At 38.3% G+C, this 121,896-nt stretch overlaps 2 protein-coding genes across 5 annotated transcripts in view; one reads left to right on the top strand and one right to left on the bottom strand.

The window, feature by feature from the left end:
• The first annotated feature begins 4,202 nt into the window (after nucleotides 1–4,202).
• On the top strand, nucleotides 4,203–87,339 carry LOC104593371 (MLO-like protein 1). Of its 3 annotated transcripts, XM_088892431.1 has the most exons (15): nucleotides 4,223–4,874; nucleotides 4,988–5,176; nucleotides 5,277–5,334; nucleotides 5,481–5,701; nucleotides 7,156–7,272; nucleotides 7,375–7,435; nucleotides 7,637–7,731; nucleotides 38,304–38,378; nucleotides 38,484–38,572; nucleotides 38,730–38,779; nucleotides 39,268–39,308; nucleotides 86,190–86,399; nucleotides 86,490–86,557; nucleotides 86,676–86,736; nucleotides 86,855–87,339. In XM_088892431.1, the coding sequence occupies exons 2-15, from the start codon at nucleotides 5,054–5,056 to the stop codon at nucleotides 87,038–87,040; spliced, it is 1,455 nt and encodes a 484-aa protein (XP_088748557.1). In that variant the 5' UTR covers nucleotides 4,223–4,874; nucleotides 4,988–5,053; the 3' UTR covers nucleotides 87,041–87,339. The 3 variants fall into 3 exon arrangements, with proteins under 3 accessions (XP_088748558.1, XP_010251441.1, XP_088748557.1); XM_010253139.3 differs by lacking the exon at nucleotides 86,490–86,557 and having other exon boundaries at nucleotides 4,216–5,176; nucleotides 86,855–87,027; XM_088892432.1 differs by lacking the exons at nucleotides 86,190–86,399; nucleotides 86,490–86,557; nucleotides 86,676–86,736; nucleotides 86,855–87,339 and adding an exon at nucleotides 42,578–42,886 and having other exon boundaries at nucleotides 4,203–5,176.
• Nucleotides 87,340–109,219: 21,880 nt separating this feature from the next.
• The window catches only part of LOC104593372 (guanosine nucleotide diphosphate dissociation inhibitor 2), a 13,270-nt gene continuing 593 nt past the window's right edge, over nucleotides 109,220–121,896 (bottom strand). For both annotated transcript variants that reach the window (XM_088891539.1, XM_010253140.3), the window contains 12 exons: nucleotides 120,630–120,692; nucleotides 120,444–120,527; nucleotides 120,220–120,327; nucleotides 119,381–119,553; nucleotides 118,685–118,796; nucleotides 118,491–118,571; nucleotides 118,317–118,379; nucleotides 118,079–118,180; nucleotides 114,732–114,856; nucleotides 110,342–110,552; nucleotides 110,172–110,246; nucleotides 109,220–109,413 (listed from right to left, as the gene is read on the bottom strand). In XM_088891539.1, the coding sequence (XP_088747665.1) occupies nucleotides 109,363–109,413; nucleotides 110,172–110,246; nucleotides 110,342–110,552; nucleotides 114,732–114,856; nucleotides 118,079–118,180; nucleotides 118,317–118,379; nucleotides 118,491–118,571; nucleotides 118,685–118,796; nucleotides 119,381–119,553; nucleotides 120,220–120,327; nucleotides 120,444–120,527; nucleotides 120,630–120,692 (1,248 nt within the window). In that variant the 3' untranslated portion in view covers nucleotides 109,220–109,362. The remainder of the gene's footprint in view (nucleotides 109,414–110,171; nucleotides 110,247–110,341; nucleotides 110,553–114,731; nucleotides 114,857–118,078; nucleotides 118,181–118,316; nucleotides 118,380–118,490; nucleotides 118,572–118,684; nucleotides 118,797–119,380; nucleotides 119,554–120,219; nucleotides 120,328–120,443; nucleotides 120,528–120,629; nucleotides 120,693–121,896) is intronic.

Raw genomic sequence — 121,896 nt, 5'->3', positions numbered from 1 at the left:
AATATGTATCATTAAAATACATACAAAATAATACAAAATACAAGATTTTGCATCTTATATATTTGCATTTGTATTCCTTTCACAGAATACAAATATAAATATGTACAATGCAAAACCTTATATTTTGTATTTCTAAACCATATATTTTCATTGTACATATTTTATACTTTCCAAATTGAGCCAAATAAAAGAATGAAATAGAGGTAGGAATTTTGATTCTCAATGAATTTGGTGCTTAATCGTTTTCACATTCCTATCTTAATCAGTTACTTAACTTGATTAAAACTAATTGTAAGGTTAATTAAAAGATTTTTAAAATTATCTATTTTGAACTAAAATTGTTTATTTCAAAATTATTTTCCTTATTTTCCCAATTTTTTCTAATTTTTGTGTAAAAATTAGGTGGCAACTCCCACAACCCCAATTGAAAACACTCCCACCATAAATAAATTAATAACTTTCCATTTCCTTTTTCTTTCTTTTTAATTTAAGAGTATAAAAGTAGGGCTGTCAATTGGTCAGGCAAACCCAACAGAAGATTACCACATTGATCTAATTACATAAGATTAAGGGTCTAGATTATAATTGGTTTGGGATTAGTTTTGTTAATATATATATATATATATATATATATATATATATATAGATAGATAGATAGATAGATAGATAGATAGATAGATGTACATAGATATTAACATATTACAAAGATGCCCCCAACCTAAGGCCTATGTTTCTCATGATAATGTCCAAACGTGTCAATTTAACTACAGGCTAAAAGTATAGTATAGCTATCAATGATAGCCGCTTTATACCGACTTAGGTTGTGTTTGATATCATTGCCATTTCAGGTTGAAACGTTTCGAGTAGTATGAATGGTGCAAGTTTCAATGGTTAGAGAGGAGAAATCTATTTGGTTAACACTTAACGTTTATAGTCTCAATAACAATGCTGATTAGGCGTTTATAGTAGATATGTGTTTGGTATGTCCTATTTCACGTTGAAGTGTTTAAAATAAATTTTTTAATTCTATTAACAAACACCAATCACATTTCCAATTACTGCTATGCCAATCTAATGGACAAGAATGTTCCAAATCCAGGAATTCATCAGGTTTTATTTTTCTCCAATGTACAGGGGTGTTATGTCTATAAAAGTGTTATCAAGAGCTTCAAGTAGTTTTGAGGAGACGATGGAGCTTGTATAGTGAAGAACATAGAGGTTATATAGCTTTGCTCAAAGTGTTGTATGATACGTGATGCACCGTATCAATTCATCACCATTGATGACAGGTAGACCGTAGACATGTTCATGGGCCAGGCCAGGCTATGTGTGAATATAGTTAGGCTTGAGCCCGAGCTCGGCCCAATCATTGGGCCTAGGTCTTGAGCACGAGCTTGACCCTTATATAAAACCTGAAGCTCGGGCTCGGGCCCGAGCCCAGCTAGAAAATTGAAAAAATATATTTTTTGTCTTTTTAAATTTAATAAATAACTATTTTATTTATATTAAAAGACTTCAAAACCTAAATAATAATGAAAGATCTTACTATTACTTGAAAAAAAAGAAGAACAATAAAGAAAATACATTATCAAGTCGGGCACAGGCTCGAGATGAACTTCTATGAGAAAGCCCTAGTCCGGCTTGAAAAAAGGTCGGATCTGGTGTTTTAGGCCCATGCTCGAGCCCACACGCCTGAAATCCTATCCAAACCCAACATAGATTGGGATGGACCGGGTCGGTCCGTTAGGCTACCCGACCCATTAATAGGTCTAATGACAGGTAAGTGTGGCATCAGCTAAAACATTCATAGACATAATGGCTGTTGGGGGAAAACCTCAATTTGACGTTTCCTCCAACACCCCCTCGTTGCTATTTTCAAATAAAACGTTTTTTTTACTGTTTTGAGTTAAAATAGTCTCAATCAAATAAAAAATTCTCATTGCAATTCAAAATGCCTTGGTGGCGCTGATGTGGTAGGGTTTCAATAGGAAATGGCAATGGTTGTAAATAGGGTGGCAACGAACCGAGCTTTTCACAAGCTGCTCGAGCTTGACTCGACTCGATTTTAGCCGAGCTCGAGCCCAATTCAGTGGCTCGATTATTCAACAAGTCAAGCTCGAGCCTACTAGAACTCGACTCGTAAGGCTCGCGAGCTGGCTTGAATATATATATATATATATATATATATATATATATATATATATATATATATATATATATATATATTAAAATTATAGAAAATAATATATATAATAAAAATATTATAATTATTAATTATTATAATTCTTGATTTTTTAATTATAAAATAAAAAAATTATATATGATTTTTATTTTTATAAAATATTTTTAAAATATATAATAAAATATTTTTAAAAAATATAAAACGAGCCGAGCTCGAACTTATAAACTTTTGACTTGAACTGAACTCAAGCTCAAGGTTTTGGCTCGAACTGAACTCGAGCTTTATAGAATAGTCTCGAGCCGAGCTTGAGCCTAGTACTATTCGGCTCGGCTTAAATCCACCCCTAGTGGTAAACGTACCCTTAGTAATTAGGTTGATATGGTCTAGTTTGAAACCGGTTCTGCATATTTATATTAGCTCGGGACTAGGTCTATGTCTACCCTGATTGACCAGTCCCGACCCATTAATAGTTTTCACTCAAAGTATCATTTCATGGCTTAATACTTGGCCAATTACCTAGCCACCAAGCTCCAAGGTCTTGATGTAGACAGTAAAAACTCCACAAAGGCAAATTGAAGCTTTTTTTTTTTTCTCATTTCTGTTGGGCCTTGGTCGAATTTTGGGGTCTGTCGTGGAACTCCATTTGTTTTTCCTTTGGACATTCAAAACGTCAGATTGGGAATAGCCTAGATACGTTTTTCTATTGATTTTTCCACAAAGGGGTTTCTGTAAGATTCTTGTTGTCGATCGTGGTGCCACTTCCAACTTGCTTTTGGGCTCATTGGGTGCTTCTTCACGTTCTAGAGATAGTGATTTTGCTCCGGTGCCTGGCTTTCTATGTATCCGACTTAGGAATTTTGGGTATTTCATTTGCAATGATGCTACCGTTCCTGGCAATCCTTTTTCCGGCGATCTTCGGATTCTCTCCGACGACATTTATGCTCCAATCATTTTGGTTTCTACAACAACTTGGATGGGTGGGTCTCATTACGCATTTTATGCCCCTAAAGTTGCAAAGTGTTTTGTGAATTTTTTGGCTGGTTCCCATTCCTGGAATATTTAGAGGGTTAGGGAGTATTTTGTGGATTTTGGGCAGGTTGGGCATACAACCGTGTTCGCAGGAGGCAATCTTAGGCCTCTCCCACACTCGTGTTTACTCTGTTTTATCTCACTTTTGCTATGGTATTAGTTTTGGTCATGCACAGTTGATCCAGATTCCAGACCCAAATGGTAGGGAGACGCATTTTCCGACTTCATCTCTATTGGAGGTATCTAGCCGACCTTTTCGGCATTTTTGTTTTGAATTTGCACAATTCGCAGATGTTTCTTGAGTCGTTTTGAATTTGCACAATTCCTAGTGGAATGTTATTCATGAGAATCCATTCCAGCCAATTTTGATTTCAATTCTAATTGTAGACTAGACCAAGTAGGTAAAGGAAATAGATCATTCCGATTCTAATTCCAAAAATTTGATTCCAACTATGAGCCAAATAGACCCTAAGTTTGTTTAAATACTCAATGGACATGGACATCCATCAACAATTGTATATCTATATTATGCAGGCACAACGTTTATGATTCCTCTTGATTGGTGAAAAATCATTTAGATATCATATCTTTTCGATATCATAGTCGAACCTACATCGAGTGTAAAAGCATGATATCAAGAATTTTAGCTAGGTTCTTAAATTTTGAACGCAAATCAATGAAAGGGGTCTACTTGTATAATTTACGTAAAATATCAAACGAGGAATTTGGAGATGTCAAAGTGGTTAAATCATTTGTGAAAAAACATTCCCACTTGATGTATCATTCATGATGGTCTATAAAAGTTTTTCTTTTTTTATTTGTGTTTTCGTTTTGCTTTTTTGCTTTCTTAAATCTCGTGCCAAAAAGCAGATCCTTAATAAGAGTCTAGATCACCTGTCAACAAAATACATTCCAACCCTCTATCAACATGACTTCAGACCACACATCTCATACATAGTGGGTCCCACTTTTATGATGGATCTCAGTCTCATGGAGAGATGTAGGATGTTAGATAAGTTGATAGAGGGTTGGAATGTATTTTGTTGGTAGAAGATCCTAATTCCTATAAGATTATGTTTGGTTTAAAGGAAAATGTAACGAAATGAAGGAAAAAATAGAGAAACCCATACAAAGTTTATAAAAGTTTTCCTATCTTTCTTTTCCTTTCCCTACATTTTCCTTCAAACCAAACACAACTTTAGTGAGCTATGAATCCAGTTCATGGGTTATTCAATGACAGAGACTATTCTAATTGGATCACTGCTTGACCCGAATAGAAAACCCGGTCCCATATGTTAACGTCGTTTTTAAACGTTGGAGCCTGTCAAACTACACGTCTCCCTCTCTCCCCATCTCTCTCGTTCGTCCCATTAGAATTTAGAGGATGCCCCAGAGAACACTCTCGTTCGACCCATCAGAACGCAGAAGAGTAGCGCTCTGTGAGGAAACAATCCGGATTCCACTGCGAAACCACGCAAAAGTATTCAACCTCTCCTCAGAACAAATCACACTACATACATGGTGGGACCCATTCCTCCAATTATGTCCGTCTTCTCTCTCTCCTTAACAATTCGTATGGCAGTTGTTCGGTAATATTCCTCCTCCTTCCCCCACACTAGCCTTCATCTCTCTCTCTCTCTCAATCTGGAGTCTGGACTATGGAGTAAGGACTGGTTCTTTTGCTTCTTTTTTCTCCCTTCTCTTTGTTGTCTCTCTTTCACACAGAGACCCACCAATCTGCAACAGAAACAGCTGAGTATCTGTTTTAATGTTTAGATATAAAATTGATAGATAGATAGATAGATATAAGAAGAGGGAAAGAACGAGTGGGGTCGAGAGATCATGACAGAAGGAGAGTCAGATACAACGTTGGAGTATACACCAACGTGGGTGGTGGCGTCTGTTTGCATTGTTATTGTCGCAATTTCTCTTGCTGTTGAGCGGATCATTCACTTCATTGGAAAGGCAAATATCCTCATTTCTTTTCAATTGTATCATCAGCTTGATTTCAAGCTTGAAGCTCAATTACTCCGCTTTGGTTTCGTGTTTGATTGGTTGCTTGCAGTACTTGAAGAAGAAGAACCAGAAACCTCTCTTTGAAGCCTTGCTGAAAGTTAAAGAAGGTCTGCTCTTCAATGTTCATCCCCTTCCGCATCTCTGTGCAATTAGTACACGACTGAATTTTAAATCCAAAATGAATAAAAAGAAGACCTACAAAAGAAAAACCTCAAAGTTTTGCTCATAACTCCGTGTTTTGCTTGGTTTGCAGAGTTGATGCTTTTGGGGTTCATATCCCTTCTCCTGACTGTGCTTCAAGAGAGGATTGGTAAAATTTGTATCTCCAAAGATTTAGCCCGTCATATGCTTCCTTGTAAGCTTCATGAAATGTCATCCACGGAACATTATCAAAGTATCTCAACTCCTTTCATATCTGGGATTGGAAGGCGCCTGCTTACCTCAGGAGCCGGTTCTGGTTACTGTTTGAAGAAGGTAAATTGAATGACAAATTCTAAGTGGCATTCAAGCTCCTAAGATCATCCAACAAAGTTAATAAATTTATGAAAAAATGAAGTCTAAAAATTTGTCTAAAGTTAAAGCAGAGGGGGGAAATGGAAAGGAAAAGGATATATTAGTTTTTTGTGTTCTTCCTGGTCTTTTGGAAATTGGCTGAAAAGCACTAATTTTCTTGTTGTGAGTTCTAAACACAAATCAGAACCATCTGGTTAGAAAACAAATTGGTTCTTAAAACAAAAACACAGAAAACATGTTCTTGGTTGTGTTATGTGCTTTTTTTTTTTTTTAATACCAAAACTGGAACAAAAAACATATTCCTGAATTTCTGGTTTAAAGTATATGTTTTCGTCTTGTTATCTAAGGTCATGTTTCATAAATCATATAATATCTGTACTTCATTTTCTTCTTCTTTTTTTTTTCTTTCAAAACCATGAACTGTTTTTTTAAATAAAACAGAAGCAAAAAACACTGTTTAAGAACATGTTTCATTTTTTTTTTTTGGTATGACAATTTTAAGGCAAATTAAAACAAAAAATTCATGTCGTAGAATACCCCCTTTAATTTCCCTACCATATGATTTCAGAAGCTTATAATTGAGCATTGTGATTAGTTATGGCATGCATTCTGGAACTAATACAATTCCTGAAAGTTCTTTTCCATTTCTTTTTTTTTTGTTATTCTGAATAGTCTAATTTAGGCAAATTGTCATGTCCTAAAAAATCCTTATGTTTGTCAGTATGTGCTTTCCTGTGATTGTTCATTCAGAGAACCACAGATTTATCTTGCATAAGCCAGCAACCCATGATAGTGATGTGAAACTATACCTGTTCATATTGATCAAAAAAAAAAAAAAACCTTGTTCATATTAGTGACCATCAAAGCATCTTTAGGAGTGTGAGAAAGATGAGACATTTTAATGCTTTGAATAAGCCAAGAAATACTAGGAACTTGTCTTAGAAAGTCCTAAAATTAATGTTCAAAGGGAAAGACCATTACCCAATGTTGGTCCCAGAAATCCTTTTGCCAAGGTGGCTCCTATGCAATTAAGCAAATGAGCCATGACTAAAAGGCCATTACCCAATGTTGGTCCCAGAAAATGGGTCATGACTAACAAAGAAAAACCCAAATGCAGGTAACACTGTTAAGAAAATGGCACCAAATAATCCTAGTTATGCATTATTTATTAAGATAATTTGTCAATTCTCATCTTTGATGGACGCTACAAATCTGACAGTAGGAGTGTTAAATTTTTCTTCACTTTTTACTACAAAATAAGCATTGGTGCTCTTAATGGCTATAATGTCATGGTCATGTCTTCTTGTGAAATGAGGTGTATAATTTAAATTTAAGTTTTTATCTGGAAGTGGTGTGCACATCAGAGATTCAGAATTGAGAGGTATGATTATTTTCTCCTCTTTCATTCTTTTCAGGAGAAGGTCCCATTGTTATCTATCACTGCATTGCATCATCTTCATATCTTTATCTTTGTCTTAGCAATTGTCCACGTGACTTTCTGTGTTCTCACCATTGTTTTTGGGGGAGCAAAGGTAAAGGGGTTTGTACTGCTTTAACTTCTGATTTATACTTGTTTATCCATTACTTTTTCATCTACAGCTTTATTGAATATTGATTTCTGTGTCATTATCTAGATCCGTAAATGGAAGCGTTGGGAGGAATCTATTGAAGAAGATACATATAATACAGAGGAAGGTAATGTATAATAGTTTTATTGCATCAAATCTTCTGTTTTTCCTGATTGTTTTTTTTTTTCATTTTTTTTGGTAAATAACAACATTTTTATTTTATAGCTGTGGTCATTTCTGATCAAATCTTCTTACTGCCAAGAATTGTAGGAAGACATCCACTAGTCCCTTTTGTTTTAGTTGTTCTAATCTGAAAGTGTTTGTACAGGTATGATGACAAAGTTCACTGTTGTCCATGAGCATTCATTTATCAAGAGTCGTTTTCAGGGTATTGGGAAAGACTCAACTATTCTAAGATGGTTGGTAAGTCAAAATTCCATTTCTTGGAAATTTGTGTCATTTTATCAAATATAAAGGCTCAAAATTCAAAGCTGGTGGGAAAACCTTTATTTTTCTCCAAGAAATTCATGTTACGCTCATCATTTCTGGATTTATTTTAAAAGGCATATTTCTGTCAACAGTGACTGTTTAATTATGATATGCATGATTTTCCAGTCAGTGTTGGGTAGTAATGACAGGTATCACCAGCCCAGCCCAGGGTCAGGTAGGTTCAATCCTAGTAGCCCCCCAAAACTAGGTTGGTCTGGGTTAGGCATATTTCATTCAGGATCTCACCCAACTGTATAGTATAAGAATATGCAGTATGCAACTATATATATATATCCATCTGTTTTTTTTTTTTTCTTTTTTTTTTTAATATTTGAGCCTGCCTCGTTTGCCTGACCTTGGCAGGCTATGCTAGTATTTTATGTAAGGTGGCTGGGCTGGATGCAAGGTCATCTATCCTTCACTTATCCCAGCCAATGGTCAGTCATCTTATATAACTGAACATATTGATTATATTTGAATTTATGATAGTATCGAATTATAAGAGCACCTGTATAGGGTTTATTTTGGTTATAGGTGAAGATGTTTCATCATAATCCATGCTATACACCTATGAGAATCCCTTTGTCACCAATCTTGCATTGTATCTTTCCATGGATCCATTTGCTTGATGCTTCTTGGAGAACATCCACTTACACCTTACTATGTTCTTTCCCTTTAGGAAGATGAAAAAGATCCTAAGTTTTGTTCTTGTGGACAGAACTAATCTTATCCATCATAGCATCTGCCCACGTAGGCAAAGATAAGGCCTTCGTAATACTTTTAGGAATAGACACATTAGAGATAGAAAAAAGTGCAATAGGGAGAAGCTCATGGCCCTAGATGAAACACCCGTGTCCCAACCATCTACCTCTTGCCCATGTAGACTTAAGATAATTTTAGCCCATAGGTTATCCCTTTCCTTTGTCAGTCTCCATAACCATTTCCCTAGCAGAGCTTCATTCTTCTTCTACAAGTGACAAGATCCCACCTAACTCTATGATCCCTTTTCTCCTCCCCAGGTTCCCATAAGAAATCTCTCATAAGTTTCTCCAGCACCCTACACACTCCCTCAGGAATTTTAAACACAAATAGAAAGTAGATAGGGAGGTTCTCCAAAGTAGCTTTAGTCAAGGTTATCCTACCACCCAAAGACAGGTAGTTTTTCTTCCAAGAAGCAAGCCTACTTGTGAACTTCTCAATCACCGGATTCCAAAAGCCGCTTTTGCAAGGATTATCCCCTAACGGAAGCCCCAAATACTTCATTGGCCATTGAGCAATCTCGCATCCCAATACTTGGGCCCTTTCTTCCACCTCTCCAACACTCATATTAATGCCAACCACACAACTCTTATCAAGCTTGACTTTAAGGTTGGTCACTTTTTCAAACACATTAATCACCTGTTTTAAGTTTCTAACCCACCTAATCTCATCCCCTCCACAAAACAGAGCAAACTGTAAATGAGTGACCGGAACCCCGTCCCTCCCGATTCTCCAGCTACTAACCAAACCTCTAGAATCTGCTCTCTCAATAATCCTCCCCAAAACTTCAGCAATCAGGGTAAAAAGAAAAGGGGAAGGGGGTCCCCTTGCCTAATACCCTTAGTAGCTGGAACATGGTTTACTACCCTACCATTCACCAGAATGGAATAGTGGCAAGTCCTAATACACCCTTTTATCCACTTACACCACCTCTGCCCAAATCCAAAAGACCCTAGGACTTCCAACAACACCGACCAATCAACCAAGTCATAAGCTTTTTCTAGATTCAATTTACACACCAGCCCCTTCTTCCCATTTCTTTTTAGATCTTCCACACTCTCATTTGCTATTAAGATTTGATCCACAATTTGTCTGTTCTTCACAAATGCGCCTTAGTTGGAGGAGATGATTGTGGGGAGAACCTCTCTAATTCTATGCGAGAGTACCTTAGCAATAATTTTGTTGAGGCTATTGACCAAACGGATGGGTCTGAACTCCTTAGGGTGACAAGCTCCCTCCTTTTTTGGAATTAATGCAATAAAAGTAGAGTTCAGACCTGGGTTAATCACCCCTCTCACAAATGTGCCTTAGTTGGAGGAGATGATTGTGGGGAGAACCTCTCTAATTCTATGCGAGAGAACCTTAGCAATAATTTTGTAGAGGCTATTGACCAAAATGATGGGTCTGAACTCCTTAGGGTGACAAGCTCCCTCCTTTTTTTGGAATTAATGCAATAAAAGTAGAGTTCAGACCTGGGTTAATCACCCCTCTCTGAAAGAATTTAGAGAACACAATCTGGATGTCATCCTTAATTATCTCCCAGCAGTCTTGGTAAAAAGCCATCATGAAACCATCAGGTTCTGGGGCTTTAGCTTTATCCATAGAGAAAATGGCATCCCTTATTTCTTCCATTTCAAACTCCCTTTCCACCCATTCCATAAGCTCTTCTGGGAGCCTGGGCTAGTCCAAACCTTCAATCCTTAATCTATCATTCAGAGGCCTCCTGAAAATAGATTTGAAATGATTCACAAAAGCCCCTGCGATCTCATTTTGTTGGGTTAAAGTTATACCATCAACCACCAACTTAGAAATGGAGTTCTTCTTCCTTCTACCATTTGCTATAACATGGAAAAATTTTGTGTTCTGGTCTCCTTCCTTCACCCATCTGTGTCTAGATTTTTGCTTCCAACTGATCTCTTCTTTGAACAGAAGAAATGGAGTTCTTCTTCCTAAACACCTCAAACAAATCTTCTTTAATAATGCCCCAACACTCTTGATAGAAAGCCATGGTAAAACCATCTGGTCCAGGAGCTTTTGACCTGTCCATAGAGAAGACAACTTGTCTTATCTCTTCCTCTTCAAAGTCTCTTTCCAACCAAGCTACCTCACCGACTGATAGACCTGGCCAATCTAGATCTTCCACTCTCACCCTTATCTCTAGCAGTCTACTCAAAATGGATTTGAAGTGAGTTACAAAGCAATTGGCTATCTCCTCTTGTAACTCAATTTCTACTCCTTCAACCTCAATCTTGGTCACAAAATTTTTTCTCCTTCTCCCATTGGCCATAGCATGAAAGAACTTGGTATTCCCATCCCCTTCTTTGATCCATTGATGCCTAGATTTTTGCCTCCAAGATATCTCTTCCCTCAATAGGACCTCTTCCAAATCCTTCTTCAACTTCCATCTTAGTTCTCTTTCTTGTGCACTCATGGTCCTTTAATGTTCCTTTAAATCTAAATCTTCGATTTGGGCTGTCAATCTGGCTTTTAACTCTTCCAATCTCCCAAATTCCTCTCTGTTCCAAGTTAGGCCGGTGGTGCCCAACTTCTCTTTTATAATAATATGATGTAACAAATAAAAAAAGGAAATTACAAGTAGGTCCCTGGCGGACCACCCTAAAAATAAAAACTTAAATTAAAGAAAAGAACATGCTGACAGCAATCTAACAACAGAAATAAAACACTTTAATCCAACAACACTCCCCCTCATGTTGGGCTAAATATATCTATCATGCCCAACTTGTCACATGGTTCATTGTGCCGCAAGTATGGAAGCCCTTTTGTGAGAACATCAGCAAGTTGCTCCTTGGATTTGACATAAGGAGTACAAATTTCTCCCTTTTCCAATTTTTCTCTTATGAAGTGCTTGTCCACTTTAATGTGCTTGGTCTTATCATGTAGGACAGGATTTCTAGCAATGTTTATAGCTGCCTTATTGTCACAGTACAAGGACATAGGATTGTGAATAGTAACCCCAAGTTCTCCTAAAAGGTTCTTCAACCAAAGAATTTCAGGCATCTCATGTGCCATAGCCCTATACTCCGCTTCAGCACTCGATCTTGCAACTACACTTTGTTTCTTACTTTTCCATGTCACTAGGTTTCCTCATACAAAAGTACAATATCTACTTGTGGACTTTCTATCATCCACAACACTTGCCCAGTCAGCATATGTATAGACTTCCACTCTCAGATGATTATGTTTTACTAAATAGCAACCTTGTTCCTGGATACTTATTCAAATACCTAAGAATCCTCTCTGCTGCCTCCATGTGTGGTCTCTTAGGGGAATGCATGAATTGGCTCAGGACCCCAACTGAATAAGTAATGTCTGGACGTGTCATGGACAAATAAAGCAACCTTCCCATTAACCTTTGAAACTGTTTCACATTTTCCAATGGTTCACCATCACAATCTCCCATTTTTTGATCAACATCCATAGGGGTATTTGCTGGTTTTACACCTAACTTGCCTGTGTCCTGTAACAAGTCTAGGATATACTTCCTCTAAGAAATGAAGATGCCCCTTTTTGAGTGGGCAACTTCAATTCCTAGAAAGTACTTTAGGGGACCCAGATCTTTCACTTCAAATTCAGAGACAAGGAATTCCTTCAACTTTTGTATTTCTATGCTCCAGTTCCCTGTAATGATGATATTATCCACGTACACTATTAACACAAGCACTTGCTCATGACATCTCTTCACAAAGACAGTGTGATCAGACTGACATTGTTTGAACCCTCCTTGCTGAACCGCCATATGAAATTTACTAAACCATGCTCTAGGAGATTGCTTGAAGCCATAGAGGGACTTTCTTAGCTTGCACACCTTATTTTCACTTTCTTTGGCACATAAACCTGGGGGTTAAACCATGTACACCTCTTCCTCCAGATCATCATTTGAAAAGGAATTCTTTATATCCAGTTGATGCAATTCCCAGTCAAGGTTTGCAACTAATGATAAGAACTCGAATTGAGTTCATCTTAGCTACTGGAGAAAACGTCTCATCATAGTCAACACCATAGACTTGAGTGTATCCTTTAGCTACCGGCATTGTTTTGTACCTTTCAACTGTCTTGTCTGCCTTGTGTTTCACTGTAAACACCCACTTACTCCCCACTGGGTTTTTCCCGTTTGGAAGATCCACAAACTCCCATGTTTGATTCTTATGGAGAGCATTAATCTCCTCCTTCATAGCAGCTGTCCATTTAGGATATTTTAAAGCCTCTTTCACATTTGTGGGTATGGGGATGCTATCAACTACAAACAGGAAGGCATGGTGAGAGGGGGAAATGTGGTCATAGGAAACATACTGACTAATAGGGTGTTTGGTAGTGCATGACCTGACTCCCTTTCTGTGAGCAGTAGGAATGTCAAGGTCATCCATAACCAAAATGGGAGCCCATGGTATCAACAAGTGAAATAAAAGGTATTGGACTTACCTCTTGGGAATTTGACAATGTTGGTTTCTCAGTGTTTGGTGGCTCAACATCTTTGTCACATTGCTGATCTCTACAGAATTTACGTTGGAAGACACGAAAAGGAGTAGGATCCTGAATAGAAGGAAGAGAGACTTGACGGACTTGGACATGGACCTGCTTCTCCTCTTCCACAGTACTCTCCCCCTGAGGAGAAGCAGGGAAGAACGGTTCAGACTCAAAGAACGAGACATCCATGGAGGCAAAGAACTTATGACCCACATGATCAAAGCACCGGTAACCCTTTTGTGAGGAGGGATACCCCAGAAAGATACAAGGAATAGATCAAGGATCCAACTTACCATGATACGGAGATAAATTATGGACAAAAGCACGACAACCAAACACCCTCATGGGAATGGAAAATAAAGGAGACTGAGGGAACAATAATTGATGAGGGGCCTTATAGTTTAATACTTTGGAGGGCATGTGGTTTATGACATAAGCAACAACAAGTACAACCTCAACCCCAAAACGTTTGGGAACATTCATATGTAGCACCATCCCTCAAGCTACCTCAAGGAGGTGTTTGTTCTTTCTTTCCCAACACTGTTTTGTTGCGGTGTTATGGCACATGAGCTCCTATGAATGGATCCATGAGAAGCAAAGAACTCATTGCGCTCCCCATGGAAATATTCCTTCGCATTGTCTGATTGAAAGATTTGAATTTCAACATGAAACTATGTAAACACCATCCTCTGGAAATCTCTCACGATCTTTGGGACTTCGTCTCTGCTACACATGGGAAATACCCATGTATAATGGGAGAAATCATCAATCAATGTGATAAAGTATTTATACCAGCCTTCTAAAGTTATTGTAGTAGACCCCCGCACACCAGAACACATTATGCCACAAAAAAATTTGACTCTTATTTGATTGACTATGCGACTCTAAGGATGACACTGATAAACCAGCCTTGTTGAGAGTGTAGAGACCATCCACTAAGCTTCCTCTACCAATCATCCTCCCAGAAGTTATATCCTGGAAAACATATGAATCAGGAAAAAAGGTTACACTACAGTTTATTGAGTTTGTGATGCTACTAACAAACAGAAGATTGATGGGAAGCTGAGGAACATGCAAAACATTATTTAGGTTAAGTCCATGAGGGAGGGATATTGATCCTTGGCCTGCAATGGAGGAGAATGATCCATCTGCAAGTCTCACCTTATCCCTTCTTGACAAAAGGTTATAAGACCGGAATAGGTTTGGTTTACTGGTCATGCGATTAGATGCCCCTGAGTCAATGATCTAGGGGGAATTGGTGGCAGTGGAAACATGAAAGGCAGAGGCTGCATTACCTGATGTAGATGCAAATGAAGTAGAAGGGTTACCAGTATGATTCTAAATGACTACGGAAGGAGTTCATGATATCTTCCTTGGGGTTAGCATCAGTGAAGTGCTCCCGAGTAGTATCTGTTGACACGCCAAAAGAATGAGTTTCTTGGGTTGCCACATTTGCTGTATTTTGTGCTATATTAGGCTTCTTCTGACCCTATGCCTTACCCTGTTCTTGGTTCTTTATAGTCCACTTTGGCCTCCCATGGATCTCCTAGCATGTGTCAGGTGTATGTCTTGAACGCCGGCAGTGAGTACAGAATAACTTGTCCTTATCATCAACTTTCCTGGAGTCATTTTTCTTTCCCATATTATTACCACCCATTGCAGCTAATGCTACCTGTTGCTCCCCCTCAATTGTAACCATCACACTCCGCCTACTTTCCTCAGATTGAACAAGGGCATACACCTCTTGGACTGAAGGCAACTTTTTACTTCCTAAGATCTGAACTCTAAGTAGTTCATATACGGGGTTTAGTCCCATCAAGAAGGCAAAAACCTGCTGCTAAGAAACCAACTTCTTATAGGCTCTAGCATTATCATCATGTTTCCATTTTATAGCCTGATAGTGGTCCAATTCCTTCCATACTAAGGTAAGGGTTGAATAATAGGCTGTCAAGCTACGGTTCCCTTGTCTACAGGTTGAGGATTCAGCTTGTAACTGGTAGATCTTGGCATAGTACCTTTGCTTAGAATAGGTGGTTTTGGCCTGTTTCATATATCACTCATAGTGTCTGCCCACATAAAGTTCTTCACATTAGATTCCATGGCTGCAAGAAGCCAGGACATCACCATACTGTTTTCTTGGTCCCACCGATTATGTTAAGCAGTCCCACTCTTGGGTTCTTTCACTCTTCCATTTATGTAACTAGCTTTTCCCCTTGCTGTTACATAATGGTCCATTTGGTTGCTGAGAAACGCATGGGAAGGGAATTTGGGGAATATTCCCTTTTGCATGCGTTTGTTTCAAAGAAAAACTTGGGAAAGGAAGAGAAACATATGGGACATGGGTTCCCAAAAATCAATATGTGGGGTTGCACCAAAATGGTGAGATCCCACTGAGAAAAGAAAAATTAAGCAAGTTGTGAGAAAATTTTGTCGAGAGCTACCTAACTAGACCTCGTCTCCTTCCTTCGAGCAGTCCAACGGTAACATCTCCGGCACCATCTCTAGTGTTTTCGTTGAATGGTAAGCTTCGATCTGGCATTCTCTCGTCATTTCAATTCATTTTTATACCATTTTTGTCTTGTTTCATTGGATGGTTCTTGATTTTGATTTTTATCCAAGGTACATGGCCCTTTCAAGACTGAGAGCAGGAAGAATCGAGAACCCTGAAACCCTAAGCCAGGATGGATAGGGTTCACGAGAGAGAGGCATCAAGTAGAAAGAGCAGAGAAGAAAGGGAGAGAGACATAGATAGGGATTCCACCAAAGATCATTACAAAGACGTCGGTCGTCTTCGAGATAAACACAGAGATGTTCGATCCAGGGAATCCAAAGAACGACACCATAGTGATAAACACAAAGATGTTCGATTGAGGGAGTCCGTAGAATGGCATCACAGTGATAAACATAGAGACGTTCGATCAAGAGAATCCGAAGAACAACTCCACAACGATAAATACAGAGTAGAGAAATGCTCCTCTAAGGATGATGAGAAGCATCGAGATGGAGATCGGGGCCAATCGAAGGACCGTTTGTAGGATTATGAGTCGAAGCGCGAGTGATCTCATGAGCCCAGAGAAGGTAAAGAAGGTAGCCGAGATAGGATTTTTCGGGAAGGATCGGTGGAAAAATGATCATCTTCATTGCACAAGAGAAAAGAGCGCGAAGAAAGTGAGGATCAAACGGATAAGAGTGACAAGAAAGTTAGAGTGATTGGGAGTGTTAGAACAGAGAGGAGAGAGAGAGAGAGAAGGTGATTTGGAGAGAATGTTGTCAACGATGTCAACACTCTTGGCCGAATAGAGAAAAGAACAAGAATAACCTTAGAGGTGTCAAGAATGAATGACCCCCACCTCAAAGAGTCTCTTATATATTTAAAGATATGTATAATTACAAGAATGCCCATACAAGGCTGAAAGAGAAAAGAAGAACATGATGTAAAAGTAATATACAACAGGACTATACTAATAAGGTACATCAAGTTAATAGAGTCTCCACACCCCCCTCAAACTGATGCCTCGACATAAGCATCAGTTTGTCTATAAGAAAGAGATGTCGAACTCTAGTCATAGCTTTGGTGAAGATATCAGCAATCTACATGTCCGAGGCTACATGAGAAAGCGATATAGACCCAGTAGTGAAGGGATCTCGGATAAAGTGGTAGTCCACCTCGATGTGCTTGGTCCTCTCATGGAAGACAGGGTTAGATGCAATCTTGATAGCACTCGTATTGTTTGTATAGAGAGGAATATGAGTAGGAACCTGAATGCCAAGATCCATAAAGAGAGACTGTAACCAAACAATCTCACTACAAACCGAAGACATGGCCCTATACTCTGCTTCAGTAGAAGACTTGGAGATTGTTTGTTGTTTCTTACACTTCTAAGAGATGAGTGAATCACCCATAAAAACACACCACCTAGATGTGGACCTACGAGTGTCTGGACAACCAGCCCAATCCGCATCAGCATATGCTCTCAACTGAATAGGAGAGGAGGAGAAGAATAGTCCCTGGGAAGTTGTGCTTCTAACATATTGAATGATGCAATGAACAATAGTCATATGAGGCTGACGAGGAGTAGAAACAAATTGACTAACAACCTGGACAGCATGAGAAATATCAGGCTGAGTCATATGAGATAAATGAGGGACCCACAAGCTGGCGATATAAGGAAACATCAGGAAGTAATGGACCTTCAGATTTAGATAGCTTAAGATTTAGCTCCATAGGTGTATCAACATGCTTTTCATCATTAAGACTAGTAAGTTTAACAAGGTCAGAGGCATACTTCTGCTTACAAACAAAATACCCTCGATCACTGCAATGTACTTCCAGTCTCAGGAAATATGTGAGAGGCCCCAAGTCCTTCATGTGAAAGGAATTATGAAGTAATAGTTTCAATTCACGAATGCCTTCAGCATCATTCCCAGTCAATAACATGTCATCAACATATAGTAGGAGAATAGTAATACCCTGAGGTCGTCGCCTAACAAATAAAGAGTGATCAGAAGAACTCTGGCTATATCCAACAACAATAACAACATCGCAAAAGCGTTCAAACCATGCCAGGGGAGCTTGTTTTAGACCATATAGAGATTTTTTGAGGCAACATACTAAAGAAGGATCACTACAGTATCTAGGAGGAGGCTTCATGTAGACTGTCTCCTTCAACTGACCATGAAGAAAGGCATTCTTCACATTAAGCTGGCATATGGTCCAAGACTGAGCAACAGACATTGCTAAAAGAACACAGACTATGGTGATCTTTGCAATAGGAGCAAAGGTTTCTTCATAGTCAATACCATACTCCTGACTATATCCTTGGGCAACTAAACATGCCTTGTATCGATCAAGAGATCCATCAGACTTCAGCTTAATGTTGTAAACCTAACGACTCCCAACAACGGATGCATCTGGAGGAGCAAGCACAATCTCCCAGGTGTCATTCTCTTGTAAAGCATGAATCTCTGCTTCCATGGCTTCCTTCCAATGAGGGCTACTATTAGCTTCCTGGTAGAAGCGAGGAACATCTGTGGAGGATAGGACAGCAGACAAAGAGCTATAGTTTGAAGGAAAACCATAGCAGCCAGGAGTTTTAGATATACGAGTAGAACGACGAAGAGGAACGGAAGTATGAAGAGTGTCTGAAGTAGTGGTATCACTTACAGGAGCAGTGGTAGGATGATGATCTGAACCAGGAAGGAGAGTTGCAGGTGCAGGGGCTGGAGCACGTAACCGCTTGCGAGAGAAGACGAGAAAGTCCTCCTCAGCAGAAGGAGGTGGAGTATCCTGTGAATCAAAGTTTGGCAAAATAGAAACAAACAGTGCAGACAGTCTAGCAATTCCAGCAAAAAATGAAATGTGCTCAAGGAAAATAACATTACGTGATATACGAATGCAGCGAATAGAGGGATCATAACAAAGAAATCCTTTGTGGTTAGGACTATAACCCATAAAGGCACACATGACAGACTGTGCAGACAATTTAGAACGTTCACGAGAGGGAAGATGAGCAAAGCACACACATTCAAAGACATGAAGCATAGATAAATCTGGAGAATGACCAAATAACTTCTGAAAGGGAGACATATTACCAAGAACTGAGGAAGGGATGCAGTTGATAAAAAACACAGCTGTATTGATTGCCTTTACCCAAAAGGAAGGTGGAGTATGGGACTCCTGCAATAATGTCCTCACAACACTAAGGATATGTCCATTCTTGCGCTCGACCACACCATTTTGCTGAGGAGTATCTGGACAACTTCGTTGCACTTGTATTCCATGATCCTTCAAATAGGATAACAAATCTCCATCAGTGTATTCTCCTCCTGAATCTGAACGGAGAATACACACTTGTGATTAAAACCGAACCTGCACCATAGCATGATACAACTTAAATGTTGGGATCACCTCAAACTTGTGGTGAAGAAAGTATATCCATGTGTACCTGGTACAATCATCAATGAACGACACAAAATATTTGTATCCAAACTGAGAAGAGACAGAAGCAGTCCAAACATCACTATGTATAAGCTTGAAGGGAGAGGTAGCATGCTCAGATGTGTGAGGAAAAGGTAAGGTACGACTCTTACTTAAGCAACAAGAAACACAATATGTATCAAAGGTGTACAAGGAAGGAGCTTTATTCTTGATAAGGCTAGAATCAAACAAAAATTTTAATTTTTCAAAATGTAAATGACCCAGACGTTTATGCCATAAGTCCCAAACATTATTTCTATGATTTAGAAAGGAACTAGAAGTGGAGGAACTGAAATAAATTGATGATGATGCTATTTGAGGCTTGTCGAACTCCAATGCAAATAGACGGCCCAACCTGCGCCCCTTCCTTTTCACCTTCCCAGTGTTCCGGTCCCGAATCAAGCATCCATCCTGAGAGAAAATGAGAATGTTACCTTCATCAATTAATTGGCAAACAAAAATCAAGTTTGTAGTGAGATTAGAAACAAGAAGGGTCTTGGTAAGAGGGAAATAAATGGGAGGCAAGAAGACCCTAGGACAACACCAGATCTAGGGTTATAAGTTGATCGAGTCAGCCGATTGAGAGAAATCTGTGATTTACGAACACATCAGACGTCTTCTTCACAAACAGGGAGGTATCTTATGCTGATTGAGGTAGTCCTTAAAAACTCCGAACCAGAAACTGAGTGTAGGGTTAAGGAGAGCTTGAGAGAACCCTTCGATCTGGAGAGAAAAACTTAAATTGCAGGCTGATGTTGAAGGCTTTCTTGACAGTGTGGCCGACCAAAAATAAGAGGAAGAGAAGAGAAGAGAAGAGGAGAAGAGAAGAGAAGAGAGGAGGGAAGAAAGAAGGGTTTTGCAATGTAACAGTACTCGTGGCGCCAACCTTTATTTTAATATATATAGAGCGGCAAAAATAACAAGGGAAAAGACCCTTGTGCCCCTGAGTACAATAACAGACATAACAGAAAGAAAAAACGAAAAAAAAAACACTTTAATTAGCCAAATAGGCTCTAACATCTGCAACTAAGTTATTTTAACATTATTCTAACACTCCCCCTCAAGTTGGAGCATAGATGTCAATCATGCCCAACTTGTCACACAAATCTTTGTGCCACACATGATGGAGACCTTTGGTGAAGATATCTGCAAGTTGTTCTTCTGAGCTGACATATGGTGTACACACTTCTCCACGTTCAAGTTTCTCTCTAATAAAATGCTTGTCCACTTCAATGTGTTTCGTCCTGTCATGTAGAACTGGATTAGCAGCAATATTGATGGCAGCTTTATTGTCACAGTAGAGTGACATAGGATTGCTTACTGCGAAACCCAATTCACCTAACAGATTTCTTATCCACATGATTTCCGCAACCCCATGAGCCATTGCTCTATACTCTGCTTCAGCACTGGATCTAGCCACCACACTTTGTTTTTTGCTTCTCCATGTGACAAGGTTTCCTCCTACAAAGGCACAATACCTACTGGTAGACTTTCGGTCATTGACTGCTCCTGCCCAATCTGCATCAGTATATACTTCCACTTTTAAGTGACTGTGTTTCTGGAACAACAAACCAGCTCCTGGGAACTTCTTGAGGTATCTAAGGATCCTCTCTACAGCTTCAAAGTGAGTTGTCCTAGGATCGTGCATGAACTGACTAAGGACACCCACTACATAAGCAATATCAGGCCTGGTCATAGACAAATACAAGAGTCTCCCTACGAGTCTCTGGAACTTCTTCACATCTTTCAAAAATTCTCCCTGACTGTCTCCCAGCTGATGATTAGATTCAGTTGGTGAGTCAATTGGTTTTACCCCCAACTTGCCTGTATCTTCTAGTAAATCTAGTACATACTTTCGTTGGGAAATAAAGATGCCCTTGTGAGAGCGGGCAACTTCAATTCCAAGGAAGTATCGTATGGGGCCTAGATCCTTCACCTCAAATTTAGTGGCTAAGAATTTTTTTAGTCTTTGGATTTCAGCCTCCCAATCTCCTGTGATCACTATGTCATCCACATACACAATAAGAGCTGCAATTTTACCTTCACCTCTTTTCACAAACAGAGTATGATCTGATTGGCATTGTTTGAATCCCATCTGTTGAACTGCTAAATGGAACTTACTAAACCAAGCCCGAGGTGATTGTTTCAGCCCATATAGGGATTTTTTTAAACTGCACACCTTTTGTTCACTACCTTTGGCACAAAACCCTGGGGGTTGGGTCATGTACACTTCCTCTTTCAAGTCACCATTCAAGAAGGCATTCTTGATGTCCAATTGGTGAAGACCCCAGTCAAGATTTGCTGCCAAGGAAAGGAGAATCCGGATAGAGTTCATCTTGGCTACTGGAGCAAAAGTCTCTGCATAGTCCACTCCATATACCTGTGTGAAGCCTCTTGCTACCAGTCTAGCCCTGTACCTTTCAACAGTTCTATCAGCCTTGTGTTTCACTGTGAACACCCACTTGCACCCCACTGGTTTCTTCCCTTTAGGAAGGTCTACCAACTCCCAAGTACCGTTTTTGTGTAAGGCATCAATTTCTTCCTGCATTGCATCTGTCCATTTAGGTTTTGACAAAGCTTCAGCCACAGTCTTAGGAACGGGGACACTATCCACAGAAGAGAGAAAGGCACGGTACGAAGGCGAAACATGCTCATAGGACACAAAATTAGAGATAGGATGATTAGTGGTACAAGATCTAACACCCTTTCTCTTAGCAATAGGAATATTAAGATCATTGGTGACAGGGGAATCAACATTTAAAGGAGCAGATATATCAATGAGAGCAAGTGTACCTGGCTGATGAGACGGATCTGCCTTTGGTGAATCCGATGATGTTGGTTGCATAGTGTCCGACTCCACGGCTCTTGAACTCTACTGGCTCTTATGGCGACGATGAAAAACCCGGAATGGAGGAGGATTGGGTAAAGGAGGTAGTTGAATTTGAGTCGTCGCCTATTTCTCCTCAACCCTACTCTCCCCCTGAGGAGAAACCGAGAAAAACGGTTGACTCTCAAAGAATGAGGCATCAATGGAAACATAGTGCTTGCGGGCAATGGGATCATAGCAACGATATCCCTTTTGAGATAAAGGGTAACCAAGAAAAACAGCCCGAGGATCAAGCTTACCACGAGTAGGGGACAGGTTATGGACAAAGCAACGACACCCAAAAACATGCATCGGAATGGTGGACAGCGGGGCTGTAGGGAACAAGAGCTGATGTGGGGCCTTATACTCTAGTAGCTGAGAGGGCATGCAATTGATGATATATGTCGCACACAAGACTGCATCCATCCAGAACTGTTTTGGCACATTCATATGAATCAGCAAGCCACGAGCAACTTCGAGAAGGTGACGGTTTTTCCGTTCAGCCACACAATTTTGTTGGGGTGTCCTGGCACAAGAGCTTCGCTGAAGTGACCCACTCGAAGCAAAGAACTTTGCGAGATCACTATGAAAATATTCCTTTGCATTGTCCTACTGGAAGATATGGATTTCCGTTTGGAACTAAGTGAACACCATGCGTTGAAAATCTTAAACAATTTGTGACTCTTCATCTCGAGATCGCATAGGGTAAACCCAAGTGTATCTAGAATAATCATCAATCAAAGTAACAAAATACTTATAGCCAGCCGCAGTAGGTAGAGTAACAGGGCCCCAAACATCAGAATAAACAATATGAAATGGAAATTCAGATCTTTTATTTCGTAAAGGTAAAGAACTTCTACAATGCTTACTCAACTGACAAGTTTGACACTATAACTGACTCACTGACAAGGACTCAAACAACTTGGGGAACATAACTTTTAACGACTCAAAAGAAAGGTGACCTAAATGACTATGATAAATAGGCCTGACTCTCACTTGATGAACTCGTGGAATCTGTCGCCACTAGACCAACATTATTCTCCAACATGTAGAGACCATCCACCATGCTTCCTCTACCAATCGTCTTCCCCGAGGTCAAATCCTGAAACACACATGAAGATGGAAAAAAAGTGACTGAGCAGTTCAAAGAGTAAGACTACTAATGGACAACAAATTAATAGGTAATTTCAGAACGTGCAGTAAATTAGGAAGAGTAAGGCCAAGTGGGAGAGGTATGGTGCCTCGGCTAGGTATGGTAGAAAAAGAACCATCAGCCAGTCTTACTTTATCTCTCCTAGAGAGAAGGTTATATGTCTGAAACAAATTTGACTTACTGGTCATATGATTTGAGGCTCCGGAGTCAATAATCCAAGGAGAATCAGTAGTATGAGATGACACATGGAAGGCTGTGGCATTACCTGATGTAGACACAAACGAGGTAGAAGGAGTAGGCCCAAAATCCATCTGGCGGAGAGTCCTACCATACAATTCCAAATGTTCACGGAAGGAGTTGATAATATCTTCCTTAGGGTCAGAACTGGGATGTCTCTCCTGAGTTACTGAAGAACTAGTCTCTGTCGATGCCATATTAGCTGAGTTATACCCTTTTTGATTCTGCTGGCTTGGTTTCTTGCCTTGATCAGGTGCTGACTTCTTACCCAAATCCTGTGCCCATTTAGGTTTTCCATGGAGATTCCAACATGTATCTTTCGTGTGTCGTGTCTTCTGGCAGTGAGTGCACCAAATCTTGCTCTTATCATCTGATTTTTTTTGAGTGTCACCCATTTTAAAGCCACCTCCGACATTTGTATCTGAATTTCCCCGGACAGCTAGGGCAACTGACTCCCCTTCTACACCATTCATCACACTTCTTCTGCTTTCTTCGGACTGCACCAAGGCATACACCTCCTGGACTGATGGCAAGTCTTTACTACCCAAGATCTGCACCCTGATGGACTCATATGACAGATTCAGCCCTAGGAGGAAGGCAAACACTTGTTGCTGTGATACAAGTGACTTATAGGCCTTTGCATCTTCATCACACTTCTAATTCACATTCTGATAGTGATCAAGTTCTTTCCATATTGATGTCAAATCAGAATAGTACGTCGAGAGACTCTTCTCTCCCTGCTTGCAAGTAGAGGATTCAACTTGTAGTTGATATATCTTGGCATAGTGTCTCTGCTCTGAATAGGTGGACTTCGCTTGTTCCCATATCTCACAAGCAGTTTCAGCCCACATAAAAGTCTTCCTTACTTGTGGCAGCATTGAAACCAAGAGCCAAGACATCACCATACTGTTCTCTTGGTTCCACCTATCATGCTCAGCACTTCCATACTTCGGTTCCTTCACTCTCCCATTGATGTATCCTATTTTCCCCCTAGCAGTGATGTAGAGTTTTATTCCCCTAGACCACTCAAGGTAATTCAGACCATCAAAGGGAATAACAGCCATGGGAAAGCTCATATCCATTCCCCCACTTACTCCATTGTGGCTCCCTGAAATCTCTGAAGTAGCAGAATTCTCAGTCGACATGTTCAAGCAGTTAATCAGTCCCAAACACCGGACTTAGGACCCCTCCTTACTCCACAAAACAATGCTCCACGCAGTTCACACCCACACACTTGGGTTTAACAACCAGGTTGAGCACAAACAGTACCAAATTCCAGACAAACAAAGGTAATATTCGGCAGATTTCAGACCTGTATAGTTTTAACAGTCCCAACCTACCAGAATTCCAGAATGTCTAGCAACCACTAATCAGCAGGAGAGATCCTTCTTACTTATAGTCAACTCAAACCATTGAGAAGACAGGTCATCCTTGACCTACAGTTGTCTTAACACATGAACAGGATCACACGATCCAAAAAACAGGGGTTATACAGGTTCGGCAGCATTCAGCCGCCCAGACTCATAGGGTTTTCACTCGGCACATGACCAAGGAGGGTAAAAAGAGAAAAACAGGGAGAACCGTACCAGTTGTAGCTATTTTTTAGTCCAGAATCAGATTTCTGTTCCGCCTACGTTCTGCTAGTCTGTTCGATCTGTTCTCTGGGTTGATCGATCTGCTCTCTTTAATCAGTATTCCCGCTCTGATACCATCTTGACAGTGTGGCCGGCCAGAAATAAGAGGAAGAGAAGAGGAGAAGAAGAGAAGAGAAGAGAGGAGGGAAGAAAGAAGGGTTTTGCAATGTAACAGTATTCGCGGTGCCAACCTTTATTTTAATATATATAGGGCGGCAGAAATAACAAGGGAAAAGACCCTTGTGCCCCTGAGTACAATAACAGACATAACAAAAAGAAAAAACCAAATAAAAAACACTTTAATTAGCCAAACAGGCCCTAACATCTGCAACTAAGTTATTTTAGCATTATTCTAACAGGCTTGAAGTCCAAAAATTGAAACTGTAAGTGCTGCTGCCCCAAGAAGAAGATCAGAACTTCAAAAACTTCACCAAATCAGATGCTGTTTGTAGGTGGAATAGATCAGGTCTAGGCGACACTAGATCTGAAGTCCAAAGCTGTTGCAGTCCAAAAAAGGAAACTGTACAGTGTTGCCGCTCCAAGAAGAAGATCAGAACTCCTTCAAAAACTTCACCAAACCAGATGTTGTTTGTAGGGAGAATAGATCAGGTTTAGGCAACACCAGATCTGAAGTTGGGCCTCAAACCAATGTCTCCCAAGAGAGATCTAAAGAAATCTCTCCTGCTGGTTGCGCAAAGAAGAAAGAGCAGAAAAGGGTTGATCAAGACAGCCCTAATACGACAGGTTTACTGCTTCTAGTAAGGTTCAAGAGAGCAAGAAAATAGATCAGAGAGCAACCCGCTCTGATACCATGTCAACACTCATGGCCAAATAGAGAAAAGAACAAGAATAATCTTAGAGGTGTCAAGAATGAATGATCCCCACCTCAAAGAGTCTCTTATATATTAAAAGATATGTACAATTACTAGAATGCCCATACAGGGCTGAAAGAGAAAAGAAGAATAAGATGTAAAAGTAATATACAACAAGGACTATACTAATAAGGTACATCAAGTTATAGGGTCTCCATAGATTCCAAGGGTATGAATGGATTTAGTAGAGAGGAGAGGGCAGAGGATCAAAAGTCCCATGATAGATTGGGAGTGTTAGGACAGAGAAAGATCAGAAGTCCCATGAATGGATTTAGCATGGATTTGTCAAACTGGGATGGATCCATCAATCCTGTAAAATTTTCTCATCAATCAAACACTGGGAAACAGATTTGGCAGGATAACTGTTCTCAACAACCAAACACAGGTGACAGGATTGAGAAAAAAATTTTCCCTTCTCATCACATCCTTTCTCATCCCATCCCATCCCATCCCATCCTTCCTCAGCAACCAAACAGATCATAAAGTTTTACACCTTTAGCCCACTCCAGGTAGTTCAGGCCATTCAAAGGAGTAATTGGCATAGGAAACATTATACTTTCAGCCCCCATACCAGCTGTACTACTGGTTGATGTAACCCAGATGAGGCAGAATCATCATTTGCCATTGGCAAAAGCAGGTCTACAAGTCAAAACCAAAGGCTGCAGATGTACAAGACCAGTCCTCACACAAGTACTACCTCTCACAGTCACACTTAGGGCACAAAACCCCACAAATTACTTCTAAAATAAAGTGCACATTGCTGAGGTCTACTGGCAGCAAGTAAACAGTCCAGAACCAGTTCATATATAAGGAGAACACTGCTGCAATCTACTACCAGTGTAGAAAAATTGAAAAATAGTCACCATTGGACTACACACTTCACACACCAATCAATCACAGCACATACCTGTGATAAAGGGGATCACACACCCCTGTACAACACTTGTACGGAGATGCAAAACCACGACTAAGCCTTTACAGCATCAGCCAAAAGGAGAAAAGAAGCTTCGCAGCATCAGTCTCCTCCTACTATGGTTACCTTGGTGCTACGACCAAGGAAGAACCTAGAATAAAACGACAAGAAGTAGTTCTGATCAGATGATTAGGGTCTCTTGTCCTTACTATTCAGGAAATCAGAAATCTGGGTTGAATGGATATGATTCAGAAGAAAGAAATGACTCTTATTGCCTAGATTTGCGCTCTGATACCATGTTTTCTCACAAGAATTGAGAGAGAAGAGAGAGGAGAGAGGAGAGAAGAGAGGAGAAGAGAAGGGGAAGAAAGATGTGTGAGAGTCAAAAAGTTAGGCTGGCGGCACCCAACTTCTCTTTTATAATAATATGATGTAACAAATAAAAAATGAAAAGTAGGTCCCTAGCAGCCCACCCTAAAAATAAAAACTTAAATAAAAGAAAAGAACATGCTGACAGCAATCTAACAACAAAAATAAAACACTTCAATCCAACAACAGTTGCAGATGTACCCATGTAGAGCACGATCTCATCATCACTCAGCCTTTTGCTTTCCTTGAACCCCTATAAAGTATTACATGCATGAGTAGAAGCCCCTGAGTCCATACTACAACATTTTGGTCTCTATGACCTGAGCTTCGAAAATATCTTCTTTCTTCTTCTTGAGGGATTCCAAATATTAAGGACAATTCCTCTTCCAGTGCCTAGTCTACTTGCAGAAATGACACTCGTTTGATGATTTGTCCTTCTACTTCTCCAGTTTGCCAACCTTCTTTTGAGGTTTCTTCTTGCCCTTAACTTTCTTCTTGCTAGATTTGCCTCTTTCAACAAGCATGGCTATTGGCTTGTCCTGTCTAATTAGTTTCTCGGCCCTTTGCAACATAATGCCGAACTCTTGCAAGATAGCTTTTAGTTTGTTCATGTTCTAGTTGAGGACAGATTGATTAAAAGACATGGGCAGGGAGTTCAAGATGGCATCAATTTTTGTATCATCATCTAATTTGGAGCCAAGAGCCTCTAGTTCATTTATGAATCCTATCATCTTCATGACATTGTCATGAACTGGCTGGTTCTCAGACATCCTAGTGGTCATTAATAGTTTAAGGACCTTTTGTCATGCAGAACGATTATAGTTCTCATACATGGCCTTCAAGCTATCCCGAATTTCTTTACAAGTTATTTTGTTAAATTCTCTGGATAGATGTCCAGTAAGGTGATGATGTAACAACGGGCAAGAGAATTCTTCTCTTTCTATTCCTAATATTCCATCTTTCTAGCCTGAGAAGCTCTTTCACTGGGACGTTCTAGTGCCTTCTCATTGGAAAATTTTCCAATTTCTCAGATGTGAGTGTGGAAATTTGAGAGAAAAAATGAATTGATTGTATTGTATTGGAAGGAGCATATACACAACTTTATATAGAATTACAGAGCTAATTTACAGGGTGATAAAATAGGAAACTAACTTTTCCTAAAAAACTAATTTCTATATTAGTGGGATTCTCCAATTAATATCCCATGATTCTAGGATATCCCATGATTCTAGGAAATTAAGTTTCCTAAACTGATGGACCTAAAATTACGGAGAATCAATCAGAGAGTCAATCTTCTACTTTCCAACACTCCCCCTCAAGCTGGTGAATGTGCATCTTTCATTCCCAGCTTGGAGATAAGTCCTTGTAATGCCACACTGCAAAGCCCTTTTGTCAGCACATCTGCCAGTTGACCATTCGTTGAGACGTATGGAGTGCAAATTAATCTGCTATCCAGCTTTTCCTTTATGAAATGCCTATCTATCTCAATGTGCTTTGTCCTGTCATGTTGGACGGGATTGTGAGCAATGTTAATAGCTGACTTGTTGTCACAGAATAATCTCATTGGACCTTCCCATCTGATCTTTAGGTCTTCCAAAATTATCTTGAGCCATAGTAATTCACATACTCCCTGAGCCATTGCCCTGAATTCTGCCTCCGCACTTAATCTAGCTACCACATTCTGCTTCTTACTCCTCCATGTCACAAGATTTCCTCCAAGGAACGTACAGTAACCTGTAGTGGACCGCCTGTCCATGGGAGAGCCTGCATAATCTGCATTGGTGTATGCCTCTAGGGTTAATCCAGTGTTTCTTTTAAACAAGATTCCTTTGCCAGGATTAGCCTTTAGGTAATGTAGTATCCTATAGACCGCCTGTAGGTGAACCTCTTTCGGGTTGTGCATAAACTGGCTAGCCACACTCACGGCATATGCTTTGTCTGGCCTTGTGTGGGAAAGATATATAAGTTTTTCTACTAATCTTTGGTACATTTCCCTATTCACGGCTGGATCTTCATTTGCTTCTCCCAATTTGTGATTTGGCTCAATCGGTGTGGAGGATGGTTTGCATGCTAACTTTCCTGTCTCTCTTAAAAGATCTGTTACATATTTCTGTTGTGAGATAAAGATGCCTTCTCTGGAATGAGCTACTTCAATCCCTAGAAAATACTTCAATCTCCCAAGTTCTTTTATTTCGAATTCTCTGACTAGACATCTTCTCAAGGCTTCCTTCTCCTTTTCATCATTTCCTGTCACAATTATGTCATTGACATATACCAGAAGAGCCGTGACTCCCCTTGCATCCGAATGCTTTATAAAGAGTGTATGATCTCCCTGACTTTGTTTGTATCCGATGGCAAGCATAACTTTAGTAAATCTTCCAAACCACGCCCTAGGTGATTGCTTGAGACCATATAGTGCTTTCTTCAACCTACAAACTTTATTTCCTTTTAGATTTCCTTTGAAGCCTGGAGGAATATCCATGTATATTCTTTACATCAAATTGCTCTAAGTACCAGTCGAAGTTAGCTGCTAGTGACAACAAAATTCTTACCGTATTCATCTTAGCCACTGGAGCGAATGTCTCCTGATAGTCAACACCATAGGTTTGTGTATATCCTTTTGCCACAAGTCTTGCCTTGTATCTTTCTAGAGAGCTGTCTGACTTGTACTTTACTGTGAAAACCCACTTGCAGCCCACGGGTTTCTTTCCTGGTGGTAGGTCAACAATTTCCCATGTTTGATTCTTATCTAGAGCCTGCATCCCTTCTCTCATAGCATCTTTCCATTTCTCATCAGATAATGCCTCAGATAAAGTATTAGGAATATGAATGGTGTTTAGACTAACTAGGAAACTCCTATGTGATGGTGAGAATTTTTTAAAGGACACAAAATTTGCTAAGGGATATAAGGGATGTTTAGTGCATTCTCTTGTGCCTTTCCTTAGGGCAATAGGAAGATCTTGGTCAAATGCTAATTCAGAAGAAATTTCTGGAACTGTATTTACCTCATTCTCAGGATTAGGAGTTGAATCTTGAACCTGCACAAGATTAGGATCCTGGTTTCTTCTTCTTGAATATACCTGCAATCTCATAGAGTCACAAAGTTCATCATTCTCTGTCATGGGTCTGGTATGAATGGGTGAAGAAGTTGGTTTGGTTTGAGGTGGTTCGATAGGTGCAGATACGGATTGAACTGGTATAGATGCTGAGTTTGGGTGTTGAGAAACTGTAGGTAGACCAAGCGGGAACAAATCTCTATCTTTATCTTCAATGAATGACAAGGACTCCCCCTGAAGATAAGGTTGAGTGAAATATGGTGTTTTTTCTTCAAAAGTGACATCAATAGAGACAAAGAATTTTTTAGTAGGTGGGTCGTAACACTTATAACCCTTTTGGGTGGACGAATAACCCACAAAAATACACTTGACGACTCTTGGATCTAACTTCCCTCTATTATGGGTATGAACATGGACAAAAGCAGTGCATCCAAAGATTCTTGGGGTGAGATTATTTGTGGTACGTAGATCGGGATAAGATTGAGAAAGTGTTTCCATTGGTGTTTTAAATCCCAACACCCTCGAAGGTAATCGATTTATAATGTATGTGGCTGTAAGCACAACTTCCCCCCAATAGGTTTTTGGAACATGCTGGTGGAAAAGTAAGGCTCGGGTTGCAGCTAGTAGATGACCATTCTTCCTTTCTGCTACTCCGTTTTGTTGTGGAGTATTAATGCAGGAGGATTCATGGATAATCCCTTCTTTTTGAAAATATGGGGATAAAGTTTTGTTGAAATAATCCCGTGCATTATCCGATCTAAATCTTTTGATTCTGACCCCAAACTAATTTTGGATCATATTATGGAAATTTGGGAGTACACTACTTACATCTGATTTAGATTTAAGAAGAAAGATCCAAGAGACCCTAGTGCAATCATCAATAAAAGAGACGAACCATCGTGAGCCAGACACATTTGGAACTGTGGAGGGTCCCCATATATCACTATGGATTAAAAAGAATGGGACTGAACTTCTCTTGTTACTAATTGGAAAGGGCACACGCTTGTGTTTTGCAAATTCACACACCTCACAATGGAAATATTCAACAGTCAATCCTTTAAACAGTGAGGGAAACATAGTTTTCAGAATTCCAAAAGATGGATGTCCTAGTTTAAAGTGATGAAGCCAAATGGTGTCTTTGTTGGATGATGAAAGGAATGATAGAGGTAACTTATCCTAGACAATATTTGATTTGCATGATTCTTCAAGATAGTAGAGTCCATTCTTCTCCTTAGCAAGTCCAATCCTCTTCCCCGAATCCTGGTCCTGAAATATACAGTAAGAAGGATAGAAAAGCACATTACAGTTCATGTCATGGGTGAGTTTTTGGATGGATATCAGGTTAGTGGACAATTTTGGAACATGAAGGACACTTTTTAGTGTAAGTGATGGATTAATATGGATATCCCCAAGGCCAGCTACAGTAGTAAGGGAACCGCCTGCAATGGCTATTTTTCGATTGCTTGGGCAGGGGGTATAAGTGCTAAAATGTAGTGAGGAGTGAGTCATGTGATCTGTGGCTCCTGAGTCAATAACCCATAAATCCCTAATAGGTTCATCTGAGACATTTAGTCCATGAGGAATAGAAAACTTACCTGAGATTGCAAGAGAGCCTGTACCACTAGGTTTCTCCAACGATCCCAGAAGCCCCCTTAACTTTTCGATCTCCTCCTTATTGAACTCGGTCTTGTCTGGAGGCTTTTCTTGGCTCGGCTGTTGTGGTGAAGTTAGCTTGACTTCTACTCTTCTGTTGTCCTCCTCGGTAGCCCCATTCCCTATTCGATGGTTTACCATTCAGCTTCCAACACTTCTCTTTGGTGTGCCTTGGTTTCTTGCAATAGGTACACCAAAGAGATTCCTTGTTGTCCCGTGTAGAGGACAAATCTGTCTTCATTCCTTCCAGTATTTCCGTTTGTTCCATCCTTGTAGTCATGGCTGAACCTTCTAGTACTTGGGGTTCAAGCATAACCCCCCTACGGCTTTCTTCAGCACGAATCAGAGAAATAGTCTCATTTAGAGATGTTACCTCTTCTTTGCCGAGAATCTGGACCCTAACTTGATCAAATTCTGCCTTGAGTCCTACAAGAAAGTCATAAACGCGATCTTTTTCGATAAAACTCTTTAGGATTGCTGCATCCGCTGCACATTTAGTCTCAATGCACCGATAATGATCGAGTTCTTGCCACAGGTTCTGCAGTAAATTTGCATACTTGGTAACTGTCTTGCTGCCTTGTTTAGTTGCTCCAGTCTTGACTTTGATTTCGTACACTTGTGCTGCATCACGTGCTTTTGAATATGTTTGTCGGACAGCATCCCAGATCTCTTTAGCTGTGGATAAAAACATACACGTGTCGCTGATTTCAGGGTTCATTGAATTCCATAACCATGACATGATCATGGAGTCAGCTTCGTCCCATGCATCAAATCTTGGATCTCCTTCCTTCGGTCCCGTCCCTAAGAGATGGCTAAGCTTTCCTTTTCCCTTTAAATATGTTCGAACAAACTGAGACCACTTCAAATAATTTTTCCCGTTCAACCTATATGTTGCCTGAATGTTTTGCAGGTCGCCAGATGTTTGATGTGAGGAAACTTCTTCCGATTGTGCAGTGGTATTTGATACAGTGGCTTCTGACATATTGGGCGGGCTTCAAGAAAGAGAGAAAAACAGACAATGAAGGTCTGAAAAACTTAGTAAGTGTTGGCAATCAAGGCCCAAAGAATCTTTCAGCCAATGTTAAAAAAAAGGTAACTGTAATGCTCCACCAAACTGAAGAGTGGATCGAAATCACTCAAAATCCAAACCAAACCAAAGGGATTCAGTAAATCTGCTATGGGCAACACCAGATCTAAGATTTCAGACTGATCTGATGTCTCTACAAATTGATCCAAGAAAAAAGGATGAATCCGATGGCGCAGCAGTCCAGAAGAAGCAAAAATGTAGAGTTCAGATTTGTAGCCAATCTTGAAGAAGAATCAAGGACATTCAAGAACCTCCCAAATACTGTTAGAGAGTTCTTGAACCAGCAACAGAGATGACCAAAGAGATACTATGTGTGGATTAAGTTGTGACCAGCTCTGATACCATGTGAAAATTTGAGAGAAAAAATGAATTGATTGTATTGTATTGGAAGGAGCATATACACAACTTTATATAGAATTACAGAGCTAATTTACAGGGTGATAAAATAGGAAACTAACTTTTCCTAAAAAACTAATTTCTATATCAGTGGGATTCTCCAATTAATATCCCATAATTCTAGGAAATTAAGTTTCCTAAACTGATGGACCTAAAATTATGGAGAATCAGTCAGAGAGTCAATCTTCTACTTTCCAACAGTGAGCACCAAGCTAAGGTTGCGAATCTAGTTCGCGTAGTTGGGTCCTCTGAATTTGTTATCATCTAACAACTTAGCAAATGCTCTGCGTGCTATTTCTGACAAATTGCACAACTAATTAGTCCACGACCTAATTATTATTTCATGTTATATATCGTACAATGGACTTTTAACTACGTTCTATTTCTATTTGTTCATCTTTGAAATTTCCCTCTATCTCAGGGATGGAGACATTATTCATGTCTCTAGAAATGTGGGAATCACATAGGTGCATGGGGCCAACTGTTTCAGTTTTATAACCCCATCACTTTTTGTAAAGGATCATGAATCCACCCATGTCTCATGAGCCTCCCCTTTGGCCTCCATTAGACAAGTGTCAGCCATTTTAGGTTAAACCTTTCTAATTGGTAAGTGTTGACCCATCATATTGGGAGCCCCAGGGTACCATGAAAGAATCTTCCATTTTTGGATAGACCCCTCGACTAGTCTATGACACACCTATTCTCCAATGAAGCAATTGAATTTGACTGTCTTAGTGAAATAGATAGCCCAATTTTATGGTTCATCTCTACTCCCCAATTCAGCCTGTTTTCATGCTAATGACAAAAGTTCTTTAGAGATGTCATCTTATGATATTCTCTATAATCTAACACTTATATCATTGATGAGGGAACAATTATTATCAGTCTCTAGGTTGATTTTAGGTCTTACCATAGTGGCTCCCACTAACTTTCATAAAGTTAGATTTAAGTGGGCCCTAAATGGGCTAAGGTTCTCACAGGGTTCCCTCCTTGGAGAGGAAACAAGAGAAGGGCCCATCAAGTGGGAAATCATTCAATGATCCATGAACATCATGACAATCATGTGCATTCAATCATGATGGGTGTAGAGAGCCACATAAAGTCTTTGCATTGGCCAAGCACTTATGGCCCATGTATGAATCACATTTACATAGCACATCACACATAATTATTGATTAAGAATCAGCTTAAATCTTGTAAAACCCAGATCCACTTGGATTAACACATTATCAACCCATTATTGGACCCATTTATCCAATAAAACTTGTCTTGGTATATGAGCCCAACTGCAAGAAGCAGTTCGACCCATATAGCCGTCCATGCTGAAATGGGTGTATCTTGCTTTAATCTAAACCTAACTAGGTTTCACAAGTGTGGGCCGAATTGGTCCATGCAATGGCCCATCAAATTCTTGGCCTAGGTCCAAAATTGATCACTTAGTCAATGATCTAAGGGGCTATTAACTGTCCCCAAAGAACCCTAGATTTGACCCATGCAAGGTGGACCAAAACTAGGTCAAATTGGCCTAGGGTTTGGTTCCCAAAACATTAATTTCAAAAGAACTATGATCTGAAAATTCTCAGGTATGATTCACAATCAAATCAACTAATTATCAACAATATAAAAGAATGAAATAACTAGGGTTGATAGTGTGGTGGTCTGAATCTAATCCAGACAAGCTGTAGGAATCCATTGGTCTTGTTCTCCATCATTCTCTATGATCTCCAACTTGTTCTCCAATGTAAACAAACTTAGAAAACTCTAATTTCTAATGCTTACATCAGAAAAAACCCCTAATACATATTGTCCAATAAAATTAAAAAAGTAATTAATTACAAACCATGAATATCAAAATTGCATGGTGTGCATTAAACATTTCATCAATCGAAAATTCGATCTCCATTACAATTTCATCCCAAGAATTCAAAAATTGACCATAGAATCATTCTAAATAATATCAGAAAATATAAAGATTAATTTTCAGATCATTGGCCCCAAATTGAGAACTAAATTCTTAGTTCCAATGTCAATTAGGTCAAATCAGCTAGACTAGTTCATGCCGATTTGATATTTCTTTCAAATCTGATTTGGTTCAGTTCAAGAATTGAACCTAGTGCTCTGATACCACTATTGGAAGGGTTAGAAATCAGGTTTCACTTGGCCAAACCAAGTTTGGTGTCTTGCTGAATTTTTAAATATTTTTCTAATCCACCTAGGAACTGATTTCCGGTGATTTTGAAATCTAAAATTTCAAGATCGATCTTGCACTGATCCGAACAAGATTTGAAACCAAAATTAAAACTGATCATACTTGATATGGAGACCACAATGTGCAGCTCCCAAAGTGGAAGTTCATGCCCAATATCAATTCCAAAATCAGCCTCCAAAACCGGTTCCCAAATTGCTTGGATCGATGTGGGTATGTGAACCTGATATCCTTTAATGTTTTTCTTGCAAAAACACAGTAGAGAATTGATGGAAACCAGTTCCTATCACAACTGGGTCGAATTAGGGTTTTTGGGAGGAAAGGGAGAAGAGAAGAGAGAGCAAGAGATTGGAGAGAACTAGTATATTTGCCCCTTTCCTCTTAATCCGTTACATAGAGCACTCTCCTAATCTAATTAGGAGCTGATCCAAATCAAATTTGGATAAAGACTTTATCTTTAATTGATAAGTATTATCTTCTTAAGAGAACGGGTACTCAAAACTTGGATCCATGCCCATTTTCAACCCAAATCACATGACGACTTAAGCTGTCTTGTGATATCTTAACTAATCATATTAATAATGGGCCTTAGGCCCATTTTCTTTAATGGTTCACGTCCCAAGGTGTTTTGCATGGCCACTTTGGGCCTGAATATTGTATGGTGTGGGAAGAAGAAGAAATAAAAGAGAAGAATGGAGGGAAAAGTATGGTTCGAATAGGAGAAAATGAATTGTCTCTCTCTAATCTGTCGACCCAAGATGTATTGTGATTTAGATCCATGTAAAATTACAAATATGCCCCTATACATAAAGGAAATATGAAGCTAGAATTAAGACCAAAGCACCCCTTACAAAATAGATTTTAACATTCCTCCTCAAGCTGGAACATATATATCATAAAGCTCTGGCTTGTTACAAATATAATTTATCCTAGTTCAACTCAAACTCTTGTTGAATAGATCAACTAGTTGGGCTTCAGACTTCACATATGGTTTAACAATATCACCACTTGTTACTTTCTCCCTCAAAAAGTGGCAATCAACCTCTATATGCTTGGTTCTCCCATGGAAGATTGGATTAGAATCAATGCTAGTGGCAGATTGATTATCACAAAACAACTTAATGGGCATGCTCACTGAAATGCCTATCTCCTGCAGGAGATGTTTCAACTAGATTAATTGACAAGTTGTATGTGCCATTGCTCTTTATTCTACTTTTTAGCACTACTTTTATCTACCACACTCTGTTTCTTACTTTTCCAAGTGATAAGGTTTCGGCATAGGAAGGTACAATAAACTATGGCAGAGCTCCTATCTATTGATGATCCTACCCAATCAGCATTTGTGTACCCTTCCAGGGTTAATTCTCCTCCTTTCTTATATAATAATCCACAACCTATAGCACCTTTTTGATACCTTAATACCCTCAAAACAACTTCCTTCAGTTGACTATTATGCTGATGCTGATTGGCTGGATGCCTTAACACCAGATGGTCCACCACTAGGTGCTGTGTTATCTTAGGTGACTCTCTCATTTCTTGGAAGTGCAAGAAGCAACAAATAGTCTCCAAGTCTCCAAGTCATCTACTAAAGCTGATATCCTGCCATGCCATTTTTTGAAGTGAGCTTGTTTGGCTAAGACTCATTTCCATGACCTAGCCACTGATCATCCAACCCCTATTCCTTTATTTTTTGACAACATGAGTGCAATCAAGATCACATTGAATCCAATCTTTTATGAACGAACTAAATACAGAAGTGAATTGCCACTTCATCAGGGATCTTCCAGCTGTGGGACACATCTCTCTTCCTCATGTATCATCCAATCTTCAGTTGGCCAATCTCTTCATGAAGTCTATGACACACTAGATATAAAAGATTGGATTACCACTTCATCAGGCATCAGTTTGAGGGGAAGTGTAGAGAAGATGGGGGGTTAATATTGTAATTTTACCTTTCTTTTATATCTCTTTTGTACACCACTTTTTTATTTCTCTTTTCTTCATTACTTTTGTACACTACTATATTTCTTGGTTCTTGTAAGGACAACATTGTCCATTTACACAATATACACATACACACACATATTTCTTTTTGGGCGTATCAGACAGATAACACACTCCACCAAATTGTTTTATTTTATGTTATTTCCATTTTAATATAACATAAAATGGAACATAAATATGACATAAAAAAGAAATTTCTCAACACAGAAATAAGTTTGTCAAATAGATTATATGATACTAGTTTAATGATCCTTAATCCTTCTAAGAATGTGCACTCATTATCATGGGAGAGAGAACCACCCAAGAACACAATGGAGGTATTACTCAATCAAATTAAAACTGGTATTTTAGAAACTTTTCTTGCATAATTATGGCTACTCGTTCCATCTAAAAGCAACATTGCCTTGGTCTGACTATTTGAACCTAGACCTATATTTGAACTGTTGAACTTGCAGAACCAAAATGGAATTCATGTTTTCATCAATGTTATTTAGATCATGATGGGAAGCTACCAGATATTAGTGCATCAGTAGCAGGAACATAACCATCCAATCTTTTTATCACATTTGAAATTCCAAAAATAATTTGGTTGTTTTATATTATATGCAATTTTTTGTCAATCCTATAATGGGGACTAATACCCTTACCCTTACATATGTGGGTTCTTCCTCTTCTACTCCACCTACTGGTGGTTCTTGTAGAAGAGTGGCTCAGCTGAACCTCTTTTAACCCTGCATCTGTCCTAGAAACTCATTATTATGGACCGTATGATGCTTACCATATCTGCTGCAGAAAATTTAAGCATTGTTATAATGTAATACCTTTTGTGCTTCATTCAGCATTCATTTTTCAAGCAATTTTATGGTTCTGTGAGCCAATCAGATTACATCACACTGCGACTGGGTTTCATTGATGTAAGCTATTCTCTGTGAAGCTTAAATATTATCAATTTATTTGTTTTAACATAAATAGTTACTGCCCTTATCTTCCACTATTATGTGAAATTGTTTCTGTTTTAGACTCATTGCAGGAAAAACCCAAAGTTTAATTTTCACAAATATTTGATACGCTGCCTTGAAGTAGATTTTAAGAAAGTTGTTGGTATAAGGTAACTGGTTTCTGAAGTGCATGTTAAAAGCTAAATTTCTGTCATTTTATATTTGCTAATTTGTATGTTGAATTTTAATAGTAAAGAATTTATTGTCAAACCCTTGAACCCATTTTCTATCTCTGGTTATAATCATTTCTCATTTATCTCACTGCAGATGGTATCTTTGGTTATTTGTCTTTATTTTCTTGTTGCTGAATGTACATGGTATGCTACTCTTCATGATAAATAGACCATAAAAGTGTTGATTTTTTTTTTTTTTTATTTCAGATGAAATATATTGCCAATTGTTTTTCCTCGTTAATTTGTTTCCTCTGCAGTTCCTCTGCATCTTCCATGAAGGTTAATAGTTTACTGAAATAATGTTTTTAAAAATGACTTCATTCAATTTTGTCTCACAACTCAAATAGGAAAAGAAGTTCTATAAATTTTACAATTTAATATGAAAACTAGGAAGAACATTCTTACTACCACTTTCTTTTTGTCATTGTATAAGTATGAAGTTTGTAAGAAGAGAATACAGGATCCACCATTTTTTTCCATTGATGTCTAATGTTATAATCAAGAAAGCATGATGTAATCTTGTTTGGTTCATTTTTCAAGATACATGGGTTTTATGCACTTTGAGTCTTATGTTTGGCAACCTAGATGAAATCATAGGTTCTAAGGTGTCATTTTCTTATTCATATGTGCAGGTTGGAATACATATTTTTGGTTAGCGTTCATTCCCTTTATTGTAAGTGACCATGACATAATCACCTCTTTCTAGTTTTACTATCCTATAGGATAACATGGATCTAAGCGTGTGATGCACATGCATGGTCATGAATTTTTTGCAATATACAAATATTGCACCTCATTGCAATAGTTAATTTTATATTTGCTTACATTGTTGCTGTTAAATTATGTTAGACTTTGATGTTTAAATTCTCATAGAGTCCTTGATATTGTGGCTAGAAAATTCATAGTTTGCCCTTTTTAACTAAGTAAGCCTATGTTGGAATAAGCTTCTTCTTTTGAGCTTTGTAATGGCTGTATAAAGCCATAATACTTTTAAACCCCAAAACACAAAGAACATAATTGGGGCTTTGTGCTTTAGGGATTTAAAAACACAAATTCTAAAGCTTGTGCAAATGCAAGCTAAATTTGAATGTGTGTGCGGACCCAAGTGGAGGCCTCTTTATTTGGCTTGATCATGTAGTCCACTTAAGCCTTGTAATGGCTGTCTAAGTTAGCATGTAAATCTGAACCCTGATCTTTGGAACATAAAAAGTTTACTAAGCATGGCTTAAGTGTAGTGAAATTGTTCAGTAATTTCAATGTTGTAACCTCTTGAAAATTGACTATTTTACAATTTTGACTCCATGGGTGAATCTATTTGATTATTCTACTTCTGTTAACATTGAATTTTATGTAATTTATTTTTCACATAATTGTTTATATATCAAATATTAATTAGTAAATAAATAAATTTATTAATAAATTAAGTAACAAAGTATTTAATAAATTAATTCTTCTAATTAAAAACATGGTTCAAAGTATCGATACACCTTTGTATATTGGCAGGGGTGTATCGGTGTTTTAAACCATGTGCTTTTAATTTTTTAGTTCTTTCTCAAAATTTCATTTTTATAAATATTTTATATTATTTAATAAATAAAACAAATGGGTTCTTGAAAACACCTTTAAACAGGTGGATTAGAAACCTACTGATATGGTACGAGGCATATCATATAACCTTGAATAAAAATGGAATACAAATAAATTAATTTATTAAAATATTTAATCAGATAGTTTTATTAATGTTAGTGTCGACTGTATAGGGGTAGTTTACTCCTATTTATGTTTAAGCTGATGTGTAATGTTTATGTTATGTGATGTGTCCCATACTTAAGTAGGGACAGAATATTCTTTTGTTTTATTTAGTAGAAACATATAAATATAACCTGGCCGACTAGAGAAAGTGACTTTTCTCTCTTGTTCGAACCAGTTTTCTCCTTCTCCTTTCTTTTCTTCTCTTCTTCTCTCTTCTATCTCCTCTAATCTTCCTCTAATTCTAACAAAATTCTAGTGCAGGTCTGAACTTTATCATGGTATCAGAGCCACTGTGACAAAATCAGGTCTGCCCAGAATTCTGTCATATTGCCATTCAGCCTAGGGTTTTACAATTTTCTTCATCATTCGTTGGAGATAGGGAAAAGGGCTGAAAAGGAGTGGTCGCCCTTTCCCTTTGGAGGTTTTCATGCCTCCTGTCAATGTGGTTTTTGGTGATCAAATAGGTGGGACCTATGTGTGTTTGTGGTGGTTTGTAGGAAGTCCTCTAATCGATGGTATGGAGGGGGCTGTTTCAGGTGGTGCAGTGGATAGTTGAGCGTTAGGTTGGTTTTTGGTGATCAAATAGGTGGGACATATGCGTGTTTTAGTGTGAATCGAGTGGTTGGTGAGTTGCTAGTGCTATGGTGTGTATTCAGGTAGTTGTGTGGTAGTATTGTGGTGCTGAAAGTGAAGAAATCAGCGATTGGTATTGCTGAAAATTGTGACTGTAGGTGGTTTCACTAGTGTGCAGTGTAGTGAAAAGTGATTTAGAAGTTTGATATATGAAAAAAAAGGAGAAATTTAGATATGGGAGATAGTAGTGAACACAAATCTAGTGTTATGGTTCCCATCGACTACTTAATGTTCAGATGATTTCTATCAAGTTGAATGGGGAGAATTATGTGCCTTGGGCGAAATCTGTAGAGGTCTTTCTTAGAGCTAAGAAGAACGTGAAGCATGTAAGAGAAGAAAAACTTCTTGCTGACTCTCTGGAGTATAATGACTGGGAACAAGAAGATGCACAGATTATGACCTAGTTACGGAATAGTATGGAACCCAAGATTAGAGTGAATTTTATGTTCCTAGATACAACCAAAGAGATTTGGGATCATGCCAAGAAATTCTACTCTGGACAAGACAATACTACTAGAATATATCAGCTTTATCAAGAGTACTTTAATTTACAATAGGGTAATCAAAATCTTGAGTACTATGCTTGCATGAGGAACCTTCGTAATGAGTTGAATGGTACTATCCCCTCACTTTTGATGTTTAGATTCAGCAACAATAGAGAGAACAACCAGATGTGACCAGATTTTTAGTAGGGTTGAAATCTGAATATGAACCAGTGAGAGCACAAATACTAGGAGGGTCAGCTCTTTCGTCTCTAGAAGAGGTATTTGCCCGTCTTCAAAGGATTTTTGTTGGGCCCACAGAGAATTCTAATATCTCTAATAGGTCTGCCTTTGTAGTGCCGAGAGGGGGAGGCCGTGGTGTTAGAGGTGGAGTTCGAGGAGTTCAGCCCGGTCGTAGTGGTAGTAGTGGATCCATGTATGGTCGTAGTGGTGGTGGTGGACGTGTTGGAGGTCGAGATTCAGGGGGAGCTCATGGTAGAGGATGTAGTAATGGTCTAAGGAGGTGTACACATTGTGGTATGGAAGGGCACACCATTAACTTTTGTTATGATTTGCATGGCCTACCTTCAACTTGGGAAAATCATGTAGTGGCCAGTGATGGTAGTTCAAGACAAGATATCCAACAAGATGATTAGATGCCCTCTACATCTACGGATGTCTCCGGGAAGGAGATGATGAATGTCCCACATGATGAGTATGAATGGTTTATCCAGGCCACCTCTCAATAGAATACAACTACTCTCGTACATTCAGGTATGGCTTGTCTGGCTTCCAAACCGACCTCTTGGATTATCGACTCTAGAGCTTCCGATCAATGATTGAGACTCCAACTGTGTTTTCCTCCCTTTCACAGTGCTCCACACCACATTCTGTTACCCTTGCTAAAGGTTCCACACCCTCCATTTGTGGTATTGGTAATGTTGACATAGACCCTTTATCTCTGTCCTCAGTTTTGTATGTTCCTAAATTCCCTTTTAATCTTATGTCTGTTAGTAAGCTAACCAAGTTTCTTAATTGCTCTATCACCTTTTACCCCTCTTCTTGTGTTTTTCAGGATCTCAAGGCGGGGATGAAGATTGGTGGAGGGCATGAAGTTGGTGGACTGTATTATCTTGAGGGTGATGGTGGTTCATCAATAGCTCTTCAGACATGTTTTTCTCCTCTTCAGTGGCATTATAGACTTGGTCATCCATTGCTCAAAGCATTAAAGTCACTTATCCCGTTGTTGAGCCGTCTTTTTGTTTTGGATTATGAGTGTCAATTGGGGAAATATCATTGTGTTCCCTTTAGTCCTAAGGTTGATAATCGTATGTTGGGTCCTTTTTCTTTAGTTCGTTCAGATATTTGAGGTCCAAATAAAATAGTGTCATACAATGGTTATAATTACTTTGTTATTTTTGTTGATGATTATTGAAGGATGACGTGGTTTTACCTAATGAAAGAAAGGAGTGAATTCTTTTCCATTTTCTAAAAATTTTATGCTGAAATTTGCAACCAATTTGGTGTACACATTAAGATTCTTCGTTTTGATAATGGCCAAAAATACTTTTATACACCGTTTTAGGAGTATTTGGAACAACATGGCATTATCCATCAAACTTCATGTACTTACACCCCACAATAAAATGTGGTAGATGAGAGAAAGAACCTTCATCTTTTGGAAACTGTTCGGTCTCTTATGCACCATATAAATGTACCCAAAACTTTTTGGAGTGATGTTGTGCTTTTATCTTGTTTCCTAATTAACCAGATGCCCATGCCCATCTTTAAAGGTCATTCTCCTTTCACCACTTAGTTTCTTACCTTGTCTCCGTTTCCTCTTACTCCCAAGGTTTTCGGGTGTGTATGTTTTGTTCATAATCTTGGACCTAGAATGGACAAATTAGATGCATGATCCATTAAGTGTATATTCCTTGGCTATTTCCAGATCCAGAAAGGGTATAAGTGTTATAACCCTAGTTCTCGACGTTCCTTTGTCCTGATGTTACTTTCTTTGAGTCTACTCTATTTTTCTTTGGGTCAAATGACGTCCCTTCTTCTTCCTCACCTCCTCCTCCTCTTCCAGTTCTCGTTGAGGACCCTATTCCACTTGTTCCAGTTGTGACTAAGTCTTTGCCTCCGGTGTAGCTTCCTGTTGAATGGCCACCCATCCGTCGAGTGTATACGCATCGACGACATGTGCCAGCTCCTCCTCCAGTTTCATCACCGTTGACAGATCCGACAATTGTTCCCACACCAGCCACACCCCCTGTTCCTGACCTTGATCATCCTATCACCTTGTGGAAGGTAAACACAATTGTACACTTCATCCCATTTCAAATTATGTTTTTGTCTCTCACCGTTTTGCTTTCCATCACCAGTTTGTTTCTCTATTGTCTTCTATTTCTATTCCTACGGATGTCTAGGAAGCCCTTGCCTCTCCAGGGTTGTGCCATGCAATGGAAGAACTTTCTGCTTTAGCTCATAATCATATATGGGATCTCATCACTCTCCCTCCTGGTAAGCGTGTTGTAGGTTGTAAGTCAATATACACTGTTAAGTATTTACTTGATGGTAGTATAGAGCAGTTGAAAGCTAGATTGGTTGCCAAAGGATATTCCCAAACATATGGTATTGACTACACGGAAACCTTCTCTCCTATTGCTAAAATTGGTTCAGATCGTGTTATGATATTTCTAGCGGCTATGTATGATTGGCCTCTATTTCAGCTTGACATCATGAATGCTTTTTTAAATGATGATCTCCTTGAGGAGGTCTGTGTGGAGCAACCACCGGGGTTTGTTGCTCAGGGGGAGGATGGTAAGGTGTGTAGACTAAAGAAGGTCATTTATGGACTTAAACAATCCCCCCATGCGTGGTTTGGTAGATTCAGTGAAGTGATAAAGAAGTTTGGTATGAAACAATGTCAAGTTGATCACTCAATATTCATCCATGATTTGCATGCTGGGAAGATCTTATTGGTGGTATATGTAGATGATATTGTCATTACTAGTAGTGATAAATTGGGGATTGATAGGCTGAAAACCTTTCTACAAGAGCACTTTCAAACAAAGGACCTTGGTAAATTAAAATACTTCTTGGGGATAGAAGTAGCAAGGTCTAAGCATGGTATTAATTTGTACTAGAGGAAGTATATTCTTGATTTGTGTGAGGAGACAGGATTGTTAGGTGCCAAACCAGCTGAAACACCTATGGAACCAAGTACCAATTTGAGCAATGATATGGATGAGGAGTTTGAAGATCCTGGAAGGTACAGGCGGTTGGTGGGTAAGCTATACTACCTAACCATTACTTGGCCAGATATTTCATTTGCAATTAGTGTGGTGAGTCAGTTTATGCAGAAACCTCGGGTTCCACATTGCGATGCAGTTCTAAGGATTGTAAGGTATTTGAAGGGAGCTCCTGGTCGTGGCTTGATATACAAGAGTGGAGGAAATCTTGAAATAGAGGGACACACCGATGCTGATTGGGCTGGTTCTATATTTGACAGAAGGTCCACTACAGGTTATTGTACTTTCCATGGGGGTAATTTGGTGACATGGAAAAGTAAGAAACTGACAGTTGTGGCAAGAAGCAATGCAGAAGCTGAATTCAGAGCCATGGCATACCACTTGTGAATTGGTGTGGTTTAAAAATCTTCTACAGGAGATGGGATATTCGATTGACACTCCAATGAAACTCTATTGTGACAACCAAGCTGCAGTCCACATCTCTTCTAATCCAGTGTTTCATGAGAGAACAAAGCTTATAGAAGTTGACTGTCATTTTGTGAGAGAGAAGGTGCTTAGTAGAGTGATAGATACTGCATATGTTAACATAGGAAGTCAATGGGCAGACTTGTTCACCAAAGGGTTGAGTTGGGGAAGAGTGGACTACATATGTAACAAGATGGGACTATATGATATATAACTCACCAACTTGAGCGGGAGTGTTAATGTTGACTGCATAGGGGTAGTTTACTCCTATTCATGTTTAAGCTGATATGTAATGTTTATGTTAAGTGATGTGTCCCATACTTAAGTAGGGACATAATAGTCTTTTGTTTTATTTAATAGAAACATATAGATATAACTTGGCCGACTAGAGAGAGTGACTTTTCTCTATTGTTCAAACCAATCTTCTCTTTCTCCTTTCTTTTCTTCTCTTCTTCTCTCTTCTATCTCCTCTAATCTTCCTCTAATTCTAATAGAATTCTAGTGCAGGTCTGAATTTTATCATATAAAATAAATAAATAAACAAATATATATTATTATTAATTAATATATATATATATATATATTTAACAATTATAAAATGCTAACAAATATATATAATATATATATATTATTAATTAATAAAGAAAAATAAAACACATAAGTTAAATTAATTGGCATTAAAATAGATACTTATTTTAAATTTTCATATACTCGCTATTAAAAACAAATTTATTAATAAAATTAAAAGGATTTTAAATGTAATACAAACATATATGATAAAGGAAAATTTTAATTGGAAAAATAATTAATATTACAAAACAACATTAAAAGTTATTAACAACTATTTGCATAATCTAAATTATTAATATTAAAAAATTAAAGACAACATATAATAAACAAATCATATGATGATGAATAATTATAAATAATTGTAGTATGTTGAGTAGTACATTGAAAATAATAGTAATTGTTCAAATAAGTGAAAATGGTAACATAAATAGAAAATAAAAGAAATTATAAGGGGTATTTTGTTCTATTAAATATCATCTACTACCTCCGACCATGTTTGAAGGTAGGATAGGCACATAGGCAATCCTATAGTGGTGACATTTGAAGGTGTATCCAAATATGCAGATCAGCAATTGAAAGCAATTATTTCAGCATTTGGAGGCATGCTAAGTGCTATTGAAGACCACCTAAGAACTATGGTTTCTTTTCAAATAGAAGCTTGGATAGCATTGCATGGAATGACATGATGAGGACTTTTATTTGTTTACTTTTTTTTTTAAATCTTTTTATCACTTCACTCATGCTTCTTAGTTTCCATTTCCTTGGGGTTTTGCTGCCTTAGTAAGGCTATGCCCCAATTTTAGGAGTTTTTGCATTTCTTTCTGATCAATAACAAATAATAAAAGGAGGTTACCAATAATGAACATAAGAAAAATAAGGAAAGTGATTTCTTTCTAGAAGAGAGTGAGGAGAGAGAGGAGAAGAGAAGATGAGAGAGGGAAAGACATTTTGGGAGTCAAAAGTATTGCTGGCGGTGCCCAACTTCTCATTTATAATAACATAACACAAAATAAAAGAAGTAAGATTACACTTATACCTTTGGCTGCACACCCTAATAATAACTTAATTAAAAGAAGAAAAAAACAAGCGAACAACATCCTAGGCTGACAACATACTAACAACAGAGATAAAGAGTAACACTAACAACACTCCCCTCAAGTTGGGTTGAATATGTCTATCATGCTCAACTTGTCACACAATTCATTGTGCCATGAGTACAGAAGCCCTTTTGTGAGAACATCAGTTAGTTGTTCCTTGGAGTTGACATAAGGAACACAAATATCTCATTTTTCCAATTTTTCCCTTATAAAGTGTTTGTCCACTTCAATGTGTTTGGTCCTCTCGCGCAGGACTGGATTATTGGCAATGTTTATGGCTGCCTTATTGTCACAGTAAAGAGACATAGGATTGTGAACAGTAACACCAAGTTCCCCTAAAAGTTTTTTTTAGCCGAAGTACTTCGGCCACCCCGTGAGCCATAGCCCTATACTCTACTTCAACACTTGACCTTGCTACCATACTTTGTTTTTTATTTTTTCATGTCACTAGATTTCCTCCCACAAATGTGCAGTACCCACTCATGGACTTTCTATCATCCACAACACTTGCCCAATCAACATTTGTATAGACTTCCACCTTCAAATGATTATGTTTACTAGATAGCAAACATGTTCCTCGATACTGTTTCAAATACCTAAGAATACTTTCTGCTGCCTCCATGTGTGGTCTCTTAGGGGAATGCATGAATTGGATCAAGACCCCAATTGAATAAGCAATGTTTGGATGGGTCATGGACAAATAAAGCAATCTTCCCACTAACCTTTGAAACTGTTTCACATCTTTTAGAGGTTCACCATCACAATCGCCCAATTTATGATCAACATCCATGGGAGTATCTTTTGTCTTTGCACCTAACTTGCCTATGTCTTGTAACATATCAAGAGTGTACTTCCTATGAGAGATGAAGATGCCTCTTTTTGAGCGGGCAACTTCAATTCCAAGAAAGTACTTTAGTGGACCTAGATCTTTCACTTTGCTAGGAACTGCTTCAACTTTTGTATTTCTAAGCTCCAATTTCTTGTAATGATGTGTAGAGAGACTGGGCCAAATGGGCCCCAGTCCTTTAGTGTCATTCTTATTAGTTTCTTCTTGTTATGTTTTCTTAGTGGGCCTTCTTTCTTTATGGTCCTTTAGATTTTGTTTTGTTTTTTTAAGTGTTTTTGCTGGTGTGGATGCCTACTTAAGGGCATCCTTGTAAATTATGTAACTTAAGTAAGTTTAATAAAAGATTAGAGTAGGGGAAAGAGGAGATTATCGAACTCCTCCTTTCTTTCTCCTTTCTTCCTTCTTCTTCTTGCTGTCTTCCTCTTCTTCATTCCTTCTTTCTGCTCTAATCTAAATATTTCTGCTAATTTTATTGGTCTAAATCACATCTTGGTATCAGAGCAAGTCTTCCTTCGTTTTCTCCTTTTTTTCTTTTTTCCCCATACACTTTTTTTAATCGAAAGGTGTATGGCGAGATAAATTGCTAATCAATCAGAGATCTTGTTTGCTTAGTTGGTAGAGGGTTTGGAGAGTTAGAATTTGGCCGAAGATTGCCAAGAAAGTGGGACTACAGAATTTTTCCCAAAACCCTAGCCGACTAGAAAGTTTCTAGCTATGGGTTGAAGAAGCTGTTTGGGTGTGGCGCTCAAGGTTTGGAGGGTTCCTTTTTGTCTCCAAAAGTGGGCAGCTACAGTTGGAAGTGGTTTGGATTGCTCTGGTTTGAGCGACTACCTCTTCTTTCTCTCCGGAGGCCGGGTATGGTGAAACCATAGTTTTGGGACTTTTGAGTGTTTGACTGACCTTAGTTAGGTCTATAAAGGTCGAAACATTGTTTTTTGATTTTTGTTTGATTGATGGAGCAATCTGGAAGTGAGATGAAGCAGATCCCGATGTCGGGGGTTGGTCTCGTAGATTCCATTTTGATAGGAGTGACTACAACTAAACTTGATGGAACGAATTACCTTTCTTGGGCACAATCTATTAAGATCCATGTCTGTAGTAGAGGTAAACTAGGGTTTCTCACGGGTAGTAAGGAGATGCCGGAAGAGACTGATCCTACATATGAGAAATGGATGCAGGATAACTACATAGTTATTGGGTGGTTGGTAAATTCTATGCAGCCTGAAATAAGTCAACACTATTTGTGGATGACTTCAGCCAAGGAGATTTGGGATAGTGTTACAGTAACATACTCTCAGAAATTAAATGTTGCAAGGGCCTACAAACTGAAGAATGTTGTGAAAAATTTAAAACAGGGGGAGAAGAGTGTGGCTATCTACTATTCGATGTTGAAGTCACTATGGCAGGAGATAGATGTTATGGAAGCATTCGTATGGGAAAGCACCAAAGATGCAGAAACTTTCAGAAAATTTGTGGAAAGAAACAGAGTGTTTGAATTCCTTACAGGACTCAATCCTGAATTTGATATTACAAGGCAAAATATTCTGGCCAAGGATGAAGTCTCACTTGCTCAGGCATACTCTATGGTGAGCAATGAAGTGAGCAGGAGACAAGTACAACTATAGACCCCACCTCCCCTAGAACATTTTGCACATGTTGGATTAAAACCAAAGGGGGTAAATGAAAAAAAGGAGGTGATATGTGAATATTGCAAGAAGCCAAAACATACAAAGGATTCTTATTGGAAACTTCATCTAGATCTTTTTCCAGAAAGGTTTCGGAACAACAACAATTTTAAGAAGGGTGGTCAGTCTAGAAAGCCCAAGAATGCAAATGTTGCTACAGTATCTGAAAGTGAAGAAAAATCTGCTATGGAACAACTGGCAGCAGTGAAGGCAGAATTTGAGAGATATGGGAAATTAATACATCACTTGGAGTCTATTGTTGCATCTTCCTCCTCAAGCACCCCCTCTACATCCGCCTTTGCCCATTCAGGTATTTGCGCTTCTGCAAATCATGCTACAGCCTCAGGTAATCGTAGAATTCCTTGGATCATAGATTCTGGTGCATCTGACCATATGACTAGCTTACCCAACCTTTTTTGTTCATACCAGCTCCTCTCGAGTAGAGAGAAGATTTCTCTTGCTGATGGGTCTCTTGCTCCCATCTCTGGCAAGGGGGATGTTAGAGCCTCTGACTCACTTGTATTATCCTCTGTCCTTCATGTTCCCAAACTTAGCACTAACCTTTATCTATTAGTAGTTTAACAAAATCAATGAACCGCAGCATAACCTTCTTTCCTACTTATTGTGTTTTTTAGGACTTGAAGTCTCAGCGGACGATTGGGAGTGACCATGAGGCGAATGGGATATACTTGCTGGATGCCTCTGATCAAAGTTCTAGATTACCTAGTGGAGTAGCTTTGGAGTCTATTTTATCAGAGTCAATTGATAGAGTCATGATATGTCATTTCAGATTTGGTCATTTGTCTTTTTCAGCTTCGAGTCATTTGTTTCTAGAAATGTTTAAGGGAATATCCCTATTGAGTCTTTATTGTGAGTCATGTGAATTTGCAAAACATTGTCAACAATCTTTTTTCGTAAGTAATAAAAGATTTGTTTCTCCTTTCCACATTGTGCACTTTGATGTGCGGGGGCTATATCATTTACCTGCTATGAGAGGTGACAAATATTTCATTCTTTTCATTGATGATTTCTCTCGTTACACCTGGATTTACCTCATAAAATCCCGGGATGAAGTACCAAATATTGTACAAAATTTTCATGAACTTATACTTACCCAGTTTAACACTCAGATCCAAATATTTTGATCTAATAATGCAAAGGAATATTTTGAGAAGAGTCTTTCCTCCTACTTTGATACCTTTGGAGTTATTCATCAGAGTTCCTGTTCCTACACTCCTCAACAAAATGGAGTGGCAGAAAGGAAGAACAAACATGTGGTTGAGGTTGCAAGGAGCCTTTTTTTTGCTTCCCATGTTCCTGTTAAGTTTTGGGGGGATGCTGTCCTTACAGCTGCATACTTGATAAACGGAATGCCTTCCTGGGTTCTAGGGTTTAAAACTCCCTTTAGCTTGCTTTTCCCAAATGAGGATCTCCTCTCAGAGTGTTTGGGTGCACTTGCTATGTTCATGTGCACAGTCATGAAAGACATAAGTTTGAGCCTAAAACACACAGGTGTGTCTTTTTGGGATATGCCTCCACATAGAAGGGATACTATTGTTTTGATCCGATTCGTGGCACTCACTTTGTTTCTAGAGATGTCACATTTGCAGAGTCTGTTCCTTTCTTTGGTACTTCTCCTGAGGGGGAGCATTCAGAGGAGTTGTTTGCATTGCCACCATCTATTTCTCTTCCAATTCCCATTGAATCTTCTATGGAGTATCCTCCAATCGAGTCCTCTATTAGCTCTTCTCCTCATGTTCCTGCTCCCCCTCCTCCTCCTTTCTTCTCCATTTTTCCTTCTTCTTGCTGTCTTCCTCTTCTTCATTCCTTCTTTCTGCTCTAATCTAAATATTTCTGCTAATTTTATTGGTCTAAATCACATCTTGATGATATCATCCACTTACACTATCAACACAACAACCTGTTCTTGACATCTCTTCAGAAAGAGAGTGTGATCAGACTGACATTGTTTGAATCCTACCTGCTAGACTACCATATGAAACTTGTTGAACCAGGCCCTAGGAGATTGTTTTAAATCATAGAGAGACTTTCTCAGCTTGCACACCTTATTTCCACTTCCCTTGGCACAAAAACTAGGGGGTTGAACCATGTACACCTCCTCCTCCAGGTCACCATTTAAAAATGTATTTTTTATATCCAATTGATGCAATTCCTAGTCAAGATTAGCATCCAATGATAGAAGAACTTGAATTGAGTTCATCTTAGCTACAAGAGCAAACGTCTCATCATAGTCAACACCATAGACTTGAGTGTAGCCTTTTGCTACCAACCTTGCTTTGTACCTTTCAATAGTCTCATCTGCCTTGTGTTTGACTATAAACACCCACTTACACCCCATTGGGTCTTTCCCTCTTGGAAGATCCACCAACTCCCAAGTCTGAGTCTTATGGAGGGCATTAATCTCCTCCTTCATAGCATCTGTAAATTCAGGGTATTTTAAAGCCTCTACCACATTTTTTGGTACGGGTATGCAATCATCTACAGATAGGAAGGCCTGGTATGAGGGGGAAATGTGATCATAGGTGACATATTGGGTAATGGGGGGGAAATGCGATCTTTGGGAAATAGGAATGTCAAGGTCATCCACAACCAAAATGGAGCATGGGTATCAACAGGTGAAGTAGAGCCGAGTTCATTTGGACTTACCATTTGAGAGCATGAAGGTGTCGGTTGCTCAATGTTTGGTGGCTCCACATCTTTGTCACATTGCTGATCTCTACGGCGCTTACGTTGGAAGACACGAAAGGGAGCAGGATTTGGAATAGAAGGAAGAGAGATTTGACGGACCTGCTTCTCCTCTTCCATGCTACTCTCCCCTCGAGGAGAAGTGGGGAAGAATGGTTCAGACTCAAAGAATGAAACATCCATAGAGACAAAAAACTTATGACTAATGGGACCAAAGCACTTGTAACCCTTTTGAGAAGAGGGATACCCCAAAAAGATACATGGAATAAACCGAGGGTCTAACTTACAACTAGATGGAGATAAATCATGGACAAAGGCAAAACAACCAAACACTCTCACGGGAATGGAAAATAAAGGTGACTGAGGGAACAACAAATAATGAGGGGCCATGTAGTTCAACACTCTAGAGGTTATACGATTGATGACATAAGCAACAACAAGTATAACATCCATCCAAAATCTTTTTGGTACATTCATGTGTAACATCATCCCTCGTGTTACCTCAAGGAGGTGTTTGTTCTTTCTTTCTGCAACACCATTTTGTTGCTGTGTTCTTGCACATGAGCTCATGTGTATAGATCCATGAGAAGCAAAGAACTCATTGAGTTCACTATGGAAATATTCCTTTGTGTTATCATATTGAAAGATTTAGATTTCAACATGAAATTGTGTAAACACGACCCTCTAAAAGTCTTTCACAATCTTTGGAACTTTGTCTCTGCTACGCATGGGAAATACCCATGTATAGCGGGAAAAGTCATCAATCAATGTGATAAAGTACTTATACCCACCCTCAGAAGTTATAGTAGTAGGGCCCTGTTAACAGTTGTTTATGTTCTCAGGTTTAGTACTGCAAGGGTACTGTTGTAATTTTCTCTTGTCTTTATGTTGTACGACTGGGCCATTATAAATAATAATACCAACTCTCGCCCACTGAGTTAAGGAGGGCTCTCAGTCCACTTGAGTCTCCTCTCTTCTCTCCCTTTCTATTCTCCTCTCCTCTCCTCTCTTCTCTAGTTCTTGCTCAACATGGTATCAGAGCAAGTCATCCAGGCCTGAAGGGTGGTGTCAAGCAAACCTGTTGTTCAATGTCGAGCAGATGGTCTTCTTCATCTTCTAGTCCAGAAGTTATAGAGACTCTTCATCTCCCAGAGATGGCTCCATCAAACTGCTAATCTGGAGTACTCAGTTCGACCCAGAAGTCATAGAGACCTTTCATCTTCCAGAGCTGGCTCCATCGAACTGCTAATCTGGTGTACTTAGTTCGACCCAGAAGTCATAGAGACCTTTCATCTTCCAGCCCAGAAGTTGCATCTACCGTCTGTTTGACTGTAGAGAGGCTATCTCTTGAGGTTCGTAGAGGGAGTTCTAGCTTACAGAGAAACTATCTTCTGAAGTTAAAAGAGGTACTGGTCATCTACCATTCGGCTGCCCTACTGATTGACTGGTTATTGATTGAATGTTCAGCCGATTGATGGACTGTTGATTGACTGTATTCCTTAACAAGCTGCTGTATTCAACTGAGTTTTTTTTTTTTTATTCCTTCAACCCTATGATGGACTGTTGATGCCTTGAAGCTGATGTTGTATTGGTCTTATTGATTGACTGTTTGGCTACCCTGTTAATCTCAGTGACTGTTTGGCTATTAGGCTTGCCGATTGTGTGGTGAACTTCACCTTTTTTTTTTCATTCTGTTGGGAGGTCATATGACCTTGGTTCATTTGTAGGTCATTCAGACCTGGTGATGTACTGCAACTGCAGTATTTTTTTTTAGTTTCCTAAAAGGATTGTAGGTCGTATAGACATGTTCGAGTGTTGCATCAACAGGGTTCAACCTTTACTCCCGGTGAAATTGTAGGTCAGAAGGACCTGTTTTCAGCAATAGCCTTGTACGGCAGTATTCATTTGGTTCCTCTTTTTTTTAATCCCGATATCATGAGTAGTGAAGATTCAGCCACATCTGGAGTTTCCTCAATGCTGAATGGAATGGGTGGGGGTGACCTATCCTTTCCTATGGCTGTTGTCCCTCTTGATGGTTTAAATTACCTAGAGTGGTCAAGAGGGATCAAATTATACATCACTACAAGGGGGAAAATAGGCTATATAAATGGAAGAATCAAAGAACCACCCTCTGGGAATGCTGAATATGATAGATGGGCTTAGGAGAACAGTATGGTTATGTCGTGGCTCTTGATCTCCATGCAACCACAAATAAGAAAAAACTTCATGTGGGCTGAAACTGCAAATGAGATCTGGGAACAAGCAAAATCTACTTATTCAGAATTGCGACACTATGCCAAAATTTATCAAATGCAGGCAGCAGCATCCACTTGTAGACAGGGGGAGAGGTCTTTATCTGCATATTACTCTGACTTGACCTCTGTCTAGAAAGAGTTGGACCATTACCAAAGTGTGGATTGGAAGTGTGATGAGGATGCAAAAATGTACAAGCAACTTGTCTCCCAACAAAGGGTGTTTGCCTTCTTACATGGTCTGAATCCTATGTATGAATCTATCAAAGTTCAGATTCTCAGCTCTAAGGATCTCCCATCAGTTCAAGAAGTCTATGCCCTTGTACAATCTGAAGAGAGCAGAAGAAATTTGATGAACAGTCCTGGTGGGGATGCAATTGTGTTGGTAGCAAAAGGGGGTGCTTCTACTAGTGTGGGATCTTCTTCTAGGAAAGGAGATCTCAAAAAAAAAAACAGAAGATAAGGATAAATTGTGGTGCACTCATTGCCAGAAATCCCGACACACCAAAGATACCTGTTGGGATCTTCATGGGAAACCAAAATGGGTTCAAGATCTGACTAAGAAGCAAGGTTCATAGGTGAATAAGAGGCCCAGACAGCAAGGTACAAAGAAACATCACATGGCCAACATGGTTACTTGGGACAATCAGCCCTCCACTTCTACTGTGACTCAGACACATCTCACTGGATGTGACCCGAGGGAGGATATTATAAATTCCTTCCGTGACCATTTAGAGCTCTATGGTAGAGCACTTCATCAGATGGATGCTCCCCCCTCAACCTCATTTGCATCTACGTCAGGTAACCCTGCCACAACTTTCCATGTTACTTCTTACACCCCTGACTCTCCATGGATCATTGATTCTGGAGCGTCAAAACACATGACTGGTACGTCCTCTTACTTTCAAACCTATCACCTTCTTTCTGGAAGAGACAAGGTGAGACTAGCCGATGGATCATATACTTCCATAGCTGGTCAAGGAACCCTATCTCTTCCTCTTGGTCTTACCCTTTCTGATGTCCTTCATGTTCCAAAATTTCCCATTAATTTGTTCTCTGTTAGTAGTGTTACTAATTCCTTGAATTGCTCAGTGACCTTTTTCCCTTCTCATTGTGTGATTCAGGATCTGGCTTGGTTCAGCAAATTCCATGTGGCAGTTCAGCAGAAAGGATACAAGCAATGTCAATCAAATCACACACTGTTTGTGAAAAGAGGAGAAGGTAAAATTGCTGCCCTAATTGTATATGTAGATGACATAATTGTTACTGGTGACTGGGAGGATGAAATTCAGAGGTTGAAGTTCTTTCTTGCCACTCAGTTTGAAGTGAAGGATCTAGGACTTGCCAGATACTTCCCTGGAATTGAAGTTGCCCGATCAAAGAAGGGTATCTTCATCTCTCAAAGGAAATATGTCCTAGATTTACTTCAAGACACAGGGAAGATGGGGGTGAAGCCAGTTGACTCTCCCATTGACCCCAACCATAAATTAGGTGACAGTCGAGGTGAACCTCTCAAGGATGTGAAACAGTTTCAGAGGCTTGTAGGGAGGTTGTTATACCTTTCTATGACTCGCCTAGACATTGCATATGCTGTTGGTGTCGTCAGTCAGTTCATGCATGCTCCTAGGTCCTCTCATCTTGAAGCAGCAGAGAGAATCCTCCAATATCTAAAGAAGTATCCGGGTGCTGGTTTGTTATTTCAAAAGCACGGACATTTAAAAGTTGAGGTTTATACAGATGCAGATTGGGCTGGATCCCAAAGTGACAGAAAGTCTACCAGTGGCTACTGCACATTTATAGGAGGGAACCTTGTTACATGGAGGAGTAAAAAGCAAAATGTGGTGGCTAGATCTAGTGCTGAAGCTGTATATCGTGCTATGGCCCACGGGGTAGCTGAAGGCATGTGGATAAAGAATTTGTTGAGTGAGTTGGGCTTCTTAGTGGACAAACCTATGTCTCTATTCTGTGATAACAAAGCAGCTATAAACATTGCTAGCAATCCGGTGCTACATGATAGAACAAAACACATTGAAGTTGACAAGCATTTTATCAGAGAGAAAGTTATCACAGGCGAAGTGTGTACTCCCTATGTCAATTCTGAGAATCAACTTGCAGATATCTTTACGAAGGGTCTAAACCATTCCAGGCATCATGATCTGTGTGACAAGTTGGGCATGATTGATATTTATGCTTCAACTTGAGGGGGAGTGTTAACAGTTGTTTATGTTCTCAGGTTTAGTACCGCAAGGGTACTGTTGTAATTTTCTCTTGTCTTTATGTTGTACGACTGGGCCAGTATAAATAATAATACTAACTCTCGCCCAATGAGTTAAGGAGGGCTCTCAGTCCACTCGAGTCTCCTCTCTATTCTCCTCTCCTCTCCTCTCTTCTCTAGTTCTTGCTCAACAGGCCCCACACATCATAATACACAAAGTTATAGCAATAGGCCCCCAAGTACATTGCTTGCTCAACTGACATGTTTGACACTGGAAATTTGACACTGAACATGACTTTAATAAAAAAGGAAACAATGACTTCACTATTTCAAAGGAAACATGACCTAACTGACTATATAACTCGGAAGACAACACTGAGAGATCAGCCTTGTTATCGAGAATGTAGAGGCCATCCACTAAGCTTCCTCTACCAATCATCCTCCTAGAGGTTAGATCCTAAAAAACACATGAACCAGGAAAAAATGTCACACTATTGATCCCTGGCCTATTATAGAAAGCAAATTGATGGGAAGTTAAGGGACATGTAACACATTATTCAGGTTAAGTCCACGAGGAAGGGATATTGATCCCTGGCCTATAATGGAGGAGAATGATCCATTTGCAAGCCTCACTTTATCCCTTCCTAACAAAAGGCTGTAAGTCTGGAAAAGATTTAGCTTACTTATCATGTGGTTAGAGGCCCCTGAGTTAATGATCCAAGGGTAATCAATGGTAGTGATGACATGGAAGGCAAATGTTGCATTACCTGATGTAGATGCAAATGAAGTAGGAGTACCAGTAACTGAACTATCCATCTAACGCAAGGCCCTACCATATGATTCCAAATGATAATAGGAGGAGTTCATGATATCTTCCTTGGGGTCAAAACTAATGAAGTGGTCTCAAGGAGTACCAGTAGACTGAGTATCTTGGGTAGCCACATTTGCTGCATTATGTGTTGTATTAGGCTTCTTCTGACTCTGTAATTTACCCTGTTCTTGGTTCCTTACAACCCACTTTGGCCTCCCATGGATCTCCTAGCATGTGTCATGTGTATGTCTTGAATGCTCGGCAGTGGGTACAAAACAACTTGTCCTTATTATCAACCTTCTTGAAGTCACTCTTCTTTCCCATATTGTTATCACCCATTGCAGCTAATGCCACCTGTTGCTCCCCCTCAGTTGTGACCATCACACTCCGCCTACTTTCCTCAGATTGAACAAGGGCATACACCTCTTGAACTAAAAGCAGCTCTTTACTGCCTAAGATCTGAACTCTAAGAGGTTCATATATGGGGTTTAGTCCCAACAAGAAAGAAAAAACATGCTGCTGAAAAGCCAGATTCTTATAGGCTTTAGCATCATCATCATGTTTTCATTCTATAGCCTGATAGTGGTCCAATTCCTTCCATACTGAAGTAAGGGCTGAGTAATAGGCTGGCAAACTATGGTTCCCTTGTTTACAGGTTGAGGATTTGGCTTGTAACTGGTAAATCTTGGCATAATGTCTTTGCTCAGAATAAGTGGTTTTGGCCTGTTCCCATATTTTACTAGCAGTATCTGCCCATATAAAGTTCTTCACATATGGCTGTAAGAAGCCAAGACATCCCCATACTGTTCTCTTGGTCCCACCTATCATATTCAGCAATCCCACTCTTGGGTTCTTTTCCCTTCCATTTATGTAACCAGCTTTTCCCCTTGCTGTTACATAAAGTTTTACACCCTTAGCTCACTCTAGATAGTTGAGGCCATTTAAAGGTGTAATTTGTATAGGAAACATCATGTTTTCACTTCCCATATCAGTTGAACCATGGTTTGATGTAACCCCAGATGAAGCTGAATCACTATTTTCCATTGAGAGCAACACAAACTACAAACCAAAATCTGATTAACAGAAGCACACAACCAATCCCCACTGAATTAGTACTTCTCACAGTCTCAATCTGGGCACTAAACACCAAAGTAATCACTGCTGAAATCCACAGCAGTCCAGAACTGTCCAAAACAATCAAACAGTCAAGAAAGAAAAATAAGACATTGCTGTAATTCACTGACAGCAATCAAATAGTCCAGGACAGTCCAAAGACTTAAATTTCAGTCCTCATTGGGCTACACACTACACAGATTAACCAATCACAGCACATACCTGTGTCGAAAGGGATCACACACCCCTGTACAGTACCTGTTCGAAGGTGCAAATCCAAAGAACAAGCCTTCCAACATAGTCCAAAGGAAAAAACAGGGTCTTCCCAGCATTGGTCCTCTCCTACTAGGGTTACCTTGGTGCTACGACCAAGGAAGAACCCAGAAGAAACAAATACAGGTGGTTCTCAGCAGTCCGATTAGAGTTTCTTGCCTTCACTTGTCCAAAAAATCAGAAAACTGGGTAGATGAGTGTGATTCAGAGGAGAAAAAGAACTTCTATCACTCAGAACCTTGCTCTGATACCATGATTTCTTTCTAGAAGAGAGTGAGGAGGGAGAGGAGAAGAGAAGATGAGAGAGGGAAAGACAGTTTGGGAGTCAAAAATATTGTTGGTGGCACCCAATTTCTCATTTATAATAACATAAACAAAATGAAAGAAGTAAGATTACACTTATACCCCTGGCGGCACACCCTAAGAATAACTTAATTAAAAGAAGAAAATAACAAGATGACAGCATACTAACAACAGAGACAAAGAGTAACACTAACAACAGAAAGAACCTCTGCACTTGTTAAGACATCAAGAGAAAGGGCCTCTACAACAACTGAAGCTGACAATGTCTTCTTGATAGTGTGGCCGACCATAAATAAGAGAGAGAAGGGAAGAGAAGAAGAAGAGAGAAGGGAGAAGAGAAGAGGAGAGATTGGTGACCAATGGAACAGTGCTGGCGGCGCCAGCTTCTATTATTATTTATAGGGCGTCTAAAATAAAAGGGAAAAGACCCTTCTGCCCCTACTGTAAGTAAAGTACAATAACAGAAAAATAAAAAGGTTTTAACCAACCAAACAGACCCTAACAAGACAAAATTAATAGACAAGAAATAAAATAAACTGTTTCAACACTCCCCCTCAAGTTGGAGCATAGATGTCAATCATGCCCAACTTGTCACACAAATCATTATGCCGCACATGATGAAGACCCTTGGTGAAGATGTCTGCAAGTTGTTCTTTTGAGCTGACATATGGAGTGTACAGTTCTCCATTCACAAGTTTTTCTCTAATAAAATGCTTGTCCACTTCAATGTGTTTTGTCCTATCATGGAGGACTGGATTAGATACAATGTTGATAGCAGCTTTATTGTCACAATAGAGTGACATAGGGTTTCTAATTGCAAAACCCAGTTAACCTAACAGGTTTCTTATCCACATGATTTTAGCAACTCCATGAGGCATAGCTCAGTATTCTACTTCAGCACTAGATCTAGCCACCACACTTTGCTTCTTACTTCTCCATGTGACCAAGTTTCCTCCTACAAAGGCACAATACCCACTGGTAGACTTTCAATCATCAACTGCCCCTGCCCAATCAGCATCAATATATACTTCCACCATTAAATGTCCATGTTTCTGGAACAACAGACCAGCTCCGGGAAACTTCTTGAGGTATCTAAGGATCCTCTCTGCAGCTTCAAAGTAAGTTGTCCTAGGATTGTGCATGAACTAACTAAGGACACCCATTGCATAAGCAATATCAGGCCTTGTCATAGACAAATACAAGAGTTTCCCTACAAGTCTCTGAAACTTCTTCACATCTTTCAAGAACTCCTCCTGACTGTCTCCCAGCTGATGGTTAGGTTCATTTGGTGAGTCAATTGGTTTCACCCCTAGCTTGCCTATATCTTCTAGTAGATCCAGTACATATTTCCATTGGGAAATAAAGATGCCCTTTTGAGAGTGGGCAAATTGAGTGGCTAAGAATTTTTTCAGTTTCTGTATTTCAGGTCTCACCCTGGCAGCTGAGACAAGCCACCCCAACCAACTTGGCGGCACATCAGTGTCAGCCTTGGCAGGATAAATCTCCCCAAATCTATCCAACGGCTGTGAAGATTCTAAACTAACACGAGTATCATATGTGTCCAGTTTAAGGGTATTACACAGAAACACACCATAATAACATGAATCAAATATGTACTTTATTCATTTACATTAAATGTCATAAGGTACATCATTTTGATTGGAGCTAAGGGCATACACTGTCTAACACGTAGAAACAAATTCAGTTGAGGCCTGATAATCCTTATGTTGTCCTTTCTTGGGAGGCCTAGTTGGGCATTCCACTATAATGTGTCATTGTTTGCAGAAGGTACAAAAGTTTTTCTTCTTGCAGTGGGATGCCACGTGACCATATTCTTTGCATTCAGAACACTGCAACTTCGGGAAGTCTTTCTTACCCTTATGTTTGGTAGCCAAAAACATTGTATCAATTCCATGCTCCTTCTGATCTAGTGCAGATAAGGTAAGAAGATGAGTTTCCTCCCTTAACAACTCTCCAAGGATTGCATCACGTTCAGGCACTGGTTCTCTACTAAGAATACTAGAGCTAGACTTGTTCACGGGCCGAGCTTCGGGTCTGACTTACACTGTGTCGGGCTTAGGCTTCGGGCCAGGCCTCATTCAAAATTTGGCAAAATCCAAGCCCGAGCCCGACCCATGAACAGGTTTAACTGGAGCATAGAGTTTCATAATCAGGCCTGAGGTGCATGGTCTTCCTCTTATTGAGATGCTTCTTCATAGTCTTCACACAACAGTCTGTAGACAGATCCCCAAAGTGAGCCAGTTCGTATTCAGCCCAGAGATTTACAAATCCTGCATAGTACTCCTAAATCCGCTTCTCCCCTTGAACATAGGAGAAAATATCAATTTCAATTTGATATTGCCTAGACATATTCGATTGCTGATATACCTTTTCAAGGTATTCAAACATGTCATGGACAAATTTGAGACCTGTCATTGAAATACTGACATCCATTGAGATAGACCCAAGTATCCATGAAGTAACCTACGCATTCTCAATTCTCCACTGTTTCAATCCTTTGACATCATTGGTGTTAAGCATGGAAGTGGAACCGTCAATATAACCCCACATGCCATTCCCTTCAACAAAATACTGAAAATGAAACTTCCAGAGAGCATAGTTGCTCCCATTGAACTTAACAGAAATAAATTAATTCTTTTTCAGAGCCATAATGAAAAGGAAACAAAGTAAAAATTGATCAAATCAAGAAATAAAGTAGTAATCAAACTATGAGAGTCAAAGAAACTAATAATAGAGACCTCCTACAATTACTAGAAATTGTCCAAGTTCCAACAAATGGAGAAGATGTGACACGAGAGAGGGCCTAGGTGACACTTCCTTTCAATTCTTACTACAAACAGATGTCATACGAGAGAGTTCTAATGAAATCTCTCTCCATAGATGCGCAAAACACAAAGAATAGGTCTCTGGAGAGATTGAAACAATCCAGAGTTAATCGACAATGATTAAAGTTCTCAAACTGATCAAAAAGGAAGAGATAAGGATCAGAGAACAGCCTACTCTGATACCATGTTTATTCATGAGAAGGTGAAAGAGCAAGAGATGCGACAGAGGTTCAGATCTGTTAAGGTTGATCAATCTCATCGAACCAACCCAGAAAAGAGATATTTATATTAATCTTAGGTAAATGGACAAGATTGTTCTTTCAAAGAGAATAAAAGAGTTGTACACTAAAGTACAGTAGAATTACAAAGAATAATAAAATATAGTAGAATTACAAAACTATCCTTCAGTTCTTCTACACGGTAGGGCTCTCCTACATGATATGAGCCACTACCTTCTATTCCCCTGTTTGCAGATTATGTCAGTGCAATAAAAAATCACATCCAACCCTGTTTTCCATGAGCGCACAAAGCATATCGAAGTTGATTGCCATTTCATTCGCGATCTCCTCCCTGCTGACACCATCTCTCTTCCATATGTGTCCTCTAGCCTCCAACTTGTTGATCTATTGACGAAAGCGGTGACTTGGCATTGTCAACTAACATAGAACAAAATAACAAATCAAGAAGAAAATAAGAAGAGGAAATAGAGAAAACACTAAGGCTTAATGTGGTTCAGCTCGATAGCCTACATCCATGGAAAGAGAGGGAAAAATATCCACTATGAGAACAAGAGATACATAGCTAACCTCTCTACAGACTCACAACAAAATATCTACTCTAACTCCACCCTAATCCCACACAACCAATGGTTTAAATAAGCAAAAGGTCAAATTATACCAAAATTTTCAACTTGCCCCTCTTCCTCCCATAAATACATACAAGTCCCCAAAACTTATCAGCATTACAAATATACCCTTGTGACCTCCAAAAACCCAAATACAATATATCTCTCAACAAGCACGACACATGTTTCTTATGGACATACTAATGCTTATTCCTAGGCATCAGTTTAAGAGGGAGTGTAGAGAGAAAGAGAGTTAACAGAGGGTTATATTTGTAATTTTACATTTCCTTGTACATTATATCTTCTTAATTCTTTTGTACATTGTTACTTGTACATTAAGGATAGATTGGCCCTTTTACTTTAGAATATAAATACTATTTCTTTAGGGTTGACTGTCACTTTTGACACATCCACCAAATTGTTCTCTCGCCCTTTCTCTCAATCTGACTCTAACAAGGAGATTAATTTACAAGAGATATTTGTCAAAGTAACATAGATGCCAAAATATCTACGGTAGGAAAAGCTTGTTGAGACAAACAAAGTGTTTGAGTTTTTAACAGGGCTCAACTGAGAATATGATATTGTTTGGTAGAATATACTTGCAAAGGATGAAGTTACTTTGTCTCAAGCATACTCTATGATCAGTAGTGAGTGATTATTGCAAGTACATCTTCAAAATGCTACTACAGATCTTTATGCTCATGTTGGAGTAAAGTCAAAAGGGAGTGATGATTGTAATAAACCTAATCACTAAGGAAATGTGTTGGAAATAGACACTCAATTCAAGCCTCCTAGATTTAAGAACACTGAAAAGGGTGAAAATGAAAATGTAGCTATAGTTCAAGAGGATGATAAGGAATCTACAAAAGATAAGTCGTCTACAATGGAATAGTTGGTTACTGTTGAAATAATTTAGTTATTTGTGTTAGGGTCTGTTTGGCTAGTTAAAGTGTTTTTTTATTTTTTGTTATTTCTGTTATTGTACTCACTTACAACAGGGGCACAAGGGTCTTTTCCCTTCTTATTTATGCCGCCCTAAATAATATAGTAGAAGCTGGTGCTGCCAGCACTGTTTTATTGCTCCAAACCTTTTCTGACCCTAAGGAAGAAATTATCAACTGTTTTCGTGACCATTTGGAATTGTATAGTAGGACTCTCCACCAGATGGATTCTGGTCCTACTCCATCTACCTCTTTCACATCTACATCAGGTAACGCTGCCACTGCCTTCCATGTGTCATGTCATACCACTGATTCTCCTTGGGTTATTGACTTCGGAGCCTCAAACCACATGACCGGTAAGTCAAATTTATTTCAGACATATAACCTTCTCTCTGGGAGAGATAAGGTTAGACTAGCTGATGGTTCTTTCTCTACCATAGCTAGCCAAGGTACCATACCTCTTCCGCTCGGCCTTACCCTTTCTAATGTACTGCATGTTCCGAAATTACTTATAAATTTTCTATCCATTAGTAGTATAACTCACTCCTTGAACTGTTCAGTCACTTATTTTCCGTCTTCATGTGTGCTTCAGGATTTGGCCTCGGGGAAGACGATTGGTAGAGGAAGCATGGTCGATGGTCTCTACATGTTGGAGAATAAAGCTGGTCTTTTGGTTACAGAGTCCATGAGTTTGTCCAGTGAGAGTCAAGCCTATTTATGGCATAGTCGTCTTGGTCATCTTTCTTTTGAGTCATTAAAAATTATGTTCCCAAAGTTGTTTGAGTCCTTGTCAGTGAGTCAGTTACAGTGTCAAACATGTCAATTGAGTAAGCATTGTAGAAGTTCTTTACCTTTGAGAAATAAAAGATTTGAATTTCCATTTCATATTGTTTATTCTGATGTTTGGGGCCCTGTTACTCTACCTACTGAGGCTGGATATAAGTACTTCATTATGGTGTTTCTAAACGAAGCTCTTGTGCCAGGACACCCCAACAAAATGGTGTTTCTAAACGAAAGAACCGTCACCTTCTCGAAGTAGCTCGTGGCTTATTAATTCATATGAATGTGCCAAAACATTTTTGGAAGGATGCAGTTTTGTGTGCTACATACATCATCAACCGTATGCCATCTCGGTTACTAGAGTATAAGGCCCCACATCAGCTTCTGTTTCCTATAGCTCCCTTGTCCACCATTCCGATGCGTGTTTTTGGGTGTTATTGATTTGTCCATAACTTGTCCCCTACTCGAGGTAAGCTTGATCCTCGGGCTATTCCTTGTGTTTTCCTTGGTTACCCTTTATCTCAAAAAGGGTTTCGTTGCTATGATCCTACCTCTCGCAAGTACTATGTCTCCATTGATGTATCCTTCTTTGAGAATCAACCTTTCTTTTCGGTTTCTCCTCAGGGGGAGAGTAGGCTTGAGGAGAAACAGGCTGCTCAAACTCAACTACCTCCTTTCAAGAGCCGTGGAACCTGACACTATGCAACCAACATCATCGGATTCGCCAGAGGCAGATCCGTCTCATTAGCCAGGTACACTTGCTCCTATTGATATGCCTGTTCCTCTCAATGTTGATTCCCCTGTCATCAATGATCTTGATGTTCATATTGCTAAGAGAATGGCTATTAGATCTTTTACCACTAATCATCCCATCTCTAATTTTGTGTCCTATGATCACATTTCACCTTAATTCCGTGCATTCCTCTCTTCTGTGGACAGTGTTCCCGTTCCTAAGAATGTGGCAGAAGCTTTATCTAAACCTGAATGAACAGATGCGATGCAGGAAGAAATTGATGCATTACACAAAAATGGCACTTGGGAGTTGGTGGATCTTCCTAAAGGGAAGGAACTAGTGGGTTGCAAGTGGGTGTTCACAGTGAAATACAAGGCTGATGGAATTGTTGAAAGGTACAAGGCTAGACTGGTAGCAAGAGGTTTTACACATGTATATGGAGTGGACTATGCAGAGACTTGCTCTAGTAGCCAAGATGGACTCTATCAGGATTCTTTTTTCATTGGCAGTAAATCTTGACTGGGAACTTCACCAATTGAACATCAAAAATGCTTTCTTGAATGGTGACTTGGTAGAGGAAGTGTACATGACCCAACCTCCAGGTTTTTGTGCCAAAGGCAGTGAACAAAAGGTGTGCAGGTTAAAAAAATCTTTATATGAGTTGAAACAATCACCCCGGGCTTGGTTTAGTAAGTTCCACTTAGCAGTTCAACAGATGGGGTTCAAACAATGCCAGTCATATCACTCTATTTGTGAAAAGAGGTGAAGGGAAAATTGCAGCTCTAATTGTGTATGTGGACGACATAGTAATCATAGGAGATTGGGAGGCTGAAATACGGAGACTAAAAAAAATTCTTGGCCACTCAATTTGAGGTGAAAGATCCAGGCCCCTTACGTTATTTCCTTGGAATTGAAGTTGCCCGCTCTCACAAGGGCATCTTTATTTCCCAACGGAAATATGTACTAGATCTACTAGAAGATACAGGCAAGTTGGGGGTAAAACCAATTGACTCACCAACTGAATCTAATCATCAGCTGGGAGACAGTCAGGGAGAGTTTTTGAAAGATGTGAAGAAGTTCCAGAGACTCGTAGGGAGACTCTTGTATTTGTCTATGACCAGGCCTGATATTGCTTATGCAGTGGGTGTCCTTAGTCAGTTCATGCACAATCCTAGGACAACTCACTTTGAAGCTGTAGAGAGGATCCTTAGATACCTCAAGAAGTTTCCAGGAGCTGGTTTGTTGTTCCAAAAACATGGTCACTTAAAGGTGGAAGTATATACTGATGCTGATTGGGCAGGAGCAGTTGATGACCAAAAGTTTACCAGTGGGTATTGTGCCTTTGTAGGAGGAAACCTGGTCATATGGAGAAGTAAAAAACAAAGTGTGGTGGCTAGATCTAGTGCTAAAGCAGAATATAGAGCGATGTCTCATGGGGTTGCTGAAATCATGTGGATAAGAAATCTGTTAGGTGAACTGGGTTTTGCAGTGAGCAATCCTATGTCACTCTACTGTGACAATAAAGTTGCCATCAATATTTCTGCTAATCCAGTCCTGCATGATAGCATGAAACACATTGAAGTGGACAAGCATTTTATTAGAGAGAAGCTTGTAAATGGTGAAGTGTGTACTCCATATGTGAGCTCAGAAGAACAACTTGCAGATATCTTCACCAAAGGTCTTCATCATGTGCGGCACAATGATTTGTGTGACAAGTTGGGCATGATTGACATCTATGCTCCAACTTTAGGGGGAGTGTTGAAATAATTTAGTTATTTGTGTTAGGGTTTGTTTGGCTAGTTAAAGCTTTTTTTTATTTTCTGTTATTGTACTCACTTACAGCAGGGGCACAAGGGTCTTTTCCCTTCTTATTTTTGCCGCCTTATATAATATAGTAGAAGCTGGCACTGCCAGCACTGTTCTATTGCTCCAAACCTTTTCTTCTTCCTTTCTTTCTTCTCCTTTTCTCTCTTCTTCCGTTCTCTTCTCTACTTCCTCATATTTCAATCAGATTTATTGCCAAGAGTTGCAATTAGAGCAAAGTTTGAGAAATATGGTAGAGTTCTCAATCACCTAGAGACTACAACTGCATCTAATTCAGCACCCATATAATCCACCTCATACAATTGAGAGTAACCCTTAACTAGTCGGGCTTTCAACCATTCCACACTACCATCTGGCAAATATTTAATAGTATACACCCATTTACAACCTACAACATGCTTACTTGGAAGAGGAGTGGTGAGCTCCCACGTGTGATTGTGTTGAAGAGCAGAGAGTTCCTCTTCCATTGCTTGACGCCACCTTGTAGAAGTAAGAGCCTCCTAGACATCCTTAGGTATAGATATAGAGGACAACAAAGAAACAAACTGGCAATGTGAAGTGGAAAGATGAGAAACAAAAACATAATTGGATATGGGATGTAAGGTACAACTACGTTTACCTTTCCCCAACACAATGGGAAGATCTAGGTCAGAAGAGGTAGGCAGCTTTGGGATAGGAGGTGCTAGTGTCTATCGATGAGTATACACATGTCGGGTTGGTGGTCGTTCAGTAGGAATTTGCATTGGAGGAGATGAAGGTTCAGGCAGAACAGGAACAGCTGGAATGGGATCACAAACAAGAAGAGGAAGAGGTATCACTAGTGAAGAGGTCGGGACATCAAGACCCGAGAAGAATGGCAATGACTAAAAAAAAGTGACATCAGGACAGACAAATGACTCCTGAGTGATAGGATTGTAACACTTATACCCTTTCTGGGTCCGAGAATTGCCAAGAAAGATACACTTAATAGAACGTTTGTCCAACTTGTCTAAACTAGTGCTCAGATTGTGAACAAAGCACACACACCCAAAGATCCGAGGAATTAATGAAAATGGAGATAAAGTGGGGAACAAAATAGAAAAGGGAGACCGACCATGAAGGATGAATGAGGGCATCCGGTTAATGAGGAAACAAGCTAGGAGCACTGCATCACTCCAAAAACGCTTAGGAACATTCCTATGATGAAGGATAGACCAAGCAGTCTCAAGAAGATGACGGTTCTTTCGTTTAACCACCCCATTTTGTTGAGGGGTGGATGCACACGAGGTCTGATGAATGATGCCATGTTATTCCAAATATTGTTGAAAGGAAGTAAGAAAGTATTCTCTGCCATTATCTGAATGAAGAATTTTTATTGGAACACCAAATTGCGTATGTATTTCAACATGGAATTTTTGAACAATAGAAAACAATTCACTTCTTTATTTCACTAAATAAATTCATGTCATCCTTGAACAACTATTAATGAAAATGACAAATTACTTGTAACCATTATATGACTATTCTGATTAGACCTCAAACATTTGAATGGTCTAAAGCAAAAGGATACAACATAGGACTATCGACCCTAGGACTAAAGGAAACCCAATGGTATTTCCCATACTGGCACGACTCAGATTGCAAAGATGACAAATGACTCAAAGAATGAACTAGTAGCTTGAGAGCTTTGAAAGATGGATGTCCCAGTCGACAGTGCCATTGGAGAGGGGTCATGGAAGACTGAAGTGCAATTGAAGATCCACCACCATCAAGATAATAGAATCCACTGACTTCATGCCCTCCACCAATCTTCTTCCCCGTCTTGAGATCTTGAAAAACACAAGATGAAGGGTAAAAAGTGATAGAACAATGAAGGGCCTTAGTTAATTTACTAACTGACATAAGGTTGAATGGAAATTTAGGGACATATAGAACAGAGGATAAAGAAAGAAACGCAATATCAACATTACCAACACCACAAATGGGAGAAGAAGAACCATTGGCTAGGGTCACAATTTGGGATGTGAAAGTTTTAGAGAGGGAAGAGAACACACCTGGATTCCCAGTCATGTATTCAAAGGCTCCAGAATCAATGATCCAATGAGAAGGTTTGGATGCCAGACAAGCCATACCTGAATGAGCAAGGGTAGCAGTGTTCTATTTGTAAAGTGGCCTGAAGGAACCTCTCATACCCATCTCATGGTACACTCATCATCTCCTTCCCGGAAGCAAATGTATGTGTAGAATTTGTTTGATCTGTTTGTTGATTATCACTCACATCACCACTACTAGCAACTGCGTGGTTAGCCCATGTGGAAGGTGGGCCATGTAGATCATAACAAAAATTAATTGAATGTCCTTCCCTGCCACAATGTGTACACTTCCTAGTAGTGTGCCCTCTTCCTCTACCATGGCCTCCCTCTAAGTTACAACCTCCACCACTTCCACTACCATGACCAAACATGGGACTACCATGGCCTCCTCGAAATGCATGTCCTCTCCCTCTATTTCCACTTCCACCTCCTCTCGCTACAATAAATACTAATCTGTCAGAAGTTGTGGTACTCTCTATGGGTTCTAAGGAAACCCTTCGGAACCAAGCAAATACTTCCTCAAGTGTAGGAAGAGCAGAACCTCCCAATATTTGTGTTCTAACTGGTTCATATTCTGATTTCAGCCTTACTAAAACCCTGGTTACATCAAGTTGTTCTCATTGTTGCTGAATTTTGACATTTGAAGTAAAGGGGTGATAGACATTAAGTTCATTCCTGAGGTTCCTCATACTGGCACAATACTTTTTAAGGCTTTGATTTCCTTATTGTAAATTAAAGTACTCCTGATAGAGTTGATATACTCTCATAGTATTGTCTTGTCCAGAACAAAGTTTCTTTGCATGTTCCCATATTTCTATGGTTGTATCTAAGAACATAAATTTTGCACTTATCTTGGGTTCCATATTGTTTCATAACCATGTCTTAATTTGGGCATCCTCTTGTTCCCAATCATCAAACCCTGGAGAGTCAACTTATGGTTTATCCTCCTTCACATGTTTCACCTAGTAGAAATCTGCTGAATTAAAAAAATATGAGAGAAAAGTAGTTTCTTGAAGAGAGAAGGAAGAGAGAAGGAGAAGAAATGAAGAAGAGAAGTTGAAAAGAAAAGAGAGCAATAACCTAGCTGCCCCCTTCACTTATTACTTATACTAAAAGTAATAGAACAGTACAAAGACAACTATGCCCTTATAGGGCGGCAAAACATAAAACAACATATATAACACTCAAAAACAAAATAAAATTTGGACTCACATAACTACTGTGGTCCCCACCTCCTATCTAACAACTAACATAAAACATCTACTCAGAAAAACATCATAAAACTGATTAATCTTCAACACTTCCCCTCAAGTTGGGAGTAAATGTCACACATTCCCAACTTGCGTAGATCATGTTCAAGCTTGTTCTTTGCCACCCCTTTGGTGAGAACATCAACCAGCTGCAACTCTGAAGAGACATAAGGCAAACAAACTTTTCCGGTTGTTACCCTTTCTCTTATAAAGTGTCTATCAACTTCAATGTGTTTTGTCCTATCATGCTGAAATGGATTGTGGGCAATATTGATTGCAGCCTAATTGTCACAGTATAACATCAAAGGTTCCTCTGCTTTCACCCCAATCTCAGTCAAAAGAGATCTAACCCAAAAAAGTTCTGAGACACCATGAGCCATGGATCTATACTTAGCCTCTGCACTTGACTTTGCCACAACTGCTTGCTTCTTACTCTTCCAGGAGATCAAATTTCCACCTACAAAGGTACACACTCCTGATGTAGACCTCCTGTCATCTAAGCATCCTGCCCAATCTGCATCTGTATAGGATTCTAGTTTCAGATTCTCATGATCTGAGAAAAGAATGCCTCTACCAGGGTGCTTTTTCAGATATGCAAGTATTCTCTCAATAGCTTCCTAGTGCTGAACCCAAGGCGCATGCATGTACTGACTCACAACACTGAAAGCATAAGATATATCTGGTTGTGTCATACACAAATACAGCAGTCGGCCCACCATTCTTTGATATCTCCCCACATCCTTTACCAACTCACCATCCACACCATTAATTCTATGATTTGGATCAATAGAAGTGTCTGCAGGTTTAGTCCCCGGCTTCCTAGTCTCCCGCAATAGGTCAAGTACATACTTTCTCTGTGAAATGAAGATCCCATGCTTGGATCTTGCAACTTCAATCCCCAAGAAGTATTTGAGCTCAGCAAGATCTTTGATCTCAAATTCTTGCTGCAATGATTTTTTGAGATCATCAATCTCCTCCAGATCATTTCCTATCACCACTATATCATCCACATACACAATCAGAATTGACACCAAAGCATCTCTCCTCTTCAGAAAGAGGGTGTGATCAGACTATGTCTGTGTGTATCCAAAACGGATGAGTGCCCCTCTGGACCTGTCAAACCAAGCCCTAGGTGACTATTTCGATCCATACAAAGATTTTCTGAGTCTGCACGCCTTTCCTTTACCAACATTTTCATAAAAGCCTACTGGAATGTCCATATATACCTCCTCCTATAAATCACCATTGAGGAAGGCATTTTTGACATCAAGCTGGAACAAGGGCCATGAATAGGTAGCTTCTAGAGATAAAAGGATACGAACTAAACTCATCTTAGCTATTGGTGCAAAGGTTTCCAGATAATCAACACCATAAGTCTGAGTATACCCTTTTGCTACCAACCTTGCCTTGTACCTCTCTATCTTGCCATCGGTCTTATACTTCACTGTGAATACCCATCTACATCCGACTGTCTCCTTGTCTGGGGGGAGATCAACTATTTCCCAACTTTGGTTTTTGACCAAAGCATCCATCTCATCTTGCATGGCTGTTTTCCACTCAGGTTTGGAGAGAGCCTCAGTAACATTCTTGGGTATAAACACAGAATCCAAGGAAGAAAGAAAAGCACGGTAGGAGGGTGATAAGGCACTGTAGGAAAGATGGTGTGAAATGCAAAGGGCTGTACACTTTCTCTTCCCCTTACGAAGTGCAATGGGAAGATAAAGATCAGTGGGATTAACTGCAACAATGGTGTTAGGGACAGGAACATCATCATCAGAAAACATAACAGGCTCAGGCTCAAGAGGAATACCTAGAATTGTATTTGCCGAATCTGGAGTTTCAGAAGGACTGATAGAGAGTGGTGTGAGTTGAGGATGTGTGGAGTCAACCATCATCTGTCGGCGCTGGTATTTCTGTGAGGCTGCCCGTAATGGCTCATGTAATGAAGCTGGAGGTGCAGGTGCTGGCTGAACTGATGGAGGCACCGAAGAAACAGGAAGAGGAACAGGTTGTGAGTTTTCCTCCCCAAAACTCTCCTCCTAAGGAGAATCACTCGAGAAGAAGGTGGATTCAAAGAAGGTAACATCCATAGTGACAAATCTGCTCCTCAACACTGGGTCATAACAGTAATACCCCTTTTGGTTCTGAGCATACCCAAGAAAAACACATTTCTTGGCCTTAGGATCCAATTTCTTGCGATGAGGGCCAAGAATGTAAACAAAGGAAACACAACCAAAAACCCTCGGAAGTATATGAAATATCTCCCCATCTGGAAAAAGAAGACTAAATGGCACCTTAAACCCCAAAGTCTCTGAAGGAACACTGTTAATGAAATGCACGACTGTAAGAAATGCATCTCCCCAAAACTGCACAGGAATTGAAGCACACACCATAAGACTCCTTGCCACCTCCACAATGTGTCTATTTTTTCTCTCAGCAACTCTATTCTGTTGCAGTGTATATGCACAACTGCTCTGATGAACTATATCATGTTCTAAGAGATACGTGGTCAAGTCCTTCTCAAAGTACTCTCTAGCATTATCTGATCTAAAAGCCTTAGTTCTCACTACAAATTGTGTGAGAACCATCTGGTGGAACTGTCGTACCAAGTTAGGAACCTCATCACGTGATCTCATCAAATATATCCAAGAATATCGTGTATAACCATCCACAAACAAGAGAAAGTAACGGAATCCTCCCATGGAAGGGATATGATATGGCCACCATACATCAGTGTGAACAATATTAAAAGCAGAAGTACTTCTTTTATTACTTGGTTTAAAAGACTGTCTACAATGCTTTCCTAACTGACAACTCTCACACTCCAAAGTAGATAACTGAACAGACTCAAACAACTTTCGGAAAAGACATTCAAAGAACTAAAAGAAAGATGTCCCAAGAGATTGTGCCAAAGCATAATTTGGTTCACTAACTCTGACCCACTACTACTGTTGCTGCTAACATGATGGCCCTGATGTCTCGGAATCTCATCTAGAAGGTAGACTCCATTCACCTCACGACCACTCCCAATCATCTTCTTAACTCCAGATCCTACAAAACACATTTACCAGGAAGAAAGGTCATGGAACAATTCAAATTTTTTGTCAAAAAACTAGCAGACGGTAGGTTGGTATGAAGTCTAAGGACATGTAAAACAAAAGAAAGAGTTATATCATTAGTCACTCTAACTGTCCCCTTCCCAGCAATGGGCATATGTGAACCATCTGCTATAGAGACTCTGTGTCTACCAGAGCACAACTGATAGGAACTGAAAAGGGTAGGGGCATTAGTCATGTGCTCAGATGCTCCTGAGTCTATAATCCAGGGAGGTCCCTCCTTACCTGAAGTGAATGCAAGATTTGCAGTTGCATATGAACTACCTATATGTGCAAAGGAAGTAGTGTAGTTGGCTCATGCATTCAACTATCCATCTGGAAGGCTAGAGCTAGGTGAATCTTTCTTACTCATAAGCTGTCCAAACCTCTCCAATTCTGTTCTCGCTGTTGCTACTGCAATGGATTCCCAATCAGTTTGGGAAAGAGGGGCCGAAGATTTTCTTGTAGTGGCTACATTTGCATTTCCCTTCTTGTTCCTTATCCGAGCAGGCATAAGATTTAAGTGAAACTTCCAACAAGTGTCCCTAGTATGCTTAGGCTTCTTACAATAATCACACACCAAGTTCTTCTTATCTTCCCTTCTAGTCTCACTACTCCCCCTGTCTCCATTCGGCTTAGGTTTTGTTGTACCAACCATAGCCGACTGGTCAATCCCAGGCTGTCTCAGCATTACATTCCTCCTACTCTCCTCTCTAGAGACAAATGCATATACCTGAGAGAGTGTCACACCCTCCCTAGAAGGAATATGCTGCCTAGCAATGTCAAATTCAGGGTTCAGCCCTACCAAGAACTCAAAAACCTTATTCCTCTCTACTAGTCTGTGATAAGTTGTTGCATCATTTACACTTTCCCAAACCACACTTTCTAAGTGATCTATTTCCTGCCATAGGGTTTTCAGCATGGAGAAATACATAGCAAGAGGTTTTTCTCCTTGTTTCATACTTATCACCTGATTTCTTAACTGATAGGCACTGGCTTCATTTTGCTTCTAAGAGTAGGTTTCGGTCACTCCCTCCCAAATCTCCCAAGTAGTATTAACCCATAGGAAAATTTTTGCAATATGAGGTAACATAGAATTACATAGCCAGGACATTACCATGTAATTCTCCTGCACCCATTAGGAAGAGTTCGTATTAGGTTTCTTCCCCTCCCCAGTGAGATACCCTAATTTTTCACGGGCACCAATAGCCATCTTAGCTGATTTTTCCCACTCTAAATAATTTGTACCATCAATTTTTACTGTAGTAATGATCCCAAACCCAAAAATATCACTACTACCTCCAACACCCAGTCCCATAGTACTGGTAGATTTCATCTCGCTATTCCAACTCTCCATCTTACTTCAAACAGTTCAACAATAAGAAAAAATAAATTAGAGACCTTCAAAAAATAATTTAATATCACACACACAGAAACCAATCCTTCCGGAAGAAGAAAACCCTAGCTGGAGAGAAATCTCTCTCCTCCCCACCCATCCCAATAGAGAGAAGAGTGAATCGATCACTCCAGGAGGCTTAGAAAATTCTAGAAATCAAACCGCCCTCTTCAAAAAATCAAAAGAAAACTAACAATACCTGGGCGCCCAAGATCAAATAAAAAACAAAGAGTCCAACTTTTTTGGGACTCTTCCCCGTACTCCAGTTCTTCCTGGTTTTGGTGCTGAACAGTAGATCACCTTCCTGATGACTAGATCCCACCAAAAAAATCCAAGAACTAGGCAATCTATAGCATATCAATCAGCCCTTTACTACTTCATGCAATCAACTGATCTAGGGCTGCATGAGAATGCTTCAAGAAACCCTATATGGTGCTCTGATACCAAGTAGAAATCTGCTGAATTAAAAAAATATGAAAGAAAAGTAGTTTCTTGAAGAGAGAAGGAGAAGAAGAGAAGAAGAGAAGTTGAAAAGAAAAGAGAGCAATAACCTGGCCACCCCCTTCACTTATTATTTATACTAAAAAAATAGAACAGTACAAAGACAACTATGCCCTTATAGGGTGGCAAAACATAAAACAGCATATATAACACTCAAAAACATAATAAAATTTGGACACACATAACTATTGTGGTCCCCACCTCCTATCTAACAACTAACATAAAACATCTACTCAGAAAAACATCATAAAACTGTTTAATCTTCAATACACCTTCCTCTTGGCCTTGATAAAAACCTCCACCGACTTGACCCATGACACATAATTTTCACCATTAAGTTTAATTGATGTCATCTGCACACCTAAATTCTCTGAGGGGATCACCACATTAGATTTCTTATCACCACCACCATCTCCGGTTGCTACCATTATGTTCTTAATACACTAGATTTCTCATAGTTCTGAATTATCAACCAACAAAAAGGATTTCTGCTATTCAATCAACACTACTGCAATCTACACATCACCTTATGGCTCTTTCTCAACTAGCAACCAAAAAAAAAAACACTAACATATACCACCATTCAGACACATTCGGCCATCTCCTTCATAAAAAAATTGATTTTCTCACACCACTACTGTTAACCACACTATTCCTCACATCACCATTCAAACACAAACAAAGAAATAAAACCCTCTCGAAACTGCTCAGTAGAGGGTCTATAACACAACAAACACCACCACACAACCACTAAGGTTGTCACTCATGGTGACAGCAATCTGAGAACTACTCACCTAGGGCTGCCGCACCTTCCTATAACACCTATAATGGGGATTGCAACAGCCCTAGATCACCGAAAAAAGGGTTGTCGCAGCGTTCTACCTGTGTAACTGAGATCGCACCTCAGAGAAAAGGAGAAAAGAAGAAGAGAATAGATCACAAGTCCAGAAACTTGAGATCGCAACCTTCCTCTCTTTTATTTAGTGTTCTGATACCATGTTTTAGTGGTTCAGATAAGTCCTGTTCAAAGAGAAAGTTGTCGAACTAGAGAGTCTAAACCCTCCTAGATGACCATAATCTCTATTATATTAAAATAAGGGTGCAAAGTCAAATATACCCCTACTTAAGTATGGGACAAGAGATAAAAGAAAACAAAACAGAATTGCCACATCACTACACTAATTAAACTATAATAAAAAGACTAAGTTATTGATTTTGGTGCTTCTAATCATATGGCTAGCATTCTTAACCCCTTCACTACCTATCAACTTCTCCTTCCCTGTGATAAAATATCACTTATAGATGGTTCTCTTGCTTTGATTTCAGGAAAGCCATTGAGACCCTTACCTTGCCCTTTATCCTTCATGTTCCTATATTGAATACAAACCTCCTTTCTATTAGTGGTTTAACTAAATCACTAAATTGTTGTGTAACCTTTTATCCTACTTATTTTGTATTTCAAGACTTGAGGTCTTAGAAGGTGATTGGGAATGGCCATGAGTAGAATGTGATCCACTTGTTAGACATACTTGAGAAGGCCCCAATATCATCTCAAAGGATGGCTTTGGAGTCTACTTTGGCAAAGTCTCTTAATCATATTACGTTATGTTATGTTATGTTATGTTTATTTTCAGTGGGGTCACTTGTATTTTTTGTCTTTCAGTCTTTTGTTTCCTAAGATATTTAAGAGTGTCAGTCTGTTAAGTCTTCATTGTGAGTCATGTCAACTTTCAAATCATTATAGAAACTCGTATTCTTCAATTAATAAGCAATCTAAATTTTGTCAACATTGTGCACTCTAATGTGTGGAAGCCATATCATACTCCATCTATGGGTGGTCATAAATATTTTCTCTTGTTTGTTGATGACTTTTCTAGATATATTTGTATTTACTTGTTGTGTTCATATGATGAAGTACCCCAATTAGTGCAAAAAATTCATAAATTTGTTCTCTCTCAGTTTGGCACCAGTATCAAAATATTCTAATTTGATAATGCAAAGAAATATTTTGAGAAGGGTCTTTCTACCTATCTTGAAAAAATTTCATAAATTTGTTCTCACTCAGTTTGGCACCAGTATCAAAATATTCTAATTTCACAATGCAAAGGAATATTTTGAGAAGGGTCTCTCTACCTATCTTTAAAGTTTTGGAGTAATTCATCAAAGCTCTTATACCTACACTCCATAATAGAATGAGGTTTCTGAGCAGAAAAATCATCATGTTGAGGTTGCTAGAAACATTTTGTGTGCCTCTAATATGTTGTTCTTACTGCAACCCACTTAATTAACTATATGCCATCACAACTCCTTGGTTTCAAGTCCCCTTTCAATCTTCTTTTCCTAGATGTAGACTTATTTTCTATTCCTCTTTGTGTGTTTGCTTGTGTCTATTATGTCCATGTTCCTAGTTCCAAAGTCCATTGAAATTCAACCCACTATTATGTCCATGTTCCTAGTGTGAAGAAACTCCCTGATGTACCATTTTATTGTAGTCCTTATTGTATTGTTTTCTTATTTGTTGTTATTTTCACTTCAGCCTTACAAGGGCCTCCTTGTAAGTTCTCTAAATTGTGTTGCCCTAGAAGGACCTCTTTATAATTTCTGTAACTTCCACCTTCTATATAAAGGACCCTTGTGGTAGGATCAAAGCATCCATTCTTCATCCCAGAATTTGGTATTCTGCTATAGGTCTGTTGTCATGGTATCAGAGCAGGCTACTCTGTAATCAGCTCTTGCTTTGTGCTCTCTCTCTGATATCTCAAAGGTTGCTGGCTTCTGGGTGCTTTGTCTGAAGATAGGGCTGTTCTGATCAACCCTAATCCTTGCTCTCTGTTCTGAGATTTCTGCAAGAGAGGTCTTCCTAGAACTCTCTTGGGACGCCTCTGTTTGCAAAGAAACCTGATTGATTGTGTCGTCCTGGTCTGTTCTTCTTACTCAGAAGCTTTTTTCGAGATTGGTCAAGCTTTGGAGGAGTTCTGATCTTCTCTCTAGGACGGCAGCAGTTTTCTTCTTCTTCTGGTCTTCTCTTAAGGGAGACAGCAGTTTTCCCTTGGACTGGTGTATTCTCGGGCCTTCTCCAAACTTCGAACATTTTGTTCTTGACTACCGGTGCTTCAGATTGAAGGGTTTCAACAGACCTCTTCATTCCCTTTCAAGCTGCTTATTTGAATCCTATTGGTGGCTGATTTGAACTTCACACATCAAATTGGTGAATCTCTCTTGCAACCCTAGTTTTCTTTGTGTTGTCCTAGGGTTACTTGGTAAGAGATGTGTTCAGTACTGAGGGCATTCAGTCCTCTCCTTAGTTCAACAGTCCTGGAACCATCAGGTTGGACTGTCAACATATCTGGTTGGAGTTGTTCTGGATAAATTTCTTGGAGGATTTTGATTCCTCTACAGGAAGGAAAATCTGTATTGAAGATATTTGACTATATTTCTCTTCAAGACCAGATTTGTTGTTGTTTGTCTGAACTGCTTGCTGCAACCTTGATTGAACTGTTGACTTAAACTGCTATTGAATTAAGTGAAGTGGTTAACAGCCCTGAACTTCGAATTTCAGTGCTACTACTTTTCTTCCTGGGTTGCCTTTATTTATTCTTGATGGCTAACAAAGTAGATTTTCTCCCTATAAAATTTGATGGAACTAACTACAATATGTGGAAGTTCCACTTTGATTTCTATGTTGAGGGAAAGGGGCTTGAAGGTTACTTGAATGGGACTGTAAGTAAACCTAATGAGGATGAGGCTGATAGTAAAACCTATACACAATGGAAAGTTAGTCTCATGGATTTTGAGCTCCATTGCACCTCACATTAGTGTTCCTATGAGAAGACTAAGGACTGCCTGTGACATTTATGCCTACTTGAAAAAGGTGTATCATCAGTCCAATATGTCATGGCAATACCAGATTGAATCTGAGATCTTTGCTTATTGCCAGGGGGACAAAAGATTCAAGAATACTATTTAGGCTTTATTGATCTTTGGGCTGAATATGAGCTTGTTCATACTGAACCCTCTAATCCCGATGAATGTATCAAGTATTTGCAGAAACATTTTGAAAAATGGAAAGTTAACCAATTTCTCATAAGACTGAGACCTGAGTATGAAATAATCAGGTCAAATATTTTGAGTAGAGGAACTCTTCCAGACTTAGACTCTGCGATGGGAGAATTGTTGAGGGAAGAAACTAGACTCCTAACTGTTGCAAATATAGAAGGGAAACATCCTGATTCAGGGATGGATACTGTTTTTCTTGCACGAGGGAATAAGAAATCTGGTGGAAATGACCCTTCTAAAACTCAATGCTATGAATGTAAAGGATATGGACATATAGCCTCTCATTGCAAACAACATGGACATATTGCAGATTGCCCAATTTGTCCACCCAAGGGACCCATGAAGAAGAATCAGCCACATGCTTATCAAGCGTCTGAAGGACAAATATCCGATACCCCTATTGCCAAGGGAGAATCCTCTGCTTCCATGAATAAAGAAGAGATACAACAACTAGTATCTTCTTCCATCCCATCTGCCTTTTTTTCTATCGGCCTATCTAGTGAGTTCTCTGGTTATTGCTCTTCTCCCGTTTGGATAATTGATTCTGGTGCTACAAATCATATGACTGGGGCCTATCCTGAACCTTCAAACAGATTGTCTGAAACCACCCATAGACACATTGTCATTGCTAATGGTGAGAAACTTGACATCATTGGGAGTGATGACTTGTGTATCAAACTTTCTCCCTCAAATTCCTTGTCCTTTGCTAAAACCTTCCTTGTTCCTAATCTTACTGCCAACCTTATTTCAGTTGGTCAATTAGTTGATGGTCATATTCTAACATTTGCTTCTAATGGTTGTTTGATTCAAGACCAGTGTACTGGGAAGGTGAAAGGGAAGGGGCGTAGGATGGGCCGCTTGTTTGCATTGGAGTTTGAGAAATCTCCATCAGCATCATCCTCTACTTTTTGGAGCTCTTCTACATTGAGTCTTGTTTTGATTTAGAGAAACTATGTTTGGGATCTATGGCATAAACGCTTAGGCCACCCAAATTTTGATAAACTTAAATACTTGTTTGAGTCTGGTTTTATTAAAACTAAAATTCCTTCTATGAAATCCTTTGATACATCTTGTATTTCTTGTTGTTTGAGTAAGAGTCATATTTTACCGTTCACTCACCAAGATGAACTTGCTACTTCACTTTTTGAAATTATTCATAGTGATGTTTGGACTTCTTCCGTTGTCTCTCGGATGGGATACAAGTATCTTGTGTTATTTATTGATAATTGTACCAAGTACACTTGGATCTACTTTCTCAAACACAAATCAAAAGTGTTTCCAACTTTTAGGTTGTTTCATAACATGGTTCGAGTTCATTTCCAAGTGAATGTGCAAATCATATGCTCAAACTCAGGGGGAGAATGCAGTGACGGAGATTTTTTGGCTTACTTGAAACATCATGGTGTACAAGTCCAATGATGCTGCCCAGACACTCCTCAGCAAAATGGTGTGGCGGAGAGAAAGAATGGTCACATTCTTAATGTTTTAAGGACTCTCCTACAAGAATCACATGCGCCTCCCACATTCTGGGTTGAGGCCGCTAGCATTGCAGTATATCTGATCAATCATATCCCATCATCTGTTCTTGCTAACATTTCTCCTCATCAAAAGATGTTTGGATCCCCCCAAATCTTTCCTATCTTCATGTCTTTGGGTGTCTATGCTTTGTTCATCTTCCTCCTCGTGAATGTTCAAAGCTTTCAGCTTAGTCTGTTATGTGTGCTTTTGTAGGGTATAGCCTGAACCACAAGGGATTCATTTGTTATGATCCCTCAGCACGTTGAATTCGTATCTCTCGAAATATGAATTTTCTTGAGCATACCTCCTTTTTCTCAAGAATTGCCAAGTTATTTGCACCATCTATTTAAGTTTTGCATGATTTTGAATAACAGGATTCTCCATCATCCACTGCTGAGAAGGAACTTCTCATCTTCTCTCGCAAGCGGGTTCATGGTCCAGCTCCTACGCCTACGACCCCTCTTCCTCCTGGTCCGAATCCCTCACCCATCATAGACAACCCTGTAAGTGATGCTCCAGCTTTAGATTCCTCAATTATTCCTCCTGTTCCTTTACGTCATCCTGCTCATATCTCCAAACCACCTGACCGCTATGAGTTTCCTTTAAACAATAGCTCCTTCTCTGCTGTTTTGACCTCTACAGATATTCCCCGCTCTTACCAGCAGGCTAGTAGCAGCCCTCAGTGGCAAGAAGCCATGGATGCAGAGATTCAAGCTTTGCATGAGAATGACACCTGGGACCTTGTGCCAGCACCTTCAGATGGTTCTATTATTGGGAGCAAATGGGTCTATTCCATCAAGCTAAAATCTGATAAGCCAGGCTTGTGGCACAAGGATATAAGCAGGAGTATGGCATTGACTATGAAGAGACTTTTGCTCTAGTAGCCAATATTACTACAGTTCGTGTTCTTTTAGCTCTCTTTGCTGCTCACTCTTGGACAATCTTTCAACTAGATGTGAAAATGCCTTTTTACATGGGCATCTAAAGGAAACAATATATGTGAAACCTCCTCCAGGGTACTGCAGTGATCCCTCCCCCGTTTGTCAACTAAAGAAGTCCCTCTACGGGCTCAAACAAGCCCCTCAAGCTTGGTTTGAAAAATTCAGAGATGTTGTTGTGCAAGCTGGATATAGCCAAAGTGCATCGGATTACTCTCTCTTTGTTCGGAAAAGACCTCAGGGCCTTACCATTCTCTTACTATATGTGAATGACATACTATTGACTGGAGATGATATAGAAGGAATCTAGGACCTCAAGTCTCTTCTCCATAGTTCCTTCCACATGAAGGATCTCGGCCCTCTTAACTATTTCTTAGGACTTTAAGTGCAACGGAGCTGCCAAGTTATTTTGTCTGCCAACAAAAGTATGCCTCTAATCTTGTTAAGTTGGCCAACCTTAGTGATAGTAAACAGGTTGATACTCCCTTAGAGTTGAATGTCAAATTATCCAAATCATAAGGCTCTCTGCTTCCTGATGCTTCCCTCTATCGACAACTTGTAGGCTCTCTTATCTATCTGACCATGACTCGTCTTGACATCTCACATGTAGTTCAAGTTGTTAGTCAATTTGTCTCTGCACCTCATCAACCTCATTTGACTGCAATGCATCGAATCATCCAATATATTCGAGGTTCTTTATCACAGGGTCTTTTCTTCTCTTCATCTTCTTCTCTCCAACTGAAAGCCTATGCTGATGCAGATTGGGCTGGATGCCCTGACACATGACGCTCCACTACCGGATGGTGTGTCTTCATGGGTGACTCTCTAATATCATGGAAGTGAAAAAACTACAGACTGTTTCCAAGTCCTCTACGGAAGCAGAGTACAGGGCAATGTCATCTGTTTGTAGTGAAGTTGTTTTATTTCAGGAGTTGGGACATTCCTCTCCTACACCCATTCCTCTATATGCGGATAACACTAGTGCTATTAAAATTGCTTCTAATCATGTCTTTCATGAAAGGACAAAGCATATTGAGGTGGACTGCCACTTTATCCATGATTTGTTTCTTGCAAACTCAACCTCTCTCCCTCATGTTGCCTCTGATATGCAAGTTGCTGACATCTTCACAAAGGCCATGACAAGATCGAGAGACTTATTTCTTGAAAGCAAACTGATATTCATGCCTCTGCATCAGTTTGAGGGGAGTGTGAAGAAACTCCCTGATGTACCATTTTATTGTGGTCCTTATTGTATTGTTTTCTTATTTATTATTATTTTCACTTCAGCCCTGCAAGGGCCTCCTTGTAAATTCTCTAAATTGCGTTGCCCTAGAAGGGCCTCTTTGTAATTTCTGTAACTTTCACTTTCTATATAAAGGACCCTTGGGGTAGGGTCAAAGCATCTATTCTTCATCCCAGAATTTGGTATTCTGCTCTAGGTCTGTTGTCTTCCAAAGTCCATTGAAATTCAACCCACTATTATGTCCATGTTCCTAGTTCCAACTTACTATTATGATCTATTGAGATTCAACAATTTCTTATGTTTTCTTGTTTAACTTGAACAAACAAAAAGGATGCTGCAGTGGTTGATGTAATTTAAGAAAAGAAACATAGGTTCGAAGAGAAGAAGAAAGAGAGAGAAAGAAGAGAGAAAGGAAGAGGGAAGAGGGAAGAGAGAAGAAAGAAGGGGTTCGGTTGTATATTACTGCTGCCCCATTAGTTGCTATTTATAAACACTAATCTCCTTACAAGAGTCGGAGTTACACTAGTACCCCTACTTAAACTAAAACTCAAATTAAAAAGAGAACCAAAAAAGGCCCAGCCGGCCCAATTATAAAAGAAAATAAGAAACATAATAAGACAAATAAGTGTGGGGTTGGAACCACACACTATTAACTTTCTCTACAGTTTATAATCATTAGTTAGCGTTATTAGGCCCAAAGTCCATTTGTTTATGTTATCTTTTTGGGACTGTTTTTTATGCTATTAGCAGTAGCCGCCCTATTAAGGGCATATTAGTCATTGTAATCAACTTTATTTTATAAGTACATAAAATAATGACTAGGGTGGCCAGTTTATTATAGGCTTCTCCCCTTCTCTTCTTCTCCTCTCACCAAGAACTCTTTCTCTTTGTTGTGAATTTGTCTATGTATGGTCCACAGGGGCATTATTGTCATTTTTTTATGTTTTGTTTATTAGCTGTACTGTCGCCTTAATATAAAATCTAATAGAGGTGCTGCCAGAACCACTTTTGGCCCTCACTCCCTTCTATCTTCCCTACTTCAGTCCACTTTTCCTTTTATCTAGGAACTAATAGGAAACCTTTCTCACAAAGACTCGTAACTACCTTAGAAAACACATTCCAAGTGATATGATCTAGTCAAAACCTAGTTTGACTAGTGCAATCAAGAGAAAAAACCCATGCAATGGAATTTAGTATTTCCACCTGCACAGGAGATCAAGTTTGGGTAGACAAGCTTGTATGGCATGGGGCCCACAAGTTAATGAACTTAACCAACACTTAGGCCCAACTACCACATAGATGTGTGCAAGCCCCAACTTAAAACCTGAATTTTCCACTTGGTAGCCTTACCATCCTAAAGGCCTATGTCTGATTAGTTCAGCCTATTTAAGCGATTATTAGGTAAAAGCCCAAAATATCACTTTGCATATAATATCTCTGCCATTAACACTTGACACTGCATTAGGGAAGGACTCATACCCTCTATTTCTTTATTGATCTATTTTCCAACTCCCCCTCTAATAACCCAATTGAGGATTCATGCAATCCTACAATCGACATATTCAGGCATTCACCATAGGGGCTGTATAGAGTGTTTCTTATGTCCTAAGATTTTATCACATTAATCATCAACTCAAATATCATTCTTAACCACCCCAACATACTTAGGTATTTGACCCCAAAAGGATCTCATTGGTTGGCATATCAAAGGTGGGCTAGTATAATGCCCACTAGATATGGTCTAGTATAATGTTTCTAGTAAACACACACCCTCACACTTCAGATCACAACCAGAGGAACTAAGACCCACTACTCCACTACTTGGGTAGTGTGAGAATGTCAACCTTGTTAGGATAAACTCCCCAAGTTTGTCCACTAGTTGTGAACATTTAAGTCCATATTGAAATAACCATGTGACCTCATATATAATACTAATATAAACTAAGGGGTAAATAGTAGAACACACCCATGACACATTAAGCAAATATTCTTTTATTCATAATAAAGTATTCTACAATACATTAATTAGAGTTGAGGACATACATTATCCAACACTACCAACCTACATTTTGGCTCTCCGTATCTTCTCCTTCTCTCTTCTTCTCTTCTTTATTCTTTAATCTCCCTTAACTCTTCTCTCATTTCCCTTGATTTCTTATGAAATAATGGTTTCTTAAAACTAAATTTGAGATTAAGGATCTTGGTGGGCTATGGTACTTCCTGGGCATTGAGGTAGCATATTCTAAGGAAGGGATCTTTATATCTCAAAGGAAGTATATATGTTCTTGACTTGCTAAAAACGATAGGTGAACTTGGTGCTAAGCCAGCTTCCACTTCTATTGACTACAATCAATTCTCTACAAATGAGAGTTCTTGCTTGACAGGGGAGTGTTTCAGAGACTAGTAGGGAAGTTGTTATACCTCTACATGACCCAACCTAATATTTCCTATGTTGTCATCCAAAATTATAGCATGACCATAGGAGAAGTATGATTTTGAAGTATAAGGCTTTAGAAGTCACAAATTCTGGCAAGCCACATTTCATGTTGCGTGTTTAGACTTTAGATATACACATTTTTAGTTTTATACAAGTCATTGATGTAACTAATTCCTCAGGTGAAGGAACTAGTTTTGTACACACATTCATGTTGTGTCACAAATTCCTCAGGTGAAGGAATTCAAAACGACAAAAATTGGGCTTTGAGGTGTCAAGATTTAAATAGAAAAGGATATGTATAGGAAGATGCAACCACATGCTATAATAAATGTGTATATAGGTGCAGAAATCTACATCTACCTTAAGGTTTTCAAAAAGAAAGGACTTTTTTCTAATCTTATATGATTTTCTTTTTTTTTTTGTACATTTTGGTATCAATGTGAAATATCTCATGCAAAGAGACATTTAAGTGTATTATGTGTTTTGTGTGATCATAATCAATTGTGGCTATGCATGTATGAACTTGTCATTTTTGTTAAGACCTACCAGGTCATGGAAAAGATTTTTTTTTTTTCGATAAATGTCATGGAAAAGAAAATTAGCATTTGATAAGCGGTTTCTGCAGCTTCTACTTGTGGTGGGCACAAAGCTTGAATATGTGATTACTCAGTTGGCCCATAAAGTTGCTGAGAAACACTATGCAATAGAAGGAGATTTGGTTGTTACACCTTCAGATGATCTCTTCTGGTTTCGTAAACCCAAGATTGTCCTGCTGTTAATTCATTTAATACTATTCCAAAACTCTTTTGAGATTGCACTTTTCTTCTGGATATGGGTAAGCAAACATTATGTATTTGTGGTATTTTTGTTTTTCAATTTAACTCTAGCTTACATGCATTGGATCTGATGCTTCCATCAAATTTAGGTTCAATATGGCTTTAAATCCTGCATCATGGGCCACATCGGTTATATTTTCCCAAGACTAGTTATAGGGTAGAATCATCTCTCATTACTCTTTTAATTTTACCTATCTCCGCCATGTTTCTTTGTACTTCACAATAACAGGTAAATTTGTTCATATGTGGATTCATTTTCTGTTTCTTTTTTTTAGGGGTTTCGTTCAGGTACTGTGCAGCTACAGCACACTACCACTTTATGCCATTGTCACACAGGTAAGTTGCTTTTTCATCTAAATTTATCCTAGTTCTAACTAAAGGTTAAAAAAGACTAAAGATTTCATAATGATACTAACTTTTGACTCTTATCTTTTTTTTCTTAATCTATTTGAAGATGGGAAGTCACTACAAAATGGCTATATTTGAAGAGCATATACAGCATACCCTTCTTAACTGGGCTGAGAAGGCAAAGAGAAAACAGAGAGTAGCTCCTGATCTCTCTACCGGTAAGCCTACTGAGGGAGTTCAGTTAGGGAAGACAAGATCGAAAGAATCTGAAATGGAAGAAGGGAAACATTGAGAAATTGAGCTGCGAACAGTTAACAAGTACTTGAAATGGGTGAGAAGTGGAAGGCAAGGCTTGGAGGCCTCATTAATGTATAGATTTTGAGGGGTAGGGTAAGGCCTTCACGTCCCCTCTCCGAGGTTTTTCTTGCATGCTAATAAATCTGTGGCAACCACCCCTCCACTGGAGTAAATTTTGGCGGAAAAAATAAAAAGGCTTGGAGGCCTCATTGTGTTTTCTTGTGGAAAGTAGTTGCTTATTATAACATTTATACTATCTATAAAAGTGCGAATGGGTGTCTTCTGCTTTTGAAATTTTTATTGGAGAACAGATGCCCCTCTCTAATGTTTGAATTGGAAAACAAGTAATGGCAAAAATTTTATTTTACATTTTCATTTAATATACATACTAGTGGAGGGGGCCATGCGTTGCATGGGCTCGCTCATAAACAATTAAGCTCGAGCTTTATTCAAATTAGAGACTTGAGCTCAATCTTGAACTCGACTCAAGTCAAAAGCTCGAAAGTTCGAACTCGACTACCTTTGATTGCAGGTCTCTCAAGCAACCAAGGTGTCGAGCCAAGGTCTCCCTCAATTTCCGAGGTGCCAAATCGAGGTCTCCCTCAACTACTTAAGTGTCGAGTTGAGGTGTCGAGCTAAGGTCTCCCTTAGTTGACAAGATGCCAAGTTGAGGTCCCCCTCAATTGTCGAGGTGTTGAGCCGAGATCTCTCTCAGTGACCGAGGTGCCAAGCCGAGGTCTCCCTCAGTGGTCGAGGTGTCGTCTAGCTCGAGCTCGATTCGAATTAGAGACTTGAGCTTGAGCTTAGAAATCCGAGCTCGGCTCGGCTTGAACTCGACTACCTTTGATTGCAGGTCCCCTATCAGTCAAGATGCTGAGCTGAGGTCTCCCTCAATTGGAGAGAGAGTGGCACTCTTGTAATTTATAAGGAGAGAGAGAGATGGTAGGAGAGAGAGTGGGAGATGGCATTCTTGTAATTTATAAGAAAAAAGAGAGTGGCATTCTTGTAATTTGAAAGAAAAAAGTCTAGAAATTTTCTCCTTTTTTGAATTTTTAATTTTTTTTAATCCATGTCATTTTTGAAACTACCAATCATAAACTCTACTTTCCCCAAAAAAATCTTCCTAAAGTATCTCTTTCTCTCTCTCTCCCCCACACGGTCCAATAACCTAAATAATTTAATATCTTAAAATTTCTCCTAAACAACCTCCCCCACTATCCCCAACTTTCTCCTAACTCCACCCCCACATTTTATCTACATCTATCTAAAGAAAGTTTTAATTAAAAAATTTAAGAATTATTTAAATATTCTAATAAAATTATATAATAACTAAAATATTGATTAAAAAGAAAACAATAATTATAATCTATTTAATAATATTCATATTATTAATAATTAAATATTTTTACAAAATTCATCAAGAAATTATGTACAAACAATATAAATTATGATTTTATGGATTATTCAATCTAACTGTTATTCAAATAATAAAAATCAAACAGTAAAAATGAAATATTATTTAAATACTTCAATAACTAAATATCTTAAATAACAAAATATTAAAATTAATATTTTAAATCAATTAATAATATATTTTAAATAGTTACTAAATAACTTTCAATTATAATAAATAGATTAAGAAATATTAGTTAAATAACTAAATATTTTAAATAATGAAATAGTAACTAGACTTTAAGTAGTTAAAATAACAAATTATGTACTAATAATACTTTAATTTTATATATTATTAAATTCAACAATTAATTAATATTTTAAAATTTAAATAATGGTATTATTTCAATAAATAAAAATTATTATAAATAACTAATTTCACTTAAACCAATTAATAATTCTAGAAAATAACATTCAAAAATATTATTGTTATTAATAATAATTTAAAAAACTTGATCTATATATACTAAAATTAATATTTATCGTATTTTAGTAATTATTTATTGCTTTTTGTGATAAATATATTTTCAATAATTATGTGTAAATCTATTTTTGTTTTGTTATTTAATAGAAAATTTTCAATAATTATTGGAGTTTAAACTATTGTTATTTAGCTTTTAAATTTTAATTTAGTGTATTTTCTATATAAATTTTTAATAATTATTAGAAATTAAACTATAGTTCACGGGTTGGTTTAGTTCAATTGTAGGTTGTTTGGCCAACCAAATTGACCTGGTTAGGTTGGGGAATTGGTCACTTAGGTTATATCGGTTTGGGTCAATTTTTGGTTTGGTCAGTTGATTCAAAATATTTAAACTTAAAAAAAATAAATTTATGATATAAAATATTTTAGCTTAAGAAATAATGAAATTTTCCCATTTTCTCGTATTAAAAATATATTTAAAATATAAAATATAAATATAAATATATATATCTATGGTTGGGTCATTCGATTTTAGTCAATTTATAAATGGCCAAAGTGAAACTGATCCAACCCAGTTGGTTTGGGAAATTGTTGAACCAAAGTTGACTAAAAAATACTAGAAATTGGGTTGGCCAGTTTCATTAACTTGATTAGGAATGGCAACAGGGTGGGGTGGGGACGGGGACATATATATTATTGGGGATCCCATGGGATGGGGATCAAGGTCCTCGTGGGGCAAGGAGTGCTCTCCCTGTCCCTGCCGATGGGGATGAAAATTTCCCCATCTCCGTCCACACAGGGGGAAAATCATCCCCATCACTACCCCATTTGGGGCATATCCCTACGGGGATTGGGGAAATGGGGAAAATTGTCATCCCTAAGTTTGATAAACAACCCTATCTAAAATTAATTATTGTTATTTTTGTATTGTAAAAAAATATTAAAATTAGTATATAAAATATAAATGATTATTAATTATTATATAGAACAATTGTATACTTTTTCATGTTTCTATTATTTATCTTTAATTTAACAAATCCAGTGCATCACGCAGGTCCCTGTTAGTGCTTTTTTGATAAAAAAGACACAAAAGTTCTTTTGTTCAATAATTGGAAAATAAGCTATAGTAAAAATGTCATTTTACACTTTTCATTTAAATCTTATATATATATATACTATTACTAAAAGTATGAATAATGGTGTGGAACTTTTGTTTGACTAAAGTATCAATTTTTGACTTTGGTCTTTGTCTAATTTTAAAGGTTTAAATGTAACTTGAAAATCGCTTCCTCATTCAAATTCCTCTCATTAAATTATTAACTCTCATTCACATTCATTGAATTCTATTCTTAACTACAATACCCCTATTTTTGAATTTGTTCCCTCTCTAATTGTGAGGACACAAAATGTAGTTTGAACTACCACATTTCTCCCCATTTAATTCCTTCACATTAAGTCTTATTAACTTTCATTCTTTTATTAAATCCTATGTTTAAAATATTATTTTCAAAAAATAAAAACAAATAAATTTTATCAATTAGATCTACATCCAATACTTTTAACAATATAAAATACAATTTTATTTTAAAATTTGCCCAAAAATGGAACCATTTTTCCATCATGGTGGCGAGTATGCAATTCAACCATCCGGGGCAAGTGGACTAATCCATGATGTCATAAGTAAATAAAAAAAATTTAAAATAAATGAATAACAAATATAGAAAAATGGTCGCATCTTTAATTACATATATATATTAATCATATTAAAGAAAAATAAGTATGAAAAAATAATAATTATTCTTATTGATGTTAGAATGAAATACAAACTTAAAACCAATACAAAAATAAAAATTATATTTGTAATGGAGAGTCAACAATTCAACCTTTTGAGTCAAATGTTTCAACCCTTAATATCATAATTAAACAAAAATAGAAAAATATAAATCACACAAACATTATGTAATAATACAAAAAAAATTGTAAATAACACTTAGGCATCTATCTAATATTTTATATTGATCATAAAGAAAAATAAGTAAGATAAATAATAGTTACTTTATTGATGTTGGAAATAAAATATAAAATTTCAAACCAACCCAAAAATGAAATTATTTTTCTGGTGGTGGGTCAACAATTCAATCTTTGGGGCCATATGTGTTAAATAAGATTCATTTCCATTACATGTAAATAAAATAAAAATAAAATAAAATTGATTAAAAATGAAATCATTTTCTATCCAGGTGTTAGGTGAACAGTCCAACCTTCTAAATTAGATAGGCCAATGTCAACCCATGATGTCATAATTAAATTGTAAAAATTTAAAAAATAGACAAAATGCAATAAATTGTAAAAATATATAGAAAATTTGTAATTGTCACATCTATAATGTTCATTGTGCTAAAAAAGTAAATGTAATAAATAAAAGTTATTTTTATGATTGATAGACATAGACTACAAAAATTAAGAAAAACCCATGATCACACTACCACGTCAGGTGGTTCAATGGTTCAATTAGCTAGGTCACTAGCTATGTTCTTGGCTAAGTCAATGGTTTTTATAGGCAAGCAACTTAGTAATAAATAGGCTTAAAATCCTAATTGGGTGATATGTCATAAAAAAAGAATATTGATAAAAATTCAGTTAGAAATACATTTTCCTCTTAATCAAACAAGTTAACTTATGTTGTCATAAATTAAATAATAAAAGATAAAAACATAGAAATGTTATAAATTTTTTAAAAATTTTCAGCATATATTTAATATTATATATCATCATAGTAAAAAAGAAATGTGTAAAAATGGGAATTATTAATATTTACAATGTAATGGATGAAATACAAATAAAAAATAGAAAACAAAACTAATATCTTATTAACTATCCATTGAGCTGGTCAAATAAGTCAATAGTTCAACCAATAATGTCAAATGGTTGTTGACCAAGCCAATATTATTTTTCCATTTTTATTTTTGCAACAAATTAATTTGAATAGAAACATGCTCGAGAAAATTGCCCAAATGACAGGCCAATATCAATTTGACTATTCAATTCAATTGCCATATGAAAATATTGCTATAAGCTACAAATCTAAAGATTTAAAGCTAGGTCTTTAGATTGGAAGCCAATATATCAATCAACAACAATGTTGTGATTATTTATCTTCATTACATTGATTTTCGTAACAATATCGAGATTATTATCATTTGAAACTAGTGAATGACCCTGTACTAAGTACGGGGAATCAGTAATGTTAAATTTACATTATGGAATCAATAGTGTTAAATTTATATTTATTCCTATTTTAAATAATTATTAAAATTCCAAAAAATATTTATTTCAAAAAATAACTTTTCAATAATTATTAAAATATTGATTGAAAATGGATTGAGTGGTTGTGGATAACCACTTTTGCATTTTTTTTTAGCTAGCAATGGATTGAAAATGGTGGTAGTGTGTTGTGGAATTTAGCTGCAGCTTCTCAAAAAATGCTACGTGTCTAGCTTTCCAAAAAAATGAGAAGGCCATGTGTCTGAATGGTGGGAAGTTGTAGCCTAATAGTGGGTTGTGGGCTTTAGTAGGAATTTCTCAGAAATTGCCACGTATCTAACTTTCTAGAAAATGAGAAGGCCACTTCTCTGAATGGTGGTAATGGGCTGTGGGATTTAACAACTTCTAAAATGTCATGTATCTAAATTTGAAAAAACCGCATGTCTGAATGGTGGGGGGAAAGCCTTCCTATATATATATATATTAGATTGTCCCATGCAAAGCACATGCACATTAATTACGTAATATGATTCAATTACAAAGTCACTATATTTAAAAAAAAAACACATACAACTATAATATAAGATTCTCAGTCAAACCGAAACATATAATAATAAAAAAGAAAAAAAAAGTCAAAATGTCAAGTAAATGGCATATTTAAAGTCTCTTATATAATTTTCTCCTATTTGATTAATACAATTCCTTGCTAATATATATATATATATATATATATATATATATATATGTGTGTGTGTGTTTATTTGATCCTTAAATGTGTTTATACATTTTCTAACAATTGTTTGAAGACTTATTAACTAATTCCATTTTTCCAAAAACTTTACTGACTTTTTCTGTTTTCTGTTTGTAAAAAAGGGTAAATTATTTATACCTCCCCTGACGTTTCTAGCAAATACTTAAACCACCCTTAACCTTTAATTGCTACAAAAACATCGCCTAACCTTTGGAGTAAACTATACTAACTAGCCCCTGTCGCTAATTCCACGTTAGAAAATTAATAGAAACATAGCTTCTGTTGTCTTAAGATTTTTAAAAATACCTAAATTGCCCATAGACCATTCTTGTTATTCATTTTTCTTGTATTGAAATACCCTTTTAGTGGTTTAGGTATCACCCATTAATAATTTCCGTAATTATGGGTAATTTACATTGGTTTTTGGTATTTATTGGGAAATTTTAGTTTAGTGATGATTTTATAAACTAATTTTCATGTTTTTGTTAATTTAATTTAGTGAATGTTAATTTAAATAAAAAATTAATTTACTGAATTTGTTATATTTTCAGTAATTAATTATTCATAAACTCAGAATTTTTTGAAAATAAATTATTAATATCAATAAATTTTGATAAAATTATTCATATCAATTCAATTTAACCATAAATTTTTGAAAAGTGACTTACTCATATCAATATTTGTACTAAGGATTTTTAAGATATTCAAGTTTTTCCTTCCTTTTTTATTATTATTATTCTTTTTGCTATGCAAATAACAATAAATAGAGTGTTTTTATTAATTCAATCATTTTAAACATCCATGCCAAAGTGTCAATTGGTTGGTTGGTAAGATCTCCTGCTGGTTGTTGCAAAGACTTAGGATCAAATCCAATTTACACCAGGGCTGGGGGCTTTATGGATTGGGGGATGATCCCCTAAGTTGTGTAGCCCCAAGGAGCAACAAAGCCCGTGTGCCGCACGGGTCCCCACTACTTTCATTGTAAACAAATGAGAGTTTGGTTGATATATCCAACAGTACTTCTCTATCAATTACAACATAGTTCTAAATGAGTTCATCTTTTATCCTCTCATTTCTAAAGAGTAATGGAAAGGTGCACACTACAAGTGTTCTTTTCTCTTTTTTTCCCCAACCGACGACAGTGGAATTTGATCCCAAGTCACTATTCCAATGGGTTAAAGATCCTACCAACTAAGCCATCATCAATTGGTATACTACAAATTCTAACCCCCAATAAAAATCACTTTTTGTTCAAATGCCCCTCTTAAAGAATCCTTGAATAACAAGAATTGGTTGTGACATTCGGAGTGAGAAACGAGAGAATGAAAGATGTTGGTTATTACTCGAAGATAGCTGTTGTTGAGGTAGAGCTCTTAGAGATTGGAGAGAGCAGAACCAGTAGAGGTGGGTACGTATCTTGCTAGAAAATGAATTTCACAAAAAGAGCAAGTTGGCAAAGGGGAGTTAAGTTGGAAAATGAGTTTGGGATGGACCCAAAAAAGAAATTGTTGGCGAGGTCCTTCGTCTCTTATTTCAATGACTCCATTGATGCTGGGTTCGGTTACATGAATCCTATTTTGTCAATCCGTTTTATTTAAAGTTACATTTATTGTTAAATTATTAGTGCTTAAGCTTTAAATCATTTTTTACTACTTCTATCCATGTACTTTTTTTAATTGGCACAATTGGTGGTCTTATATGTGTGTGCCCAAACCATCTTAGTCTATTCTCTCTTATTTTATCACCTATTAAAGCTATTCCTAAGTTTTTATGGATAATGTCATTTCTAATTCTATCATTTTTAATTTTTCCACTCATCTATCTTAACATTTGCATATATTTCTGCCACATTCATTTTCTGGATATTGATACCAGTGACAATGAAGTCACATTTGAAGCCACAAGTGAACCGCTTATTGAAGTTGTTGTCAAATGGGTTTACTGAGAAAGTGAGAAGTCCCACGAGCTCAAACAAGATTGTGACACCACTGACCTAAGACCCCTTTCTTCAGCTTTCTATATCTTCCCAATATACTTTGGAGTTTGGAATCCATTTTACTAAGCAACTTTGAAACCACAAGAAACAGAAAACCATGGGGGATAGAGAGAAACAACGACTACCCATTTTTCATGCTCTGTCCCCCCTTCAGCATTCATTGTTCCTCTTTCTTGAGTCTCAGGGCTCAGCTGGGCAAGAACTTGGGAATAGCTACAAACTGGGGTGACAATGGTTTTAGAAGAAATGGAAAATAAACAGAGAAGGATGTTTTTGGTATTAAAAAAGCTTTACTTTTTTTGGATGACAAGGGTAATTCAAGAAATTTCCACTCTCTGTCCAATGAAATTAATGAATGGGTTAGCAAGTATAATTTACCCCAAAGGTGGTTAAAGGTTAGGGGGGGTTCAAGTATTTGTCAGAAAAGTCAAGGGAGGTATAAGTAATTTACCCTTTTAAAAATTTCATCATTTAAGTATAGCGTCTTGGGATAATACCCATTTGACCCAAATGGTTGAGCTATTGACCTACCACTCAAATAAGAAAATGGTTTCATTTTTTGGTTTATTAAATTTTTATTCCATTTCTATCATTAATAAAAGTATTTCTTATTTAGCATACTTAATTTTATTTAATATGATGCATATATACATAATATTAAAAATTTTCCAAAATCTTCTATAAATTTTCTTCATTTTCAGCTTTTATTTATTTTAAAATTATAGTATATCTTGGGTTGATCTGTTTGGCCCAGGTTAGGAAGAATGCAAAAACTGGACAGTATAGAAAAAAGGATTTTCTCCTACTTGATTGATTGTAATTGAAACCAAATATATACAGTTGTCAGTTACAATATCAATTTGAATTTCAAAAAAAAAGATACAGGGTAAATTTGGTTAGTTATGAAATAAGTAAGTAATTAATAGGGGAATTAGTGAGTGACTGAGTCAGTTATTGTCGAGCTGTACATGTGCTAGCATGCCCCCACAAATTGAGCTCACTCTTAGTGATGTTCAATTTGGAACAAAGATCAACAAAATGGGCCTTAGGAAGGGCTTTAGTGAGGATATCTGCAACCTAATCTTTGGTTGAAATATAACGCACTTCTAAATTGCGAGAGGCCACTTGTCACAAACAAAGCGAAACTCTATATCCATGTGTTTGGTGCGAGAGTGAAAAATCGGGTTGGCAATAAGGTATGTTGCACCAACATTATCACACCACAGTGTTGGAGGAGTGGTGAGAGAGAGACCTAGTTCACCAATTAAAGACCGTAACCATGTGAGTTCAGCTGCTGCAGAGGCAAGAAAGCGATACTTGGATTCTGTAGAAGACCTTGCTACCGAGCGTTGCTTGCAAGAGGCCCATGAAATAAGGTTGGGCCCGAGATAGATGGCATAATCACTTGTAGATTTACGATCTTCCGAATTGCCATCCCAATCCGCATCCGAATAAGCAGACAAATTGAAGGAGGAAAAGCGAGTGAATTGCAATCCAAAGTGAAGAGTGGCTTTAAGATAACGAAGAAGGCATTTGATGGCTGCCTAGTGTTCAATGGTCGGTTTGTGCATGTACTGAGATACACAATTGACCACAAAGGCTATGTTGGGTCGGGTAATAGTTAAGTACTGTAGCATACCAACAATGCTCCTGTATTCTGTTGAATCAGGGAGAGCTGAACCAGATGTGCAAGTTAAAGTGGTAGAAGTAGACCTGTTCATGGGCCGGGTGGCCCGATGGGTCGGCCCGGCCCGGCCCGACCCCCGGACGGGCTTGAACAGGCTTTTTGGCCCGCGGGCTTAACCTCGGGCCAAAAGGCCTGGCCCACATAAAATTCGAGCCGGGCTCGGGCTTTGCCAAAATAGCCCGGCCCGACCTATAGTTAAGACTAAGTAAAAATCCTATGTGATGTCTATTTGAATAATTTTTTTGATTTGAGAAGGTCATTGATTCACTTGTAGGCTCATTGTTCATTTAAATAGGGGAAAAACATCTAAATTAAAATAAAAAATGTCCATTTGAATAGGGAAAATTTTGAATTTCTTTTATTAGGTTAGGCTTCGGGCTCGGGCTCGAGCTTCGGGCTTTTTATCAGGGCCGGGCTCGGGCCCAAGTTATAGGCCTGTTGGTCGGGCCGGGCTCGAGCTCGGGCCTAACAGTTTTTTGTTAATAAAGAAACAAAGCCTGGACCGAACCCGGCCCGGCCCGGCCCATGAACAGGTCTAGGTAGAAGGAAACATGGGTGTTTGGATAGCCTTAGATTCAGCCATCTTAGTCCATTGGAGAAGATCCCTAGTGTATATTTGTTGACTGAGAAATAGACCCGTAGAGTCGTAGGTGGCTTCAACACCTAAAAATTAATTGAGCTGACCAAGGTCCCGTAAAGCAAAGGTAGAACCAAGGGACTGTAAGAGGGAGTTAATTGTTGAAGTATCATTGCCCATGACAAGGATATCATCAACATACACCAAAAAAATAAATGAGAGTGCCTCCATTGTAGTAAACCAAGAGTGAAGAATCTGTTTTAGATCCAACAAATCCATGTGCTTGAAGAAAATTGCTGAGACGTTGAAACCAAGCTCGTGGGGCTTGTTTCAGCCCATAGAGTGAGCGTTGCTATAAGCAGACATGGGTTGGGTATTTGAGGATCCACAAACCCAGGGGGTTGGGACATATAGACATTCTCATCGAGGTAGCCATGTAAAAAGGCATTGGATACATCAAGTTGTTGCACCGTCCAGTTTTGTGAGAGAGCAATGGCAAGAATGATTTGAATCGTTGTGGGCTTCACAACTGAACTAAATGTTTCTTTGTAATCAACCCCCTCTCGTTGCTGAAAGCCCTTGGCCATGAGACGGGCTTTATAACGCTCCATAGTACCATCTAGGTTTCGCTTAATTTTGAAAACTCATTTACAACCAACCAAGTTCTGAGGAGACTTGGGGGGAACCAATACCCAAGTACCATTCTTGATGAGAGCATTAAACTCATCGGTCATGGCTTGACGCCATTGTGGATCTTTAACTGCCTGTGAATAGCTTGTGGGTTCTATTTGATCATTTGTATTTCAAAATCCTGAAAAAAGAATTTTTAGCCACTAGGTCCCATCTTGATTTAGTGACCATAGGATGACATCGAGTGGGTGCTGGAGGTACTATAGCATTCGATGATGTGTTGTCAACAGAAACTGGAGTGGATGACATAGCAACATTAGATGGAGAGATAGTTGTAGATGAGTGGTTGTCTATTGTGGGTCTTGGAGTGTTGACAGATGGTGGCAGATTACTAATAGATGGTGGAAGTTCAGCATGTGACATAGATGAAGACACTGTGTTATGCTATAATGGAGAAGAAACAATAAGCGGCAGCAAAGTTCTTTCTTTGGATGAGTGATCAATGGTACTTGCTACTACAAAGGGGAATGTATATTCATCGATGACTGCATGCCGAGCAATAAAAATTTTCTTTGTTGCTTGGTGATAACACAAATAGCCTTTGTGAGTGGGGTTGTACCCTACAAAATTACACTGTTTGGACCTGGGCTCAAGTTTGTTTTTGGTATATGGTCGTAGCCAGAGATAAACTACACACCCAAAAACCTTTAGAAAGGTGATGGCGGTGCTTGCACTCTACTGACCCATTTTGTTCATGGGTATGAGGGCAAGAGACCCGATGTACTATACCTTGAGAGTCAAGGAACTTGGAAAATGACCGATACTCTCCATCCCAATCTGATTGAAGAGATTTAATCTTACAGTCAAAGTAATTTTCAACTAGACGTTTGAATCTCATAAACACATCATGAAGCACATTAGATTTATGTGAGATGAGAAATATCCAAGTATATTTAGAAAAGTCATCCATAAACAATACATAGTAACATAAACCATCCACTGAGGCAACCAAGGCTGGCCCCCAAACATCTGAAAAGATCAAATGTAGTGGTGCAATACTCTTAGTAGAACTAGATTGAAGAGAAAAACGATAATTTTTGTTGGTTTGACATGCAACACATAGAGATCTGTCCAATTTATTTATGCAAGGTAAACTATGCTGGTTGAGAATACGCTTCACAATGTTCATGGAGGGATGTTCAAACTAATGATGCCATTGAGTGTAGGCAGTACGTTCACTAGTCATTGCCAACGAATGAGATTTATTTGTGGAGAGAAAACGATCTACTATGAACTGGTACAAGCCATTCTTATTCGGGCCTTGAACTAGTTCCTTCCCTGTCTCCCGATCCTTGATCACAAAATGAGTAGGATGAAACTCAAATACAACATTGTTATCTCGTGCAAATTGACTAATAGATAAAAGATTTTTCTTAATTTCAGGAACAAGGAGAATATCTTTCATCATATAGGGGTAAGAGTTAGAGACAAATTGTGAAGAACCAACATGGGAAATACACAAACCTGTTCCATTACCAACTAAAATTTGTCTCGGACCTTGATATTCAGAGTGAAGGGACAGATTGGATATGTCTGTAGTTAAGTGATTTGAAGTGCCCAAGTCAGGGTACCACACATTTCCGAAGGTATTGAAATGAAGAGTAGTAGCCATGTTGGATGCCATTTCACCTATGAATGCATGGTTGAAACGTTGTGGGCAATGCAAAGCCTTGTGTCCCAGCTGATTAAAGAGTTGACAGTAGATGCATGGATACTGTGGTCCACCTCCATGATTATAATTTGAATACTGACCATTCCCTTTGTGGCCTTTGCCACTGCTACGATTCTGACCATTGTGTTGATGTGGATATTGACCTTTGCCTTGCTATTTGTAATGGGTGTTCTATTGTTTTGCTTTATAATTGTTGTTGTGACCATAGTGCGAACCTTGATAGAACTTTGTAGTTGTATTAACTAACGATATTAGAAGATCTGATGAGTTGTGAGGTTGAAGATCATTCAAATGAATTTCTTGACTAAGAAGCATACCACAAAAGTCATCAATGGAAAGAGGATATGCTCTTGTAGTGAAAGATGTAGCAAATGGTCCATACTCAGGGCCAATGCCTCATAGAGCGGCCAAAATGAGATCTTCATTAGACATTGGCTTGTCTATTGCTGCAAGATTATCAGCAATGATACGCACATTTTGAAGGTACTCAGTACAACTAGTAGATCCTCTCTTGAGATTTTCTAATTGAAGTCTCAATTGTTGAACTCTCACACGAGAGGACGAGGAATATGTCCGGGTAAGTTTCTGCCACGCATCATAGGATGTAGAACAACTAACAACATGTGCCATAGTGGATTCAATGAGGGAGGCAATGATCCAACTTAATATCATTTGATCATTTTTTTGCCAAGTAATATAAGCAGGATTGACACTCACTGTGTCTTCAGTATCAGTTCCAGGGACAGAGTTCTTAACATATTGAGGAGGACAGGGACTCGTATCATCAATATATCCCAATAGTTGGTGAAGTCTGAAAATTGGCATGAACTGAGCCTTCCATAGATTAAAGTTGTTCCCGCTCAACTTGATGGGAAGAAGGTGTGCAATGTTGCCCATGTTTGATGGACTAGGTGCACTCATTGATCCATATGCTACAGTGGTTGCTGTAGAGGAGGTGCTTCCTTGTGCCATGAGAGTCCGGATACGAAAGCTCTGATACCAGGTTAGGAAGAATGCAAAAATTGGACAATATAGAAAAAATGATTTTCTCCTACTTGATTGATTGTAATTGAAACCAAATATATACAGTTGTCAATTACAATATCAATTTGAATTTCAAAAAAAGATACAGGGTAAATTTGGTTAGTTATAAAATAAGTAAGTAATTAATAGGGGAATTAGTGAGTGATTGAGTCAGTTATTGTCGAGCTGTACATGTGCTAACAGCTCGAAAGGTTGAATTATTAACCCACCACCTAAAAAAGTTGGTTTTTGTTTTTAGATCAGTTTTAAAAATTTTGGCTTTATACTTTTAAAATTATTGATCATTATGGATTTAATTAATGAAATTTAATATTGAAAAATAAAGATACCTTAAATATAGGATTCAATGAGGGAGAAAAAGTCAAGAAACCACGGGGAGCTTGCTATTCCCATTTTTTTATAATAGTATAGATATTTTTAAAAATCCATGATGATTTTAATGAAATATTACGAAGTTCTTATTAATATTCCAAATTTTTAATTTAAATATATAGCCTATTGAAGAAATCTGAAATGTCAAAGATATTAGAAAAAAAAAAGATTTTTGGAAAATTTCATATCACCACCTGATAAATTGAAGAGATTTTTGAAAAATTTCTCCACATGCTGCCAATTAATATTGTGAACTATGGCTATGTCTGTTTGTGAAATGAGGTGTATGATTGAAACATTAGGTTTAAGTCCAGAGGGTAATGTATTAATAGTTACAACTACATCAAATTAATCTTCTGTTTTGCCTGACAGCTTTCATTCTTTTGGTAAATAAGAATACTTTTATTTAATTTAGGAATTCACTAATCCCTTTTGTTTTAGTTATTCTATTCTGAAAGTGTTTGTACAGTAATGAAGTCAAAGTGTACCTTGTCCAAGATGATCCATTTGTCAAGAACTGTTATAAGGGTATTAAGAAATTCTCAACTATTCTAGGTTGGTTGGTGAGTCAAAATTCTATTTCTTGCCATTTTATCAAAAGTCAAAACCAATAATGGAAAAAACAAAACCCTCATTTTCTCCAAGAGATTCATATTATTTAAAAGGCACATTTCTATCAAGAACGACTGTTTTGATTCTCAGGTACATGATTTTGAATTGGACAAAATCAATTTGGATAGATTGGACGCACCAATAAGACATTATATTGGACCAGTTCGGACTTAATGGTCCAAAGTATTTATTGGATTGGATTGGACCTTGTCCATCCATAATTACTTTATATTGGAATGGATTGGATTGAGCTAATATCTGATTCATTGATAGAAGATAAGAACATAGATTTAATGAACTAGGTTTGGGTTAGAATCTAAATTAAATTAAATTAAATTTGAACAAATTGGATGATCCATACATTGAATTGGACTGGTCCAAAATATTCATTGGATTGGATTAGACCTAAACCATTTGTAATGGACTGACATTGAACTAGATAAGGTTGGACCAAATCCAGTCCAATTGACACCCCTAGCCCTGATATGGGTCTAGAGGTGTAAAGTGGGCCGTCGTGGGCCGTCACGGGCCAACTCAGCACAGCCCACGGCCCAGGCCCGTGTGAGCCCATGCCGGGCTGGCCCGTTGGCCAAGCCTTGGCCCAAATCGGGCCATGGGCTGGGCCAAATCTATTTTTGCCTATTTATTTAAAAAAATTGAAAAAAATTTAAAATTTTAATTTTATATGAATTTTGATGTATACAATTTCTTATATATAAAATAATTAAATAAAATAGTATAATAAAATTGAAAAAAAAATGTTTATTTTATTAATAAATTATATACTATATATTATTATATAATTATAATTTTTATATAATATATAATATATTATATATATAAATATATAAAATATATAAATATTATGTATATATAAATATATATAATATATATAATGAAGGGATGAGAGATCCATCATATGGATGGCCGAACCCTGTAGGTAGGTTGGGCGAAATTTCAAAAATTCCTCTCTCTCCCATGTGAGAATCACATTCCCTACTTTAGAAAACTGCATTTTCAATGATCAATCTTGAACCTAAACCAGACCAAATCTGAAACCAAAAGGTAGAAGAGGGATATACTTGATACGGAGTAATAGTAACCCCCAACGAAGGTGTTCACACCCAAAGAGAATACCGAAAATTGTTCCTACTGAAGATGACATAGCGTAGGGTGGAGCAGAATCAATAGGATGGTTCTTCAGCAAAAAGTCGATGGAGGACAGGTGAGCACGACTTCTGATTATCTTTTCTCCAAAATATAATATCAAGAACTCTTCTTGATCGCTCCCACAGGTGGAGATCGAACTGGTAATGGCGGCAATAGCAAGAGAAGGCAAGAGCAGAAGATGGCGTCAGTCCAACTATATGCTGTCTTCTCTCTTGAATCAGTAAGACTGAAGGATGGTTTGGGGTTCGCCCTTCTCCTCTATTTATAGCCTTAAAAAGAGCATCTCCTAATCCCATTAGGAATTTCCTAATCCAAATCTTGTATTTGCATCTTGACTCTCTTTAAGAGATAAGGATAATCCCTTATCTTATCTATAGATAAAGATCAGCCCTCCTAATCTAATTAGGAGTTTCCTTATCCAAATCTTTATTTGGATCTGGACTCTATGAGTGGATAGTGACAATCCCTTATCCTATCTGTTGATCTAAATCCTAGAACCACCCCTCTTTAATTAATCTAATTAAACCTGTTCGAATTGGGCTTTAGGGCCATTAAGTCCATGTACTCACTTATCCTCCAAACATATGCCCAGTTGGATATCCTTGTATGGCGTAGGACCCAAACATTGATCAACACATCAGCCACATGGGTTCAGACCAGTCTCTGTTACAAGGCCTGGCCGAATTCACTGTAGAAGACAGTAAACCTCTGAGTCCATCACCATGGGCTCTTAATGGGCCCAACATTTACACTAAATGGTCCTTGGGTCAAGCTACCTTATAAAAACCAAGGATTGTGGGCAGATGCAAGGTTAGCCCATCAGGTATTACTCTCAATGGTTTTACACTTAACCTCTCAGCCCATAATGATCAAACACTGCCCAACAAGAGAGGACCTCTCCCTCGGCTGCAAGGTATTACCCTCAATAGTCCACAACCTAATTTGATTCATGTTATCCACATAGATATGGCTTTTAATTTATGTTCCATTCCCATTTGTTCATCTCTTAGATATCCCTCTTATCTCAGTGACGGAGACTGCGAATTATGTCTCTAGAAATGTGGGAAATCACATAGGATGCATGGAGCCAATTGTTTCAGCTGCATAACCCCACCACCTTTCTGTGAATGATCATATCCACTCATCTTATGAGCTTTCCCTTTGGCCTCTGTCAAACAATGTTCATTGCCATTTTAGGTTAAACCTTTCTGTCCAGTGAGTGTTCACCCATCATATTCGTGAACGCCAAGGTACCGCAAGAGAATCTTTCATTTTAAGATAGGCCCCTTCCACATCGGTCTATGACGCCCCTATCATCTTATGAAACATTCCAACATATCCAGCAGCAAATGGATAGCCCAATTTTATGGTGCGTTTCCTCGTTATTGAATGACCCATCTTCATGCTAATGATGAAAGGCCTTTAGAGAGTTCATCATATGAATCACCCTATCACATGCACTCATATTTCAGTGAAGGGAACGAAATATTACGCCCTAGTTTAGTTTAGGTCAAGCCAAAGTGGCTTCCACTGACTTTCATATAGCCAAATTTAGGTAGGCCCTAAACGGCTAGGGTTCCGCACAGTTCCTCTTAGGGAGGAAGCTGATGTGGGGCCCATGAAGAAGGGAGATCATCCAATGATCTTAAGGACACCATGGCAATGATGTGCATTCAGCCATGGTGTGCGCAAAAGCCACTATCGTATCAGCATGGGCCAAGTACCTATGGCCCATGAACGTTGCATATCACACATCCATACATCACATGCATGAAAACAAAATTGATCCAATCAATTAATATCTACAAAACCCATAATTAAAGCCCATAATTTCCATAATATTACTGATTAATATTATCTAGGTATATGAGTTGAATTGCAAAAAGCAGTTCGACCCATATAGCTTTTATGCAGTTAATGGGCTAAAGTAGACATGTTCATGGGCCGGTGGCCCGACGGACCGGCCCGGCCCGACCCCCGGACGGGCTTGAACAGGTTTTTTGGCCCGCGGGCTTAACTTCGGGCCAAAAAGCCCTGCCCGCATAAAATTCGATTCGGGCTCGGGCTTTGCCAAAATAGCCCGACCCGAGCCCGGCCCGGCCCGACCTATAGTTAAACCTAAGTAAACCCGGCCCGACCTATAGTTAAACCTAAGTAAAAACCCTATATGATGTCCATTTGAATATTTTTTTTGATTTGAGAAAGTTGTTGATTCACTTGTAGGCCCATTGTTCATTTAAATAGGGGAAAAAAACATCTGAATTAAAATAGATAATGTCTATTTGAATAGGGAAAATTTTGATTTTCTTTTATTAGGTCGGGCTTCGGGCTCGGGCTCGAGCTTCGGGCTTTTTATCAGGGCCCGGCTCGGGCCCAAGTTCTAGGCCCGGCTCGGGCCCAATTTCTAGGCCCGTTGGTCGGGCTGGGCTCGGGCTCGGGCCTATTATTTTTCTGTTAATGAACACTAAAAGCCCGACCCAAGCCCGGCCCGGCCCGGCCCATGAACAGGTCTAGGCTAAAGTAGTTTTAACACATTAAAACTGGGTTTTACAGGTGTGGGCTGAATTGCATCTTGCAATTAACCATCAACTCCTGGACCCAATAATGAAAAATTAGGGCTGAGAATAGCCCCACCGAACCACAAATTCGGTCCAACCAGTTTGGTCCAATTTGGTTCGAATAGGTCTAGGGTTTGATTTTTAATTCAAGATTTTGATATGAAATTAAATTACTGATAAAAGACATTCAAGAATCAGTAGAAGGGTTGTTCGTAGATCTGCGACTCTGCAAAACAGAGGTTAGTTCGCAGCTTGCAGTTTCTCAAACTACAAATTGCAGATAGTCGAGCCCTAATCTGCGAAACTCCTTCCTTTTGCGGGATCTGCTTCGAATTTGAATGAAATAAAATAGAAAACCCTAATTTTCTATTAACATTACATTAAAAAGAATTCCTATACATTCTGTCTAAAAATTAATTACATACAAGAATGAATAGAACCGTAGGTGCGCAATTTTCTTGCGCTAATCAAGGCTTCAATCTCCACCGTACGAACAACTCATAAATCAAGATAAATATAAAGAAAATTTCTAAATATATATCAGATTTAAAAAGATTTAATTTCAGATCAATTGCCCTTAATCTGGGAACCAATTTCCCAGAAAATCAATAATTTGTGCAAATCGGGTAGAACGCCTTCTGCCCATTTGTGTAGTTTTAGATCTGGGCAATTTCGGTACAAGATTTGAACGTCTTCTCCTCTATTTATAGCCTTAAAAAGAGCATCTCCTAATCCCATTAGGAATTTCCTAATCCAAATATTGTATTTGGATCTGGACTCTCTTTAAGAGATAAGGATAATCCCTTATCTGCAGATAAAGATCAGCCCTCTTAATCTAATTAGGAGTTTCCTGATCCAAATCTTTATTTGGATCTGGACTCTCTGAGTGGACTCTTTGAGTGGATAGGGACAATCCCCTATTCTATCTGCTGATCTAAATCTCAGAACCGCCCCTCTTTAATTAATCTAATTAAGCCTATTCGAATTGGGTTTTAGACCCATTAAGTCCATGTGCTCACTTATCCTCCAAACTCCTGTCCAGTTGGATATCCTTGTATGGTGTGGGACCCAAACATTGATCTACACATCAGTCACATGGGTTCAGCCCAACCTCTGTTACAAGGCCTGGCCGAATTCACTGTAGGAGATAGTGAACCCTTGAGTCCATCACCATGGGCTCTTAATGGGCCTAACATTTACACTAAATGGTCATTGGGTCAAGCCACCTTATAAAAACCCAAGGACTGTGGGCAGATGCAAAATTAGCCCATCAGGTATTACCCTCAATGGTCTTACACTTAACCTCTCAACCCATAATGATCAAACACTACCCGACAAGAGAGGACCTCTCCCTCGGATGCAAGGTACAATGCTGCCCTCTCTACTCACATGGATCCCGGGAATTAAAACATTTTGCAAACATTTTGAAACCATTATATATATATATATATATGTATATGTATATATATGTATATATGTATATGTATATATATGTATATATGTATATGTATATATATGTATATATATCTCTATATAAATATATTTTGTAAAACAAACTTCAACAATTGAAATCGATTGCCGGCAGTTTTGGTTTCCATTAGAGAGAGTGCATTTCCAATCATTCACTTTGTCTAACAAAGGAGCTGATCATGTCACTATGATCACCTACTCAGATGAATTCTCGGACTATCCCAACATACCTAAGTTTTGACCCCTCTAAGGATCTCACTGATTGGCATATCAAAGACAACCAAATCCGACACCTAGTGCAGTACCATAATCGAGTCTAGGGGTCGGGTGTAACATACCAATTTTTTCCATCGATCTCCAAGGTCCAGGGCAATACTGAAATTCTGGTCCAGTTCAGGGTTTCAAGAAAACCCACACTACATGTACCTCATGTCTCACCTTGACGGCTGAGACAAGCCACCACAACCAACTTGGCGGCACATTAGTGTTAGTCTTAGCATGATAAATCTCCCCAGATCTATCCAACGGCTATGAAGATTCTAAACTAACGCGAGTCTCATATATATCCAGTTTAAGGGTATTACACAGAAACACACAATAATAACACGAATCAAATATGTACTTTATTCATCTTAGTAGAGAGATTCTAAGAATATTTTTAGGTAGTTTGGTTGGGAATAGTGGCATAGCTTAATGGAAGTGGTGGGAAGGGGAGAGGAGAGAGAGTCAAGGAAAATGCAAGGTAAGGGTAATGGAGCAAGGAGAAGCATGCTAACATGGACTGTCTATATATAGCTAACTAGCTAGCTAGATAGATAGATATGAGAAAATTAGGGCCCATTTGGTTTAGAGGAATAGGGGTCTAGAATTGAAATCGAAATGGCCCATTATGATTCCAACAATTTGGTTGTACGGAATCGAAATCCTATTCTCATTCCTAATGAAATGGCATTCCCCCATGGATGGTCATTCCCTCCCCCTCCCTTAGGAATGAGATCCCATAACACAACTTATTTCAATTCTCATTTGAACCAAACAGACTATACGAATAGACCATTCCAATTAAGATTCCATATGCTACTTCAGTCTTTTACAATAGTAAAAGAAACCATCACTAAGGAGTCTGGATCTCCTGCATTCCAACACCCTACCAAGATGATCCGACTGCACATCTCATCTCATACATAACAACTCCCACTTTTATGGTGGATCCCAATCTCATGGTGAGGCATGTGGTGTTGGATCATGTTGATAGCATGTTGGAACTAGTTTTGTTGGCAGGAGATACCAACTCATCACTAACGATCAGAGAGGTGTTTGGTTTGGTACAATGGGGTACTATGGGGTATTGGGGTATCATTGTTGTTGCATTTTGAATTGATCAATGTTGTTTGAGAGATTTTTCTAGCTGAAATGTTTTGAAAATATTTTGTGTTGATCGAATACAAATTGTTATTTTTACCATATTTCTCATACACGGTTCAAAATATTGTCACATATCAGCCCATATCCGATACGCCCCTACAGGGGGTGTTTTGGGTTGGCGATTGGTTCAAGAGGTAGACTAGCCTTAGACCAGCCCCTCTGAACCAGATTCAAAAAAATTAAAAAAAAAATACCGATACAAGCCAATACACCGGCAACCTTACTCATGCATGCATTCTTTTAATTGAAACTCATATATGACATAACAATACATTTCTCATAAATTCGTATTGATCAACCCAGAATGCAACGGCAAAGCAAGCACGAGTGTGTTCCAAACACCCGTAAGTTATGAGTAGCATGGTTTTCAAAACCAGACCAGACCGGTCGGTCTAACCAGAAAAACTGGGCCTGACCGATTCCGTTTTCCTCCAAAACCACTTCCCTCCAAAACCGTTGATTTTGGTCAGCAAACCACTGAATCAGCCGATTAACCGTTCAAACCGTTCGAACGGTTTTGACTGTTCTCCAATTTTTTAATTTTTTGTAAATTTTTTCATTTTTTGTCAGAATGGGCCAACCATTCAGGTCGAATGGTCGGACCATTTGAACCAGTAACAGACCCCTGACCGGTTCGGTCACCAGTTCGTTTTTAAAAACCATGATGAGCTGTGAGTTGTGACATGATCTGCGAGACTGAAGTGAAATGATCACGCAGCATCAAAATAGGGACTTGCCCTATAAGGACTGCTTACAGTTCTACACTTTACACCTAGTTATTATGTAGTCAAAATTGAATAGGTGCTGTGTAGTTTGAGAGGCTTAGCCCTGTAAAGTTTTCCTTCCTGCTCTCCTCACCCACCTACTTTCTTCAGCCATCTCATTTTGGGTAGTTTATTTTGTGCCCATCATTGGACCCAGGATGAATGGATTACCTTGTGATAAATGCATATGATGTCTGCAAGGAGACGTCCACCAGAAACCAGCAAGCACAGAAATATACCACATGATTGAATCTGAAGATGATCTATAATGGAAAGAACAGAATAAGAGAACTTAAATCACTTCAGTGTAGCACATTCTCCAGCAAGACAACCTTACAAAGATTATTATCAGAAACATGTCATTTATGCCCAAAAAATGAACAAATTCATCATTCTTCTGCAGCACTGGCAGCACTTAAATCCACACCGAGGTCCAAAACCTGCTCAAACAAATTTTGTTAGCTGCATATACTGAGGTTTCACAGTGGATTTTCAGTCAACAATACAGGAATTACACGATCCTAAATAATAAATACAGGTCCACAGGTCCAACCCCCCCCCACCCCCCCCAAATCACAACCATGCTCCCACGTGTAAGATCACAGGCCGTAGGTAATTTAAACGTCTTCTATGAACAGCCAAACTAACATTTATAAATAAGGGTATGGTCAAAATCCAATTAGTTTCAAGCTTCATACACCTCATCTTGCTTTAGCCATAGCTACAAACAGCAACTATGAGCAGTGATAATTTAAGCCTAACCCCAATTAAGACCATATGGAATAAAGGATATTTCAAATTTGGACTGCCCAGCTCCAGTTGAGTTGGGGCCTTAAGGATTGATCATTTGAAGGTGCCAACTGGCTCAGTTGTAAAGTCTCTGGTTGGTTGTAGCAAAGACTTGGGATCAATTCCCATCTTCACCCAGGTATGTGTGATGGGCTACCCCCCCCCCCCCCCCCCCTCTCCAAAATTGTGTAGCCCATGAAGCCAAAAATAAAGGGTTGATCCTTCAGTCAATGACATCGTGCTTGAATAGGCCCCAATCCAAAACCAACCAACTAGAATCATCATAAATTCCTATGTCTATTGTCCAATGGTGATCAAGACCCACAACAGAAATCATCAAAATCATTTTACTTATTGGACGGACCAATTCATCACCACATGAGAAACACACATCAATTAAAACTCGTACCTTCCCAATAATCATTGTATACATGTTGAGAACATCCATGACAGTTGATTCGAAGTGTGTTGTTGCATCATAACTCTGTTCAATCATCAAAAAAGAATAGAGGGTACAAAAGACTGTTACTAATTGCTGTATTAGTCAAAGATGGTCAAGATTCATCATAAGATTCTCACCGTGGATATAAAACAATTATCCAAAGAAGGTTCATTGACAGGTTCATATCTATCATAGACATCAAAGAATATCTCATCCACAGGTCCTAGAAGGTCAATTCCTGGCTTAAGTTCAACCTCTGGCTGGTTGGTTTCTGCTTCTGTTGTGACAAATGCTATGAATTTACCCTTAGGGGCAACATTGTGTGCATAAGAACAACAGAAAAGATACCTGTTCAATCATAAAGGCAATTCTTGGAATCAATATAAAAAATCATTTTTCAAATTGCAAGATTCAACAATGTCAGTATTTTGATTTTACAGAAAAGATTACACTTTAGTTAATTATGAATGGGAAAGCTATTCTCATCTTTCCTACCCTCTTGTTATATGGCTTAGAGTACCAATAAATATCTCAAATATGAACTGCATTATACGAAGGCACACACAAGTAACTACACTGTTCCCAAGAAACTTGTTTTATTGAGAGTTTTAGTGTTTCCAGATTTATCAAAAAACAAGTTGCGAGTGTTCCCAGAAACATTTGAGATGCAAACTTCCTGATTCTCCTGACGTTTGAGACTTAGGCAACACCTGACATGATTAGCCTACTCTCATCATGCCTTGAGTCAGTGATCTGTGCCTCTCCTGGATGCCATGTGGCTTTGAAGAGATTTCTTTAAAAAAAAAAAAGACAAGCCAAATAGGGATATATAAGGTTTTCATGGATGATTTAATAAAATTAAAATTAATAATTATACAGTATGCATTTATCTATTAGTACTAATTTACTTCATCAAACACTAGAAGTGTATTATAAAATAAATCCATGTATCTTTGTATACTTGCCAGTAGACATGTTAGGATCATGGTTTAAAAGACAAAAACATCAATATGCATATTACCATGTCATAATATATACAAAGCGCCCTTGAGCAATAAGACAAAAATTACAGCACGAGTGTCCTGGGGGTAATACACAGTGCTAACAGACACATGAATTAAGTTTTGAACATAAATGGATAAAAGATCAGCCAATTTACAGTTCTATTTGAGTAGACAAGCAAAGAATTGGGAGGTGAGGAGTTTTTTTTCTGTTTTTTTTTTTTGATAAGTAAAAGAGAAATTTATTAAAAGAAAAAAGAGGCTGATTACAAACAACAAGGTGTTAAAGACAATGCCCACCCCAACAACAACTAAAACAACATGACACACCAAACAAAAAAAAAACACACATCAACCATCCTATAATCACCTCCCAAAAAAATCTTTACTCTGAGATCATAGAGAAAAAATAAGAAACCCTCTCAAAAGCACATTTATCCTCCCTTTCAAACACTTCTTCCCACCTGTCTCCTTCCTCATTCAACACCTCTCTTCCTTCCCCTACTTGTAAGTGCCATCATGTTAGTGGTATATACCACCCATGCATATGGAAGATAAGAGGAGGCCAACGGTTAACCCAAGAGACATTTTCTCAGTGAAATTCATTCCCCTTTCCCTTAAGGAAGAAGAGGAAAGCATTATTGCTGAATAGTTCATTTTGCAGTCCCCAGATCCCTTTAAAAATGGCAACTTTTAACGTGGACAAAACACTCGCCATCAATCACTATATATTCTACAACCTACAAGCTCAGAGTGAACACACTATCATGGGATGCAGTCTCACGTATTGGATTTTTTTGGGATAAAATAAGTAACTCCAGGAAGCCTAAAGGACTTGATCATTACTTAGCTAATGAAGGGCTTCAGTGGGAACCATGACCATTGGAACTAATGCTCTTCAAGTGAACTCAACACCTTTTTTGAGAATCTAGTACTGTTTAAGAAGTGAAACCTTTCACGTAAAAAAATAAAAAAATAAAAAACATAAAATCCACACATCTTTGAGAAGAAAAAATGAACAGAAGAAGCTACCACAACCAAAGCTTTCAGTTTATTATGCTTTTGGACTTGAATTTTGATCAACATTAGGTTTTTCAGATTCTCCTGCTTTAAATTTGAACGGACAGTTGATCTTCAATACTTTTTTAGTTTATAGATTTTGGCAAGCCTTTTGCAAAGTTGAGTATAACTGTTGACCGGCCATACTTGTATACAAAGTTAAAAACTATGACCTTTTACTCAAAAAGGAATAATGCTTTTTATTGGTATAAACGGAATATCATTTTACTTAACAAATGAAATATCTTTGGTAAGTTTTTAATGAAAACCAAAAGTTTTAAATGAAAAAGGTGACAAATCTCCTGAAGTATAGATGATTAAGCCTTAGCAAACAGATTCATAACTGTTTGGCTAATCTAGCACACCCAGACCTGCATTATTTTCTGTAGGAGTGCAACTTGGAACAGGCCTAGGTTGAGCATTTGTTAAAATTTTAAAAGGAACAGCCCAAGGATGCAAGCCAAATGAATAATAAATGTCAAATCAGTTACTAGATCTGCACCCCATTTTTCTGGAAGATACAACCTTGGTTTGTAGAAATGTTTAGTAACACTAATCATTACTCTATATCCTGCAGTTTGCACACCATTTATTTGCTATTCTTTCTGTTTGTGTGACTGTTTTGATTAGATTGACAATCTCCTTTACCAGTTGCCTCTTGCCTCTTTTTTATTTGGAAATATAATGACTGAATGAGTGAATAACATTCAGAATCAGAAAGGTAGTAGCATGTCCAACCACCAGATTACCAATATTTTTCTTTTAGGAGAAATTTTCCAACAATTTCTGTGAAATTGTAAAAAATATCATCACTATTTTGAAATTTTGAATGTTCATTTAACTTATCAATGGTTTTTAAAATATTCCCAATATATCAGCAATATATTTGTTGACATGATAGAGAAAAAATTCTAGGACATTTTTTGTATCAAGCCCCAGAGAAAAGCCAAGGTTTTGCCAAAACTTTTACAACTTACATTGATATTGTTAGCCATAGTTGCAACAGCAACTTTTAGAGTTTAAACAATTTAAACCATGTAGAACTCAAGCCTATAAGTCCATAACATTGTGTTTACAAGACAATAGCTAAGAGGATTTTATTTCTTTTAGAATTTGGATTTGCATATTGCCATGTCATATATTAAAATTTTCTTTTGCCCCTTTTTCTTTAGTGGTGCCTATGTTTTTCTGTTTCAGTACTAACTTATCGTTGTCCTGGACATACCTATGTTTTTTTTTTATTGGAAACGATAACTTCATTAAATAACTTTAAAATAACCTTTCAGATTTAAGTACAGCTGTCAACCCTTAAGTAGGTGTTCAGTCCCAGTGATATTTCTTACAAAACTGCCCAGAACATACTCTCCCTCACAGTCCCTTGTTTAGCCAGCGAGTCAGCTAAACCATTAGCTGATCTCCTTGTCCATTTGAAGCATGCACCGATCTCCCTTGCTGTATTGTGGATTTCCCTTATGGGCTGTCTATAAATCCTATGTTTTCTGGTGTGTCTTATTTCTTCATCACAGGCTTCACAGCTTTGCCTCTTTTTTTGGTTCATTGGGTTACACAATGGGTGGGTAGCCCACCTCCCAACCCCTGGTGGCAGTGGGATTCAATCCGTCTCTGCTGGAACAAGCCAGCTTTGCCTCTTTTACAGAAAACTATGAACTGAATTCTTTGTGTATTTTTTTGTTGTTTCGCAAGGAAAACATTTGAAGTGTTTGAGAGGAACAACAAAGAAGAGATGATGAAGAAGCTTTGTGCAGGGGAAGGACGAGAGGCATGAAACGAGGAAGAAGACAGGTTGAAGCATTTGAAGGGGAAGACTGATATGTTTTGAGTTAGGGAGGTTATGTGCTTTTGTTTTTGTCTATCAGAGTGTTTGTTGTTTGTTTCTTTTTACGGATCTGTGAGTTGGTTGTTGTTGTTCGGTTGCTTTCTTCTCTCAGGTGATTTGTTATAACCTTCCTATTGTACTCTCTTTTTTTTTTTTGAATTTATCCTTTTCTTTCAAAAAAAAAAAAAAAAGAATCATGCTCCTGTATTGCCTTTTCCCCTTCTTTTGGTTTCTAGGGTTATGTGTTGATTTTTTTATTTGTAACAGTGAAAATTTTATTAGTTACAAATGATATACAATAACTGTGTGGCAAGCACCCCAAAAGATGGCCTAGCTCCCACCAGACTCCCTTCTGATTATTTTTTACAAAATTCCAATTTTCAGAAATGTATTTCTTTTTCCCCTACTCTTTTTTGTGGTTATAGTTATCTTTATAACCACACCAATTTTTTTTATCAGCATTAGAATCACATCAGTTCTATCCCTATTTTGTCCAAATCAGTCAAGTAAATTTCCAAAGATGAGTGGTATTCATCGATGGTACTACAAAGCAAGCTCACACATGTTTTGATATACCTCTTTATCGTTGCAACAGATAAAGACACACATAAACAGAGAGAGGGAGCTCACATGTCAGATCTGCGGCCTAGCTGCTTCTGTGGCAGGATGACCTGCACCGAGTGAGAATCATTGGTATTTGGGATGGGATGGCTCATAATACATATTGCCCTGGCAACCTTCCCAACCTTCCTAACCTGTTCCATCATTCAAAATATCTGTTAGGCATGGTTTACCAATAATAATCAATTTATTAGAAAAGGAAAAATGAAAGACAATACATCAGAGGAAAGCTCAAATCCTCAATATACAAGTACAAAACCAAAGTAGGTACAAGAACAGAACCACAAGCCCCAGTAGAAGAATAACAAAGAGAAATACAATAAAAGACCATAAACCTGGAACAGAAGCAGTTTCAGAACAAATCAGACCTCTAAACCCCTCTTCCTATCCATCCACCAAACAATTAGGTGGCTCTCGGATCCATCTGAATGAACTGTTTACAGTAGAGGCCAAGAAGCAAGCTTCTCTGATGTCATGATGGAAGGACCATGGATCAATCGAATAACCAAGCACAATCATTTTTTATTTCTTTGTCTTCAAAAATAATTAACACAGGCATGATCATACACCTAGCACAGATTTATGAATTGAAAAGAAAAGCACTACTAATCTGCACTCTAATTGATCCAAATGTGAACACAACATAGGAGCCCCGCAGGGCTGCAAACAGATTTGATCGAATTTGGATAGGAGCATATCCAAAGCCAATCCGATAAGAATCCGGGATATCTGACTTCAATTTGACATTCAACAGATATGTAAAACATAGATCTGAATTCAACTCCTTTACATATCTTGATATCTGGTTCAATTCCTGCCTTGTAGAAGGTATGTTTCTTTCTTTCCTTTTTTTTTTTTTTGATCGGCAACACAGAAGAGATTTTTTTATTATCAGCAAAAAGACTTTATTAATAACAGAGAAGCAACACAGAAGAGATTTCATTAATTAGAAAAATCAGGTTACAACAAGTTGTGAAAAGAAAAAACCAGCTTTAGAAGCTGACCCAAGCCAAGATTACATTTGAGCCCAAAACATGTGTATTTTATGTACCCCTTGCTTGGCTAAGCTATATGCCAAACTGTTGGCAGTTCTCCTCACCAATCTCACTCGGATTGACATGTTCTTTGATAGCCATTTAAATATCTGTATGTTTCTTTTTTTCTTTCTTTCTTTAAGGAGGCTACATTGCAAGAATGTTTTGGTACTTTTAGCTGATAAGGTTCTACAAGGTCTCAGGTTGATTAACTTCATAAACATGCAGAATATTCTCATAGAGGAAGATTAAAAAGCAGTAATGGGCTGAAGAATGAGGAAACAGGAGTTTGGAGATTCAGTTGTGTCATGAGGGAGGAATGGCCATATGGGCCCTGGCTGCAGGGCTGAGACGGTTCTTCTCATGGACTCCCCAAGTCTTCCAACAGCTTGGCTGATAGATTAACCAAGTTAGGGGTGAACAGAAGTGAACAATTTAGGGGAATTATAAAGTAAGTTGTAAAGGGATATTGTAATATAAGAAGGCTAGCCGAGGGTAGCTCTCTTAGTGGATGCTCTGTGATGTTCGTATCTTATTTATTTGATTAATAAATTGAGTCAGATATAGATCAAAAAATCTTGATTGATTTTGATTTACTGAATAATGCAGGTGAAGGCTTAAGGAAGAAGAAAAGAAACCATTCGGTGATTTTCCAGTAACCAAGAAAGTTCCTAGCAAAACCAGCTTAATGGGACCTCCACAGCACCTATTGGGTGCTGGGCCCATTAATGTTTACATGGAGGTGTGGCATGAGACACTTCACTGCCTAGGGGCGTAACTGCATAAGGCATAGTTCAGAACATAAGAGGCATAAGCCTCATTAAGAGGAGGGGGATGAGGAGGAAGAAGAGGAAGGAGGATCTCATCTTTTTTTTTTTTTTTTTTATGAAAGATGCCTTGTATTGAGAAGAATGGAAATACATAACACTAACTGAAAGAGGGGGTATTGTCAAAGTTGAGGTGCATTAAAAGGATGTTGGGGATTTGGGGGAGGCGAGAAAAGGGGGTCTGGGGCAGAGCCCTCACCCCAAATGTCTTTTCTTTCGCTTTCCTTCCCTTCCCTTTTCTTTTCTTTCCCTTCTCTTTATTTCTTCTCTTTCCCTTCCCTTTCCTTTTTCTTTCTTCCTTTTTTTCTTTCGTTCTGCCTTTTCTGCATGAGGCACATGAGGCGTACACCTCTAGAACACCTCATGCAAAAGGCATACGAGGCATGCGCCTCATGGACCTGAGGCATATGCCTAAGTGGCATCAGTGCCTTTAGCCTTAGGGTGTTTTAGCCTTTTGGGGGTGCCTCACTGGAGGAGCGCTTCCAAGAGTACACCTCCCACACCTTTTAAAAACATTGGGCCCATAACCCTGATATATCTCTAGGAGTCAAGATTCAAACCATTGTAAACCGTCAACCCATCACACAGAAGCAAACTTGTTAGAAGCCAAAAACCCATTGACTTGGTCAACAAACCATCAACCCATCCGATTAAACCAGTGAACCGTTCAACCCGCTTCATAGTCCACACTCCATACTAACTTATATTTTTATTTTAATCTATAATTTTAAGCAATGACCAACACCAAACCAGTTGAGTAAATAGTTGGTCAAAATAAGAGAGAGAGAGAGCACTTATTGCCGACAACACTGCTGATAGGCGGTGAAAGCTGCAGTGGTCTGGTAGTCCCATCTAAGAGACAGATCTGCTTTAGCGGGTTAACCCTTTCAATCTGGATGGTCAAACTGGTGAACCATCACTGGTCCAAATGATACTCTGTTTTCTTGTTTTTTGGATCTAGAGAGGTTTTTCGCTAATTTGTAGTTCCAGATTTATGGAGATATTTTAATTTTAAATTATCTGAATTTCAAATCTAAAACCTAATTTTTTGCCCATAGTCCAGACTCCAGATAAAGTCCCTTCTTGCCTTCCACATACAGATCTGCAGGGCACTTCCTCCCTGTCCTACATCACTAAACCTTCTCATTGTAATCTCTAGAATGATGTCATTTTCCCCATCTGATGAAGGTGCCTAGACGTACATTTTTTACATGAGCCGTACTGCTTATATCTTGCAATGTTTTGTTTATGGGCCTGTCCTATATAACTAAATTTTCTCACTGTAATTGCTGGAATGATATCATTTTTCCCTTGATGAAAGTGTCCACATGTACATATTTTACATTAGCCATACAGCTTAAATCTAGCAATTTTTGTGTAAAGACTGTCTCCCTCTTTTTAGTTTTGGCATATTAAAACAATTAATGTATTTTTTTCTTTTGATGAGTGTAATACAATTGGCACTTTACCCATCAATAAAGAAAAGCATCTTTACCTTGTTGGGCAAGTACGAAGGATCACAAACAACTTTCTTGCATCTAGCAGTCTCCCCTTCTGAAGTGACACCAAAAACTTTCCCTTCCTCATCAAATTCCACCTGGCAATGCAGCAATAGATTATCTTTTAAGTCAGTAATCCACATAAGCTAAGACAAGTTTTCAAGAATGCGGTCTGGAATCCACACAAGCAGAAAAAAATGGGCAAAGATGGTACTAGGACTACCACAAAAATACCTTGCACTCAGGTTTGTTCAACATGTAGGTCCCACCATAAACAGCACTGAGACGTGCAAATGCCTGAGAGAGAAAACAAAAGGGCACCCCAATGTAAGTGAATGAAGCTTTAGTGCCATTTTAGGTTTCTGGAGAAAAAAAATAGATTCCGAAAAGAAGAAAAGAAAAAGCAACCTGTGGGAGTTCTCCTAATCCATATAATGGATAAATGTATGGTGATCCTCCTTGAAAACGTGCAAGGGACTCCGCATAAAGCTATTACAAAATAAAATATCAAACCTTCCAGTGTAATAAAAGAAAGGTGGAGTACTCGAATTCTCATTGTTCAAGAACTAAAAGCCAAGCTGGCTTCATCATACGGTTCATACCTTCATTCTCTTCACAGTATCTAGTGCAGGTTCATCAAGGTAGCGGTCATCTCTATGAAGTGCCAGTGCATGACCAATGAAGTCTACAGTGTTGTCATCAAGACCATATTTGCTATCCAAAAAGTAATAAAAATAAAATCATAAGCAGAATGACATGAAGGTCTATAGTGGATAAAAGATATACAAGAGATGAAAAGAGGTGTTAGAGAAAATCGTAAACAATTACTATGCAAAACAAATTTCTAATGCTAACCATTAAAAAGTTAAAAAGTCAAGACTTAAACAATTTATCATTAGCGCCATTTGACCACCATGTATCCAAACCAACCTAGCAATCTTTATAAAATATTTGGGATGACACTCAATCCTAGCCAGTCTTTTCCAGGTGCTCTTGCTCAACTCAATTAATGCATGGGCCAGGTTTGTACAGAAAACTTTCCAACCTGATCAGACCTTGCCTAATCCATCACAAACACTGGACCCAGAAAATTGCGAGTTTGACTGTATTCAGTACTATGTTGTCACTTGTCAAAAGCACCCTAAAAGAGGATGAAAGGTGAAAAAGGTTCTATTACAGCTAGCACTCATTTCAGACCAATCAAAATTCCTTCAACTAACCAGCTTTAAGAATAAAATTAATAATGAAAATAACAGGAAAAAATAGAAAAAATGCACAAGGCTAAGATAACGACATACGCAATAAGTTCTCTTGTTGTGACTCTTGTAAGGTCCATCCCCTCGTGCGTCTTTGGATCATTTTCATCATAATCTTGGACATAGATGAAGAATTTGCGAGCACGGCGTTTTTCAAATATGCCCATCAGTGGAGATTTAAGGGCTTCCATGTCAGTTGCTGGTACTTTATGAACCTATAGCAAGGATGAGAAGAAACTTGTATCAGAAAAACTCAGTAGCAACATTATAGGGCAATTGGATAACTTGGGCTCTGAGGTGTAGTTATGGCCTATAGACAATTAGCATGGGTCCAGATCCTACAGTCCTATTTGAACACCCTAAGTAATTACCACGACTCTGAGAGTATCAACTGGTTAAAATTAGGTTAAATCTGGGCATCTGGCTAAGGGTGGGGCCGGTGGGCTTCCAAGACTTGATTATTTCTCTTATAGACCAATAGCTGTCTTGAGACCAGAAGAACCAAACTAAATTTGATAGCTTAATTTGCATTGCCATAAATGCTAAGGAGAAAAATGGACCACTAACTTGTTATTTTTCTTGCTTGGTTAAACTCTATAAATACAATCAAACCATAAACCATGTCAAGATCCAGAATATTTAGCATATACTAATGATGTTTAAACAAGGTTTAAATTCAGTACAAAAGTAATCAAGCAACTTAATCAACATGTCTTGTCCTTAAGGAGAAGACTAACCACTCAATTCCTAAGTATAGGTTGCATAGAAAGCTTAGGGTGCCTAATCGCCTACATCACGCCTAGATTATGCAGTGACAATAACCCCCCATAGAAAAACAGTATTTTAAGCTGGAAGCTGGCAAAGATGAGGGAAAAGCATACCTTTCCTTTATTAAAAACATAGCTTCCATCCACGGCCTTAAAGTATAGATATTTTGTAACATCTGTATGGATGAGAACACGAACCAGAGTACCATTTGCCATCATGAACTAATCAAACAAAAATTATTCCAGAAGATATTAGTAAATTGTAAAATCAATAGTCAAATATAATTTAAGAAGCCATGGCACTAATTAAGAAGTTGGAAATAAGGAAAAAGAATCACCTTTGGTATCATGTCCACATTGTAATCCCTGCTAGAGCCTAAATGTGCTGGAGGCTTATCGTTTCCCCTAAACCTTTTCCAGAGCTGAAAAGAATGTCTGGAAAAGTTAACAAAAATGGATAACTCTAACATATTTCAATGAAGTTTGGTATCAGGATTTGCAAGTGATAGACAAAAAATTAAAACCTGAATGAGATTCAGTGACGTTGACTCTCCTCCATAATAGTCATTCCTGTCCATATGCAAGACCTGGCTCATAAAACACAGAAAATAAGTGATACAAGCAACTGTTGTGACACTGTGTATCCATCAAATGACAAAATAAAATAAATTGTTGCAAATAATAAACATGATTCTTTCGTCATATAATAAATATCACATCACTAGCAAGAATGCAACAATAATTTTACATCTAAGCAAAAAGGTACATAAATAATTAAATAAAAAGAGTGAAAAATGAACATTAAATGCTGGATATTTAATACACTTAAAAAAAAACATTTTGAATGTCGATAGCAAAAGCATTCCCAATTTCTTTATCCATGAGACAAGAGAAACTGGAAAAAAAATGCTTACACCATAATCACTTCTGCTAGTGCATAAACCTAAGGTATTTTCAGGTAAAGAAAACAACCATCAAGAAAGTAAAAGGACATTTTGTACGCTCATTAATATATGTACTAAAATTAAAGATACACTTCACCATCCTGTAGTATATGAATGTTAAATGCATATTCTCAATGTGTCTCTATTCCTAACAGTCTATACATTAGATCTTCCTCTACATGGATGTTAGTTCTATACTGATGATTGTCTACAGACATATCATTCAACATAAATCAGCAAGTTTTTTGGAGTTATTTTCCTCAGGCACCTCATATCCATGTGCAACCTGCCCTCCTAAACTGGATAATACATCGTCCACCATTTGTAAGTAAATTGGGATTAAAACTGATGGCCTTGTGGTTGTGCTGCAGAATGCCAACCAACTTAAGTACAACAACTCCATTCCTTGTCTCATGGAGAACCACAAGCAAGACAAATTTATTATCAACTAAAGGATCTTGTCTTGTCATTGAAATGCGGATGGATGCATAGTATTACATTTGTTATTATCTTAGCAGTACCACGGGAAAAAGGCACATTTGCTACCATAAGACATTAGATGCAGTACTACTGTGAAGTAAATATTTAGTCAAAATCAAGCATGGTGTTAATCAGACCACTAAATCTCCACACTAAAGAAGTGACCACGAATCCGATATTTCAATCAATCACTATGGACATCTTACAGAAAGCGCGCAGATTAAATCGTCCAACAGCTCCAAGAAAACCCATACCAGACTTGATCTAGACTTGCATGAACTACCACTCAATCCATCGGAAAACAAGAGTTGCCTAATTAGAGAAAACTACTTGGATATGAAATATTTAAGCTTGTTCGGAGGATCGT

Source organism: Nelumbo nucifera, chromosome 7 (assembly GCF_055504915.1).
Source record: "Nelumbo nucifera cultivar China Antique chromosome 7, China Antique-T2T, whole genome shotgun sequence".
In the NCBI taxonomy this organism is placed as follows: domain Eukaryota; kingdom Viridiplantae; phylum Streptophyta; class Magnoliopsida; order Proteales; family Nelumbonaceae; genus Nelumbo; species Nelumbo nucifera.
Note: the sequence above shows the minus strand (reverse complement) of the source record. Positions and strands in the feature narration are given on the sequence as shown.

Bases quoted from the DNA above. Each gene is read 5' to 3' on its own strand.
- LOC104593371 (XM_088892431.1), top strand. From the start codon at position 5,054: ATGACAGAAGGAGAGTCAGATACAACGTTGGAGTATACACCAACGTGG. The intron at 5,177-5,276 runs GCAAATATCCTC...GGTTGCTTGCAG, and splicing joins TCATTCACTTCATTGGAAAG to TACTTGAAGAAGAAGAACCA. The intron at 86,400-86,489 runs GTAAGCAAACAT...CATCAAATTTAG, and splicing joins CACTTTTCTTCTGGATATGG to GTTCAATATGGCTTTAAATC.